General features: G+C 40.5%; 1 protein-coding gene and 1 long non-coding RNA gene across 2 annotated transcripts; both read left to right on the top strand.

Moving 5' to 3' along the window:
- The first annotated feature begins 47,022 nt into the window (after positions 1-47,022).
- Positions 47,023-135,974, top strand: COL6A5 (collagen type VI alpha 5 chain). Its single transcript, XM_078061080.1, has 40 exons — positions 47,023-47,089; positions 48,355-48,954; positions 54,119-54,751; positions 59,842-60,402; positions 63,834-64,388; positions 66,412-66,987; positions 69,326-69,901; positions 71,628-71,968; positions 72,082-72,163; positions 74,058-74,200; positions 74,783-74,875; positions 76,443-76,496; positions 78,321-78,392; positions 78,734-78,760; positions 78,869-78,913; positions 79,000-79,053; positions 80,924-80,986; positions 81,663-81,728; positions 82,185-82,238; positions 86,132-86,167; positions 86,660-86,722; positions 88,186-88,248; positions 89,523-89,585; positions 90,906-90,968; positions 92,430-92,480; positions 92,602-92,637; positions 93,996-94,058; positions 95,312-95,374; positions 98,778-98,813; positions 98,930-98,966; positions 102,493-102,504; positions 104,768-105,255; positions 107,661-107,754; positions 108,303-108,962; positions 112,835-112,922; positions 115,333-115,541; positions 128,116-128,805; positions 130,182-130,278; positions 131,007-131,248; positions 135,946-135,974. Exons 1-40 carry the CDS (start codon positions 47,023-47,025, stop codon positions 135,972-135,974), a joined length of 7,845 nt encoding a protein of 2,614 aa, XP_077917206.1.
- A 4,952-nt stretch (positions 135,975-140,926) lies between these two features.
- LOC144379949 (uncharacterized) lies at positions 140,927-141,922 on the top strand. Its single transcript, XR_013443552.1, has 2 exons — positions 140,927-140,998; positions 141,097-141,922. It is a non-coding gene; the product is annotated as an uncharacterized LOC144379949 (long non-coding RNA).
- The last annotated feature ends 2,257 nt before the right edge of the window (positions 141,923-144,179 follow it).

Raw genomic sequence — 144,179 nt, 5'->3', positions numbered from 1 at the left:
CATCTCCCATTCTGTCAGTTGTCTTTTGGTTTTGTTGACTGTTTCCTTTGCTGTGGAAAAGCTTTTTATCTTGATGAAGTCCCAATAGTTCATTTTGCCCTTGCTTCCCTTGCCATTGGTGATATGTCTAGCAAGAAGTTGCTGTCGCTGAGGTCGAAGAGGTTGCTGCCTGTGTTCTCCTTTAGGATTTTGATGGATTCCTGTCTCACATTTGGATCTTTCATCCATTTTGAATCTATTTTTGTGTGTGGTGTAAGGAAATGGTCCAGCTTCATTTTTCTGCATGCAGATGTCCAATTTTCCCAATATCATTTGTTGAAGAGACTGTCTTTTTTCCATTGGACATTCTTTCCTGCTTTGTCAAAGATTAGTTGACCATAGAGTTGAGGGTCCATTTCTGGGCTCTCTATTCTGTTCCATTGATCTATGTGTCTGTTTTTATGCCAGTACCATACTGTCTTGATGACTACAGCTTTGTAATGGAGCTTGAAGTCCAGAATTGTGATGCCACCAGCTTTGCTTTTCTTTTTCAACATTTCTCTGGCTATTCGGGGTCTTTTCTGGTTCCATACAAATTTTAGGATTATTTGTTCCATTTCTTTGAAAAAAGTTGATGGTATTTTGATAGGAATTGCATTAAATGTGTAGATTGCTCTAGGTAGCATAGACATTTTCACAATCTTTATTCTTCCAATCCATGAGCATGGAACGTTTTTCCATTTCTTTGTGTCTTCCTCAATTTCTTTCATGAGTATTCTATAGTTTTCTGAGTACAGATTCTTTGCCTCTTTGATTAGATTTATTCCTAGGTAACTTATGGCTTTGGGTGCAATTGTAAATGGGATCGACTCCTTAATCTTTCTTCTGTCTTGTTGTTTGTATATAGAAATGCAACTGATTTCTGTCCATTGATTTTATATCCTGCCACTTGACTGAATTCCTGTATGAGTTCTAGCAGTTTCGGGGTGGAGTCTTTTGGGTTTTCCACATAAAGTATCATATCATCTGCAAAGAGTGAGTTTGACTTCTTCTATGCCAATCTGGATGCTTTTATTTCTTTTTGTTGTCTGATTGCTGTGGCTAGGACTTCTAGTACTATGTTGAATAGCAGTGGTGATAGTGGACATCCCTGCCGTGTTCCTGACCTTAGGGGAAAGCTCTCAGTTTTTCCCCATTGAGAATGATATTTGCTGTGGGTTTTTCATAGATGGCTTTTATGATATTGAGGTGTGTACCTTCTATCCCTATACTCTGAAGAGTTTTGATCAAGAAAGGAGGCTGTACTTTGTCAAATGCTTTTTCTGCATCTATTGAGAGGATCATATGGTTCTTGTTCTTTCTTTTATTAATGTATTGTATCACATTGATTGATTTGCGGATGTTGAACCAACTTTGCAGCCCAGAGATAAATCCCACTTGGTTATGGTGAATAATCCTTTTAATGTACTGTTGGATCCTATTGGCTAGTATTTTGGTGAGAATTTTTGCATCCATGTTCATGAGGGATATTGATCTATAATTCTCCTTTTCGATGGGATCTTTGTGTGGTTTTGGGATCAAGGTAATGCTGGCCTCATAAAATGAGTTTGGAAATTTTCCTTCCATTTCTATTTTTTGGAACAGTTTCAGAAGAATAGGTATTAATTCTTTGTGAAATGTTTCGTAGAATTTCCCTGGGAAGCCATCTGACCCTGGGCTCTTGTTTTTTTGGGAGATTTTTGATGACTGCTTCAATTTCCTTAGTGGTTATGGGTCTGTTCAGGTTTTCTATTTCTTCCTGGTTCAGTTTTGGTAGTGGATACATCTCTAGGAATGCACCCATTTCTTCCAGATGATCTAATTTGCTGGCATAGAGTTGCTCATAATATGTTCTTATAACTGTTTGTATTCCTTTGGTGTTGGTTGTGATCTCTCCTCTTTCATTCATGATTTTATTTATTTGGATCGGTTTTCTTTTCTTTTTGATAAGTCTGGCCAGGGGTTTATCAATCTTATTAATTCTTTCAGAACCAGCTCCTACTTTTGTTGATCCATTCTACTGTTCTTTTGGTTTCTATTTCATTGATTTCTGCTCTGATCTTTATTATTTCTGTTCTCCTGCTGGGTTTAGGCTTTATTTCTGTTCTTTCTCCCACTCCTTTAGGTATCAGGTTAGGTTGTGTATTTGAGAACTTTCTTGTTTCTTGAGAAAAGCTTGTATTGCTATATACTTTCCTCTTAGGACCGCCTTTGCTGCATCCCAAAGATTTTGAACAGTTGTGTTTTCATTTTCATTGGTTTCCATGAATTTTTTTAATTCTTCTTTAATTTCCTGGTTGACCCATTCATTCTTTAGTAGGATGCTCTTTAGCCTCCATGTATTTTAGTTCTTTCCAACTTTCCTCTTGTGATTGAGTTCTAGGTTCAAAGCATTGTGGTCTGAAAATAGGCAGGGAATGATCCCATCTTTTGGTACTGGTTGAGACCTGACTTGTGACCTAGGATGGGATCTATTCTGGAGAATGTTCCATGGGCACTAGAGAAGAATGTGTATCCCGTTGCTTTGGGATAGAATGTTCTGAATATGTCTGTGAAGTCCATTTGGTCCAGTGTGTCATTTAAAGTCTTTATTTCCTTGTTGATCTTTTGCTTAGATGATCTGCCCTTTTTAGTGAGGGGGTTGTTAAAGTCCCCTACTATTATTGTATTGCTGTCAATCTGTTTCTTTGATTTTTGTTATTAATTGGCTTATATAATTGGCTGCTCCCATGTTAGGGGCATAGATATTTACAATTGTTAGATCTTCTTGTTGGGTAGACCCTTTAAGTATGATATAGTGTCCTTCCTCATTTCTTATTACAGTCTTTGGTTTAAAATCTAATTTGTCTGGGGGCGCCTGGGTGGCTCAGTTGTTTAGGCATCTGCCTTCGGCTCAGGTCATGATCCCAGGGTCCTGGGATCGAGCCCCACATCGGGCTCCCTGCTTGGCAAGAAGCCTGCTTCTCTCTCTCCCACTCCCCCTGCTTGTGTTCCTTCTCTCACTGTGTCTCTCCCTGTCAAATAAATAAATAAAATCTTAAAAAAAAAAAAATCTAATTTGTCTGATATAAGGATTGCCACCCCAGCTTTCTTTTGGTGTCCATTAGCATGGTAAATGGTTTTCCACCCCCTCACTTTCAATCTGGAGGTGTCTTTGGGTCTAAAATGAGTCTCTTGCAGGCAGCATATTGATGGGTCTTGTTTTTTTTATACAATCTGATACACTGTGTCTTTTGACTGTGGCATTTAGCCCTTTTACATTCAGGGTAACTATTGAAAGATATGAATTTAGTAACACTGTATTGCCTGTAAGGTGATTGTTACTGTATATTGTCTCTATTCCTTTCTGGTCTATGTTACTTTTAGGCTCTCTCTTTGCTTAGAGGACCCCTTTCAATATTTCTTGTAGGGTTGGTTTCGTGTTTGCAAATCCTTCAGTTTTTGTTTGTCCTGGAAGCTTTTTATCTCTCCTTCTATTTTCAATAACAGCCTAGCTGGATATAGTATTCTTGGCTGCATATTTTTCTCATTTAGTGCTCTGAATGTATCATGCCAGTCCTTTCTGGCCTGCCAGGTCTCTGTGGATAGGTCTGTTGCCAATCAAAGTTTCTACCATTGTAGGTTACAGATCTCTTCTCCCGAGCTGCTTTCAGGATTTTCTCTTTGTCTCTGAGACTTGTAAGTTTTACTATTAGATGTCGGGGTGTTGACCTATTTTTATTGATTTTGAGGGGGGTTCTCTGTGCCTCCTGGATTTTGATGCCTGTTTCCTTCCCCAAATTAGGGAAGTTCTCTGCTATAATTTGCTCCAATATACCTTCTACCCCTCTCTCTCTTTCTTCTTCTTCTGGGATCCTAATTATCCTAATGTTGTTTCGTCTTTTGATATCGCTTATCTCTCGAATTCTGCCCTCGTGATCCAGTAGTTGTTTATCTCTCTTTTTCTCAGCTTCTTTATTTTCCATCATTTGGTCTTCTGTATCACTGATTCTTTCTTCTGCCTCATTTATCCTAGCAGTTAGAGCCGCCATTTTTGATTGCACTTCATTAACAGCCTTTTTGATTTCGACTTGGTTAGATTTTAGTTCTTTTATTTCTCCAGAAGGGGATTCTCTAGTATCTTCCATGCTTTTTTCAAGCCCAGCTAGTATCTTTATAATCGTCATTCTGAACTCTAGTTCCAACATCTTATTAATGTCCATATTGATTAGGTCCCTGGCAGTTGGTACTTCCTCTTGTTCTTTTTTTTGAGGTGAGTTTTTCCATCTTGTCATTTTGTCCAGAGGAGAATAGATGAATGAGAGAATAAAATGCTAACAGGGTAACAATAACCCCAGAAAAATATACACTAAACAAATCAGAAGAGACCTGAAACTGGGGGGGAAAAGAAAGGGAAAGAAAAAAAAAAAGAATATGATCAAGTATGATCAGGCTAGTGAATAGATCAGTGCCACACACTAGATTTTGGGCATATTTTGGTCTGTTAGAAGAAAGTGCCTCCCAAAATTTTAAAGAAAGAAAAACTTATATATGTACAAAAATAAGGGTAAATACAATGAAGGGATGGACTATGGCTGTAAAGATGAAAATTATAAAAGATTTTATAAAAGGAATTGATAAGATAAGTTGGTTGAAAAAAGAACAAAGAGAAATTTAAAAGAAAAAAAAAAGGAGAGAATGTGATCAGGCAGGAGACTAGAACAAAGCCATACACTAGAGATTTAGAGTATATTTTGGTCTGTTAGAAGAAACTGTATCCCAAAATTTTAAAGAGAGAACAACTTATATATATACAAAAAATAAGGTTAACTACAATGAAGGGATAGAATATGACTCTAAAAATGAAAAATAAAAAAGATTAAAAAACAGGAATTGATATGATGTTGGTTGAAAAAGGGAAAAAGAAAAATTAAAAAAAATAGAAAAATAAAAAAAATAAAGAAAATTTTAAAAATTAACTTTGAAAGACTAAAGAATCAGGGGGAAAAAAAGCCATGAATTCTATGTGCTGTATTCCCCTAGTGCTGGAGTTCTGCCGTTCTTATTGATCGGTAAACTTGGTCTGGTCTTGGCTGGCAATTCTTGGTGATCTTCTGGGGGAGGGGCCTGTTGCCGTGGTTCCCAAATGTCTTTGCCGGAGGCGGAATTGCCCCGCCCTTGCCGGTCCGGGCTAAGTAATCTGCTCGGGTTTGCTCTCCTGAGCTTTTGTTCCCTGCAAGCTTTCCGTACAGCTTTGGAGGACGAGAGTGAAAATGGTGGCCTCCCAATCTCCGCCCCAGAGGAGCCGAGAACTCAGGGCCCCGCTCCTCAGTGAGCCCCAGAGAAAAGCAGTCACTCACTACTGTCTCCCCGGTCTCCGGCCGCACTCCATGCTCACCCGGCCTGTGACCGAGCGTTTCTATCTCTGGCACCCGACCCCGTGTGGAGTCTCCAAACCCAGCAGATCCCTGCGGTGAGCTCCCATACCACTCCTTCCAGGGGAGGAAGGTGAGTCTCCCCGGATCAGCTGCTTGTTGGGTCCCTGCTGGGGGAGCAGTGGCCCGACTGTGCCGCGGATCACAGGTTATGGCAACCCCGAGCTGAGAGCCCGCGCCTGGGCTCCGTCTCTGCAGCCGGCTTCCCCGCTCCAATCTCTGGGAGCTCTGCTGCACTCAGGCACCCCCGGTCTTTCTGTGACCCCGAGGGTCCTGAGACCACACTGTCCCAGTGAGTGTTCCATCCCCCACTTAGCCACTGGAGTGACGTCCCTCAGCGGAGCCGACTTCTAAAAGTTCCAATTTTGTGCTCCGGGGCTCTATCACTTGCCAGAAGCGGCCCAGAGGCCCCCTCCCCCGCCGTCTATCTTCCCGAATATCACCTCAGATTCACTTCTCCGCACGTCCTGCCTTCCAGAAAGTGGTCACTTTTCTGTTCAGAGAGTTGCTGCTATTCTTTCCTTCAATCTCTTGAGTTTGTAGGTGTTCAGAATGGTTTGATCCCTATCCAGCTGAATTCCTGGGACCAGATGAAATTTAGGTCTCCTACACCTCCGCCATCTTGCTCCTCAAAACAGCTGGGTTTCAAACCAAGGTTGATTTTGTTCCAAGGATTAAGCTCTTAGCCACCATGTTAAGACACATGAATACAGTATTTCATTGAATTCTTATGACATTGTGGTGTGACAAACACAATTATCTCTGCCATTTTTACATCATGTCACTATCAAAATTCATATTATAATTCAGATGGTTTTGCATTAACAAGGATAGCACATGTTCCCCAAAATAGCTTGGAAATACATAATAAAATTGATATTCTTGTTCAACAGCATTTTTAAAAAGATATTTTGCCATATTTTCATTACCTTTAAAATCAAGGTGAAGATACAAAACTGAAGTTGGCTTTGGGCTGTTTAAAAAGGCTCATAGCTATCAACCTTGCTGGCTAAGTCAAGGGAACTTGTACTTTGAGATTTTAGGCTTCTTCTCACTATGGGAGCTGAGGGCAGGCTGTACCCGAGTATGCTACAAGAACATACTATTTTGAATTGAAGCCACTTGGGAAACAGCCAGTGCAAGGACACTCAAGAAAGTATGTTGGCTTACTTATCAATACTGCATTTTATTTATTAATTGTTCTACCTACTGATATACAGGCAGGACAGAGTGACATTGAGTCACTTGGTGAGAGAAGTGTTTTCTTTTTCCCCCATCTTTTAATAATTCTGATTGTATCAAGGAGAAAGTCAATCATGTTCATTTAAATCATCTCCCATCCAAAATCATCTTGTGTATTTCTGGTAGCACGGGTTTCACATTTTTGGAAATGCCACCAGTATTTCTCCATGGGAACTAAAGAGTGAAGGCTAGAACACAATTTGATACGTTATCTCGTTATTTAAAACAGTTGCAAAAATCCCAGACTGTTGAGTTTGGGTTAATGAACAGCAAATATAACCAGCGGTGAATTCTCTGAAAAACATTTAATATTGTTTCCACAATTTGGAAATTCTGGATTCCTTTTCTTTGACTCAATAACTTTTCGTTTTCTAGAGAAAAAGGCCATTTTCTAGAGAAAATGAAGCCAAGGTCAGATACATCTAATATAAGTCCAATTAGGCTATTTTCTATATTAGGAAATCAAAAACTTGGTGATTTTAGTGTCTGAATTCCTTCAAATGTCCAGTTTAAAACTCCTACTTTCTGAAACAAATTAATTGAGATTAATGCATCCTTAGGAGGATGAATGTAATTCTCAATAGAAGCAAACTTCGCATTAAAATTTCTCTAGGGAAAAAGCTTGTTTAAATTTTACAAGCAAAAGAAAGGAAAAGGAAGTGTTGAATTCTGTGGAAAAGGTTGTATGTAGATCCCCAAAGCCACTTTTGTGTCATATTGTGGTCGTGAAAACTACATTGGAATTGTATTGTAAGTAAAAACATTCCTACAATAATACTTTCCAGAAAAGTTACTCAAAGAAGCCAACTTTCTTTGACTCCAATGCTATTTGAATACTACTTCACTAGTTGTGGAGAAAGGGTCCCACCTTTCTCCTGAAGTGCAGCTGGCTTCCTTTCCTCCCTCGGGATTTTACTCTGGGTTGAGGAGGAAGGTTCAATTTATAAATATTTGCACACTGGGGGTGTATGGACACAGCCTGAGCAAGGCTTCCAGTGGGGCCAGGCGTGAACGTGAACTGGAAGTGTAATTTGTCCCCAAGACTCCAGCTTTTGGAGCTTCCAGCCTTCAGTGTCGCTTGCTGTGTTTCACTCTGATGGCCAAGGACACATTCTCTGTTAGAGTCTGAACAGAATCTGAGATTCACTGATATTAGAGGATGGGTCTTGGGGTAGGTGGGGAGTGCATCTCAACCAGGGAAACTATTCTATGGAAACTTGAAGTTTTTTTTCTGATAATGTTCTAGAAACAATGCTGCGTGTTGTACAAAGAGCACAGCCTCCCATCTTCCCCAGCCATTCTGCTTTTATTGGGTTACACTGGTTCTCATTATATCACTTGGAGGATTGTTGAGGTGGGTCGTGTTTGATAGTCAGAACAGGTCTGGTGGGTGGTACCAGGGCTGGTGAATACTCACAGCATACGTCCCCACCCCCCAACACACACACACACACACACACACACACACATGCTCACACACGTGCACATGTGTGTCCCTTAGTAGAGAGAGAAACCAAATAAGCAGGTTGTGGGGCTCTTGCCCCCTGTGGTCCTGGCTGAGACCTCCTCCCAAAATTGAACAGAACTGTGTTCAAATCCAGGATTTCAGGATGTTCTGTGTAGAACATCCCATAATCCTGACTGTACTAAGTGGATTCCAGAAGTCCAGGACCCCTTTGGCTTAGAGCAAATACACCATCTTCTGAGGAAAACCATTCCCCCCTTGTTAATAAAAAAAAAAAAAAAAAAAACAAGTTATTAGTTTACTCTTATTTGTGTTCTCTTTGTTTAAAAAAAAAATGATAATAAAGGGGAGAAGTCCTGAGAGCCTTCATTCAATTTCCTTCTCTCTAACCTTCCAACCCCATCCCTTCTGAGAAATACTTGGAAACGTTCTAATTTACTTCGGAAGCAGTCCCAGAATCAAGCAGCCTAGTGCCTCAGAGGTCCATGCTGAGTGAGGGGAAGCTCCCATCTCTTGTGTTTGCTCTTGGCTTTTTAACAAATTCTCATCAGTGTAAGTGACTTCAGCGTGTCTCTTCACCGGGCACAGACAGACAGTATTCAAGGACACCAGCTGGGAACACGTGTACATATAAAATCTCAGCTGTGAGCACATGCCCAGGAGAAAACCAAGCAAACAAACAAGCCCTTCAAGTAAGAACAGACAGTGCTTCGGGAGTTCTTCATTGTGATCTGTGTGCTAAATCACATCTTCATTTCAGTTGCCTGCTCCACTTTCCAACTCTGCTCTTGCTGGAAGCTCCTGGAGAGAACTGTTATCCTTATCATGGGTGTTCTTTCTCTCTCTGACCCCAGCTTCCCCTCTTTTGGAATTTTCTCTGCTTCTCTGCAGGAGGGTTCTGTAGATACCAGTGAGTAAATCCTTGGAGCTAAACAGCGAGTCCTCAGCCCAAGCAGCAGCAGTGACCTCAGCTCAGCAGCCAGCAGATAAAGGCTGCCCTCGGTTTCTGAGAAACTTCCCAAGTTCTTTTGGCCACATCCGGCTTCTCCGGAATCGCTGCTAAGCCAACAGACAGCTGGACGGTCTCTGGACACTCACATGTAAACCCGCTAACAGTTAAAAGCCCCAGCTAGTAGGGCAGCGTGGCCAAGGTCAAGGGTCAGCGGCGGCTATAAAAGGCTGCAGCTGGTTACCACCTGCGGCGGCGCAGCGCGGACCCTGGCTTCCCGCGCGCTCCCTCAGGTCCGCCGAGGGCGCCTTGCGGACCTCTGCAGAACTGGGGGTTGGTCTCTGGGATTCTGAGCGGCCCCAGACCCGGGGAAGTTCGGGAAGCTCGGTGAGTGTGAGGTGCGGGAGCCTGAGGCCCAAGGTGGGCAGAGGAGAGCGCAGAGGGCAGATAATGCCGGTGTGAGTGAGGTTATTCCCCTCCGGTGATTTTGCACCTGTGGGATGCCCTAAAATCCCAGACTCTAAGGAATCTTGCAAATTGTTGAGACTAGGTTCTTAAAGGCTAGGCTTAGAATTGGAAAGGACCTTAGAGCAGTGCTATTTGAAGTGTGGTGCCAGGACCCCCAGCATCCCCATCCCCTGGGGCCTTGTTAGAAATGCAAATTCTTGGGCTCCAAGCCAGACCTGCCGAACCAGAATCTCTCGGTATGGGGACCAGGAATGTGTGTTTTCACAAGCCCTCCAGGAGAGTCTGCCGAAGCTAACATTTGCTTACCCCTGACTTTGAGGTCATTTAGTTTAAGACTTGCACCCCTCACTCCATGCAGGAACTTCCAAGTGAACAGGAAGGGCTGCATAGATAATAAGCCATGAGGCATTAGGATGCTAGGATATATTCAGATATAATAAGAACTTTGAAACACTCATGGCGTGTGGGAATTGCTCTTCAGTGTCAAACTGTGAACTGTGATGTTTGATTTCCTCAAAAGAGCACTCAGGGCTTTACGGAATTTTACCGTGTCTCTACTATGTGCAAGGCTCCAAGCAAGGTTCTTTCAAAGTGAAGGAGGGAGTTGTGTACTTTTAAAATCTCCAGACAGGTGGAGTAGTTTTCCTTTAACCAGGATCTTTGTAATTTGGTGTAGTGCTTCATACCCTCACATTTATTTTGGGTTTTGGTATTTAAGTGCTCCTCCTGAGGTTAATTTTTGTTACTGTTTTTAACCCAGAATGCCAGATTAGATATTTTTTTTCAAAGATTTTTTATTTTTTTATTAGCGAGAGAGAGAGAGTACAAGCAGGGAGAGCGGCAGACAGAAGGAGAGGGAGGAGCAGGCCCCCCACCCAGCAGGGAGCCCAATGTGGGCCTCGATCCCAGGACCCCAGGATCATGACCTTAGCCGAAGGCAGACGCTTAACGACTGAGCCACCCAGGCGCCCCAGATTGGATATTTTAAAAGAGATTTACTTTGTGAGTTCTGAACAAAAATCCTTAAGAAAAACTCTAAAAATCCTTAAGACACATTTTTTGATGTTTGTATTGAAGTCTACTTAATACATTTTACAAGTAGAATATATAGGGATCCTGAGATTTCTTATGAATCAAAGTGAGAAAGACAATTTGTCATCTTCATTGATGAATCCAGTACCAGAGCTAGCTACCTCATACAAACTCTGAGAAGAAATCAGTTGCTATGGGAAAGCCCCTTGGAAACGATTATGGATGCCATAGGGACCCAAATTATGCTGTGCCCTGATCTCCGAGGTTCTGAACCATTCCTGCAGATTCCTTCATCACTGCTGAGAACCTCGCCCATGACATATTTGATGATGAAAGTTGTATGAATGGTTTGCTGTTAGTTGTGGTTTTTGTTCTCCTTTGGTGGCTTAACTTAAATATTAAGTCTAAATCTACTACTGAGTCATTCTGAGACTCTGGAGCAAATTTCTGTGGATGTTTCTCAGTTTTCCCCTCTTGTCAATGGGTGGATGCAGGATATATGCTTTTGATGTGGTACTTGCCAGCATTATTCCAAAGTATCTCCCCAGAGTTTCCTACCTGCTATATGATTACAATATTGAATCTTTATTGATATGTTAAGTAGACAAAATACCTAATACAATGATCATAGCTAATTATGTATGCATATTTTAAGTTAAAACATTTGAGACGCTCACAGATTTCAAAGGCTAACTTCTGTTTTGAAAACAACTTTAGAAATGTCGGTTAAAATTACAAGTTATTGCTAAGAATGTCATGTGCCTGTGAAAATAAAGCTTGGCACTGTAAATATTCCTCATCCTGAATCATAGCTGCACGGAGAGCTTGCTCATAAGAATTCAAAGGGCATATATACTCAGCATCCTTTTATAATGGAATATAAGGTTTGCAACATAGGCCTTTTTTTGTCGTATTTTATGTTGTTATTTCCCTCCTTCAAGTTCAAATCACCTTCCAAAAGAAAAGAATTTTTAACCCTGGGACATTTATCCAGAACCTCTAGCTCTGACAGTGGGGGACAGGAATTTACTTGAGATGTGTACTTTTCATGGCTTTGGAGTTTGCTTTGAGGATGCCTCTGTCAATCTCCTAGGATCTCAGATCCAGGTCCTCTCTGAGCAGGTACAGAAGAGGAGGTGACGGGGGCGCCTGGGTGGCTCAGTCGTTAAGCGTCTGCCTTCGGCTCAGGTCATGATCCCAGGGTCCTGGGATCGAGTCCCACATCGGGCTCCCTGCTCAGCAAGAAGCCTGCTTCTCCCTCTCCCACTCCCCCTGCTTGTGTTCCTGCTCTCATTATCTCTCTCTCTCTGTCAAATAAATAAATAAAATCTTTAAAAAAAAAAAAAAAAGAAGAGGAGGTGACGGGCACTGGGCAAAGTTGGGACCTAGGATACAAAGGAGATTCATGCTTACCTTATGAGGAAGGACTAGCCCTGGATTCTTCTGACCTGTTTGAATTCTAATCCTTCAAGCCATGTTTTGGGGTCACACTGTAATTCAAGACTTGGTCTCTGAAAAGTCGCTGTAAAATTCTACTTTCTTTGATGGACAGGAGTGACACTTTGAGACTTCTCCCGTAGCCTGGTTGGAGGATAATAAAGGATATGAAGAGACCAGAATAGTGGGATGAGAACTTTATAAGGACAGTGTAGTGCGGTGGAAGGAACATTATCTTTGCAGTCAGAGAGACTGAAAGTTTTGGGGCAAGCTGTACTACCTCTCTGAGCCTGTTTCTTTATCAGTAGTAAGGGTATAATCATCATGCAAAAAGACCTACTCTTCTTCTGGTTCATCCACCTTCAGTGTTTATTTCATTGGCTAGCATTAGCTACAAAGGAGGTTTGGAAATGTGTTTTTATAGCTGCGCACATTGCCCTATCCATCAGTATAGGGGTTCTATTGACAAAGAGGGAATACTGGGTAATGAATAGGCAACTAGGAGTTTCTGAAAAATGAATGCGGACAAGAATGGTTCTTTGGAGATTGTAAAGTGACAGTGGTTGTGGTGGATAGTGGTGTGTACATGTGTGTGCATTGGAGAATAGAAGGTGGTAGAGAAAATGTGATAATAAGTTTCTAGGCAACTAGATGGCTTGAGGATGTTCAAGTTAAGCAGAGAGGCCCCTGAACTAGAAGTGCTCTGGGTGTGAAATTGTGCTAATAATGGTATCTCTAGGTCTTGAAGCAGTTTACATAAATGGCTCTATTTAAATCTCACAGTAATCCTGAAAGGTCAAAAAATAGATGTGTTTATTATCACTTCACTGATAGAAAAGTTGAGGCTTAGAATTATTAAACCCTTATGTATGAGCACATGCTCAGCACAGAGCTACTCTAGACCTTAGCTTTTCTGGCACCCAGTTGATCTCCTTAATCAGGAAGGGTCAGGTTGTAGAAGAAATGAGAGAAGGAAGATAACTTTGCATACTTCATTTTTACCATTGCAATAAGGTAAGAAAAAGTTGGGAAAGAGGGAGATAACATAATGAAATTTTGTAATTTAATAATTAAAGATGATTTAATGATCTAAGAGCCTATATACCTGGGTTCAAATCAGCATTTAATCACTTACTAGCTGTGTAAACTTGGGTAAGACATTTAACACCACTATTTTTTTCTGTCTTATGAGGTAATAGTAGTACTCGCCTCATAGAGATGTTGTAAAGATAAGGAACAAGAAATAGTGACTGGTACATAATAAGAAATAAATGCATGCTGTAAGTGCTTGCTGTTTCAGATACACCATAGCTAAGAGAAAAATTGGAAATCAATTGAGTTAATTGAGATAGCTGACTACAAGATAAATTTAGGAAAGAAACCAATAGGTTTTCTATAAAGTAGTAACAAGCAGCTAAGAGTATAATGAGAGGGAAATGTCTATTCTCAATAACAATAAACTACAGAATAGCTGAGAACTATCAATGTGAAATGTGTAGGACCAACTCCTATGGATCCCTGCTGCCTGAACTTTACCTTCCACCCTTGCCCAAACACACATTCAAAGAAATGGACAGAAAACCTAAAGCATCAGTATGGGTTTTATGCAAAAATACTTCCAAGAAAAAAGGAAGCATTTGTTATATGCAAAACAAAGATTAAGAATTGTTCCAGGAAACAGAAGAAAATTACTCTAAACTCTAAGGTGTTAGAGAACACAGGTTTTCTAAAGCAAGGGCTCAGAGAAATGCAAGAGGCAATGAAAAAAAAAAGACAAAGCCAAGGAAAGTACAGAAAGGACATAAAACCAAAACCCAAATTAGAAGGCATAGGTCAACCTGCTGGAAAATTAGGTTTTGACTTGGAGGACAACTTTTGGAAAAAATCTCATAGATTGCAGAGAGCAAGGACAAAGAGAAAAATGGTTAGAATAATAGTGATATAAAACGAGGGGTGCCTGGGTGGCTCAGTCATTAAGCATCTGCTTTCGGCTCAGGTCGTGATCCCAGGGTCCTGGGATCCAGCCCTGCATCGGGCTCCCTGCTCCACAGGAAGCCTGCTTCTCCCTCTCCCACTCCCCCGCTTGTGTTCCCTCTCTTGCTGTCTCTCTCTCTGTCAAATAAATAAATAAAATCTTTAAAAAAAATAGCGATATAAAATGAGAGAAACAGCATCAGACTATGTGGATTTTATGACCAAAAAAAAAAAAGGATAAAAGGAACTGAAAATAAATATAAAACATATTGCACGTCTATGATCTCAAACTATCATTAATATCAAGATGTACCTTTGATTTAAAAATAGTATTGGGGCAAATAAAAAGAAGCAATAAAACTGTATATTAAATGAATGTGTCACAAACTATTTCTCATTTGAGAAAGATTAATTAGATGACAACTTTTCCAAAGTAAAAGAACATTTGCATTAGCAGGTCAAAATTTCATCATATTCTGAGAAAACAAAAAAACCCCAAACCCAAATAAGATTAGCATGGTGTTATTTAAGGAAAAAGAATAAAATATTCAAGCAGAAAAATAAAAAAATAAATTAGACTGGCCATATAAATGATCTTAGCAGCATCAGATTTCAGAAGACAATGACTCAGGGGCACCTGGGTGGCTCAGTCATTGGGCATCTACCTTTGGCTCAGGTCATGGTCCCAGGGTCCTGGGATCGAGCCCGGCATCGGGCTCCCTGCTTGACGGGAAGCCTGCTTCTCCCATTCCTGCTCCCCCTGCTTGTGTTCCCTCTCTCGCTATGTCTCTATCTGTCAAATAAATAAATAAAATCTTTAAAAAAAAGAAGACAATGACTCAGTGATGAGAGCTTAGAGGGAAAATGGCAAGAATGAGACCAGGGAATTCTATAGTCACATTCAGTAGATGGCTTGTGCTATATTTTCATTAGACAGCACTGATTTAGATTGCTGTGGATGGCAAGTGGGAAGGTATCAGAAAGACGTTCTTCAAGTTATGCCAGATGTCAGGACTTATAACCTAATCCTTGTTACTCAGGTGTTTTCTGAGGACCTGCATCCTCTAGGAGCTTGTTAAAAATGCAGAATCTCAAGCCGCACTCCAGAGCTACTGAATCAGAGCCTGCATTTTAACAAGATGCCCAGGTAATTCTTGTGCACATTAAAGCTTGAGAAACACTGTCTTCCTTAGCCACTTCCTAAAAGTTGTCTAGCCCAGCACTTTGTAACTGGTGTGTGTTGTAAGGACTGTGGATCTGCTGAAACATTGATCTCGTTAGCCTGTGGGGTAGAAGACCTTGGGCTGAGGACCTAAAGAATAATGTCATTTCCTTTGTGTATCATGATCTATGGCTTTGCTGTCCAGTATGGTAACCAGTCATCATATGTGACTACTGGGTGCTTGAAATGTGAGTAATCTGAGTTGAGTTACGCTATAGGAGTAAAATACAAACCAGATTTTGAGGATTTAAAATGAAAAAAGAATGTAAAATGTTGTGTTAATTACTATATCGATTACACATTGAAATTACAGTATTTGGGGTATATTGAGTTAAGTAAAATACTTAATTAATTTCATGTATTTCTTTGCTAATGTGGTTGCTGAGATATTTAAAATTGCATATGTGGCTTGGGGCGCCTGGGTGGCTCAGTCGTTAAACGTCTGCCTTCAGCTCAGCTCATGATCCCAGGGTCCTGGGATCGAGCCCCACATCGGGCTCCCTGCTCGGCAGGAAGCCTGCTTCTCCTTCTCCCACTGCCCCTGCTTGTGTTCCCTCTCTCGCTATGTCTCTATCTGTCAAATAAATAAATAAAATCTTTTAAAAAAATTGCATATGTGGCTTGCATTCTGTTTCTGTTGGACAGTGCTGACCTGGTTGCTTTAGGTGGCAAAAAGAAAAATCAAAATAAAGAACCCAAGAATGGATATGGACTTTACCTAAGGTTTATTCCCTAACCAAAGAGGTAAAGGATCTGTACTCTAAAAACTACAGAACACTTATGAAAGAAATTGAGGAAGATACAAAGAAATGGAAAAATGTTCAATGTTCATGGATTGGAAGAACAAATATTGTCAAAATGTCTAGGCTACCCAGAGCAATCTATACATTCAATGCAATTCCTATCAAAATGCATCGACATTTTTCACAGAGCTGGAACAAATAAATCCTAAAATTTGTATGGAACCAGAAAAGACCCCAAATAGCCAGAGGAATGTTGAAAAAGAAAAGCAAAACTAGAGGCATCACAATTCTGGACTTCAAGCTCTATTATAAAGCTGTCATCATCAAGACAGTATGGTACTGGCACAAAAACAGACACATAGATCAATGGAACAGAATAAGGAGCCCAGAAATGGACCCTCAACTCTATGGTCAACTAATCTTCAAAAAGCAGGAAAGAATATGCAATGGAAAAAAGACATTCTCTTCAACAAATGGTGTTGGGAAAATTGGACAGCCACATGCAGAAGAATGAAGCTGGACCATTTCCTTATACCAGACACAAAAATAGACTTAAAATGGATGAAAAACCTAAATGTGGGACAGGAATCCATCAAAATCCTAGAAGAGAACACAGGCAGCAACCTCTGTGACCTCAGCCACAGCAACTTCTTGCTAGACACGTCTCCAGAGGCAAGGGAAACAAAAGCAAAAATGAACTATTGGGACTTCATCAAGATAAAAAGCTTTTCCACAGCAAAGGAAACAGTCAACAAAATTAAAAGGCAACCTACAGAATGGGAGAAGGTATTTGCAAATGACATATCAGATAAAGGGCTAGTATCCAAAATCTATAAAGACCTTATTAGACTCAACACCCAAAAAACAAATAATCCAGTCAAGAAATGGTCAGAAGACATGAACAAACATTTTTCCAAAGAAGACATCCAGATGGCTTGTAGATGTATGAAAAGATGCTCCACATCACTTGGCATCAGGGAAATACAAATCAAAAACACAATGAGATACCACCTCACACCAGTCAGAATGGCTAAAATTAACAAGTCAGGAAATGACAGATGTTGGTGAGGACGCGGATAAAGGGGTACCCTCCTACACTGTTGGTGGGAATGCAAGCTGGTGCAGCCACTCTGGAAAACAGTATGGAGGTTCCTCAAAAAGTTGAAAATAGAGCTACCCTACGACCCAGCAATTGCAGTACTATGTACTGACACCAAAGATACAAATGTAGTGATTTGAAGGGGCACATGCACCCCAATGTTTATAGCAGCAATGTCCACATTAGCCAAACTGTGGAAAGAGCCCAGATGTCCATGGACAGATGAATGGATAAAGAAATGTGGTCTATATATATATATATATACAATGGAATATTACTCAGCCATCAGAAAGGATGAAATCTTACCATTTACATCAACATGGGTTGAATTGGAGGGCATTATGCTGATTGAAATGAGTCAGTTAGAGAAAGACAAGTATCATATGATCTCACTGATATGAGGAATTTGAGAAACAAGACAGAGGATCATAGGGGAAGAGAGGAAAAAACAAAACAAGATGAAACCAGAGAAGGAGACAAACCATAAGAGACTCTTAATCATAGGAAACAAACTGAGGGTTGCTAGAGGGGAGGTGGGTGGGAGGATGGGGTTAATTGGGTGATGGGCATTAAGGAGGGCATGTGATGTGATGAGCACTGGGTGTTACATGCTACTGATGAATAACTGAACACTGCATTTGAAACTAATCATGTACTATAAAGTTGGCTAATTGGATTTTAAAAAATGGATATGGACTTATAGGGCACATTAATCCTATTTAAACTTAGAAATAAAATTGAAATAGTTGTGGTATTGTGATCACAGAGCAAGAATTATGTTCTTAAAAATAAAAAGCTACAGTATAAAAACCCTAAAGTTTAAAAGATAATTTCATGATAACAGATCGGGAGACTTCTCTTGTCCCTATAAAATTCAATCAAAAAATGAAAGAAGAGGGGCGCCTGGGTCGCTCAGTCATTAAACGTCTGCCTTTGGCTTGGGTCATGATCCCAGGGTCCTGGGATCGAGCCCCACATTGGGCTCCCTGCTCTGTGGGAAGCCTGCTTCTCCCTCTCCCACTCCCCCTGCTTGTGTTCCCTCTCTTGCTGTGTCTCTCTCCGTCAAATAAATAAATAAAATCTTTAAAAAAAAAAAAAAGAAAGAAAAAGTTCTGTAAATAAATTGACTAAGTGGAGTTTGTTCTAGAAAAGCAAAAATAGTTAAATATTAAGAGCAGTGATAAATTATTCACTAATATTTTGTTAATAAGTTCAATAGATAATTTGTAGTACATGCTGAAAAAGTCTTTGGTAAAATTTAGCAGCCTTTCTTGATCTCCTTAAATCTTAGGTTAAAATAAGAAGAAAAGGGATATTTTCTTATTTGTATGATTAGAAATATATATTATAAATAACTGTCAGCATATCACACTTAATGGTGAAAAACTTGAAATATTACTATTAAGTTAGGAACATTAACACCATTATTTAACATTATTGTCGAAGTTCCAGTAAATGTAATAGTTTAAGAGAATAATATAAGATATATACATTTAAAAAGAAGGGGCCAATGTATCATTATTTGTATTTAAAAGAAGAGTATACTAGGATAATCTGAGTTAGCAGGAAGGTTCAGTAAAGTAGCTGGTACAAATAATAATTTAGTGAGGTGAGTAAAAGAAAGGATTCCATCTATAAAGCAATAAAAGTAAAAAAAAAAAAAATCCAGCACTGTGTATATTCATAAATTTTAAGAGTGTATCCAGATCAATGCAAGACAAACACTCATGAGGGGAAATGGGTAAAGATCTTAGTATACAGTTCATAAGAGAAATATAATTACCAGTCTCACTAATAATCTTGCAAATTCAAAGAGCCATATGGTAATATGGAGTTTCCTGCCTCTAATCAGGATTCCAAAACTTAAAAATTGTGTGGTGAGAATGTGGAGAAATAAAGACTCCATATGTTCCCGTGGGAAAACACGATTTGGCATAGCATTTTTTGTTACAATTGTCTAATATTGATTATACTTTTAGATATGCATTTCCTTTGACCCAGAATTTCCACTCCTAGTAAGTGATCCTATAGCAATACTTCCTTCACTGTGCAATGCCATTTATTGTGACATTGTTTGGAATTGTGAAAAAATTGAAAACAATCTATAGAGAATGGGTTAAATAAATTAGGCTGCATCAATATAATGGAGTACTATGCAACTATTGGGAAGAATAAGGTAAATACAAAACTGATATTAACAATATTTAACGACTAGGCATTGACCAATCAGAATAGGTGTTGGTTTCAACCAGTATGACCATACTGGTCTGTGACAATTATTGAGGATTTTCAAATAGTTAAATAAATAAGGAAATAGATTAACAGATAATATGAGTGTTAATAAAATTTAAATTAGGAGGTACATTTAGGAGGAATATTTGAGCCAACAATTGTTTTTAAAATTAAAAAAAAATACATATATATATATATATATACCAGGAAGAATAATAGAAATTGTATCATAATACTAAACTTGTATAATTGTTTAGTGTAGAGTTGGCAACCTGCCACCAAATAAAATTTTATTGAAACACAGCCACACAAGGCCAACTTATCCACTAGGCACAGAAGGCACCATGTCTAGGGCCCCCAGTACTTTTAGGGCCTCGTGAAATGCTTTAATTTCTTTAACAATCAGAAGGAAAAAATTAAACTTTTAGGGTCAAAAATATTTAAATTTTTTCTTAACATAAGGGCCCACAAAAGTCTGTTAAGTTTTGCCCACGACAGAAAAAAAGAACATTTTTAAATATCAAAAGTTATATCAAAAATAATTTTTAATTAACTTTATTCTGATGGGAAGCTCAGAAAGCAAAATTTCATGCGACCCGCAGCTGTCCTAATGGAGCTCTGCTGCAGTGCTCATTTGTTTACATGGATTGTCTGTGTTTGCTTTTGCGAGGGTAGAATTGAGTATTTGTACTGGAGTCAAAGCCCAAAATATTTACTAGCTGGCTCTTTACAGGGAAAGTTTGCTAACTCTTGGCTTAGTGTGTTAGCACTCACGATATAAAAGCAGATTATCTTTATGACCTGGATTTTATTCTTACTTATTACTGCCACCTACACCATCAATCTTTCAAGACAAAAAATTCTGTTTTTGAATTCCTCACATTCCTTCACGCTTTGCTAAAGGGGGGAATGCCCTTTATGTCAACTCAGAATTTTAAGAGAAGGAAAATCGCCAAGTAGTCAATATTTATATTAAATTATCTTCATCCCATACATCATAAAGAATACAAAAAGAATGGGAAAAAGAGCAGTGTTAAGGAAAAAAATGTATCTCCACATAACATGCTCTTTCTGAATGTCATCTGCAAACGAATATCTGCTTCGCGTGGCATGAACGCAACACAGTGGCCTCAGGAATAATCCAGCAGATGACCGTGCTGAGAATATTGTTCCTGAACTGTAGTGCCAATGGCTTATAATTCTGCTTCTAAAGTTTTAAGAAAATAATAATAGTTTACAAGTTAGGCATAAAATTTCAGATTTATTTTTGGATCCCTCAGGTTTATACTATGATGCGGCCTCAGTTTTGACTATATATTAATGTTAAGAGTCAAGTTTGCTTTTAATTAGCATGCATTGTGATTCATTTATGCGTAGGAAAGCTTCTCAAAGAATAATATGCAAACTGGTGTGAGTTTGATCTGTAGGGAATGGGAATACGTATCAGTTGGTACAGCAAGGTGGAGGTACTTAGAAGTAGTCCGTGCAACTCGGAAGGAATAGAGTGTTACTGACATTGATTAGAATTTCCAGCTCATTGGGTTAATATAATGCAGGTCAAGTTGGTTTTATTACTGTCTTATTCACCCAGAGTCTATAGTTTACATTATGGTTCACTCTATTTATAATGACCTGTATCCACCATTATAGTATCACACAGAGTAGTTTCGCTGCTCTAAAAATCCTCCGTGCTCTGCCTATTCATGCCTCCTTCCCCCACCTCCTGGCAACTGCTGATCTGTTTACTGTCTCCATAGTTTTGCCTTTTCCTGATGTTTCTACAGTTAGGGTCATAGAGTATGTAGCCTTTCAGACAGGCTTCATTCACTTAGCAACATGCATCAAAGCTTCCTCTGTGTCTTTTCATGGCTTGATAGCTCATTTCTTTTGAGCTCTGAATACTATTAGTGTCCAGATGTCCCACAGTGTATTTATCCATTCCATTTGGTGAAGGACATCTTGGTTACTTCCAAATCCACTTTCAGATAACACTGTGTCTCTCCATGGGTACTGCCAATACCTTATAATAACCAAGTATCCCTACTTCATCCCTCCTGTCTCTTGTATCATTGTTATCTTTCATTTCACTTATATATAAACTATAATCATCAAGTACATTATTATTATTTTGAACAAACATTTATTAGGCTGTTTAAGAATAAGAATAAATGTTTGTATTTAGCTTTACTTATTCCTTCTCTAATGCTCTTGTATTAACTACGTTTTCTTAATTTCTGTATTCTTGAGGCTCTGGCATCTGGAGTCTTGCTGACTAGGGAGGGACTGCCTATCCCCATGGTTGACTAATTCCCAGAGATAGGAAAGAATTTGCCTGCAAGCCCTTCTTTGATACGTAAACCAACCAAACCCGCGTCCATACCCGCACCTGACTACTCTTATTGGGCTCTTGAACTCTGGAGCATTATCCCCTTTTCTTAATCATCCCAGGATTGTGCTAGACAACCAGGGACCACCCTGACAGCCCAGAGCCCACTGAGATTATTCAAACTATCCAATTCTAAATCCACCTGGCTTGTTGACTTGGCCTCACTCATTCCTTCCCAGGAAAACCACAATGAAAGCTCCCACTCACAGTTCCTTTCTCTTTCTCTGCCCGCTCCTCTTGCCTTAGTTCTTCCCCAGATGGCCCTTTGTCCTGTGCTTTGTTATTGTCCTGTTTCTAGGGGGCTGTGAGTAAAATAAATGCTTCTTCCTTCATGACAATCATTTTTGTGTCTGCATGTCCTACTATACCTGATTAAAATAAATCCTGGATACCATTAAAACTTGAATCTTTATGTAGATTCAAGTGTCTGGCCTCTATTATTTTCTTTCCCTGAAGAACTTCTTTTAACATTTCTTGCAAGACAGGTCTGCTGGTGATAAATTCTATCCATTTTTGTTTGAGAAAATGTGTATTTTCCCTTCACTCTTGCGGGATAATATCCCAAGATGCAGAATCCCAAGTTGGTTTTTTCTCTTAATACATTGAATATTCCACTCCATTCTCTTCTTGCGTGGCTGGTTGCTGAGGAGATGTCAGAGATGATATTTATCTTTTCTTCTCTATAGATAAGGTGCTTTTTTTTTTTTTTCTTCTGACTTCTTTCAAGACTTTTGCTTTATCTTTGATTTTCTATAGTTGGAGTATGCTATGCCTGGGTATAGTTTTTGTTGGTGTTGTTGTTTGTTTTTGTTTTGTTTTGGCATTTATCCTGCTTGTTAGCCTCCGTGCTTCCTGGATCTGTGATCTGGTGTCTACATTAATTTCAGGGAAATCCCAGTCATTATTGTTTCAAATATTTCTTCTATTCCTTTCTCTCTCTCTTCCCCTTCTTGTATTCCCACTATAAGTATGTTCTACTTTTTGTAGTTGTCCCACTATAAGTATGTTCTACTTTTTGTAGATGTCCCAAGAACATCTAGGGATGTTCTTGCATATTCTGTTCCATTTTTTTCAGACTTTTTTCTTTGCTTTTCAGTTTTTGAAGTTTCTATTGACATATCCTCAAGCTCAGAGATTCTTTCCTCAGCCTTGTCCAGTCTACCAATAAGCCCAGTAAAGGCATTTTTCATTTTGTAATGATGGGGTTTTGGAATATAGGTGAGGTTTGGTGGGGCGAGGTCCGGAGCTGACGACAAAGAAAGAATTCTTAAGATGTCTTTGGTGCAAAATGGTGGTTTATTAAAGCACGGGGACAGGACCTGTGGGCAGAAAGAGCTGCTGCACTGGGGTCTTGAGGAGTGGTGATTATACACTTGGGAGTTGGGGGAAGTAAGGAAAAGGGAGGTTTCAAAAGAACTTTCATATGCTAAAGAGGACTGACCTACAAGATACCTACAAGATACCAGAGGTCTTTTTTTTTTTTTTTTGTTAGTCACCATAAAATACATCATTAGTTTTTGGTGTAGTGATCCAGGATTCATTGTTTTCGTATAACACCCAGTGCTCCATGCAGTACATGCCCTCCTTAGGTCTTGCCATTGTCAAGTTAAAGTTGTTTTCCCCTCTAGCAAGGTATTAACATTTAGTTGGGAGATCCCTGGAAGAATGTCACACATGTCCCACCCAAGAGTGGGGGGTAGGGGGAGGTTACAGGGTCAGCTTATGCTTTGTCTTCAGCTTGCCTTCTGCTCGCTCATCAGCAACAGTGTTTTTGACCTCTTGTGTTTCTTCTTGATTCTTGACATTTCCATGTCCTGCTTACATTTCCCATCTGTTCTTGCATGCTGTCTACTCTTTCCATTAGAGCCCTTTGCATATTAATCAGTTATTTTAAATTCCTAGTCTGATAATGCCAATATCCCTGCTGTTTCTAAGTCTAGTTATGCTGCTCGATCTGTCTCTTTAAACTGTGTTTTTGCCTTTTAGCTTGCCTTACAATTTTTTGTTGAAAATTGGATATGACATAGTGTGCAAGAGGGACTGCAATAAATAAGTGTTCAGTGATGTGGTAGTGAAGTGTGGATGGAAGGGAAGTGTTCCATAGTTCTATGATTGGGTCTCTGTCTTTTAGTGAGCCTGTGCTCCTGGCCTGCGAACTTCACAGGTGCTTCTCAGGTTTTTTACCCCCCTCTGCTGGGACAGGATGGCTACAGGGGACTGGAGCTAGGTATTTCCCTTCTCCCAGGTTGATTAGGTTCTGGTAAAACCCCAGTAGGTTAGATTCTGGTAAAATAGTGTCTCCTGAGGGCAGGTCTTGTTAAGAAGAACAGAACTCCGGAATATTTCAAAATGGTTTCTCCCTCCCCGCTCTCCCACTGGCCCTCCTGCTGGAAGCACAGTGGTTTTTCTCGAATCCTCACTGGGAGAATGTGGTAGAGCTCCTAGAGGTAAAACTTACAAAAGTGTGGGACTTCCCCTGGAATTTTTAACGCTCCTATTTGTCCACATCGAGCCTCCAACAATTTGTCAATTATAGTTTAGGTTCCTGTACCCTGGCACTGTGGTTCCCATAGAGGTATCCAGAGAGATTTCTGCACATGGGATTCTGCTCTGATGAGTTGTGATTCTCTGTATTCACCTGTCTCTACCTCTAATGGAGCCGTGGTTTACCCTCTGACTTCACTTATCTGATGGATCTAAGAAGAGTTGTTGATTTTCAGATGGTTCATATTTTTACTTGTGTTAGGACACAGTAATGACTCTCAAGCTCCTTTACATGCCAAACTGGAAACTGAAAGTCCTGGGATGCTTTTAAGAGAGAAACAGGATGCTGTTAATCACTATACTGAAACAACACAGTCTTTAATTGGTATTATTCTAGAAAACGGCATCACATATTTGTGGATTATTTCACCTAATTTTTATGTTTGCTTTACTTAGGAAAAAAATAATTTTTAATTTAAGCATCAACTAAAAGTGTCCTCAACCCCACATCCTAAAAATAAATATATTTGACAATTAAAAAAAATTGGGATCACACTCCACACACTCAACTTTGCATTTATCCCCTAACCCACTGTATGCTTTTAATTAAATTTAGCAAGCATTTACTTGCTTTGCATTGTATTTGGAGAATCCAAAAGTAGACTAAAACATGATCCCTTCCCTCAAAACTTACACTAAAGATGGATCAACCAAACATGTACAAAGAAACAATACAGATAATAAAATACACACACGAGCTATTAAAAACTAGTGGTGTAGGCTGAATGTTTGGGGCAAATGGGAACATGGAAGGTAGATGCAGCCACAGTAGTCAGGGGATAGGCCAGGCAGTTTTGAGGTCTAGCTGTGATTTGAAGTTGTCTATAAGACAAGGGCTATTCAGGCTTGGGACAGAGGAAGAAACAGTGTGGGTACCATGGAGTTTGGTCAGCTCCAGAGGGATTGGGAATTTGAGAGCTCTCTAGAGACTCTGGTTCTGCAAAGTTGCAGCAAGAAGGAAGCATCCTAGAGGCCCCAATCCTGAATTTCCCAGTGGGTCTGGTATCTAAGCATATTCAAAGGTTGTCAAGTGCATGTTGGTCCAGATTCTTTTGCTTGTGAACTATCAAACTAGCTCAAGCACAAAATGGGATTTATTGGCTAAAATACCTAAGGATGAGCCAAGGACATGTCAGGCTGATCAAAGTGTTCAGTTGATGTCATCACAAACATGTCTCTCTTGATCTTGGGGTTCTCCTTCACGGTGGCAAGATGACCCCAGCAACTCTAGGCTTATATTCCACCAGTTTAGCGTCTTTGCAGCAAGAGAGTTTCTTCCTCCCAATAGATCTAGCAAAAGCCCACGTATTGGCTGATGCTTATTGGTGTTGATGGTCTAGGTCAGGGGCTCATCCTTGGATCAATCACAGTGATTAGAACAGTGCTGGCTTAAGTCAGGTGTTCCTTCCTGGAATAAGGGCAAGATAATGATTACAGCAACTACATGGATTGAAAGTAGGGAAAGTAGTTTCTCAGACGCAGTTGTGAATGTTGAGACACCAAATAGATAGATGTCTACTGCAAGATGCCGTATATATGTGATCTCATATAAACATCTCAACAACACAATGCTACAACCATTATTGATCACAACTTACAGATAAGGTCATTGAAGTACAGACTTTTTTCTCTTTGCAAATGTACCCCTGTACTCTCTATAGAGAGCTTGCTTAGGCCCTTTAGGATGGCCTAACCCAGTGGTTCTCAGCCTTGGCTGAACATCAGAATCACCTGGGGTGCTTTAAAAATCCCAGTGCTCTGGCCACACCCCTGACCAATTGAGTCAGAAATTCTGGGAATGGGACCAGGCATCAAATTTTTTTAGTGGTTATCTAGTGTGTAGCCATGGCTGAAAACCACCAGCCCAGAGGTTGTTTTCTTTTCAGAAAGTTGTAATGAGAATGAAGAGCAGAGCCATGTTCTGTTTTGTCAGCGGCAGCACCGATAATGAGGCACAGACTCAGGGAGATAAACTACTGCAGGAAAGCAAACTACCACTCCAGTGGGAATCAGGCAGTGAGAATATAGACAGATATAACTAATTTGGGAGTTTTATGATATCAAGGGCATCTATGGTTCAATGTCATTTATTCCTATGTGGATATAACAAGCCTTCTGAAGTTTTAGCAGATGGAAGCCTTAGAAACATAAGCAAGACATTCTTCTCTCTGGGGTTGTTTATTAAAAAAAAAATCTGGTCTGTAAGAAGGTTTTGGATGAGACGGTTGAAGGGTCATTAATAATACTTGAAAAATGAAAATTTCTGATGCCTGGGGCCTCTGTTATAGGAACCTTCTGGATGTACTCATGTGTTTTCTGCTCATGTTCTGGTAAGAATGACTGCCTCGTCTGAGAGGTCCAGACCTTGGAAGGATGGACCTGCTTGATTTCTGTCTTCATCAGAGCCTGTCTTCAGCAGAAGAAACAGGTTCTGATTCACAAAAGGAAGGCATTTTATTGCTGAAGTTCAACCCTCTTGTTGTGCATATTAGGGAACCAAGTCTCAGAAAGGAGATCACAATTTGAATTATGAATTCCGATGATGAATTTTTTTCCCAACCCTTGATCAAACCTGTGGCAGTCATTAGAATATATCAAGTGTTTTTATATGCTTTTGTTGATATTTTTCATAAAATAAAGTTTTATTTTTTTAAAGTTCATTCTTACTCCGTTCTTTATAACTTATTCCGAAATATCATGTTCATTTATTCTTTCCAGTAAATATTTACCCTATGCACCTAGTGTGTGCCAGGCACTGGAGTAGGTGCCATAAATCATTATTGTATGATGGTGTCTACAGTGACATTTTAGAAACCAACAAGTTCTGACCCTTACTATACTTTGGAGTTTAGCATTTGGTGCTTTTTATATTTTATCTTTTCATACAACTATTCCAGCTCCCTAAGTAGGCTATATATTCTTGGAGGGACTATTTAATGGCTTTTACTCTTTGTGTCCAAGAGCCTATTAACAGTTCCATTAATTATCAATAAATGGCAGTATTGGATGACTGGGCAAGTGACAGATGGTAGATTTGTTAATTACGCTGCAGCCCATGTTTCTTAGGTGCCTTATTTGTCTTGGTTTTAGAAGACAGTGGCATCAACATTTCTGCCTTCAGTCCTAATCTAACTTGCTCTGATGAAGATGTCCTCAGAATGGGATACCAGTCCTTCCCCAAATAAGAAAAACCTGAGAAACTGTTTCCTTGTACTGATGCTCTGCGCCACCGAGCTGTGGGCTCCTCTGTATCTTAGGTCTTTGATCTCTCCTCTTACCCTTTGGGCATTAGGTAACCCCTTGGTTTGGAAAGTGCAGCGAGGGGCTCTCTAGTCAAAGTGCCGCTGATGCAAATATCAGCACTTCCACAGTATCCCCAGGGATTCTCCTTGCCTCCTCTTCCTTCAGCCAAGAACCATCATCAGCTCATAATTGCCAACAGAATAGAGTCACTCCTAAAATGCTCCTTAGAGCCTTTAGAGCCCTCTGCCATCTCGTCATCCCAACCCTTGCCTTTTTCTTTAGCCGTGTCTGCCACCCCTCCTCATTCCACACCCTGCCCCACAGCCAAAGCAGAAGCCGGCAGCCTCCAGGACACACCGGCTGCTTGCTGCCATCCGTGATCTTTGCTGTCCCAGCACCATGGACACCAGAGCCATCTCCGCCCATTATCTCTGCCTTTTGATATTCTAGGCATCCATCAAGTCTAATCCAAATGCCACCTCTTCCTTGAAGATTTCCTTAATTCTGCTGTTTCCCTGCACTCTGTTCAGGCCCTTGTTTGAGAGGACACATCATTTTGCCTTATTTTAGAAGTGTTTGCCTCAGTGTTGGCCTTCAGACCTTCCTTCTCTTCCTTCTCTCCTTTCTTTCTGAGCACTCGCTCTGTGCTGAGCACGGGGGATGTAAAGATGCAGCAAAGATGCAGCAAACATGCTGTGGTCCCTGGTCCAAAGAAGTTTACAGTCTGGCGGAGGAGGCAGACATGTGAGCAACCAGCATGAAAATTTCAGGAGAGTGAAGATTTTTGTCTCTTTTATCCCCTACTGAATCCAAACTGCCTACAACAGTGCAGAGAACATAGTTATTCTCAAGAAGTGTTTGTTGAGTGAATAATCAGAAGTCTGTGTGGATGTAGATGCACACGTGTGTACATATATGTACGTATGCATGTATGTGTGTATATATAAATATACAGACAGGATAAAATAAAGTCCAATGAGACTGCAGAGGAAGGAAGACTTTGCTGAGTTTCTAAGTCATGAGTTGGACTTTGCCTGGCAAAAATTCTACTCTTGCTTTGGCAAGGACTGGGTCTTAACCTTCGTTTTCCTATGTTTCCTAGCCTGAGCTTCATGCATCATGGTAACTCAGTAAATGTTGATGGCACTGAACTGAAGCTGTTTCTAGCTAATCTGGAACTCTGGACCCTCACTTCTCACCTGTTTTGCCTGACCTATATAAAAGGACGTACTGGTCCTAGTATGATGCCAAATCTCTTCCCTCCCACAAAATCTGCTTCCTTGATGAGCTGACCCTGGGGATTTGGAAGGCCTTTGCTTTTTATTAAAGTGGAACTAGGACTGTCCACACAGTATGGCCTCTGCTGCGATGGCAGGCTCCAAAGGACTTGTCTAGAATGGTCCAACATAGCTTTGCCACACAGTTGCTCAGACTGGTGGAATTTGCTTCCCACTCACAGGACATTATTTTATGAATCTCAGAATACTCCAAGCATGGCCTTTTGCTTCTAGAAAAGCCTGGGATTGCTGCTGTGTGAGGTATGTTGAGTAGAAATGGCTGGACTGATGGAGCTTCTAGCACCTTCTAAGTAATTAACTCAATTCAACAACTATTTCTTGAGCACTCACTATAGAGCAGACACTGACCTAGGCAAATGGGACATTCAATAGTGAGGGAAGAAACGCCAAATCCTGCCTTCAACAGGTGTTTGTGGTGTGTGTGTGTGTGTGTGTGTGTGTGTATAGAAGTAGGGGATTAGGAAAAGTAGGCCAGTAACTACAGAACAAGACAAAATGTGACAAGTGCAAAGCAAGAGGATGGTCTCGGAAGTCTGAGCAGCTAGTGTGGGGGGTCTGAGTGTGTTGATGGATTTGGAGGTGTAGTTGAGAGGGGACATCCTCTCCGTGGAGTGGTGCCATGGGAGAAACAAGAGAAGCATGAAAACCAAGGGCAGCAGAGCCATGTGTCACCCATGAGGTGGGCATCCAGCACAGGAAAATAAGACAGGGTAATTATCTGGCCTCTCTGTCCCTTCTGAGACGGAAACCCGTGTGCCTCCCTGATGTTCCCAGAAATGGACCAGAGCACCAGGGAGGCTGAGACCTAGGCTGTAAGCCTCAGTTCTTCCATGGACCAGCTGTGTGACATTGGCCATGCTCCCCAGCCTCACTGGGCCTCTGATCCCCAGCTGGTAGTGAGTGGGGGCCCATGGGCAGTTGTAGCCTGCTGGAGGCTGTGGTTCCTAAATTGCATCCTTCTCCCCCTGCTGGAGCTCCATATCCTGGTGGGAGCCTGTTCTTGGCCTGCTTGGGTGCAGGTACCCTGAGTTAGGGATAAATAACCAGGGACACTGGAGAGAGGGGAAACAGGGTAGGGCACAGAAGGTGAGATGGCCTGAGTTTGCTTTCTTACCATCATTCAGTCCGTCTTGCTCCTTTAGCTGCAAAGGGAGAGAAAGAGAGAGATGAAGCTTGGTGGTTGCAGAATGCTGTTTGTATTGTGTTTGATTTAGGATTTAGCAGTATAAACCTCCAATAAACTATTTACATGCTTATTTCCAATCCAGTGGGCTCAAGACTGACACGAGTGCCTTTGATGTAACTTACTGCATAATTGCTATTTTCTTTCAGTGTCTGAATCTGTCAGGAGGTTGGAAGCTTGCATTGCACCTTTGTATTTCACTAAATTAAGCTTCTTTGTTTTCTTGCTTCACCAAATCACGCTTAGACCACACGCCTTCTGTTTTAAAACAGACTGCCTCATAGAAAGTACAGTTTGCCATTCAGAATGGGGGAGATTTGTGGAATGTAGTCAGAAGGGAGATGATTATTCATTATTCCATTATCACTCTCCTATTTTGTCTCGTGACAATGGTGAAGGAGTTCCGTTCCCCATCTCTCCATGGCTGGCCGACACGCACTGAACATCCCTATGGGAAATAGCGAGGCCGCCTCATTGCCATGCGGTACTGCGTGTGGGACCTTCTCTTCAGATGTGTGGTTTGGCTACCAATGCGCCCTGAGGTGGGCTTGGGTATTCCCCCCTCAGAGACTGTGCTAGCTTGAATTCCCGATCAGCCTCTGAGAGTATGAGCATTTGAAAGTGGGAGAAGGTACAAGTTGGTTCACGTGGCAGCTGTTTGAACTTGGAGTTTCTTTGTGCTCTAAGTCCGGTTTGGGGTAGAAATCCTCCAGCATAGCCGATGGACTTCGCCAAGGTATCGCTTGCTCCTGCCGCTCTCGGCTTCAGGATCTTCCAACATAACATCACGGGATCGGAGATACTTAGAGTTAAGACGATCCGTGGAGGTGTGAGTCAACCCTCTCCTAGGTGCTGGGATCCCCACTCCGATATCTTGGGACCTCTTTATCCTCATCTTTCCTTCCTTTTTCTCTGCTAGTTTGGACAGGTTGGCCATTTACTAGTGGCTGCTGGCTTCCTCTACCGAATCCAATCAGGAGAGACTGGGGAGTTGAGCCATGGAAGAACCAAGAACCGGTGATAATAAATAATTAATAAAGGGTAGCTGCTCAGGAATAAGCACAGGGCCTGGGGTAGAAGTACGTCGGGAAGAGCTGGGGTTGGGAGGGGGCTTGGGAGTGGAGGGCCTAGGTTACAGCACTGTGGTTTTTCTGCTCTGAGAGGCTGCTCTCTTCTGCCCCTCCCCCCCATGCGGAGGGACACCAGGTTTCACCCTGCCTCAGGAACACATTACTAGCCAAGGGAATGAGAAATGAGCTCACACATGCCAATTAGTTTTCCCTCAAGAGCACAAGCAGTGTGAAAGACAAATCAGAACAGCTTATACCAAAGGAAGCAGAGGTAATAGACAAAGCAAATAAAAAGGTGAGGTGAAAACCATCAGCTAGATGCCAAAATAAGACACCCCTCACTCATGTTCCCAGATCCCCAACAACCATAATTTGGCATTCATCTCTGAACAGGAGTGTCTTTTTGTGAGAGCACTGGGATCCCTCTAGGAGATGTGAAACCCAAGGTAGTGCAAGACCGTGGAGAGCCATTTTGAGAAGGCAGGCTCCGGCCCACGTACCTGACTTGCTAACTGTGGTCTCTGCCACAGACCCCGAAACAGCTCTGTATCCCCAAGAGCTCAGTTACAGCCTCCTTGGCTTTGGTCCTGTCACCAGCCCCATACGCAAGGGACCTGGGCAGAGTCACCCTCACTTGTGGACCCTGCAGTGGCCTGGGAATCAGCTCAAACCCCTCTTGGCCATGGTACAGGAGCCCCTGGATGTGATGCCATCAAGATGGCGACATGGGTTTTCCCAACTTCAGTCCCCTTCTCAAGAAGACTGACTAGCAACTATGCATAGGCAAGATACCATTGTGAAAATCTCAGAATCACCCCCTAGGCCACAGAGATTGAGAAAGACAGCTTTAGAAGGTAGGAGAAGCAGTTTCACTTTGATCGTGTTACCACTCCCTCAGGCTGACAAGGGGATCACTGGGGGAATCTGCAGGACTTGACCACCAAGGATCAGACAGAGATGAAGGGGGACCTGGTTTAGCACAACCAGCACTCAGATCTTTTTGGATCACATGTCTGCATGCACTAGCCCCTGGGCGAGATCCCAGCCAGCAGCTCTGCCCATCCACTAAGTCTAGCCCATGGCCCTGTCCGGCCAGGGAGGGATTTGAGTCCCTACCCAATGGTAAGAATAGGCCATGGAGCCCATTCTATAGCCTCACCCAGGCGAGGAAGCAAATTTGCAGCCCCTGCAACTGCCGAGCATAGCCTCCAGCCCTGCCTGAGAAGAGGCCTGGTCAGAGAACCTTGGCAGCTGTGGAACCTTCCCGCAGCCCTGGTCAGGCGGGGAACCAAGCCAGCAGCCCTGCCCAATCGTTGAGCATAGCCTCTAGCCTCACCTGACCTGGGAGATGGAACAGTGACCCTGGGCAGCCTTGGAAGACAGCCTCTGGTATTGCCTAGGCAGGGAGCCCAGCCAGTGACTCTGCCCAATTAGGGTGCAGAGACTGTGGCTTCAATCTACCAAGGTTTCCAGACAGTGACCCCACCCAACCTCAAAACACAGTCCCCAGCCCCACCCAGCTTCAGGATCCAGGGGGAGGCCCTCCCCAGGTAGAGAGCCTGGACGGCAGTGTCACCCAATAGCAGAGCACAGCCAGCAGGCTACCCTGTTGGGAAGCTCAGCCTGCAGCCCCCCATATTTGACAGGCAGCCTGTGCCCCTGCCTGATTGCAGAACAGAGCTTTGTCCAACTGTGAAGCTGTCAAAGGTTTAACATAGCCAAAGTAAAACTGATGAATCGCTGAAGCAGTAATCGGTAAAAATTATTGTGCACACAGTTTGCAAACCAGGAGCACTCAAACCAGAACATGGAATGAGTCTCGGGTATATTGTTATAAGGCAGCTTAGAGAGTGACCCTTTATTCTTCACAGGAATTGGTTACAATATTATAATTTTCAATGGTTATATCATACCAATTATAAATAATGGTTCTAATTTGCTGATCATTTCTAGAGGCACAAGAAAGAAATGATGCAGGTCAAGGTAGCCTTGCAAAAAAAGCTAAATGAAACTTTGTCTGCATGATTAAGCAGGTTCTGTCTGTTCAGGGAACTTGCAAGACTCACCTCCATCCATCCTTGATTTCAACAATTCCGTCTGTTCAGGCTTTCTCTCGGCAGGCTGAGAGTGTGTCCAAACCATGATAGCGTTATTCTCCATTACCACTGTTGATGTAGTCAGGCTGAAGAATCACACATTCGCTGTTTCCATTAGTTGGGTCATCAGGCCAGAGGGCCATGTAATCACTTCTTCATCATTCATGCAGTTATTGTCGATTTCATCCAGTTGTCTGATCCTGATGGACACCATTTGGCATATAGAGTGGCTGCTGACAAGCATTTAAAATCTTTGAGAATATATGGAGCACTTGAGAGGTTGATATGAGAACAGCCAAGGATTTAACCAATTAAATAAATCAAATCAGTTATAATCAGATTCAGGCTTTACCTTTCTAAGCCCCTGTATGATTTTTTCACAAGTTATTTACATAAGCACAACACGATGTATTAGCAAACACACATCCTCATGACCAGGTAAGGACGGGTGAACTTGAGGATATCAGATTTCAGGAGGCCATGTTGCAGATGGGCTTTCTTCTAAATTAGGCCTCTCTATGATATGTGAGCAAGCAGGCATTTTAATGAGAGGCATTTCTGTGGAAACAAAAGAAAAACAAAGGTTAATAGTTTGAGCAAATTATAAATTCAGTTTTCTGAGTTTGGAGAGAAGCAAGTTGAGAAGATTTCTAGATGTCAGGTTCTAAGCATCCTTAGATGGAGGAAGGCAAGCAGTGATAATCAGACAGATTTTCCTGGTTTGCAGTGTGAGTATGTCTGGTGACCTTTCTGAGTGGCCCCAGAGCAAAAGGCAAGAGGATTGTTCACACATTGAGCTGTTGTGCTGAGTCTCTGAAGTTTATATCAAGTTGTCCAGCTTTAGCTTTCATGGCTTTGGGAAAAGGGCAGCTTTTTGTTTCACAGTGGTTCCAAGTCAAATTAGTGGGAGAAAATTGAAAATGTTAGTTTGGAGACTTTTAGCCACCTATTGGAGGAAATTAGAATACAGGACCCAGCCCAATTGACAGGTAGAAAACAATCTTCAAATACAATTAACAGTATTAGAATCTGATCTCTATGAAGGTATATTACTGAAATGTAATTTTTTCCTGCATAATCATTTCCTTTCCATCAAAGACAACAATAGCGAGACAAATTTGGTTATAAATTAAGTCTAGTTTTAAAAAACTTGGCTTGATTATTTATGATAAGTGCAGTAAGAATAGTGATTGACCATATAGGCTCTCTTAAATCCGGAAAACAAAACATTAAAAAAACAGCTATGTTTTAAATTAAGTCATAAAAATTAAAATCATCCTCATTAGTTCCTTTAGTCTTCAGCAATTAATTCATGTTGATCTTGATCTTATGTTGGCAGTTTTAAAAATTCATCTGTTTTCCATCAAAGTTTTAGAAATTCTTACCCAGTTCAGTGTTACAATCTTAAAGTTACCAGAAACCTGCTTTCTGGAACACTTGTCCATGAATTTCTCTGAAGATGAAACATATTTATGAAAGTCTCAGAGTAAAACGGAAATGACAAAAGACTTAAAAATGGCCACAGTTAAAGATCAGATAAGAGTTCATTATCATATAATTGACAGGGAAATTTGGTTATCTGTGATATAAAATATTCTAAGACAGTAGCTGGAATTTTGGCTGATAACACTATATCAGGACAAATCTGATAACCAGGAATTCCGTATGATTTCTGGAACATTTATATGAACAACTTCCGAATAATATTTCTTAAAGAAAGTTTAGTATCACTTCTTATTTGACAGTGCTTCCCATGAAATTTAACAGATGCAAAAGTTACATAGTTGTTAAAAAAAAAGAACAACTTAGCTCTTTTAGTAGAGAAGATTCAGTTTTCTTAGGAAGTTCGAAGACCTGATAGAGACAAAACATAGAATCTTTGTTTTTTATGCAGAATACACTTATGGTAAAGAAAAACCTTTGTTTACAGACCAGAATCTAAGAAAACTGTGTCCTTTTAACGGAAAGAAAACCATAGTCTAATTTTGCACTAGTATACTTTTGATATTACAATTTTTCCTTTTTTTTTTTTCTTTTTAACTTAACTAAATCTCTTTTAATCCTAGCTTGACCACACATAAAATTCCTTTCTCAGGGCGCCTGGGTGGCTCAGTTGGTTAAGCATCTGCCTTCGGCTCAGGTCATGATCTCAGGGTCCTGGGATCGAGTCACATATCGGGCTCCCTGCTCAATGGAGAGTCTGCTTCTCCCTCTGCCCCTTCCCCCACTTGTGCTCTCTCTCTCAAATACATAAAATTTTTAAAAAAAAATTCCTTTCTCAAGATTGATTTTCCACAAACCTACCACAGCTTTCTATATTTATATAGGTTTGTTCTTTTTCTTTCTTGTTCTGCAACAATCATTTTACTTTAGGATAAAATTACCTTCTTTTAGTCCCTTTACCAAAAATGCATCTCCATTCATCATACCTTCTTTTATTGAAAACACATTTTCTATTTTTCACGTATAGTCATTTTTTTAATCCTTATTATTTCTAGTAGTTATACAAAAACAAAAATAAACACAAAAACAAAATAAAAAACTTCCCCAAACCTCTTTTATTTTGCTGATAATTTCAACTTTATTAGTTCAAATATTATTTTCTCAATTTCAAAACTTACAAAGCTTATCTAGACAAGAATACAAGGCAATTGTTACAGAGTAATTACAGCTTTACTCTTACAGGATAACATAATTGCCTATATACTATGTTAATTGAGTATAAACTCCTATGTCATATAGTTAAAATAAACCATATCCCTTTTGGGAATTACAATATGGGATTTGCTCATGTCTATAGGCTCATCCTGACACTGCTCTTTTAGATTGGGAATGATAGAATGGATAAGGGCAACAGGATCCCCACGTCATTGCTAAAGAAGTTTGCTCTATGTTGAGTAGGCAGAATAAAGATTTGAAATGGCAGCACTATAAATATCTGGGAAGCCACGAGCAGAATTCTCAGCCTTGTAAGCAGTTCTAAGAAATGGGGAAAGTTCTTTTAAACCAAGATTGCTATCTGGCTACAAACCTGAAAAGAGAAGGTAACGAAGTATGAACCTCTCACAGAGTGATCACAACCTGGCCTGGGGAGGGGGGGCGGTCACCACTGTGTGTACAGGACAGAAATGATGATTGTTCTTGTATTGGCCTTTTTGGCTGGTTGCATGGACCCTTTTGTTACTCAGTTTATTGTTTTATAAGAACAGTGGCTTTAAAACATGTTGCATCATTCCATGGCAAGGAATATAGTGTATATTGTGGCCCAGCACATACTTACGTATATAAAACCATGTAAGTAACTGAAATAAAGTTTAATAGGCAGGTACGTATTTTCTCCATTCAGTATATGCCATGTATGTACTCTGTTTTGCATTCTATGAAGTTATTCTCTTTTATTTATATATAGAATATAAATTTATAATAAATCTATAAATTATAGATAAAATGAAGATATATATTATCCATTTATCTGTATGGATCAATATAAATAATATGTATATTTTCTATTTAAATAAATATTAATCACCATTCCCCAATGGTCTGAGACCACAGTTGGAAAAACGAGACATTACGGTAAATCATTCTGCCGTAGGAGAAAGCGCTCATGGGTGTTCCCCTGCTTCTCACCTTCCAAAGGGATGCTTTCCGCATTGCCTGCATTCTCTTAGCACCAACGCGCACAGTTTGCAATGTTCATTTATGCTTATTACTCTAAATGTTCTGACAATTTCTCTTTGGTTCATTTTGTATTCTCAGCTCTTCTTCCAACTTTTTCAACGATTTGACAGCTCAAGTTGTTTTCCAGTGAAAATTAGAGAGCATACAATGTGAACTATCATAGATTAGCATTCTATAGTAGATTAGTCAGTTTGTAAAGACATTCCTAAAATTGTTAGAACCATATTCTTTCTCATAATAAATTTTTTTCAGTGTGGCATAAAACATGTTTATTAATAGACTCAAATATGGGTGGTTTTTTTTTTTTGGTCTCTGTACAAAAATTAAAAAGCTGAAAGTAGATACACTTATGTTTAACATTCAGTGTTTGTCTTATTTGGAAATGATTTAGATAGTCAATGACTATCCATTATCCAGTTTAACTTAGTGCAAACTTTGATCTTATTTATATTTACTTAAATTACTTGTTTTTAACAATTATGCTTGGATTAGAACTATGAGGGGCTCTGTTTTCCAACAGCTGTTCTAAAACATCTGGAATTGCGTGTTTTCCTGATTTTTGAACAGGATGGGTGATTTACCCATCAGCAAACAAAAACAGAAACCAGAAAGCAAAACAGAAACAGAAGACAAGTGTACACGATACAGTTGGAGAGCTCAGAATGCAGAGAGCGGAGCTCAGTTCCAAGAGAGACTTACCTCAAGCTCCAGGGTCGGGGAGAAAGCTGTGAGCTCAGTGGGCTCTGGGTACCGGCACTTCTGTCAACTCCACTGGCATTGGAGTTGTTGGAGGTCTTCCATGGATCCCACTTCTAACTCCATAAAATGTCAAAAGTTCAAAATAGCCAACATAAAACCAATGAATCACTGAAGTGGTAATTAGCAAAGTCATACACCACAAAGAGACAATTTGCAAAAAGACAGTTTGCAAAACAGGAGCACTCAAACCAGAACACAAAATGAGTCTCAGGGGTGTATTGTTACAAGGCAGCTTATATAGTGAGAAAGCAGTGACTATTTATGCTTCATGGTGATTGATTACAATATTACAATTTTCAGTGGTTGCCTCATATCGATTTTAAGAAACAGTTCAAGTTCGCTTATGATTTCTAGAGGCATAAGCAAGAAATGATCCTGGTCAAGTTAGCTTCCTAAAATAAGCTAAATTAAGCTTTGCCTGCATTACTAACTGATTCTGTTTGCTCAGGGAACCTTCGAGGCTAGGCTCTATCTGTCCTTGATTTTAACAAAGCCCAGATGGTGGCTCCACCTAAACACAGAGTCCAGCCAGGGGCACCATCTAGTCACAGAACACAGCCTGAGATTCCACCTGACCAAGAGCAATTGCAGAGCCTGTCCCACAGCACTGCTCAGTCGCAGAGTCTAAATGTGGACACCTTCCTGCTGGGGAACACAGCCTGTGAGTTTGCTGGACCAGAGATGATTACAGAGCCCAGCTGGTGGCTCTACAAAAGTGGAAACACAACATACCCAAACTTCTGGGATGTAGCAAAAACATTTCTAAGGGGGAGAGTTTACCATTATCAATGCATCCATTAAGAGAAAAAGAAAGATCTCAATTAAATAACCTAACTTTACATCTCAGGAACTAGAGAAAGAAGAAAAACCTAGCCCAAAGTTAGCAGAAGGAAGAAAATAATAAAGATTAGAACAGAATAAATGGAATAGAGAATAGGAAAACAGTAGGAAAAATTAACAAAAATAGGAGTTGATTCTTTGAAGAGAGAAATAAATTGACAAAACTTTAGCTAGAATCACCAAGAAGAAAAGAGAGAGGACTCAAATAATGCAATTATAAGTAAAATTATAAATAGATATTACAACTAATACCACAGAAATATAGAGGATCACAAGAGACTATGAATAACTATGCCAACAATTCGATAACCTAGAAGAGATGGATAAATTCCTAGAAACAAAAAACCTACAAGACTTAATCAGGGAGTTATATGCGAACAATGAATCATGGAACACTACATCAAAAACTAATGATGTAATGTATGGTGATTAACATAACATAATAAAATAAAATAAAATAAAATAAAATAAAAGACTTAATCAGGGAGAAATAGAAAATATAGAGAATGGACCAATGGGTAAGGATACCGAATCAATAATCAAAAACCTTCCAACACAGAAAAGTGTAGGACCACATGCATGGCTTCACTGGTGAATTGTACTAGACACTTAGAGAAGAATTCTCAGACTTTTCTGAGAAATTGAAGAGTAAGGAACACTCCTAACTCATTGTACAAGGCTGGCATTAACCTGAGACATTAACCTGAAATAAAGACACTATGAACTCTGAGAAACAAACTGAGTGCTCTAGACGTGAGGGGGTGGGGGGATGGGTTAGCCTGGTGATGGGTATTAAAGAGGGCATGTACTGAATGGAGCACTGGGTGTTATACGCAAACAATGAATCATGGAACACTACATCAAAAACTAATGATGTAATGTATGGTGATTAACATAACATAATAAAAAAAAAGAAAGAAACATAAAAAGACACTATGAGAAAACTACAGGCCACTATATCTGATGAATATATATATGAAAAATTCTTTCTTTTTTAAAAGTTTATTTAAATTTCAGTGACTTAACATACAGTGTAATATTAGTTTCTGATGGACAACTTAGTGATTCAACACTTACATATATAATACCTAGTGTTCTTCACAACAGGTGCAAAATTCTTAACAAAATACTAGCAAACTGAATTCAACAGTACATTAAAAGGATCATATGCCATGATCAAGTGGGATTCATCCCTGGGATGCAAGAATGATTCAACATATGCAAATCAATAAATGTGATGTCTCACATTAATAGAATGAGAGGTAAAAGTTATGATTATTTCAATAGGTACAGAAAAGGCACTTGACAAAATTCTACATCCTTTTCTGATTAAAACACACCTCAACAAATTGAGTAGAATGAACATACATCAACATAATCAAGGCCATATATGACAAGTACGACATACCATACTCAATGGTGAAAGGTTGAAGGTTTTTTCTCTAAGATCAGGAACAAGACAAGAGGGCCCACTATTACCATCCTATTCAACATTGTTGGAGTAGGTAATCAAGAGGACATGACTGCTAGTTGACTCTCAAGCTGGACCCAGGCAATCAGAAGCTCCTCATCTCTACCCTGTCCCTAGTATATATGCTATACCCACCATTCCCATATTAGGAATTGTCCAAGGATATTACTTCAAGAGAATAAGGTGTGGTTGAGACCATCTAGACAATATATGTAACTGAACCCAGTTAAGGCCTCTACATAAACTTTTAAGATTCTGGTGAGTGGGTGTGGATATCTACTTATCTTGCTTCCACCCAAGAAAAGCCTCATGAGTAAATTCCATCGCTTATTATTGCCACCTACCAATCTGGAGTGGTCTGCCTCTTTCTTTACTTTCTCCTTGCCCTCTGTGTACAGGGGCCAGTTTGTGAACCAACAGACATAGTACTAGAAGTCCTACTGCCAGAGCAATCAGACAAGAAAAGAAATATAGTCACCCAAATTAGAAAAGAAGTAAAATTGTCTTTGTTTGCATATGACATAATCTTATATATAGAAAATCCTAAAGACTACCAAAAAACTCTTAGAACTAATGAAAAAATTCAGCAGGATATAAAATAAACGTACAAAAATCAGTTGCATTTGTATACACTAACAATAAACTCTCAGGAAAAGAAAAAAAACCAATCCCATTTGAATAGCATCAAAAACTATAAAATGCTTGGAATAAATTTAACCAAAGAAGTGAAAGATCTTTGCACTGAAAACTATAAGACATTGATGAAAGAAATTGAAGAAGACACAAATAAATGGAAAGATATCTGTGTTCATATTATTATTAAAATATCCATACTATCCAAAGCCACCTACAGATTTAATGCAATCTCTATCAAGAGTCCAATGGCATTTTTCACAGAAATATTAAAAAACAATCCTAAACTTCATATGGAACAACGAAAAACCCCAAATAATCAAAACAATCCTGGGAAAGAAGAACAAAGCTGAAGGTATTATATTTCCTGATTTCAAACTATATGAGAAAGCTATAGTAATCAAAACAGGCTGGTACTGACATAAAAACAGATACATAGACCAATGGAACAGAATAGAGACCCTGGAAATAAACTCATTCACATATGGTCAATTAATATACAACAAAGGAAGCAAGAATATTCAATGGTTAAAAGGATAGTCTTCCCAACAAATGGTATTGGGAAAACAGAACAGCCGTGTACAAAGGAATGAAACTGGACCCCTATCTTAACACCACTGACAAAAATTAACTCCAAATGGATTAAAGACTTAAAAATATAAGACCCCAAATCATAAAACTTCTAGAAGAGAGCAAAGGGGAAAAACCTCCTTGACACTGGTCTTGGCAACAATTTTTTGTATATTACACCAAAAGCTCAGGCAATGAAAGCAAAAATAAACAAGCAGGGCTACATCAAACTAAAAAGCTTTTCTGCACAGCAAAAGAAATGATCAACAAAATGAAAAGGCAACCTATGGAATGGGAGAAATTATTTGCAAACCTATCTGATAAGGAATTAATATCTAGAATATACAAGGTGCTCATACAACCTGATAGCTTCCCCCTAAAAAACAAACTTGCAAATAATCCAGTTAAAAAATGGACAAAGGACCTGAATAGACATTCTTCCAAAGAAGATGTACAAATGGCCAACAGGTGCATGAATAGTTGCTCAACATCACTAATCATCAGGGAAATGCAAATCAAAACCACACCTCACATTTGTTAGAATGGCTATTACCCAAAAGACAAAAGATAGCAAATATTGGTGAGAATGTGGAGAAAAAAAGAACAGCTATACACTGTTGGTGGGAATGTAAATTGGTGCAGCCACTATGGAAGACAGAATGGAGGTGCCTCAAAAAATTAAAACTAGAACTACCATATGATCCAGCAATTCCACTCTAGGTACATATCCAAAGGAAATAAAATCACTGTTTTGACGAAGTATCTGCATCTTCATGTTCATTGCAGCATTGTTTACTGTATTCAAGACATGGAAACAACCTAACTGTCATTGACAGATGAATGGATAAAGAAATGTCACACACACACACACGAATATTATTTAGCCATAAAAGAAGGAAATCCTGCTATTTACAACAACATGGATGAATCTTGAGGGCATCATGATCAATGAAATAAGTCAGATGGAGAATGCAAATGTTGAACAATCTCACTTATGTGTGGAATCTAAAATAACCAAATTCATAGAAGCAGAGTAGAGTAGCAGTTTTCAGGGGGGTGGGGGGAGGAATGTGTGAAGGCAGTCGAAGGACACATACTTCCAGTTATAAGGTGAATAAGTTTAGGGGATGATTACATCTGTAGTTACATTAACTATAGTACAGTATGGTTACTATAGTTAATAATACCTTATTATATACTTTAAAGTTGCCAAGAATATAGATCTTAAAAGTTCTCAGCACATACACACACACATACTCACACACACACACACTCACACACACACACACACACAAAGGTAAGTTTGTTAGCTAACTTTACTGTGGTAATCATTTTGTAATGTATACATTTATCAAATAATCAGTGGTACATCTTAAACTTACTCAATGTAATCTGTCAATTGTATCTCAACAAGTTGGAAAAAAAGACAGTGAATTGAAAATTATGGAACATGCTGTTTGGGGGGACAGGTATTGGAATATTATTTGGTGTAACCCAATGGAGGGCAGTTTGGCAATACTCATAAAATCTTAAACATACCTTAGACCTAGTAATTCCACCTCTACAAAATTAAGTTATAGATATATGCACATATTCGTGAAATGGTGTATATGCAAAGTTACAATATTTATGTATAGTGTTTATTAAGTGCCTACTATGTGTCAAAACCTGGAGATATAATGATGAACAAGACAGACAGAAATCCCCATTCTCTTAGAGCTTGACTGCAAGCTCTAGGGAGAGAAAGGAAATAAAAATAAATGAGTAAGACATGCCTGCCTACCTCACTTGCTGCTGCTCCACCGTTTTGGTGCCAAGACCTGCAGAGTGGGGACCTCAGCTGAAGAGGGAACTAGAGTGGAGCCAAGCCAAGGGTTGCAGGCTGGAGTGGAGCTGCACACGGTTGGCCACCCAGGATATCTTCTTTGAGGTTCTAGAACCCACAGGCGAATAGGGCAACTCAGTTAACCCTGGGCTGGGTGCAGCCCAGTCTCACTTTCCAAGTATACATCCAACCAGAGGAAGGATATATATACAACTCTGAATATTTATTGATTCCTAAATCAGCATGGCTTTTTAGAGAGGCCTTCCTTTTATCCCTGACTTCTAATAATTTCCTCTTCTTGAAAAACATTACTGAAATATGGAGCAAGGAGTTAAAACAAATTCTCTCCTCCATAGACAATCTATATTAATTGATTGGAATATTTAACATCATTAAAATGGCAATATTGGGGGCACCTGGGTGGCTCAGTCAGTTAAGCATCTGACTTGATTTTGGCTCAGGTTATGATCTCAGGGTTGTGAGATCGAGCCCCTTGTTGGGCTCTGCACTCAGCAGGGCATCTGCTGGAGATTCTCTCTCTCCCTCTCCCTCTGCCTTGAAACCCCCTGCTCATGCTCTCACATGCTCTCTCTCTCTCTCTAAAATGAATAAATAAGTCTTTAAAAAATGAATAATAAGGGGCGCCTGGGTGGCTCAGTCGGTTAAGCGACTGCCTTCGGCTCAGGTCATGATCTCAGGGTCCTGGGATCGAGCCCCGCATCGGGCTCCCTGCTTGGCGGGAAGCCGCTTCTCCCTCTCCCACTCCCCCTGCTTGTGTTCCCTCTCTCGCTGTCTCTCTCTCTGTCAAATAAATAAATAAAATCTTTAAAATAAAAAAAAATAAAAGTAAATAAAAAATGAATAATAACACTGCACAAATTTATCTATACGTTGGAGGCAATCTCTATAAAAATTCCAGCTGCCTTTTTTGCATAAATTGACAAGGTAATCCTAAAAGTCATTTAGAAATATGTGGGGCCCAGAACAGCCAAAACAACCTTGAAAAAGAACAAAGTTACAGGACTCACATTTCCTGACTTCAAAACTTCCTACAAAGGTAGAATAGTCAAGACTGTGTGGTACTGGCATAAGAATAGACATATAGATATAAATGAAATAGAATTGGGAGTCCAAAAATAAACTCATATACTTACGGTAAATTTGTTTTTGTGCATACCAAGACAACTCAATGGTAAAAGAAAAGTCCTTTCAACAAACGGTGCTAGGACAATTGAATATCTATATAAAGAAGAATAGAATTGTATCCCTACCTCATACCACCCACAAAATTAACTCAAAATGAATTGAAAACCTAAATGTAAAAGCTAAAACTATAAAACTCTTAGAAGAAAACATCAGAGTAAATCTTCATGACTGTGGAGTAGGTAATGGTGATTTAGCTATGACACCAAAAGCCCTAGCAACAAAAGAAAAAATAGATAAATTGGACTTAATCAAATTTAAAATTACTTGTGCCTTAAAGACAGCCTTAAGAAAGTGAAAATACAACCCACAGAGTAGGAGGAGCATATTTGCAAATTATATATCTGATAACTGTCTAGTATCCAGTATATATAATGAGCTCTTATTACACACTAAAAAAAGAGAAATAACCCAGTTAAAAATGGGCCAAGTGTTTGAATAGGTGTTTCTCTAAAGAAGGTATACAAATGACCAATAAGTAATTGAAAAGATGCTCAATGTCATTCATCATTAGGGAAATGCAAATCAAAACCACAGTAAGATACCCTTTTACACCCACTAGAATAAAAAAAGACAGAAAATAACAAGTGTTGGTGACAATGTAGAGAAGTTGGAACTTTTTTTTTTTTAATTTTTTTATTGTTATGTTAATCCCCATACATTACATCATTAGTTTTAGATATAGTGTTCCATGATTCATTGTTTGTGCATAACACCCAGTGCTCCATGCAGAACGTGCCCTCCTCAATACCCATCACCAGGCTAACCCATCCTCCCAACCCCCTCCCCTCTAGAACCCTCAGTTTGTTTTTCAGAGTCCATTGTCTCTCATGGTTCGAGAAGTTGGAACTTTTATTCATTGCTGGTGGGAATGCAAAATGGTGCAACCACTAAGGAAAACAATTTGGCAGTTTCTCAAAATGTTAAACATAAAGTTACCATAAGACCAAAAATTCCACTCCTAGGAATCTACTCCAAGTATTTCCTCAAGAAATGAAAACATGTATCCACACAAAAATTTGTACACAAATATTCATAGCAGCAATATTCATAATAGTAGAAACAACTCAAGTGTCCATCAACAGAAGAATAGATTTTTAAAAATGTTGTATATCCATACAATAGAATATTAGCCATAAAAAAGAATGAAGCACTAGTACATGTCACAACATAGAAAAATCTTGAAAACATTATGTTAATGAATAATTCCAAACACAAAAGTCCATATGTTATATGATTGCATTTATAGTAATGTTCAGAACAGGCAAATCTATAGAGAAGAAAGTAGATCAGTGTTCGCCAGGGTCAGTTGGAAGGGGAGGATGGGGATTAACCACTAAGTGGTATGGGGTTTCTTGTGGGAAGGGGTCATGAAAATGTTCTGGAATTAGTGATGATGGATACGAATTCTGTGATATACTAAAACATATTGAACACTTTAAAAGGGGTAAATCTTACAGTATGCAAATTATATCTCAATACTAAAATTAATGAATAAGTAAAATATATGGTATTTTAGAATATGATGAATATAGATTTAAAAGTCATTGTTGACATGATTCAGCCACTAACTACTGGGGAGCCTTGTTAGTAGCCATCCTTAGCAAAATAAGGGTTTAGTCTAAATGATCTGTTGGGTCTCTTCTAAATCTAGATTCCAATGATTCTTTCAATCTTCCTTAATAATCATCAATCTCAAAAGAAATGCTGGAAAAGTCAACTCTAGAAGAAAACCCAGCCCTTATACCTTTGGTATCTCACTTAAGGCAGCTCTATTTTTGCATATTGGTCATTTGATCTCTTTTCCTCTTTATAAAGAACAACTCTGAATTGATGGACTTTCTAAAAGATTGTAATGTCCCCTGAAGATTTCTGATTGATTGTGAGCTGCATGGAGAGAAACGCAGAGCTTAAGTAATTTGTAAAACTGAGTATCTCTGTAAATGTGAGAACAGTTTTCACAAGGGTTTCATGAAGGAAGAGACATGAGGGGCTGCCTGGGTGGCTCAGATGGTTAAGTGTCTGCCTTCAGCTCAGGTCATGATCCCAGGATCCTGGGATCAAGCCCCATGTTGGGTTCCCAGCTCAGCAGGGAGTCTGCTTCTCCCTCTCCCTCTGCCTCTCCCTCTGTTTGTGCTCTATCTCTCTCTCTCTCAAATAAATAAATAAAATCTTAAAAAAAAGAGAGAGAGAGACATGGATAGTCGTTGGCTTTTTTGAGCCAAGGTGTGAACACACACAATAGTCATTGTCGACATAAAAATAGAAGGTTAAGGGGGCACCTAGGTGTCTCAGTCAGTGAAGCCTGACTCTTGGTTTCAGCTCAGGGCATGATCTCATGGGTCATGGGATCGAGCCCCGCGTTGGGCTCCATGCTCAGCGGGCAGTCTGCTTGAAGATTCTTTCCCTCTGCCTCTCTCCCCACCGCCCCTAAAATAAATAGATAAATCTAAAAAAAAAAAAAGAGTAAAGAATATGTGATTTGTGAGGACACAGATTTCATATGACACATATGTATGGTGGTTAAGAGCTTGGACTCTGCAGTCACCTTGTCTGGGTTGGCTTCCTGGATCTACCACTTACCAAGCCACTCTGTGCTGGTTCCTCATATGTCAAATGGCCAGTGTATTTGTCCCTCCCCGTAAGACAGTTGTGAAGATTAAATTAGATGATACTCATAAAGCACTGAGAAAAGTATCTAAGCCATGGCGAGGACTCAGCAAACAGCATTCTCTGTTTACAGTATATACTCCAAATGCTTCATGAGCATTTTAAACACACCTGGCATTACTTGACAGGTACTTGTTCAGTGAATTGCATTCTAACCCCGATTCTCCAGTAGTTATTTTTTGTTATACAATGAGATTTTTCATATTGTACATAACATTTTTTACAGAATAAAAGCAAGAAACCGTCATTAACAAAATGAAGATCCTGCTAATTCTATTCGTCTTAATCCTTTGGACTGAAACATTGGCAGATCAGAGTCCAGGTACCGGTATACTTTATGTTTATTATCATTTAGGAAAAGAAACATTTTTATGCCTTAACTAACATTCATTTTAATACATAGAAACAAAGGATTTATTTATTTACTTAAAAAATCAAAGCAGACAGCATTGATTGAATTGTAGTTGGAGGCATGCTATGTCAAGTAAACTTAATCTCTCAAAGGTGATAGAAAGCCAGGGGCAAAAGCATGAATTATGCTACACCTGGCTAGAAGAACTTTAATTATTCATTGATTTGCCTAGGTCCCAATGTTCCATGTCTCTGTGAATAGAGTCGACTCATTTGTTTTGTAGGTCAGTCTGCATCCTAGGATTTCCTGATAAACTTCTGAGTTACTTGGAGAGAGAGAGAGCAATTGTTAGGCATTTACTAGCACATCACTAATTTCCATCATGGAGGTGGCCCACTGCTAAAGTGGAGGCTGGTGGTGCCTCCCTTGGGCCCAGACTCTCTTCGTCAGGCTGGTACACTGCTCGCCCCGCACCCTACCTCCGGACCCAGCTGCTGTGAATATTGCCTGTAACAGCTCACAGACATGGCCCACTTTCTCAGGAGACTTGCTCTTGGCTCTTCTAGAGTCAGCTAATGCAGGAGATTGTGCCCATAGCCCTCCGCTCCTTCCCTGCAATTCCTAGGGATGGTCTGCAGCCAGTGACTGACTGAGAGAAGAGTATAACAAACTGGCCCTCTTGCCTCAGAGAGTGACATGCTCCAGAGTCCTCTCAGATCAGGCAAATATGGTGCTTTGCTCCTCTCCTACTTCCCTTATCCTGCTTCCCCTCAGTGAAGCCCCTGCCCCCCTAGTCCCTGTCTTAGATCTGCTTCTAAACTCTCCAACCCGACACCTGCTTACCTGATATGGTCTCTAAAAGTTACCCTTTTTTTTTTTTTTTTCTAAAAGTTACTCTTAATCCACAGACCACTTGGGGGGCTTTCTTGTTTATTCTTTAGTATATTATCAGAGTTTGGGGTTCCACAACCAAAAAAAGAAAAGAAAAAAAAAGTCTCTGGAATAGAGTTGAGAAAGAAAAAAATTATTGCTTCATTTTACAAAAGTCCTCTTGTTTGATATTTTCACAAAAACCAGTACAGTTTCTTCTGTTTGACCTCCAGAAGACATTTTCCTTGGGATTCTGAGTTACTCTTAACCGAGGACATAATCTCAAATGAGTATTGTGGTCTCAAATGTAAAGGCTGAACCAATCAGTCACCTTGTTTAGGTTTGTTGTCATTTTATTTTGATAGGGCCAGGCCCTGAGTATGCAGATGTCATGTTTCTGGTGGACAGCTCTGATCACCTGGGAACTAAGTCCTTCCCGCTTGTGAAAGCATTCATCAACAAAATGATCAACAGTCTGCCCATAGAGGCCCACAAGTACCGCGTGGCCCTGGGCCAGTACAGCAACCAGCTCCACAGTGAGTTCCAGCTGAGCACCTTCAAGAGCAGGAACCCCATGCTGAACCACCTCAAGAAGAACTTCAGCTTCATTGGCGGCTCCCTGAGGATCGGCAACGCTCTCCGGGAGGCCCACAGGACCTACTTCTCTGCACCGGCCAGCAGGAGGGACAGGAAGCAGTTTCCCCTGATTCTGGTGGTCCTGGCTTCTGCGGAGTCTGAGGATGACGTGGAAGAGGCCTCCAAGGCCCTGCGGGAAGACGGGGTGAGGATCATCTCTGTGGGGCTGCAGGATGCTTCTGAGGAGGAACTGAAGGCCATGGCCACTGCTCAGTTCCATGTCAAGCTCCGGTCGGTCAGGGACCTCGGTGCGTTTTCCCAAAACATGACACAGATCATCAAGGAAGCCACCCAGTACAGGGATGGAGCCGCCCCTCCTGATATAGAAGGTAAGGAAGGCCTGGGCCCCACGTAGGCAGCTCTGCGCCTTCCACCCTCATCTTCTGCAGCTTGAATCCTAGTTTTGGTGATTCGCCACACTGAAGTCCTGGACATTTCTACACTTTCCTGTCAATTCCAACTGCCGTGTCTGCTTGTGTCTTTTCTATGACAGGCATCCTCTTGCACTCCTTTGTCTTCTTACAGCTTGGATGACTCCTGACATCATTTAAATCTCAGCCCTATAGTCTTATCCCGTTGGAAGGCTTTCCTTTCAAATTTCTTCTGTGTGCCTCACAGTTCCCTGTGCATGCTTGGTGACAGAAGCACCTCCCAGAATGAATGATTACTCCTTTCTGTATTGGTCCCCTCCACCAATGAACTGGTGGCATGTTGAGGGCAGAAGTGGGCACTTACACGTATCTATGTATTCTTCAGGCCTACACAGTGCCTGACAATGAGCTAGCATTCTATTTCTTTCTTTCTTTTTTTTTTTAAAGATTTTATTTATTTATTTGACAGAGAGAGACACAGCGAGAGAGGGAACACAAGCAGGGGGAGTGGGAGAGGGAGAAGCAGGCCTCCTGCGGAGCAGGGAGCCCAGTGCGGGACTTGATCCCAGGCCCCTGGGATCATGACCTGAGCCAAAGGCAGACGCTTAACGACTGAGCCACCCAGGGTCCCCTAGCATTCTATTTCTTAATGAGCGAATAAATGGAAGTCTTACAGATGAAGAAAGAAGTTCCGAGTCTGTTCTCTGGCCCTCACAGTCCTGGCTTGGTGTGAGGCCCATGGTGAATGCTCCATAAATGCTTGTCAGCTAATACAGAGTGACACTACATGGGAAGGATAACTTTCAGATGAGACCAGGCAGAGAGGAGTACACCTCAGTTGTACAGTAGAGCCACAGCGGGCTACGGTCTTGAGCCCTCCATCTGCTGTGTTGGCTTATCCCCTCCTGCACTCTTTCTTTCTCCTTACACATGAAATCTCTCTAATGAGTGTCAGGACCTGCTAAAGCCAGGAGTTTGACTCATTCCCCCTCCCAGTTATGCAATCATTTTGTGCTTGTATTTTCTACATCTAAGACACATTTTTCTCCCCACATTTTGACATTTTTGATATTAGGATGTGTCTTGCAATAATGCTATTTTTTTTTCAATTTCTAAGAGCTGCCATTAAATAATAGCATACTTGACAGTAGACTGGATCTTCAAATTCAATATTGGAAATATTTCTGACTAGCTTATGGGTATGAACGAGACCCATGAATAGCTCAAATTGAACTGACTGAGCACCCTTTCTTGTATAATGTAGCACCTTAGCTATCACATCCCCCAACATAAAATTTTCCCCAACTTATTTTCTGAGAGCCACCAAGAGTTTCTCATGTGGCAGCACAGGCCCTTCGTCTCAGGCTCCATCATCCACGTGGATGCCTGTTGTGTGCACAGCTGCTTGAGAGCAACACCTTACTTCAGTTACTGCAGCTGGTTTCCCTTGGGGGATGCTGTTTCTCGGCTTTATCTCTAAGCAGCCACCCATCAGAGCCACCAGGTGCCACATCCGCCTTCCCATCAGCCTCTGGACATCCCTGTTTTTCACACAGAAATGTAAAAGACCTCCTTCTCATCTGCTTGCCTTCTTGATCCCCTAGGCCAAAAGGAGGAATACTTATCACCCCATGACTTACAATGTCTCATGTGAAAAATGCTTTATTATGTCTTAAGTGAGTGCTCCATGGAGACCTCAAAACAGAAGACTCTTGAGTACAGATAGTTTACTTGGCAGGTGATCCGAGACAGCATTAGGAAGGAATGGGTAAACTGAGACCGGAAGCTGCCCATGCAGTGTTGATGATCAGGCAGGCAGAACCGGCCAGTGCACAGCTCCAGAGAGGCACTCAGTAAGTGTGTCATACTCAGGAGAGGCTCCCACCATTCTCTCCAGAGTAAGGTAGAAAGAGTTCCTGGCAAAATGGATTTTCTTGGCTGCCTCTGCACTCAGTTGGTAATGATGGGCCATTCTGAGCAGGTACTATCTAGTTCTAAGACTCAAGGAAGCCACCTGGTGTGGTACAAAGTGCTCTGAGCACAAGGTCAGAAGACCCAGACACTGCCACTAGCTGGCTGTGTGAACTTGGGGAATTGATGTCATCTCTCTGAGGCTTGCATCAGCATCCTCATTTGTAAGTGGTGGGAGCTGGGATGACCTTGAAACTTCCTTTCTGCCCCACCGTTACTGATTCCATGGCTATAGCTATGGCCTGGTTTCTTAGGAGGACCAGTTCAGGCCTTAATAACATATAGATACTAACATAACATAATAAAATAAAATTAAAAAAAAAATTTAAAAATAAATAAATAACATATAGATTCCCTGAATAATAGGAAGTTTATTTCCCTTTAGCATTATAGGGCTGCTGATCAAGGTGACCAGCTGTCTCTCCTCTATTCAGATACTTGGGTTGGTGGTGGCTCTTCTATTTTCACGTATGACTTCCAAGGTGCCCTGGGAACTGTGACTTCTGAGGTGCCCTGGGGATTGTTGTGCAGCTGGTGGGTGTGGAAAAAAGATGAAAGATCACTCATGGGAGGGTTTTGTGGGATAAGCTTGGAAGAGACACACATTAGTTTTGCTCACATTTCATTATCCAGATTTTAGTCCCATGGCCACACCTAGCTGCAAGTGAGGCTGGGAAGTCATGTCTAGCTCTATGCCCAAGAAGAGGAAATGGGTTTTACTGAGTGTTTACAAGGTTCTACCACAGTTAGTGTTGCTCCTGAGGCACCAGGAAATCCCTTTCCTTCCACTCTCCTGATCTCTTACTCCTGCTGCCTTGGAGAAATAGCAAGTTCGTATAATTTATGTTCTTTTTCTTTCAGAGAAGAAACCCTCCTGTAACCCTCCACTCTGGGGACCTGGGAGATCCTTCAACTGTATAGGTGGCTGCTTAGTCTGTGCTCTGAAGGACAGTAGGATTTTACCACCTTCTTAGAGGGTTCTGTGTGCTGATTGTGCTTCTCACCTAATTTACTTCACAACAATATAGTACAACAAGGTTTTGCTTGATGGGATACTATCCTTGCCTTTAGAGGTTAAGAGTAAGAACTTCAGAGTCAGTGAGGTCTAGATTCAGACTCTGGCTTGGCTGCTAATGGCCTTGAATAAGTTATTTAACCTCTGAGCTTCAGTTTCCTTACCTATAACGTGAGGATAGTAGTGCCTACCTTGCTATGGGTGAGATGGCTTGTATGGCATTTGGCACACCATTTACTGTTATTCATAGTAATAGCTATTTGCAAATAAATACTAACCCGAGTAGGTCATGCTGGGAGTTTGTTTTAGCTAACTGCGTGGGGGTGCAGAGCACATTGATAGATTTATGAGAATTATTTTTAATTTGAGTTCTCACTAGGCACCAGGTACTGGAGGGATAGAGATAAATAAGACATATCTTCTGGTTTCTAGAGCTCATAATCCTAATGGGTAGCTGTTGGCAAGATTGAGCTTATCTCTTGGCTAAGCTTTCCACAGATATCATTCCTCCACCTGTGCCTGGAGTAGGCGTTTTCTGTACATATGGTGTACTGTTCCCTGAATTCCAGAGTTATACAACTAATTGCATACCTGGCATCTTCAATAATATCTCAAACTTAGCATGACTGAAATGGAACTCTTGAATCCCCCTTGCGACTTGTTCTTTCTACTGTCTTCCCTGTCTTGGAAAAAGATACCACCAATATCCACTCAGTTGTTCATGCCAAAAACCTATTTTTCACCACTTCCTCTTTGTCTCTTAACACTAGCATCCAATTTATCATCAGGCCCCTCTCTGTTCTACCTTTAATTCATGTATCAAAACTACCCTGTTGTTTCATCTTACCTGCTATTATCCTTGTCCAAGAAACATGATCTCTTTCCTGGACTAGGGCAATTGTTTCTTTTTTTTTTTTTTTTTTAAGATTTTATTTATTTATTTGACAGAGAGAGAGATAGCAAGAGCAGGAACACAAGCAGGAGGAATGGGAGAGGGAGAAGCAGACTTCCCGCTGAGCAGGGAGCCCGATGCGGGGCTCGATCCCAGGACCCTGGGATCATGACCCGAGCCGAAGGCAGCCGCTTAACCGACTGAGCCACCCAGGCGTAGGGCAATTGTTTCTTAATGGATATCCCTGAATTTGTTATCTCTCCTCAGCAACTGGGATGATATTTTAAAGATCGTGTGACTTAGGAGCTGCTTCTCTCTGGCCTCATCCATCATTGCTCCCCTCATACACTGTCACCAGCCACTCTGGTCTTCTTGCTTGTTCCCACCTCCTCCAGTTCCTTCTGCCAGAATTCCTCTTCCTTCAGAACACGTGGCTGAATCCTTCTCTTTGTACCTCAGCCCAAGTGCAATCCTCTTAGAGAGGCCTTCCCTGACTTCTTTTTATCTCACGTAAGTTAGTCCTCATCCCACCTCCCCAGAATAGTAACTCAGTTGACTTACTTGTTTTAGTTCCTTGTGAGCACTGAAATAATATAATCTAGTTATCTGTCCTCCCCATAGAATGTGAGCTTCCTGAGGTCAAAGATATTTCTGTTAACCCATCCCTGCCTAGCACTTGAGAGTGGTAGTGGACATGGAGGTGGTGATGGTGGTAGATATGGTGGTCGTGGTGATGGTGGTGGTTGGTGGTAGTGATGGTGGTTGGGAATTGTTGTTGGTAGTAGTAGAGGTAGAGGTAGAGATGGTGGTGGTGGAGGTATAGGTGGTGGTTGGTTGTTGATGTTTGGGGTGATAGTAGAAGTGGATGTGGGGGCATTGGTGGGTGGTGATGGTGGTGGAGGTGAGAGTAGTAGTGGTTAGTGGTGGTTGGTGCTGGGGTTGTCATACTGGTGGTGATGGTGGTTATGAAGATCATGATGGTGGTGGTGGTGGGGAGTGATAGAAAAGTTGGTAAGAAGCATTTTTCAGAGAAAAGGAACATTATGGCAAAGACTCTGAAGTCAGTGACCTTGTAAGTCTTGTTCAGAATTTCTATCTGTTGTTTATTAAAAGAAAACAGTGCTAACTACATCTGTCATGACTACCTCTATTTTCACTAATGCCTTTTGACAATCTGTAAAGTGCCTTCCTCACTCTGGGCCAGTGGTTTGTACTAATCCTCATGCTTTTTTTTCTCTCCATATTTCCCTTCCCAGTGGCCTGTCGGAAAGATTCATTAGCTGACGTCATGTTCCTAGTGGATGAGTCAGTTGGCACCAGACAAAATTTAAGGAACCTGCAGAATTTCCTGAGGAACATTGCCACCTCCATGGATGTGAGGTACAGCTGCACACGCCTTGGACTTATGAGTTACAGTGATAGAGCCAAGACTATTTCCTTTCTAAATTCAAGCACAACCCAGTATGAATTTCAGGAGCAAATCCAGAAGCTTTTTGTCCAGGCTGGGAAATCCAATGCTGGGGCTGCCATTGAGAAGATGAGGCTAGAAGCCTTCTCAGAGTCAAGTGGCAGCAGAAGGGCCCAGGGAGTGCCTCAGATCGCAGTCTTGGTCACTCACAGACCATCAACTGATGAAGTGCGCGATGTCGCAATACAACTTCGGCTGCAGGATGTGACTGTATTTGGTGTGAACATCCAAGGGGCTAACAACACCCAGTTAGAAGAAATAGTGTCTTACCCTCCGAGAGAAATGGCTTCCATGCTCAAGTCCTATGCAGACTTGGAAGCTTATAGTAAAAACTTCCAGAAAAAGCTCCACAATGAAATTTGGTCCCAAATTTCTACTCATGCTGAGCAAATGGACCTTGACAGAACAGGTATGTTTTAAAAAAAAAAAAAAAAAACCTTTTCTTATTATAAAAGTAATATGAGTAGTGGCCTAGAGTAGGGGCAGGAGTGAGGACTGACTGTAATGCATGAGGGAACTTTGGTAGTTAGGGAAATAGTCTAAGACTAGATTTTGGTTTTGGTTGCAGAACTTTATAAATTTACTAAAAATCATCAAATGATTACAAAGGGTGAATTTTTTAGTGTGTAAATCGTACCTCAATAAAATGTAAAAAAGTAATATGTGTTAATTATAAAATAGTTTAATAATATTGATGAACGTGAAGAAAATAAAATCATTTATAATCCTGTCTTTCAGATAAAACCATTTTTAACATTTATTTCTTATGTCTTTTGGTTTCTTCTCTCTCCCTATTACTTATGTACACACACACACACACACACACATTTTATTTTTATTTATTTATTTACTTAGGAGTGGGGAGGGACAGAGGGACAGGGCAGAAGAGAATCGTAAGCAGGCTCCACATCCAATGTGGAGCCTGACTCAAGGTTCGGTCTCATGACCCTGAGCTCATGGCCTGAGCTGAAATCAAGAGTTGAAAGCTTAACCTGCTGAGCCACCCAGGTGCCCACATACACATTTTTAAAAGATGGTATAGCATTGGACGTCTTAGTTCTGTCCAACAGAACTTTCTGTGATTAAATGTTCTCCATCGGCGCTGTCCAGTAAGGCAGTCACTAGCCACATGTGACTATTGAGCACTTGAAATGTGACTAGTGTAACTGAGGATCTGAATTTTATTTAATTTTTCTGAATTTTAAATTTAATTTTAATTCAATTTAGTTTTGATAGCCACATGTAGCTGATGGCTATTGTATCATACAGTGCAGGAATATATAGTTGGGTAATTTGTATCAGTTACAATTACATTTGGGTGTGACCAATAGAAATAAAAACAGCAGTTAACCATGAGGATGAAACTATTCTTTCTGTTTCACAAGTAAGTCCTAAGGTAGACAGAGCTGGTGTGGTGGACCAGTGTCAAGTCTCTTGCTACATTATTTTTTTGCCATTTGTGGTTTTTATTCCCAGGATCATAGTCCAAGATAATTGCTCCCAGCATCACATTCATATGCAACAAGCAAGAATGATAAAAAAAGAAGGAAGTAGGCAGGCTTCCACCTTTTTCTTCAAAGATAGTCCCAGAAATTACACATATCATTTCTGTTTACATCCCAGTGGCCAGAACTTAGTCACATGTCACACCTTTGTAAAAATGGGAGCTGGAAAATGTAGTCTTTATTTAGGGCTGCCAGTATCTTGGTAAAAACTGGGGGTTTAATTAGTGTATTGTAGGAGACAATAATATTGGGGATAACCAGTATTATCGTCCTTACCCACTTTTCTGTCAACCTTGTATCATGAACTTTCATCCATTTCCTTAAATATTATTTTGCAACATTCTTTTTAAGTTGGCAATAAAATTCCATGGTATGAATGGAATATAATTTGTTTAGCATATCCTAAACTGTTGGATACATAGGTCGTTACACATATTTTTCCCTTCTAAATGTCTTGGATAATATCATCCTTGCACCTATATCTTTATGCACATGAGTATTTTTGCACTTCTTGATCTTTTCTATTATGTTTGTCTTCCATCATTCTAGTGAAGATATCCTAGTTAAGATGCACTGTGAATCTGCTATAGTTTTACCAAGCTCTTTTCAAAGGTACATACCAAGAGTTACTTGATGTGACTTTGTGTTTACCTAATTCTGAGATACCTGTTGTCTTCGTACATTTCCTTTGTGGATAAAATGCTTCTGAACAATTGGAACTGGAATTGGCAGAACTCACATGGAAAAGAATTGTAATCTTCCAGTGGTATTAAAGGCCAAGCTTAAACTCAGACCAGTCGGTTGAAGGTTTAAGAATTCATCCTGGGCCAGCCCTGGATTTTCTGTGGCATGTATACATTACACACAGGAGCAAGAAACAAGTCCTCTGTTCCCTCCTGAGTGACCTGTGGGGGAATTCCCTGAGGGGCAGCCACCTTGGTCTAGTACCAACTATTAGGGCACAGGAGGGATGTGTAGTGTGGTCTCTTTGGAGAGTTTACAATCATGTGACAAACAAATTATTATTTTCATTATAGAAATTCTAAATGGGAAGTTAGGGGACCAAGGCTAGGGGCAAGGGCCATCCAAGGAGGATAGCTATTCTTCATAAGGCTTCGGTAGGTGGCTTTTTATTAATTCAGTGGCTCTCAAAAATTGGTACCTGACTCAGGTTGGGTTACTCAGAAGTAGATGCCAGAGAAGGCTTTGTGTGAAATTGATATATTAGAAAATATGCCCAGGGAAAACTGGAGATTGGTACTAAAGTGAGGGTTGGGACCAGGAAGGGAAGGATGATAAGCCAAGTCCCATGAGGCTCAATTCTACAGGACCATTCTAGGGACAGTGTAGGTTAAACCTTAGAATTGTCCCAGTCAGGGGGCAGTGTATCTAGAGAATTTATATTCCAGCACATGAGAGAATGTACATTTCCAGGCACTTCTTCAAGCCCCAGGCAAAGACGGTTCTAGCATACTGAGTGCAGCCTACCCACACACAGACACAGGTGTGAGCCCTTAGAATGAGAGTGTTAGGAGCCAATGGGCACAGAAATGGTAGAGTTTGAGGGGATTCAGGCTAAGCGCCAACAGTATCTGCTGCAAACTTATCAGAGCTTCCTGGGGAGTTTATCACTAATTCATTGGCCCAAGCCCTCCCCAAAACCTAATGAATCAGTCTCAAAGTAGGGCCTGGGCACTTACATTTTAGTAAGATCCCTTATAAACTCCTGTTAGCGATGTTTGAGAACCTTGAACTTAGTGAATTTGCCATGGTCTAGAGTATGATGGCCAACTTTGTAGTTTCAGAATGGTCAAACACACAGAACCAATCTATATTGACTTAGTCACTATTCACCACATCTGTCACAGAGTAGGTAGCCAGTTTTTTAAATCAGATTTCAGTAAATCAAGGAGAGATTCACATTAATCAAACCAAGAGACTGATGTACAGAAAAAGAGTGGCAGTTATATTTATGACGAGGACTATCACTGCCCAGGGGCCTGGACATACATGTCCTCTGAGAAGTACATTTTCTCCCTATAGGCATGCATACTGAGAAACTAAATTGAAATCAAGATATTGCTGGAGGTTGCAGAATCAGAGCGATGGAATTAGTTTTATGATTGAAATGTCTAGTATCATTCAATTGGGTATTTTAAAGTCAAAATATACATCTCTCTCTCTCTATCCCTACCTCTGCATAACTGTATAGGTGAGACCTTTGGGCCAGGCGACACATTTTTCTTCAACATTGTCCAAACATTTTGTGATGATGGCAATGTTCTGTATTTACACTGTTGGATATGATAGTCACTAGCTACATGGGGATGTTAATCACTTGAAATGTAGCTAGTGCAACTAAGGAGCTAATTTTTGAATTTTATTGAATTTTAAGTAGTTTAAATTTACCTTTTAATAGCAACATATAACTAGTGGCTAGTATATTGGACAGCAGAGCTCTAGGGGGGCTAGGTGGGCATGGCCTTGGTTACCCACTGTGACTCACATTTTTTTTCTCCTTCATTGCTGACCACCACTGTATTTATTCGGAAAAACCCCTGATTCTTCCTCATTAGGTATATAAATCAATCCATTCTGGTTGCTATTAAGTTTTGCTGGCCTGAGATTAATCCTATCTTTTGCAGATAACTGCTTAGCTTTGCCCTAATATTTTATGTATTGATTTCATAGTTTAATTCTCAGGTCCCAACTTATTTCCAGTATTTCTGATTTCATAAAGACCAACTCCCCATAGCCTGAAGTAGTGTCAATAGCTACAAGTTGCCAAAAAGCTGTCAAGAAAGAAAATATTGTGAAATGACTAAATTATCTTGTATTTTAAGATCTTTTCACAGACTCAACCAGATAATTACACAAATAACCTAAATTTTAAGAGTATGCTCTTTCTCCTACCCAATTTCAGTAATTGATAGAGTTGTAAATAGACAATTATTAAAGCATGTTTTCATAGAATCTACTTAACAAAGGAAGGAACATTGAGATCTCTTTTATTTAAAATTTTTATGTTGAAATCTTGTGATGTACGAGGTGTACTAGGTGGAAACAGAGAAGGAGGCAGTTTCTGCCCTTGTGGGGCTGACACTCTGTGGCAGGAAGCAGTCTGTGCTCATGAACAAATGAATAAGATAACTTCAAAAAGTATGGGTATCATAGAGAAAATAAGGTAATAGGATAGGCAATGACTGATGTGTTTTAGCTAGAGGGGAAGAGAGGGCCTTTTTGAAGAACTGGCATTTGAGTTGGCATATCCATGATGAGATAAGAAGGAACCAGCTATGTGAATATTTAGGGGGAAGAATATTCCGGAAGAGAGAAGGGCAAGTGCAAAAGCCTTGGGGCACTTTCAAAGTACGGAAAGCAGCCCAGCCTGGTTGGAGCACAGTGAGTAAGATGAAGACTTGCTGGAAATAGGGTTCGAGAGAAAAGCAGGGAGAAAGTTCAGGCCAGTTTTTTATTTTTAAATTCTAAATGCAATGATAAACCACTTAAGTAGAAGAGTAATATGATCTGGTTCTAGTTTTAAATATAGGGTTCTAGTTGCTCCGGGAAGAAGAAGTTATCGGGGAACTAAGAGCAGTAGGTCTTCTCCTCCATTCCATTTCTCAAGAAATGATAAGGCATAAACTGTCCAAAAAGTCACGTGTCAATACTAGAAAAACAATTTAACTTGCAGCCTGGAGACTTGGGAATCTGGTCCTTCCTTTTAATTAACTGGCTGTGTGACCTGAGACAAAGCACTGGGCATCGCTCTGTTTCAATGATAGGATCATTGTTGTGAATTTCAAAGGAGAAAATGGGCATGAACAGGTTTGATGAAGTAGACAGACTCTGTGCAAATGATGAAGAGTTCTCATTCTCTAGAACCTTCATGGTCTCATGTTCCTCTATAAACCCTCTTGCAAAGTTCTCCCCAGAGTCTCTGTAATTAACAAAGAATGCATTTTCCACTTTTTTTTTTTTTTTTTTTTTGCAGGCTGTCTAGATACAAAAGAGGCTGATATCTATTTCCTCATTGATGGCTCAACCAGCATACAGAGAATACACTTTGAGCAAATCAAGGAATTTATGTTGGCTGTGACAGGAATGTTCAGCATTGGCCCAGACCAAGTCCAAGTTGGAGTTGTGCAGTATTCACATAAGATGAGAGTGGAGATTTATATCAGTGACAGTTCTAATGATGTGAACTTAAGAAATGCTATTTTGAACATTGAGCAACTCCAAGGCAACACCCATACTGGGAAGGCCCTGGATTTCATGCTGTCAAGAATAAAAGAGGATAGGAAGCATAGGACAAGCAAGGTTCCCTGTTACCTCATTGTGCTGACTGATGGGAGGTCCACAGATGAAGTCCTGGAGCCTGCTGAGAGATTAAGGGCTGAGCAAGTCACCATTCATGCAGTTGGCATTGGGGAGGCTAACAAAGCACAACTCCAACAAATTGCTGGGGAAGAAGAAAGGGTTAGCTTTGGGCAGAACTTTGATTCTTTAAGAAGCATAAAAAATGAAGTTGTTCACAGAATTTGCACTGAAAAAGGTAAGCAAAACAAAAAAGGCTTTATTCTCTGTACTTCATTAGGTACTTTGGGCAGACTAATAGCTGGGCTGAGACAAGAAGTGATGTGACCAGTTGTATGGTTAACATTTTGCTAACTTCCTTTATCACCAGGGAGGGATTCAGCCCCTTTAAACTAATTGCCAATATTGGAAAATCCCTCTGTAGACAGATGCCCTGAGGCCATCTTGAAAGTCATAAGTAGGAAGGTTGCTGAGAATACTGTGGCCTTGACAAAGCCCACTGGTGTGGTGTGTAAGAGACTCTATTCTGTGTGTGCACGTGTGTGTGTGTGCGTGTTATGTGAGTGTGTATGTGCATGCGCTAATTAAAGCAGATGAGCACAGTGGAAAGAAAATGGGCTCTCGCTTTAGGATCCAACTCACTTTCCTACCTGACCTTCAAACTTCCTCATCTATTAAGCAAGGGTAACACCTACATCATAGAATCCTTATAGGTTTAGCATAATACACATCAACCATCATTTCTCTATTATGAATGCATATATAGTACACATATAACAATTGCTTATTTTTATTTGTAACAGAAACACATATTTGCATTTTCATTCTGACTAAAAATCATGTAACAAAAGGTAGGAAGAACAATTTGCAAATTCCTCTACCTGATTGTGATTTCTTTTATTAGTAATAGCCACTTACTAATTAAAGATGATATGTGTTGATTGCTAGTATTAGCACATCATGTTAACTTATTGGTTAAGATAAAGGATGCTGGAGTCAATGAGTCAAAGTTCAAACCCCAACCTTATTAGCCGTGGACCTTGAAAGGGTTATATACTGTCTACCTGCCTCCATCCCTGTGTGCAGGCCTATAGTGAAGCTTGAAGGTGATAATGCATGTGGAACACTTAAAATAATGCACGTGGGCACATAGTAACTGCCACATAAAAAGGAGCTATTGTAGAAGTTGGCTAATGTATTCACTGATGAGAAAAGTAAAAGAATTTTCACTTATTTGAACTTACAAAAGTGAAAAAGTTTTGGGATTTTCTCAGTCACTAAAATAAAAAAATAGATAAGCAATGCAACTAATGAATCGTTGAACATTACATCAAAAACTAATGATGTACTATATGTTGGCTAACAGCATAATAAAAGAAAGGCAAAAAACAAAAAAGAAAAATGGATAAGCAAATAAGTGGAGCTCACAGCAAAATCCCAAATCACAATATTGTTCATTATTCTCCCTGTTATGGACAGTAGTTGGGTCTAGAAAAAGTACAAGAGTAAAAGTTCCCCAACGTTTCCTGGGGTTGATGCGAAGAAAAGTAAAAGGGTTCCAGGAAACAGAAAATAGATTGTATCTCAGTCTTTTTTTTTTTTTTTTTTAAAGATTTTATTTATTTATTTGAGAGAGAGAATGAGAGACAGAGAGCATGAGAGGGAGGAGGGTCAGAGGGAGAAGCAGACTCCCTGCCAAGCAGGGAGCCCAATGCGGGACTCGATCCCGGGACTCCAGGATCATGACCTGAGCCGAAGGCAGTCGCTTAACCAACTGAGCCACCCAGGCGCCCTGTATCTCAGTCTTTCAAGGGAGACAGGCCTGGGCCAATGTGAGGAGGTGCAGTACACCCCCTGTGGGTCAGGGAGTTGCGGTGCAGGTGCCTGAGCGCCGGCACACCTGAGAGGAGACAAGCTATGGATAAGGAAATGAGCCATAAGATGGCGAACAGAGGCAGGGAAACTAAGGAACCAAAGCCCGAGGACCTAGAAAAACACTGACTAGTCTCAGAGCAGATGCACATGGAGTGAGACACAGTGTATTTATTGTTTAGGGGGCAAGAAAAGGGGCTGTAACAAAAAGACCCCAAACTACACAATGAAGGGTATTATTTCTCTTTTGTATAATGGTCCAGGGTGAGTAGTGCAGGTCTAGCAGAGAGGCTATTCCGTGCTCAACACATAGCTCCCATCTTTAGGTCAAAAGTGAAGCTCTGGTTCTCTTCACCTTGCATTTGTGGAAAGGGAGAAAGGGCCATATGAGCCCACCACACTCAATTGTTTTAATGTTAAGATCCAGAAGTGGGCAAGTCACTTCTGCTCATATCTATTGACCAAAACTTAGTCACAGGCCCATGTGTAGCTTCAAGGAAGGCTAGGAAATACGGTCTTTTCCTGGGCAATCATCTGTCTAGTTGAAACTATATCGACATGGAAGGATGGGAGACCAGATATTAGAGGACGGGAAGCAGTCTTGTCACAAACAGATATAAGGAGGTAGACCTTGTGAATACTAAACCACATGTAAAAGTCTACTCCTTTCCATATGTTTCACAGAAGGGAGGCTTCCACACTTCACAGCAGTGGGGCCTTGCCAAGGCCACAAAGATATTTAGTGACCTCTCTATTGATGACTTTCAAGATGGCCCCAGGCAGCTTGGGTCTTAAATGGTGGTTTTAATGTTCCCTGGTGGGCCTTACATAAATTATTAAAAAATAATAAGCATTGTTTTATTCTTCTTTGACTAATGCTAATTGTTTATTTTCAAATAGTATAGGATAGACTCTGTGAGTGTTGAGGGAAGGACTGCTAAGAGAATGGCAGTGACAGCAGGTAGACCAAAGGGATAAAACTGAGGAGATACATGCTAACGACAATATATTTACATATTATATATAGAGAGATAGATAGATATACTCACACATACCTGTACAATGAATTAGTAACACTGGATTTTTTCTATGGCTTATAGAAATTGGTCTTCAATGTGTACATCCATGTACATACACATACATATGTATACAAAAATATGTCCATTTCCAGTCAGTAGCATATCTACAAATTTTATATATAAATAAAGGAATAGTCCATGCTGAATGGATATGTGCTTACTAATGCACTTATTATCTCTAGTAAAAGTTTCTCATCCCAATTTTTAATATTGATTTATAATGTTTATCAAATCACTTTAAAATATCCAAGAAAATAATGGCATATAAAGATTGCTTAGAATTTTGTGTTTCTACATTGTACATAAAACCCTGAAATATAAGTCCCATGAGTGTAGGGAATTGATTGCTTTTTCTTGGATTCCTTTTTTTGATCATCATGGCATCCTTTAACACGTAACCTGATACTTGGCATTTCATACACCTCAAGAATTATGAATAAATGAGTTACAGATAAATGAATGATGCATAAATGAATATATGCTTTGGAAGTTGCATTTTCTCTTTAAAACTTCTTGGATTCAGTGGATTTCTGATTCAGGGTTATAGTCAGCAGGCCTCTACCCACAGCAGCAGATAAAATTTTCAAATGCGGTAGCAGGTGCTTGAGTTAATTTCTGATGTTTTCTGACTAATGCATTTATTTCTGTCTTAGTGTTTCTCTATATTCTGAAAATCATGTAAACCTGCCTCATTTCTGGTCTTTTTGACAACATGCAGGATGTGAAGACATGAAGGCTGACATCATGTTTCTGGTGGACAGTTCTGGCAGTATAGGACATGAAAATTTTGGAAAAATGAAAACCTTCATGAAAAACCTAGTAGCTAAGATTCAGATTGGTCCAGACAGAACTCATATTGGTGTCATTCAGTTCAGTGATAAAACTCAGGAAGAGTTCCAGCTTAATAAATACTTTACACAAAACGAAATTTCTGATTCAATAGACAGAATGTCTCTCATCAACAAAAACACTTTGACCGGAAATGCACTAACTTCTGTAGATCAATACTTCACCCCCGCCAAGGGGGGCCGTGTTATGGTCAAAAAGTTTCTTATCCTCATCACGGATGGAGAAGCACAAGATCCTGTGAGAGAGCCTGCTAAAGTTCTTCGGGACAAAGGTGTGGTCATCTTCTCTGTGGGGGTGTTTGGCGCCAATAGGACGCAGCTGGAGGAGATCAGTGGGGATGGCAGCCTGGTCTTCCATGTTGAGAACTTTGATGATCTAAAGGCAATAGAAAGCAAACTCATTTTTCGTGTATGTGCTCTCCATGGTAAGTGACACTGTTATCCTTCAGGACTCCGGGATGTTAGCTGTTGACTTCATAGGGTGAACAGTGGGTTGTACCATGGGCTTGAACTCTATCTGGACTTTGGTGTTAAGTTTTGGTCTTATTTATGTTGTATTAAAACACCTGTGACCTCCAGGGATATTCCAGTTTAACAATCTTGTCAGCCAGTTTGGCAACAGAGTAGTCTGGCTGTGAAGACTTCAAATCTATTCCAAAAAGTTCTCGGAATTTTCCATTGAACTTCCAACTCTTCACTACCTGCATACCTGGATTTTCCAGAAGAAATTTTTAATCCCAAATGATTCCCCAGAATTGTTTCTTGCCTACCTGCAATCATTGTCAAGTAGTAAATAACTAGAAATACAAATTCATCTTCCTTTTAGTTAAATCAAATCCAATATCCTAAGCATACCCTCCCCCAAAAAATCCTCTTTATTTTAAAGATATAGTGTGTATTTTCATTCCTTCACCTTATTTTTCTCCGCCTCTATCAGTGAGGTATTTTACATTTGCCTGTTCATGTATCTATCCCTTCGGAAAATTTTAATTTGTTACTTTTTAAAAATGATTGCTCAGGATCATTTTTATCTCACACAAACTGTAGTTCTTTTCAGATTGTGTCAAGCAAATCTTTAGTTTGAGTCCATCAACTTTAATGGCTCTTGGATAAGAACTTGCTGTAAATCCACACATAAGACTAAAAACACTTGTGCTTTTAAACCTACCATGGACCGTTATCTGTGTTTTGGATACAACTAAGAGAAAACATTGAAGTGTTGGTAAATTTGTTGTATGTTGTTCCCCTGGCAACATAGAGACTTCCCTTGGACTATATTATTCAGAATTCTGTGTGAGAAATTTTTACAAAGTTAACAAACAAAATGTCTTAGTGTAAACTCTGAGTTTTAGGCAGTGGCACTGCAATTTCTCTCATAACAGCTTAATGTAAATGGCAATGATCCTCAAACTCTGGGTAATGTTGAGACATTCTAAGACAGGTTGGCCTTAAGGCCACATCCCCACCTTTGAAATCCATGGAGCTCTTCCTGGTATTTCTTCATTTTGATAAACATAATGTTTATGGAGCATAAGATGAAATTTCAGCTGACTCACACATCAAATCGACTCATAAACATCAAGTCATGTCATTGCCCCAGGTTCCTACAGATTTAGTATGGGCTCATCCATAGCATCTTAGACTTGAGAATTTGAGACCTCATTGCCAGAAATAAGGATTGGAGTTACCATATGCAGGTAGAAAATGGAGAAAGCGAAATAGTGGAAGGCATGTGGTTAAGTTACATGGGGAAGAGGGAAGGGAAAGACGGGAGAGAAACCCCACCCTTTAGAGACCTATCCAGAGTACTCACTTGACTTCCAATGTAGGGGAGATCTTGGGGCTGCGGGGAAGTGATAGGGCCTTAGCTCTCCCAACTACTTGGGGCCTTTCTGGGTTCTAATTCAGGAGGTGAGGGGAAGGAGCACAAATGAATGCAGAGAGGCATGGTGCACATGGGACAGTTTGTCTAGCAGAAGCTGAAAAGACAGCTGGAGCCAGAGGGAGTAGGACAAAAACCCCAGCTGATACAGAGAGCCTCTGTGCTCTTTAAAATGGCAGGCCAGTTTGGCAAACATCAGTCATATCTCACCATGATATTGATATTGAACTACCTTCTGATGTTTCCATTCAGTTGAAAGTCTGCCTAGCAAAACACATCACATGTCCTAATGAAATATAGCAGAACAGAGTGGTGTGGCTTAAGAACCACCCATTGCAGAGTCATTGTCAAGTACAATGTCTGCGGAATCATGATCTGGGCAAGTCGTACATCACTGAGCCTCAGTTTCTGACTCTGTAAAATGGCAACAGCCACCTCTAACAAGTGAGATGCAGTGTCTGGGACATAGAAGGTTCATGGCAGAGGTTAGTTTTTTCTCCCTTCTCAGTTGTCTGTGTAGAATACACTGCAGAAAGATTGTGATGCCTGCTTTCTTCTTCTTTCAGATTGTAAAAATATTAAAGTGTTGGACATTGTGTTTGTGCTGGATCATTCAGGCAGCATAAACACACAAGAGCAAGAAAGCATGATGGATCTAACTATCCATTTGGTGAAGAAAACAGATGTTGGCAGCGACCGAGTTCGGATTGGAGCTCTCAAATACTCGGACTATCCTGAGGTTCTTTTCCACCTTAGGAAATACTCAAACAGATCCACAGTCATTGAGCACCTGAGGAGGCGCAGGAACACCGGAGGGAGAACCTTTACTGCCAGGGCTCTAGATTACACAAACATAATGTTCACGGAGGAATATGGCAGCCGCATCCAGCAAAACGTGAAGCAGATGCTGATCATCATCACCGATGGGGTGTCCCATGACCAAAATCTGCTCAATGAGACAGCACTGAAATTAAGAAACAAAGGCATTGATATCTATGCAGTGGGTGTAGGACAGGCCGACCAACTTGAACTTGAGGCTATGGCAGGGAGTAAAAACAATACATTCCATGTAGATAATTTCGACAAACTGAAAGATATTTACCTGCCTCTACAAAAAGGAATGTGTAGCAATGCACGTGAGCGTAAGTTGTGATTTTCAGATCATATTCCCCTTACCCCATTTCAGGACCTCTTGTGCCATTCCATTAATGGTCTCAATGCAACCACTGAGCACCAGTTGCAGGCCAGACTCAGGGTTGCATAATTTGACAGATAGACTTTTGTCTTCAAAGATCTAGGGCTGTCTAAATGGGATTATAGGCATTATCTAGGGCCATAGGAAGTTGAAGTAGTCTAATGTGCTTTTCTAGATAAGGGCCACTAATACAGACGGAAGGATATGGTAGTTCAATATGGAGTAGTGGAGGGACCTAAGCTGATTCTATGAGATACCACTGGGGTAGGGTAGGCTGCAGGTATCACACTTGAGGAAAGTGTAAGATTTGCCACCTGAGCTCAAAGTGAGCAATGAATTCATCTCCTTGGTTTCAGATACTAGATGATGGTATTATCTTTAAAAAAAATTGTGACTTTTCCCAAGGCAGCAGGACCTTCTCAATTCTGCCTGTTCTAGCCTGCCCCTGGACTCCCACCCTGAAATTTGGTCTCCTTGCCCTTAGTCTTGCCACCTTCCATTCCATTCTGAATACTGAGTGATCTTCCTAACACACATTGGACTATTCACTGCTGTGCTTACAGTTTACAATTTCTGAATTCCTGAGTTCCATCTAGCCTTGCCCACATCGCCAACCTCATCTGTTGCCGCTCCCCACTTCACAATCTCTCCTGTCAATCTGAAATACCTCTGTAGCTTTGTACACAGCATTCTATCCACCATGAACACACCAGCCCATATTCCCTCACTACATCTAGTTTGTCTGTCATGTTTCAACATTTTTTTTGCCAGTTTCCTGACCCAATACCTGACAGGGATCCCAGTGTGTCTCCCAGATTCTGCACCTTCTATTTCTCCTGGTGGTAGCACTGGACACATATTTGCTATTCCTTTATCTTTATCTGTCACAAAACTGACTTCCTTGGGCAGGCTTGGCCTCCTGTTTATCATTGGGTCCCCACCAAATCTAGTACACCACCAGGACTATAGTCTTTTCCTACAAAGATGGAGTCTGTTTTATTCTCATCTCCCATGTCTACCTTTTGGAAGCAGATACTGAGGCAGAGTCTAGGATGCCTGGTGTTTATTAGGGATCCACACCTTGTGAAGGAAAGTGGGAAAGTAGGATGGGCAGAAGAAGTTGCACAATGAGGCATGCTTGACAAAGCTCCAAACCTGGCAAAGAGCTCTGGAGCGTGTATTGCCCATTGGTGTTGTCCAGCATCAGACTAAGATGACTGGGTGGTTATGTCCCCTTCCCACTTAGTCCCCAGATGTGGGCTGCCCTGGGAAGGGCACGGTCTTTTGCAAGACATCTCTCTGCAGTGAGGCTGACCCTGAAGGAACTGACTGCCAGAGGCCCCCTGTTGACCACACTCCCACAGCTGGGCAGCAAATCCTTCCTCGAAGATCTATCTGGGCAGTCCATCTTTGTGTCTACCAGACTACCCTTAGAAAGAACTGTGTGGCAGCTGGCATTCTTCTGTCTCAATTGTTTTTAGTAATCACTTTAGTGCTGCCCCTGTCCCAGCCATTGCATTTGATTGTAAGTGAGGGTAGAATATTATCCCTGGGTTATGGGACATTTCACATTGGATTTCAGAGAGATGATCCTTTGCCCTGTTTACTAGCCATTAGCATTTGTCCCATTACATTTTAATATTTGGGTTATGATACTATAAAAAACTGCAGTAGAAAAAAATACTGGATTTAAAGATAAAAAGAATGAGGCAGTCCAGGTACCTGCTCCACTATCTAGCAATTGTGTATTCTTAAGCAAATTACTTAACCTCTGAATTCCATTTCTGTATCTATAAAATTATATTAATTCCTCATAATATGGTCATGAATATTAACAGTTATTGTATGCCAAAAACATTTTTAAAATGGTAATTCTCAACACAAATGGTAGTATTAATAGTAACAGGAATACTAACCATAGTACAGGGGTACCATTACCTTGACTTGGGTGAACCTTCCAATTTGGGTGTGTCGAAGGGATTTCTAGCCTTTGCAATTACTTTTTAATGAACATATTCAAACTATTCAAACTTCTTTCTCTAAGTAACTTTCAGTGTCTTTTCAAATGAATCACTTAAATATTAAAATTTGAAACAAAGTCTATTATCTTTCTCCTTCACACTATTTTTCCTTCTTGAGGGCCAATCAGTGATTCTCTCTTCTATTAACTTATCTCGATTTGCTACTAATGTGGGGATTTAGTAAAGCAATTGAAGAATTCGAGGAAGGGGAAAATTTAGACTAATTCATGAGGAAAATAATTGTTTTGTTTTTCCAAATTGCAGGGTGTGACATTCAAGAAGCCGATGTGGTTTTCTTTTGTGATGGCTCTGACATGGTCTCCCACTCAGAGTTTGTTACCATGACAACTTTCGTGTCAGACTTAATTGATAATTTTAACATTCAGAACCAGAGAATAAAAATTGGGTTGGCTCAATTTGGGAGTGGCTTCCAACAAATTATCCAGTTGAAAAACTCTCTGACTATACTGGAGTTGAAGACTCAAATTCAAACCATCACCAAGAGCAAGGGGTCTCCGCGAATTGACCAGGCCCTTAAAAAAGTGAAGGTCATGTTCGATCCATCTTCTGGTGGGAGAAGAAATGCTGGTGTCCCTCAAACTTTGGTTATTATCACATCCAGGGATCCCTACTATGATGTGGCAGATGAAGTGAAAATCCTGAGAAACCTCGGAATTTGTGTCCTGGTTTTGGGCATAGGGGATGTTCATAAGGAGCAACTTCTGCCAATAACAGGAAATTCTGAAAAAATAATCACCCTCCAAGACTTTAATAAATTAATGACTGAGGATGTGAAAAAAAGAATGGTTCGTGAAATCTGCCAGAGCTGCGGGAAAACCAGTAAGTGCTCCCCTTGGTCTTTTTTGTTTTTGATTTAATTGCCACCTTCCTGGGGCTTCATTTCCCCAAGGTGTCCCGGGGGCTGGCTCTAGTTGAGCATATTTTTCGAATAGGGTGCAGTGAGAATAGACCTCTCCTCTGTTTCCAGGAAGCTTGGGATCAGCCATTCTTGCTCAGAGACGAGGAAAAGGGTGCAGAGGCTGGAGGAGGTCCTGGGTTGTGTCCTCTGGTCAGCCCTGTCCCCTCACTGCAAGCCAGGCTTTGTGCCCCTCTTACCACTGAAAGTCAGTCTCCTATTTCTGCCCCCTCCACTTGTGGCAGGCCTAGAATAATGCCTTGTGTCCAGTGGGGAGTAAGTAAAACAGACATTGGCTGGTTGGCAGCTTTACTATTTTAACTTTTTTAAACCATTTTGTAAGGGACTTGGTGTTCCTGTGTGTGTCTCTGTGTATTTGTCTGTTTGAGCCTATGTGTGGGCATATTTTCTTCTTCTTTTAATGATGGCATTTGTATAATCACAATATAGTAAAGAGTTGAATTTGTCCTTAGTGATTATTTGATTCCCAGAGGTCATGAACACCAATGGCTGCAAAGGCCAGGAGGGTAATGTAAGTGAGTCAAGCGGGCAGGGAGGGAAAGAAAGGAAGGGACAGCAATGAGCCATCTGATGGGAGGCCAAAATTCACTCCAGCTGAGAGTCACTGTGTAGGACTCAGGTTCTGTACATTTGGGCTAGGAGTTGGGAGGACAGCACCTCAGGATATAACATTTTGTGGAATTTGTACAACATGCAGAAATTCCTTGGCGTGCTTCTGTTCCTAGAGTTATGGCTGAAACCACTTCTTTCACAAAATGGGTTGGTCTTTCCAAGCTCTCCAGATCTTCTACACCCCATTTGGGATGCTCGGCTGGAAGCAGATTACAGTGGTGGAAAAGGCCCTGGCACCGGAATCCGAAAGCCAGGGCTCTTGCTCTCGTGCAGTAGCAGCAACCTCCAGGAATCAAGATTTCCTCACGTGTAAAATGAGCAACTGGGCTGGGTCAGAAGTGACCAAATGGCGACTTGCAGCTGAGTTGTGTTAGTCCTGTCTGGTGTTGACAGCTTGTTAAAATTAGTTGACAGCTTTTACAAACTGAAGGTTTCACATGAAAAATGAAGATTTCAGGCTTTCCTTGGAAAAATCCGGCAATCTGACCACACTGGGCCCCTTCTCCCGCATGGCTACTCTCAGCAGGAGTTGAGCAGTGAACAGATGGGTCGTTGTTCTCCATTCATTCTCTTTGCTCCCGGCCCATCTAACTCCTTTACATTATCCACTTGGCCTTCATAGCCATTTGTGTTTGTGACCTCTGAATTAAATAATCTTTAAGGATATTTCAAATATTTAATATATTATGATTATATGAATCATAATATGTCATCATTAAAAGAAGAAAATATGCATGTGCGCACACGCACACACATTCACACACACAGCCAGCCACTGAAAATGAGGCTAAAGCATGATTGGAACTTGAACTAGCTATTGGAACTTGAAATATTTGAAAGAGGAGAGAGGAAATACCTGTGCTGATCAAGCAGCCAATATCTTCCTTCCTGAACACTGGATACTAGGGATCCTCCAGCCCTGGGCCATGCCATGACTGCTCTTCTTTTTTCTGCCTGGTCAGCTCTTCCTTGCTCCTGTCTACTCATTAATCTGGCCTCATTTCCCTTGGTCTCCAGATTGCTTTATGGACATAGTGGTCGGGTTTGACATTTCCACTCACCTGCTGGGGCAGCCGCTGTTCCATGGCCACCCCCGGCTGAGATCCTACCTCCCAGGCATCTTAGAGGACATCACCTCCATCAGGAGGGTCAGCTGTGGAGCAGGCACAGAGGTGCAGGTGAATGTGGCCTTCAAGGTGAACAATGACCAAGAATTCCCTGCCAAGTTCCAAATCTACCGGAAAGCAATATTTGACAGCCTGCTGCAAGTCACTGTCGATGGACCAACTCATCTGAATGCACAGTTCCTGCAGTCGCTGTGGGATACATTTAAGGATAGATCTAAATCCCAAGGACAGGTACTCATGTCACATTCAATCTCTCATCTCCACATTCTTTCATTTGTTTCTTCCTCCCCAATTATATATTTCATTTTCACATCATTCCATCCTCTGCTTTTCTCTTCCTCTAGGTGCTACTCATCTTTTCAGATGGTCTTGGGGGTGAAAGCGAGATAATGCTTGAAGATCAATCGGCCAGGCTCAGAGAAGCAGGTACTGAGTTGCAAATTTAAGTGGTGAAGCATAGAATGTGCTAACAAGTCCCTTCTTACTCAGGTGTTGTAGATCTTGGGATCTGTCTGGCCACTGGTAGCAGATGCTGTTGATGCCTCCCCAAACCCCGTTGACCAGCCTGTACGCTCATCCCCCAAATGCTGCAAATGCCATGGCCAGGTACTTATACCTGTGCCCTTCTACAGTCATGTGTCCTTGACTGACCTGAACCATTACCTTGGAGTGGGGGTGGGTTTATACCATGTCCCACCTGGAAATGGAAGGGGATAAAATAAAAATAAATAAATAAAAAATAAAATAGAAAATCGATATAGGGATAAAAAGCCTAGCACCCTTGCCTCAAGTGGCTCAACTCTGATACAGGTTACACCCCAGAGTCCTTCATGAATCATACCAAGTTGAAGATTTTACTGAGACACATTCTTGCTTACAACTTTCCCCTCCCTTTCCTCCACCTCTTTCTCCCTCAATAAACCACGTACATACAAATTCCTCTCTTAGATTCTGCTTCCAGGGCTCCTGACCTAGGACACTCCCTACTGTTTCTGGTTATCCATGTGAAAGATAGCCACATAGATCTTGAAAAGCACTTCTTAGTACATATATCCCCAATCTATGTCATAGTTTCAGCCTGAACTGGGAGCTAAATGCAAAAGTTGAGAGTCTTATACAGTGACACGAGGCTCCACTGATTGTCAGATGGGGTGCATTATTTGAGATTTCCTGGGTATGGACTCACACTGGCTTCTGGGGTTTAATGGCCATGAGCAACCTCCCTAGAGGCCACAAAATTTCCTGCTTGATTGCTGGGTTGTATCATTCTCCTTTCCCACTGTTCTGGGCACATCACATTCCTCAGTACAGCCTCTGGTTCTTTACAGGGTCTGGCTCCGCTCCCCACTCTGGCCTTCCCTCACTCCCCACACTCAGCGTCTTAGGCACACAGAGCCATCCCCTTCTTCCTCCAGCACACCTCACGCCTCAGTCCCCCAGGCCTCCATTCCTGGCATACACTTTTCTTCTACCTAGAACTCTCCCCATCTCAACTCCTCCCCAGTCCTTCTGCTGTCTCTGGTTCTCTGCCTTGACCAGGTTCCATTCATCCTTCAGGATCAGCATAGACATCAGTTCTTCCCAGAAACCTGCAACTTTCTAAGGCTAAGTTGGGAGCTTCTCCTTTAGGCTTTCAAAGCACCCTGCCATTCCCTCTCAGGACACTTACCACTACACAGAGCAGCCATCTGATTCCTGTCCACCTTTTCCATTGGACTGGACTTCTGTGAAGGGACAGAGCGTGCCTGTTCTATTCATCTTGTGTCCCTGGTATAATGATTAATACGTAATAGGCTTCTAATAAGCAAAGATTTGTTTAATGAAAGTTGGGTAGAGTAAATGAGCTAATGAGTGAATTAATGAGTGAGTGAATGAACGAATGAATAAATGGAGTCCTGGCTATGGCCAGGAGTTCACCCTGGGCTTTCCTCAGTCTCGTAGGGCCTGGGCCCCCAGGGGTGTTTGGCCATGGAGATGACTCTGAGAACTATTATTAATTTACATTCAGAAAAATTCAGAAAACCTCTGAAGATGAACAATGCCCTTTCTTAAAAATTGCTTTCAAATACCCAAGAATTGAATCAAAACTTGGTGGTGAAGCATTAAACAGTTTTCTGCTAGTGTTTTTCTGTCGGGTTTGAAGCCTGAACAAGCAAGCAAGCCTGTTGGGTTCTTCATAGATCAAGAGTCCTACTTCTTATGTTTCCTTTTCCCTTTTCTGGTTCTCTGAACATCACTCATCGAGTAGAAATACGATGGGCTTTTCTTCTCTTTCACGTGCAACCCCTTTGGTTTTGAACCTCTTATGTTTACTGACTAGGACTTGATGCTCTGCTGGTGGTGTCCCTAAACGCGACTGCCCACGATGAGTTTTCCAGCTTCGAATTTGGAAAGGGATTTGATTACAGGACTCACCTGGCCATTGGCATGAGAGAACTGGGCAAGATGCTGTCACAGTACCTGGTGAGCTGTGGAGCAGACATGCAGTTATTCAGAAGGCCATCGGAACGAAATTGGAGTTTTGATGAGTATTTCTAGAGACTGCCTTGCTTGCCCCACTAAATGAAGTGCATGGTCTTTAGTAGAAGAAAAAGTATGAAAGACCAGAGCAGTGTATTTTTATTTTTGTGTGTCCTTCCCTCCTTTATCATCTCACCAAATGAATGCACGGGGAATAAAAAAAACAACCAGCCCCTAGTCACATAGAAAAGCTTCCAGCAGTTGATGCCGCAGAAATCCCCAGAAAACAAGAGTCTGTCAAGGAGGAGCCAACTAGTCTTGTGCAAACTTGGCCTGTGGCCATCCGTGTGGCAGGTGCCCTTTCTATAGACAGGTCATTTCCTGGGAGAGGGAATGCTGCGTCGCAGTTGCTAGCTCAGTGCCCTGTCTTCAGTATTAAGTCAAAGAGCACCTCTGATCCTCTGCAGCCCCTCCCGCAAAGAGAGAGGATGGCCGTGTAGGTGGTGCATTATGATCTATATGAATACTGTTCTTATGCCGTGAAGTTCCTGACCATTGTTGCTCACTCAAGTTTGCTTTTTCCAGGGAAACATTGCAGAGAAGACTTGCTGCTGCACATTTTGCAAGTGTTCAGGGGCTCCAGGTTCTCGTGGATCCCAAGGACTACTAGCCACGAAGGTGCCATTCAGTTGTGAAACTATTTTCCCCAGTGTGCCTTGGTTTGGTGGGTGGGACTGAGGCCAAGCGGTGCACTTTGCAGCTTTCACTTGATGCTGATGTAATTGCTTTGGGCACTTATTTCATGCGATTTCTGTGATATAGGAGCCAGTTCAGAAGGGCTCACTTTTGATACTGCTGTTGAGAATAACTCCCATTTTTCTTACATATCATTCGTGACGTTGCTCCTTGGTTTTGCAATTTATACTTTCGCACCTGCTTTAAACAGTTTGAAGAGTGCAAAAGGTGTTAGAAACAGTGGCAAAGGTTGTATTTCATCAGTAATGAATGAAATTGAACCTCAAAAAGAGCAATGCATTGCAGATTAATAGCCCTTTAAAAATGAATTCCAGAAGATCAATTACGCAACAATAGCTTAAATAAATATGTCATGATGTCTTCATTAATGGAATGCTCTAAGGTGCTGAGGCTGAATGAACTACAGGTACATATAACAGCATGAATAAGTTTTACAAACACAGTAATGGCAAAAAAAAAAAAAACACAGAAGCACACATAGAGTATGATTCCATTTATAAAAGGTTTGAAAGCAGGCAAAACTAACTTATGTCTAGGGATGAATAATTCAGTAATAAAGTATAAAAAAGGCAAGAAAGTATTTTCATAAAAGCCAGGAGGGTGCTCCCTGGGGTGGGGGTGGGGGTGGGGGTGGGAGTGCTTGGCATTGGGAGGGCGGCGGGCTGCCTATGGGTGCCAGTGATGTCCTGTTTCTTGGCCGGGGTGGTGGCTACATGGATGTTCACTTTATAATAATTAAGCTGTGACTTTATATTTCATTTATTTTATGTACTTTTTCAAATGCATTTTAGATATCATAATTAAAAGGAGTCTTTTTTTTTTAAGAGAGCAAATGTAATACTTGCTCATGAGTTCTGCATTGTCCATCCTTGTGGGTACATGATCTTGGCCTTTTTACCGAGTTACGATGTTTTGTTCAGCACAGTTTCCTCTCTCCTCACTTTGCTCTGGTCAGTATTAGAGTTACATTCCAAGAGCACAGCCCCCAGGTGTACTAAGCAGACAGGCAGGACCTGTGTTACACGGTGAGGAAAGCAAACCTCTGATTAAACCTTTGCCACCAGTAAGCCACGAGGCAGTTAAACCACACGTGGCAGAGGGAGAAGTGATCGCAATTGAAATATATGTAACCTCCTTGTTGGGAGAAGTGCTTCTTCTTCCTTGAGCTCTCAGAAAAGCAAAAGGAAATAAAATGATCTCTTTGGAAATGTGATCGATTTGCCTTCTAGAAGAGTTGTAGGGGCCACAGCTGCCCACCATGCAGCCCCTCAGGCACAGGACCTGCCCCGACGCCCTGAGCTGCAAAATGGGCTCCGCAGGTCAGCCTCCGGTAGGAGTCAGGGGTTGTCAGACTCTCCCCAGACTCACAGCTACCCCTGTAGACGCTGCCACCAAGTTGAAGGGAGGGACTTGTCTACAATGCCTAACGATTTCACAAGTTCAGGTTGAAGAAAGCTGGCTGAAATGTATTTTCTCTCTATCCTCCCAGGGTTCTCCAGGTCTGAAAGGCAGCAGAGGACACTGGGGAGAGGACGGAGACCCCGTAAGTTTTTCTGACCCTCCTCCCCCCAACACAAGCAATGGTTTTCTTTTGCATGGACAGCTTTATGTTCCTACAAAAAGGGTTTTATTTATATGGGGGATTTTGGTGGTTTTGAAAGAAAATGGATGCTCCCCCCCTTTTTTTGGTCTGGATCGTAAGCACTCACCAAATCCACTTTTGAGGGGAAGGAGGGATCAGGCTCACCCACACGTTGCCTGGCATGTTTTTATCAGTGGCAGGGAGCGGGGCATGGTCCTGTCTCCCCCACGCAGGGCAAAGTAGGACTGGATACTAGTGAGGAGCTATCTTTGGACCTGGAGCTCAGTGCTTAGTACATGGAAAGGCATGGCTTCATGATTCCATGCAACACAGAGGTTTTCTAATCTCAGTCTTTGACCCTTAAAACCAGAACTCTCCCTTGGTTCATTAATCAAATTATGAGAATAGATTTGAAGGAACTGAAACACTTGAGTGGCTCTGTTTGGCATGGGGAAAGTTAAGGAAGCATCCAGCCTGCATCTCCATCCCCTTAGAATCAAGCTAGCTCTCTGTCTGGGCAGCAATATTTAAAATAAAATTAAATCATGTCTGGGCAGGTATAATTAAAAGCATAGGTTTGGTCAGGCAGCCAAGGGCTGACCTAGACAAGAAACCTTAGCAACACACTTAACTTCTTGACTCTCAGTCTCCTGATCTATAAACTGATATATTCCTCTAAGGCTCTAGTGCTGACCTAGTTTACAAAATGACCACCGAGGGGAGTGCTCTAACCCGCCCACCACATACCTGCAGAGGGGTCTTGGAGCCCACCCAGGCAGCATGGAGGGCTTTGAGTGTGGCTGTCTGGCCATGAGCCCACATCTGGCTAACAGTCCAGTCAACAGGAAGTCAAAATGTTTCGGCATCTCTCAGCAACATGTGGCCACGAGCAAGGCCTCCTGTTTTCCTGGGAATAATCTTCAGAATAAAGAAAGCAAAGCAAAAGGAAGGAAAATCCCTTCTCCCCTCTGCTACCAGGAAGGAAAGAATCAAGCTCATTGCTAAACAATTATTTATCCAAACAGCAAACCCTAAGCACCCATTCTGCACCCAGATCTGACTGAGGCAGGCACAAGGGACATAATTGGGTAAAGAGACAATGAGGGGGTCCTGCCCTCAAGGAGCCCCACATTCTTTTTCTCTGGAGATTCATTTTACTCTAGCATTTACCTGTGTTTAAATATTTCCTGGGAGAAACAGGATTGATGGGAGACACACACATCATTGACCTTGAGCACTCTTTCCCCAGTGGATGGTCTGACTTTGGGGCTCTCTCACCTGGTGGTTCTTTCCGTGAGCACTAGCACTTCCCATCCTTGAGTTCTTGTAGTAGTGGCCTGTCCCATCAACGGCTTCTACTCAGCTCTGGTCCCCTGGGACCAGCTTGCTTCAGTACCATCAGCAGTGCTGACTTTTCCAGGGCAGCACTGGGACCTTGGGTACCATGCCAGGGTCAACATGTATTACTGGAGTATTTGAAAGGTGGCTGGAAGGTGAAGCGTCTTCCAAAACTTTGGCTGTGCTGTCTAATGAGGACAGTGAAGCAATTGGGCTCATCCTGCATCTCTGTGAGATCTTGGGTCCGTAAGGAAGCCCCCAAGGTTGACGGGGAAGGCATTTGAATAGAGGGGAAAACCAGAGTTAAACAAATACATTTGTGGAAGGATGTGCTTTGTGTGGGGCTCAGAGTGCTCCTGTGCTCTAGCTTCACTCGTAAAAAGCAAACTGTTGGCAACTTCTGGCAAAAGAGTCACTTTGGATACCTGTTTGGTTGCCTTTTCTTAGGGAAGACGAGGAGAAATTGGACCCCCAGGAGATAAAGGGATTACAGGATGTCCAGGGGAGCAAGGTCAAAAGGTAAGGCTCTGCTGGAAATGTGATTTTGAATTCCCTACAACGTGCTCTGCGTCTCTCTTCCTTCCCTCCCTCCTTTTCTCTCTTCCACCCACCCTTTGCTGTTCTCCAGTTACATGTCAGTGTCCTCACTGTGGACTAATTCTGCTTCTTAGAAATCTCAATGTGTTCAGAGCATTCATTCAATCCATCTATCATCCCTTTGTGGTTAGAGAGCCAGAAGCAATTAAAGGAACACACAATCACCTTCTTTAGGGAGGCAGCACCTTCTTGCTCCAAAAGCCTGTGAATCCACCTGCTGTCTGTCTTTGACATGTCAGTGAGAGAGATTTCATCTTTTACAGGGAGCCAAAGGATTTTCTGGACATAAGGTACCGTAGTGTCTTCTCAGTCCAATTTGATTTCCCGACGGGATTAGTTTCCCAATAAGCATGCGGCAGAGCCCTCCTCTGACCTGATTGCGCCCCATTGTCCCTTAGGGAGAACAAGGAGAGGATGGGATTGACGGACTGGATGGGGAAGAGGTAAGCCATCTTTCAGGTACCATAACATGGTCACGAGGTTGTATTTCTCTTTAAATGGGAATTTTGTTTTCCTTGACTTCTTTTAGGGCTTTCATGGATTTCCTGGAGAAAAAGGAGAAAAAGGTGATCCAGGATCTCAGGTAACACTTTCAATACATCAAAGAAGGAGAATTTGGTAAGAGAGACAGTCTTAACTGCTGTGTGCCAGTGCTTAGTAGGGAAACACTGACCTGACCACGAAATGAAGTTCTGTTACTACTGAGTAGATGCTACAGTCCCGTTTGGGAATTTTCAAGAATTCCAGCGAGAAGGAATCGAGGCATGCAAGGTTCTTCTAAGGGCATATTCCTCAGAAGTCTGAAAATGAATGTTTTTGCCTGTCAGCAGCTTCCATGTGCTCTTTATTGCATCAGAAAAAAAAAACAACCCAACATAAAAAGCAAGGGAAAAATACAGAATTATTTTGGTGACCTTGCTATAGCAAATCACAGTGAAACATTTTTTACCTTAAATTCATTTCAAAACTTATTAATATGTACCTACTTAGTACCAAACAGCTTAGTTTTTATGTTCTGATCCATTTATTTATCCAATATTTTGAATACCTGGCATGTGCCAAGCACTGAGTTAAGTGCTGAAGATTCAGAGATGAACCACACTGTCCTTGTCCTCAAGGATCCCTGGCCATAGAAAGACAGATATATTAATAGCTAATGACAGTGCAGAATGTGATTGAGGCCATGTTGTAAGCAACTACATGAGAGTCCAGAGAAGGGCACCTAACTCAGCAGGGTAGGGAGCAAGTCCAGGAAGTCTTCCTAGAAGAAATGATTCCTGAGCTGAAGATGATAGGCATTAGCAAGACATGGAGGAAGGGATTCCAGACACAGGGAACAGCACAAGCAAAGACATGCAGGCTTAGGGGCACTGCAAGTTGAGCATTAGAGCACAGGTAGAGGGAGGTGAGGTTCTAGAGGTGGTGGGAAGAGGTTGGGAAGGCACTGGTGGGCCATGTGGAGGAGTTAGGCTTTTAACCATTAAGCAATCGTGAGTCTTTGAAAGATTTTAAGTACAGGGACCACAATTGAATTTGAATGTCAGAAATATTACTTGGCAGTGGTATGGAGGATGTGTCAGAGGTGACATAGATACAAGGCAAAGATGAGAGGATCTAGAATAATTGAGGTGAGAAGTGATGAAGCCTTCAAGTAAAGCAACGTCAGTGAGAACAGACGCAAGACATACGAAGAACATAGCAGGGCCCGGGCTGGAATGAGCAGCTAGAGTGCAGGATTTAAGAAAGTACTCATTCTCAGAACTATGCAAAGTGTGAGCGTCTCCCTAAATTTTGCACCCTAGGTAACTTGCTTTTCTTACCCTAGTTCTGGCTCTGGGACATAAGATCTCTAGATCTAGGTGATCAGAGAAGCAGGAAATGAGGAGTCAGTCAAAATGCCTTCAAGGACCCTGGTTTGGACAAGCTGAGTTGGGGACACTTGAGTTTAAGGTGACAAGTGGAACATTCCTGTGAAGGTTTCCAGTGGGCAATTTAATTATAAATGTCAGAAGTTCCTAGACTGGCTGCGATGTCCAATATAATACTACTAATATATGACAATTTAAATTCAAATTAGTGAACGTGAAAAATTCTGCTCTTCATTTGTCCTAACCACATTTCATGTGCTCAGTAGCTACCTATGGCTAATGGCTACCATGTTGGACAATGCAAATATAGAGCATTTCTATTACTGCAGAAAGTTCTGTCAGATGCGCTATGCTAAATCATGAGAGTTTTCCCATTGCTCAGCCTCACTATAGATAATCCTGACTATAGGCTTAACACTGCACTGAGTACTGCTTGAGAAGTCTGAGGAAACTGGCTGGGAGAGAGGAACATGGATCATTTTGTCTGATTGGTTTTCTTGCCTCCAAAACACACACTTGACATTTTAACACCATTATAAAACCCTCATACAAGCTAACTCAGAAACTTATTTTCTTTTTTTCCAGGGCAGCCCAGGTTCCAGAGGCCCCCCTGGGGGATATGGGGAGAAGGGCTTTCCAGGAGATCCTGTAAGTTACTTGGGTCTAGTTGCCTCTGAATTGTGTAGTTGCTCCAAGTTCCTCTCTCCTTTCCCGTGTGTCTCCCACTCACCTGTAGGTGAAGGCTTGTCTTGGGAGTCAGGGTAGTAGGTGTTGACTGAGACTTAACTGCTTGGGAAAAAAAATCTGTGTGCATCTGATCTTGGCTGATTATATTGGAAATTTGGAGCTGGGAAATGTTCCATCCTAATCATCCTTAGTGTTATGTTGAGACTTTCAGGTTCCTTTTGGGGAGAAATTTCCATAAGTTTGCTTATTGGGCTTCTAATCTTACAGATTCTGTATTTGCAGACTTGATTAAAAAGGAATCTTATTGCATCTCTAAGGGAGTAGCATAAGCATGTTTGGACTAGTGCATCAGTGAAGCTGCCAATACAGAGAAGAGAAAATCATCATGGTGTCAGCAGGCGGTCTTTAGCAAACACTCTTATCGCTTCATTTGTCACCAAACCCTCTTCAAACTTGGGGAAATATTATTTTCATTTTTTCAAAAATCTATCAATTTCAAATACGTTGAATTTTCTCTTACCCTTCCTTACTTAACCCAAATTAGCTTACTACTTGAATATTGTACCATGGTATTTGAAAAAAAAAAAAAAAAGCTGATATTTCTTCGTTCTAAAATACTTTTTAAATCTTCCTCTAGGGCAATCCAGGACAAAACAGTAACATCAAAGGACAAAAGGGCTCCAAAGGAGAACAAGGAAGACAAGTAATTGGATCTATTTTACAGACATAGAATCTATAGATCTATTTTACATATGTATGAATGACTAATTCTGTTACTGAGCTGAGACTTTCATAAGGTCTAAATTAATTACTTAGTAAAATATGTAACTCTTCTATAATTGAATAACACCCCTAAGGTCCCATTTAGAAGAGCCTTATGTCCTGAAAACAAGACACATCTGTAGTAGGTTACACTTCCATGGGTAAAATTATTAAGTTTCTGGCAGGTGATATTATATGGGGAAACTGCTAGTTAGCAGTGCATGTTTCTATACCATTTTCCTCTTTAATAGATACGGACCCAATAGTGTTAATATGCACAAAGATTCTAGCATGACACATTTGTTCTGCTGTTTTAATAGTGCATGAGGTTTTTATGCTGATGTAGTTATTCAGAATCCTGTGCCTCACAATCTTGGGGAAACAATTGTATTTCTAGGGTAGAACTGGACAGAAAGGGACACCAGGCAATCCTAATTCCAGAGGAAGTAGGGTAAGTATTTCCGTGAACATTTATTTTCTGTCCTTATCACCTGAAGGTGCCACGGAGGCATTCGCGATATTTGCCACTGCAGAGTTGGCTGGTCCAGGGCTGATACATTGGTACTATCGTCATTCGGGGCCAGATGATGTTGTGAGGGGCTATCGTGTGCTTTATAGGATGTTTCAGAGCATCCCTGTTCTCTACCCAGTACATGTCAGTAGCTCACTCCCCCAAAGTTGTGATAGACAAAAATGTCTGCAGATTTTGCCAAATGTCTGGGATGAGGGTAGTGGGGAATGGGGGGGGGGTGGGCAAAATCACTCCTTGTTGAGAACCTCTGTGACACTCTGCCTTCCTCTTTCCATCTTCCAGAAGCTTTTGAATGTCTTTGGAGAGAGTCAGTGCCTTTAACATGAAAACCCTCCTCCAGCAGCTTAGCATCTTTGAGCTTCTATAAGAAAATTGGGTAAACATACTGTCTTTCTCTTCAAATGTTGCCAGTGGGAAAGAAGAGTTACAGATCAGTTCTTCCTGAATTAACCAAAACACTGGTGACTAGGGCCAAGCCTGTGGCAACCTCGAGACCCTAGGACAACTTTATAGCATCTCATGTGATATTAAGCCTAAAACAGGGATATTGGATTTCCCCTTCTTTTTAAGGAACAACCAAGAAATCATTTTTCTTTTTGTGGACTACGGAAGTGAGAGGTGACATTTCCAATGTGTTAGAAACCCTTTTATTGGGCGCCTAGGTGGCTCAGTTGGTTAAATGTCTGCCTTTGGCTCAGGTGGTGATCCTGGGGTTCTGGGATCAGGCTCCCTGCTCCTTGGGGAGCCTGCTTCGCCCTCTGCCTCTTCCCCCCTCCCCTGTCTCCCATGAATAAATAAATAAAATCTTAAAAAAATAAACCCTTTATCATGCCCTCAGAATGGAGATTATAAAAAGACAATAATGCACAGCGCCCTAGATTTATTTGGCCCCGAGCTTTATTCAAGAGGGAACTGAAAATACTTGGCTTGCTTTTCTATTACAGATTTGAAGTCTTCTCATCACTTTGAAGGCTGTGGCTGATTGCCTTTCTCTCTGGAATAGATACTGGAGAAATGTGTTTTAATTCCTCTTGCCTTTGTTTATCTTAAATCATAGTTCTTAAGGGATAAGATCTATGGTCAGATGGCTTAGGCTTCCCGGTGCTTCTGGTAAAAATTCTTTGGGACTTTGCCCTCTCTTCACACAAGAGAATTGAAATTAACTGGAGGAAGCAGCAGAGCAGCAAGATGCCCTACAAGCAATGAATTTTAAAGATAAATAGGTACTTTTGTTGGTTTAAGAGAAAATACTCTTAGTTTGAGAGAGCTTTGTAACTGTCACCATCAATCAAGCACTTTTTGAAAAGAGATGCTAGGGGTGGGGTCGGGGATTACTACTTGGACAAACCAGCCAATGACTTTAAGTCAGTTCAGAGACAGGAGGCTCTCAGCCTCCCGCTCCCATCTTCATCCACATCCCTGCGCAGCTCCTACCTTTGTAACCACTTTTCTCCTGAATTGAACAAGGCAATGTGAATATAAAACAGCATCAAGCTTTTCTACCTCGTCTCCCACCTTTCCAGTGAAGGCCAGAATTCTCTCTGAGGGTCAGAGGATCTTAAGTAGGTGACAGGTTCTAAGAACACAAGCAAACGTGTAAGACATCGCCTCCTCTGTGACAGAATTCCAACTTGTGCAAGTCAATTGTACCATCTGTTGCCGAAACAGTGGCATGATGTACTGAGAACCAGAGGACCTGAAACGACATTCCAGGCCCCTTGTTTTTGGCCTACCACACACAAATGCTTATAAATAATAGCACTTATACTTCCGTAGCATTTATTTTGTGTCACGTCCTGATCAGATCACTTTCAAATATTAAATCCTCATAACAAACCTACTAGGTAGATACTGTTATTATATCCATTTTACAGATGAGAATACTCAAGGACCCTTGGGCAACTTGCCCAGGATCAGGATAGGTAGCAAGTGGCAGAACTGGGGTTTGGACCCAGACCATTTCACTCTAGAGTCTGGGGTCCTAACCTCCTGGCTAAGGCTTATTGCACAGTTGCTCTGGGCCACACAGGCTTTAAGGGGCAGTGTTGAGCTCAAGAGTGCCTGACTTCTAAAGACACATCCCTAAACATTGTGCAGTATAGTCTGATGTGGAATAAATGTCCTTTTACCCTTTTTAATGGAATTATGACATCGCAGGGTAACAGTGGCCTCAACTTCTGTTTGCCATTTCTTCCCTGCTTTCATATGTCAAGAGCTCTATAGTCACATCAAGGTACAAAGAGCTGACAAGGTACAATGGGTAACTTCTCCCAGAGGGCATTTGCATTTTGAAAGGAGAGTCCCTGAGTGGGGGGCAGAACCCCAGTGGAGGAATTCCTATCATCAGCCAACCTGGTGGAGATGATACTTGGTCAGGTAGTTCACTCGAAGGAACTCTAGAAGGTATGCAGTTGAAAGAAAACTGATTCTCAAATAATTTCCATGGCTACCTTTCTGAATGCATGAATAGAATTATTTTATTTTATTATTATTTTTCAATGTTTTTTTTTTTATTTTTTTTTTTTAAAGATTTTATTTATTTATTTGAGAGAGAGAGAATGAGAGACAGAGAGCACGAGCGGGAAGAGGGTCAGAGGGAGAAGCAGACCCCCCGCTGAGCAGGGAGCCCGATGTGGGACTCGATCCCGGGACTCCAGGATCATGACCTGAGCCGAAGGCAGTCGCTTAACCAACTGAGCCACACAGGCGCCCTCAATGTTTTATTTTTTAATTAGAATTCAATTAGCCAACATTTAGTACATCCTTAGTGTCAGATACAGTGTTCAATAATTCATAGAATTTTTTTTTAAAGTCCTTAGGAGGGCATGTGATGTAATGAGCACTGGGTATTATATCAGACTGATGAAGCACTGACCTCTACCTCTGAAACTAATAATACATTATATGTTAGTTAATTGAATTTAAATAAAAAATTTTAAAAATAAAGTCTTTGTCTTGTACCTAAAGTAATCATAGTTGTTTATCACAATACAAAGTAAATTGATGGTTGAGGTATTCCACAGCTCGCTCAAAGGGGCAGGGGCGAGGGGGGGGCTTGAGGGTACAGATTTTATTGTTGCTGTTTAGGGGGAAAGAAGTTAGGATCTGAGATCTGAATCATCTGCCTTGATCACGGTCTGGAAAGGACGGGGTGTGGCAAAGCAGCCACTAGGGGGAGAGCCTGAGCTGGCAACATGGAAATCACCTCTGCTTAAGTGCAGGCAGATTTCTGGCTTCAGAGATCAGCCCCTTTCTCAGATGAGCATGGCAGTGCCATTGGACTGCCACATAGTTGAGCAGACCCCATCAGCCATTTCCTTCTTGTAGAATTCCGTGGAAACAAACCTCAGTGGGCCAGTGAAGCACTGAATCTCACAATTTTTACTCTCCGCTAAGATACTTTCAGGGCCTCGGACAGAGAGGGTTGGAGAGGACACAGCTTGTTCTCACGTAGGAAGCTCTGATTAGCAGACAGTACTTTGTGGGATTTGCTGAAGAGGGAAAGATAGAAGACAGGTTCTTCAGAATGATTTGATTCTCCAAACAGCCTCCCGAATAATTGTCAGAGGCTGTTAGACTGGAGCTGGATCTGCAATGACTTTCAGATTGGCTTTCAATCAATCCCCCAAATGTTAGTCTATAATGAAGTGCCCAGTGTGAAAACTTGTCTTTGGAAAGTGCCTCGGGGAAGCCATTTCTGTGAGCTACTCATTACTTATGTCTGTCAGGGAATGAAACAGGCTGGTTTGCCTCTAAAGAACCCTCCATCTGGATACATACACAACACTAACACTTTGCCTTTTCTGTTCCAGGGAAGGGAAGGCCGAAGGGGGCCCCCAGGTGTCTCGGTAAGTACCCTTTACTTCCTGCCTTCCGTGGTAGATGGTTCCAAGGAGATTTCTCATATGCAGATGGCCCCGGGAATGAATGAGCATTTGACAAGGACGTTGTAGGAAGTGCAGAGCACTAGACATGGCCCCACTGATGCGGGGAAACACAAGGGTCCGTCAGTTCAGCTGCCAGGAACTGGACAGACCTGACCTAAGGCAGAACCCCCTTCACAGACATGTCCTAGACAAGAGGACTTGCTGTCCATTTGACTGCTTTTCGCCCACGCTGGGAATCGACTGCACGAGAGTGAAATTCTTTACTAGAGTCAGAAATGATCTTGTGTTCATTTTTTAGTATGGAAATGAATAAAATCCTAGACCAAGTAAGTGGTGAGCCAAGATTCAGTCAAAATAGTACCCATGTACCATATATTATAGTACTAGATAGTATAAAGAGAGAATCTATATGGAGACTGGAGAAAGTGTTAACGCTGAAAACTCGTTCATCAGGGGGAGCCGGGAGATCCTGGACCTCAAGGTACCCAGGGAGCTGACGGATTACAAGGCCCACAGGTGTGTTGAAGAATTTTGTAAATATTGATATATAATGCTGAGTTATCCTGATGGGAAGTTGGTGGGTAGTTCTGTATAAACATAAATAACTGAGAAATGTTTAATCTGCTCTCGCCTTCCTCCTTGGACCATGTTCCTGGAATTCTACATGGAAGAGTGATTTTTCTCCATCAAACCTGCTCCTATTTTGAATAGAGGAAATGGGTGCTCTTGTGCTCACCACTACTGTATCAGATTGTTAGTAATAATGAGTTATTAAGACCTTAATATTATATTAGTAATGAGTATCAGGATCAACAAATTGGTTTTCCTTATTAACTGAAGCCCTGCACACAGATCCCATGAAGGAAAGTTAGGAATTGGAAACTATTACTCAACTCATCTAAAACTGATTCACAGGGGGTGAGTGTGCTTTTAGAATATTATTGATGGGGCTTTACATGAGCCATTTTTTTCTTGGTCATATCATTACTGATATGAGTATCGGAGTCAGGACATCTCTATCTCTCTTTCATGTTGGAAAGATGCTGGGGTCATCCCTAGATAATGGCTTTGTAATACATGAGTATTTAGTTACCTTATGGAGCCCACTATAAGCCAGAACTTGTCTGGAAGGTGTGCATAGACCTAAGACCTTCTCAAGAGTTCATTTTTCTTCTAGGAAGTTTCAGATGATTCACACTAAGGTAGAATTTGGTATTCTCTTGAGGATTCCGGGGTCCCTGAACCAAGCCACCAGCTAGCAAATCCTTTAGACTGAGTAACCATGGGATCAGTCTAGATCTATCCCCAGGCTTTGTAGGGAAGGGGTAACATTACCTCAGCTACTCTAGGGTCCCTTTGATACTTAGGGAGTGAACCAAGGCTAGTCCAGTGGGTGCAACCACCATTTGCACTGGGCAGCTGGGGCCATTTTATAGCTGGTGCTTTGGTAGTGGGAAAATTTATCAGCACCTCTAGTTTTTTCTTCTATGTGAAAGATCTGTATGTGTACTGTATGGTAAATATAGTATATATACATGTATTTGATGGTAAATATAGTAGAAAATATGCTTAAATTCCTCTGCTAAAATGTCCTTTTGTGTGAACTTGAAACAACTTTGCTCTCCATTTTACACATTGACGATGAGGACTCTGGCCCAGGTAACCTGCCCCAACAAAGGAATCCATCTGACTGCTGTTTACGAATTCCTTCCTTCTTCTAAGGGTTTTATTTCTCCCTTTGGTCTCCTTTTCATTTCTCCCTGTCAGAGTGGGATGAAGATCTTAGACCCAGGCAAGAATTCCTTGATGAGATCTGTACCACTGAGTCTGGGCCTCCTCTTCATTCTTATTGTAAGATAGGCTTAACCTCAGAGTTAAAAGGCTACTTGAAGGGTTGGACCAGTGCTTTTCTGTGGACGTGTTTCATGAGTATGTTTTCATTGCTTCATTGCACTATGTTTCTTTTGTTACCACAAAAGGGGTTAAATGGAATTCCCGGCAGGAAAGGAGAGAAGGGAAGCGAGGGGCATAAAGGACCTCAGGTGAGTGACCCAGGAATGGTCTCCAGCAACACCATTTCCTCTTACTTCAAAAACATCTTCCTATACAGTTTATTTTATATTATCTACATATGGGGTATTTTATTTTTCAATCAACTTGGGACAGGGGCACCTGGGTGGCTCAGTCGTTAAGCGTCTGCCTTCGCCTCAGGTCATGATCCCAGGGTCCTGGGATCGAGCCCCGCATCGGGCTCCCTGCTCAGCAGGAAGCCTGCTTCTCCCTCTGCCTGCTGCTCCCCCTGCTTGTGCTCTCTCTCTCTCTGTCAAATAAATAAATAAAATCTTAAAAAAAAAAAAAAGAAAAGAAAACTTGATTTATTAAAAACAAAAACTTGGGACAGACTTGGGGGAAAAAATTGGGGACAGGTTTTTAGCATAGCTCTGATTCCTTGCACGTCTCTTAAGCCCTCCTCTCTCTTCTTCACTGGGTTTTACTGGGAAAGTACAAACCCATTGCATCAGCCTGAAGAAAGCATTTGGAAGAATACAAGTCCTGCTGACTTCTGGACATTTCAAATCCCAACACACTATTCTGGTTTTTCTGACTTTTAAAAATCTATCTGTGCCATGCGTCTCTCCATTGACTGTAGATATTTGAAATTGACTCTACAAAGATCGCTTGTTACCCAAATTGATTTGATTCCTCAGCTCAGCTTTGAATTCACCCTCTGAATCTATTTGGTCCCTGAGTTTCTGACAATGAGTAATACGAGTTCGGATGGTGAGGGATTCCTATGAAAAATGTTCTGAATCTGTTCAGTTCTTCAGCTCTGATAGCAGGAGCTCAGAAGGCAAGGAGTACCTGTGTTTGCCCAGTTATGGTCCCAGCATGTTTGTGGAAGATACTTTTGCCCATTTGCAGATTGGGACTGAAACACATTCTGCTTTGGACGTGCGCATGGTGTAGTACACGCAAGTGGCCATGTCTCGTTCTCAAAAAATCGGTACATTATAACAAATCTGCGGCATTTAGAACTAACATTTGTCATGTCAAGGGCACCTTTTCTATTTCTCACTAAGGCCCCACATGGACCAGTGGTATCCCTGCAGAGGAAGACTTGTGGTCCTCTAACCAGGACTATACCCTGAGGCACCTGTTTTGCGTGCAGATGTCTCTCTCCCCTGGGCGGCTGGGTCTCTTGTTAAGGAGGCATCAAGGAGCTGTTGGAAATGACATGAAGAAAAGCAAAACTGATCTAATGGGTTTTCTAAGAATTGCTACAGGGCCAACATATGTGTCTCGTGATTTCATTCAGGGCTCTTCTGGGCCAGTGGGAGCTAAAGGGAACATTGGAAGTCCTGGGCCTTCAGGGAAAAAAGTAAGTGTTATCTCTTTAAGATGTCAAATACTGAGAAAAAAGTACCTCCCTTCTTTTCTTGATTTCCATGTTAATTCCTCACATGATCCAGGCACCATCAACCACCCACCGGCTTTCTGCTGATACGTTCTTTTCCTCCCATTGAGCAAAGAATTTCTAACTGCTTATCTCTTCCCTGAAACGGCCCCATTTCACTAAGAGAGACACAGTGATCTCAGACATGAAACAACTCTGAAAAATCTCTTCACCTCCCCAATGTCCTGAATGCAGAGTACAGGAGGGAGGTAAGGGGTGTCCAGACTCAAATCTGTTTGTGCATACAGTTCTCTAATTCACCCTACTGTCTCTGAAGCGGCTCTGTTGGAGTCTGTCAGATCGCAGACTATTGGCCCATTCAGAATCCCACTCCCCTGCTTCAAATCTTTCGGGGGCTCCCTGCTCCGGGGCCAGCTTTGTGGGCCGGGCAGCTGTGCGGTCACACTGGGGGCAGAGCTCAGAAGGGCCCCATGCTTGGTTTAATGTCTGCTGTCACCATCTTGAAAGTCTTCGTATTTGAGGATGGGGCCTAGGCTTTCGTTGTACACTGAGCCCCACAAATTATGCAGCCGGTCTTAACTTCCCTGTGGCTCTTAGGAGAATTTCCAAACTTTAAAGTAGCTTAGAGTGCCCTCTGACCCTGTTTAGTTCTGAGGCTTCAGAGCACTTCTCCCTCCTGCACGCCTGCCCCAGGCTTCCCACCAATGCCTTCCCTCTACCCAGACCATCCTCACTCCTCCCACAATCCTTCTTCTGGCTCACATAACTTAGCTGTCAAGCCTCAGCACCCCTGCTCCTTTCCTTCAGACAGCTCGCCTCCTTAGCCCCACCAAATCCAATTTAGATTCCCCTCTCCTTCACTGCCGTAGCCCCCTGAGTTTATAATTGCCTGTCTAATCGTCTCTCTTTCCAACCACACTTTTTTTTGGTGAGTCAGGACCCACATCTATCTTGTTCAACATTTTATTTTCCAGGACAGTAAATCCTTGGATGGGCAAACACATCAGCCAATGAATCAACTTTCCCTGGAGTAGATTTTCCACTCTTCGCCTTCTCCTTCAGTCATTCCCATCCCCCAGGGAAAGCGGTGTTTGTGCCCAGCCTTGGGCTGTGCTGCAGTTTTCTGCTTACCTTTGGGGAGATCGTTACTGGTTTCCTACACCCCATCTCCTTGCTGAGCATTGAACCCTCACTGAGAGACTCGAGTCTCCCCATCTCAACTTCCTATGGTGGGAGCCACGTTTGATTTTACTGGTCTGAAGCTCTTCTTGTCTCACTTACTAGGGAGAACCTGGAATTCCTGGAGATCCAGGGCCAATGGGGCAAGCCGGACAGAGAGGAAGACAGGTATGACGTTTTAGGACCCTTAACTTCTCACTGCTCCAAGTGCTCAGTTCTGTGGTAAAGAGAAGGGGACTGATGCCATCAGCCTAAGCACCTGGGGTATTGAAAGGTATTTTAGGACCTCCTAGGAAGATGCAGGGACATACTCCCACCCCCTGCAGCTCTCCTTCTATAGCTAGTCTGTCTGTTAAAGCAAGGGAAAACAGCTCGAGGGAAAGGGGGGCTTGCAGAGAGGGTAATGGTTAAATTACAGCAGGACATTTCAATATTTTCACAACCAGTATGGCCATATAGATGCATGGCAGTTGAAAAACAGCATTACCCATTTCTCTCCCTGTCTTGCAAAACTCTAAGGCAACAACAAGAAGAGGGGAGTAGAGCCAAGAAATGAGCCAACTGTTCCAGTGGCTCTGGCCGTACCAGCATCTCTGTCCATGGAACGGCCAATATAGGAAACATTTTTTCATTTCTTTTCAAAAATAATGTTTATTATAAGTGTTATATATAGATATTGTAGAAAATTTACCAAGCATAAAAGATGGGAAATGGGGAAGAAAAATTACCCATAATCTCACTATTTTGAAATATATATTATTAACATCCTGGAGATACCAAAAAAACTACTCAATTTTTCCCTTTTACCAGTGTATCATGAGCATATTTCCATGTCATTACATTTTCCCCTAAACATCACTTTTAAAAGCTTCAAAATATTCTACTGAATGTGTATACCTTAGTTCATTTGACCAATCTCTTGCTATTGAATACCTGATTTGTTTTCAATTTTCTATTGTCATAAACAGCACAGCAATGAACATTCTTGTATCTAACTAAATTTTTAGACAAAATCATAATTTCTATCTAGAAATTTCCAGAAGTAGCATGACTGGTTCAAAGAATATGTGCCTATTTAAGTTAAGCTTTGAACTCTTTTGCAAAGTGGCCTCAGGAATATTCAAATGATATATGCACCCATGTGTTACATAAGAGAACATGCGCTTCAGGGCATCCACACCCGCAGTGGGCTTTGTCACTTTCTTTTTTTGATCTTTACCAATTAACAAAAAATAGCATCTCATTACTGTTTCAGATTGCATTTCTTTGGTTACTAGTGAGGAGGACATTTTTCCATATGTCTATCAGCTGTTAGCAATTCTTCTTTGGGGAAATTCCTCAGCATGTCCTTTGAATCAGCTCCAGTGTTCCAGGCAAGTAACTGCCGCTGAGTCCCTTGGTCCTGACCATCCCTCTGCCCTCTGCAGTATTTGCAGGGCGGAGCTGGCCAAAGTACCAGGGCATATAGCAGGAAATGAGGAAAACCCAGCAATGTGCATGTCCCCAGAGCTCGAGGTCACTGATAAGGCCCCCTCCCCTGGAAGTCCCCAGTGCTTCTCTCCTGCTACCGGTATAGATTGCAATTAAATTTCACTTTTGAGAAATTAAAATGAACTGGTATGTTCACAGGGAGATTATGGCATCCCAGGCTATGGTCATATGGGACGAAAAGGAATAAAGGTAAATATGGAAAGCAATTATTTCTTTAATTGATGAAATAAACCTAAATAATATAAGAAGAAACTATCATACTGCAGAAGTGGTCTGTTGATTTATTTATGTTCTCTGCTGCAAATTGTAGGGCCCAAGAGGTTTCCCTGGAGATATGGGACAAAAGGTACTGTGCACATGACCTTGTTTTGAAATTACCATGACCTTAACTTTCTACTTGAGAATTAAGGTTAAAGAAAAAATACAAAAAAGCAGGGCAATTGTTTTGCCAGGGCTTCATGAGTAAAGGACCATATTTAACTACTATGGATCTTTAAACTGGAAAAGACTGACCTGTCCTTCGTTGCCTGATGTCCCTGGTCTTGAAACTCCTACCTCTAGACATCCTCTCAAGTCTAGTCCTTCTGTCCTCTTGATTTCTCTGCCTCGGGAATCTTATTCCAAACTCTTGGCTTCAGCTATTGCTGTTTGTTCTATCATTGTGGCCTTCACTTGCCCTTGCCTGGAAGGTGACAACATTCTTCTCATGGTCTCCATTTCCACCTTCTCCCTGCTTCAGTTAGTCCCAAACACCGCTGTCACTTGGTGTCTTCGACAGAATAACCTACTCATGTTCCTCTCCCGAGCAAACAGTTTCCAGAATTCCTCATAGCCTCCCAGATTGAAATCTACCTCTGTGCTCTACCACTGGACATACCTTCCATTTCAGTCCGAGCAGCTCCTGTTCTTATACACTGGAATTCTGGGATAAGATTTCCTTTTTTTTTTTTTTTAAGTGTCCTGTCCAGAAGAGTGTCTTCCAATAGTTGGTGCTCAAATTAAAATACAAAATATGGATTACAAAAAATTGAATGTCCAAGCAAATCAAATCAACTACAGGAAAACAGCCAATTTTTGAATCCTCTTAAAAGTGCTTTTAATGGATGAATTACCAGAAGAGATTCTTTCCTTAGCTAGAGAAGAGTGCAAGAGGGAACTATATAAATAACTGTTAGGACAAGAGTTCTCATTGTAGAAGACCAATTTTCTAATTTACTGATAAAGGGATAAAATTAGCATATTTCAGTTTAAGGATAAATGTGAAATTTGTTTTTTGATAAATAGGCGCTAAAATTCATTTCCCACCAAGGTCAGAGCAAATTTTTTTTTTTTTTTTACCTTCAGCTTTTTCAGAAATGACTCATGAATTTAGGAAGTAATTATTTAGTATTTTCTGTAGTTAATACTCCATATGTTTTTCCTGATCTTCAAGCATTTTTTCTTTATATATTTTTAGTAACTGATTGGGCAGCCATTTCCTTGATATTCATGCATAAATATTTGTATTCTTAGAAAATTAAAAATAGTTTGGGGAATATTTAAGTGTATCAATAATTTAGTTCCAAGCAACAGGGGAAGGTGACATTTAATGTTTAATATAGAGTCTAGTTATAAGATCAATTAGGTTTTAGATTAGAGAGAATTATTTTTATTCTTTTATAGCAAATATTTTAATATATTGATTTTTTATATCTGAATCTTTAGGGTGCTGTTGGTGATCCTGGAATTCCTGGGGGTCCTGGACCCAAAGGATTTAGGGGATTACCAGTAAGTGGCCTATAATTCCAGAAATAATAAATGTTTCTTTGGAAGACTCTGGCTTTTATGTTGTAATAATAAATGTGGTTTATTGCTCTAACCCAAGGGCATCTGAAATGCCACTCCCTGGCTTTGTGACCTTCACCACAGCATTTCAGGGTCTCTATTTCTATAACATGAGACTTGAACTTGACACCAAAGATCACTTTCTGCTCTAAAATTCTATGGTTCCATGAATCTGAACTATTTTAAAGATTTATGGATTGATAACTGGCTGTTCCAAGAAATGTCAGTGCCTCCCAGTGTTTTCTAAGCCACATATTAAAGCCCAGAATATTAACTCTGAGCGGAAATGCAGCTGACATCTTCCCGCTGTGTTCCTGAGAGTTTCCTGACAGTTCCACTACCCATACCCAAGGTCATCTAGGGCATTCGTTTTAAGGAAGGCTGTTGAGATCTTCTAATTAACCAAGTGTAGAGTAAAATGTCATAGTTTTTTAAAAAACAAAACGCTGAGACAAGCATCTTTTCATTTTGAAGTGTGAATGTAATATCAGTGGTCATTATCAGCATGAAAGAGATGCAGTTCAACATATATTTTCCATCTGGCTGGATAAATTTCATTAACATCCGTATCTATCACCTTGAAGTATGGGAATGACGCAGCCCACCCATGTCCTCTTATGTATGTGGAGAATTATTCTTTGATTTGATCCTTTGCAGATGGGAGGTTTTTAATTAGATCTCTGTGTGCCCTAGTATATTTGCTTTTTTTTTTTTTTAGGACCAATCCTAGTTTATGACTAATTTGGATTCAAATGTACAGCCAGTGCCAGAGCAAAGTATGTCACTAAATGGAGGGTCTACGAGGGAAATGGAGGTTTTCCAGTGGTTAAGAATGGCTATTTATATTACAAGAAAAGGAATTTACTTGAGTTGAATTAATAGTTGCTTTCTTTAAAAACATTTTTTTTAAGGGGCACTTGGGTGGCTCAGTTGGTTAAATGTCTGACTCTTGATTTCAGCTCAGGTCATGATCTCAGGGTCGTGGGTTCAAGCCCCCACATCAGGCTTGTGCTCAGCCTGGAATCTGCTTGATATTCTCTCTCTTCCTCTCCCTCTGCCCCTCCCCCCGCTCGTGCACTCTCTAAATAAATAAATAAAATCTTTAAAAAAATTTTTTTAATTATAAAGTCTCATTAAAACTGAGGTCGTTTCCATGGATAGACAGTGTGGAAACTAAAACATGTTCTTATCTGCAGCTCACTATAGGCCTGAAAGGTGAAGAGGGACCTCCAGGACCCCCAGGCCCTCCTGGATGGAGAGTAAGTACACCATTAGAAATAAGTAGCCTATACTAGTTTCTAGGTTGTTCCCCAAAAGGGGTACAGATTTTAAACTCAGAGCACTGGGTTCAAGTCCATATTCTGCTTCTTGCTGGCTGTGTGCCCTTCGGCTGGTCACCTGTTCTCTCAGTTTACTTCTAAAATGGGGACAACATATCCTGTCCTACCACCTCAAAAGGTAGCAGTGAGGACCGCATTCTCAAATGTGAGCACTCCTCGTGAATGATAAAGTTCAGTGCAAATATTAGCTGTTACTGTTATTTTTTTTACTAAAGTTTAAAAATAGGGATGGGAATGTGTAAGCTTCATAAAGGTGTCCTGGCGAAGTTCCAGCATGCAAGACAAGTTGATAGTTTTCCAAATCACTCTTGTTGCCTTCCCAACTTCAAAATATAGACTCCAGAGAGATTTGGAAATATAACCAGAGCTTCGCACTCTGCTTCCAGTGCAAGCGAAATGTCAGCTCTGGAAGCAATCCCAGGCAGAGTCAGGTACATCTCCCAGGGATGAACGTGCCATGTCTCTATTTTAGTGCTTCTCCTGTTACCATAATGATTTATTTACACATCTCTCTCCCCTGATGAGCATAGTCAGGTAAGAACTAAAAGTTGCCAGCACCTGGGTTTATGTAGGAGGCGCAGTAACCATTGTGTACAGAGTGGAAAAACAGATTATCTTGTTCTGTGCACTCTGAGTGTTTTGTGACTACCTGGAGGAGTTCTTTAACTTGGGACCTGATAGAGAAAACAAAAGCATGGATGTTTAGTGGATGACAATAGAATGAGAGTCAACTGGCTGTAAAGGATACTCTAATACATCTTTTTTTCCTTTCATGTTAAGGAATTGGTGAATATGTAGTCTCCTGGGTGAGACTCTAGTCTCTGAGTCATACTGATCTGCTCTGGATTTATCTCCTTTCCAGATTCTGGAGTTCTCATGTGGGGGTCCCACGTCTTCCGAGCCTCTGTGCTTGGCCCTGCTGGTCCACTAGAGCATGGTTTCACTGTCCTGGGCTTGCTGGTCTACCAGAATGTGGCTTTTCTCTTTTGCCTGCTGGTCTGCTAGAATCAGATCAGCTTCTTTGTCTTGGGCTCTCAGTCCTCAGCCTCTGCTTAAGAACTTGATTGAAGTTCTTCTTTAACTCGGTCCTTTAGGACAGATGCTCTGGAGCTCTGATCCTCTGTAAGATGTGGACTGCCTACTCTTACTTACTAGCCAGAAACTGTTCCTCTGTCTGTTTAAATGGCTGTGCATTCTTTTCTGTCTTGTGCCATAACTTACAAAAGGAAGGTTGAGACTCTTCATTTCTTAGTGAGATATGTAATTTCCTGATTCTGATCAGGAAGAACCTGTGCTCCCAATGGGTAGAATTATAGATGCCACAACATTTCTGGATAACACCAGCAGTACACAATGGGCCACCTCAGGATTCAGTAGACATTTAACTGTTAATTGGATGGATGGATGGATAGACGGATGGACAGATGACCCAGTTGTCATTTAGAACAGGGGTTCTTACACTGACATCCCTGGTTGAGCTTCTGAGGCCAGTGAAATTGTATGAGTGTGAGCCTGTAATAGAATTTTCTGGAGCCAGCCTACTAACATTCACCAGTTGCCAAAAGAGACCTATGTGCATTGAACATGTTAAGAACTGCTGCCAAAATATCACTCGGCATCAGGGAAATCCAAATCAAAACCTCAATGAGATACCACCTCACACCAGTCAGAATGGCTAAAATTAACAAGTCAGGAAATGACAGATGTTGGTGGGGATGCGGAGAAAGGGGAACCCTCCTACACTGTTGGTGGGAATGCAAGCTGGTGCAGCCACTCTGGAAAACAGTATGGAGGTTCCTCAAAAAGTTGAAAATAGAGCTACCATATGATCCAGCAATTGCACTACTGGGTATTTACCCCAAAGATACAAAAGTAGGGACCCGAAAGGCTACGTGCACCCCGATGTTTATAGCAGCAATGTCCACAATAGCCAAACTGTGGAAAGAGCCAAGATGTCCATCAACAGATGAATGGATAAAGAAGATGTGGTATATATATACAATGGAATATTATGCAGCCATCAAAAGGAATGAGATCTTGCCATTTGCAACGACGTGGATGGAACTGGAGGGTATTATGCTGAGCGAAATAAGTCAAACAGAGAAAGACATGTATCATATGACCTCACTGATATGAGGAATTCTTAATCTCAGGAAACAAACTGAGGGTTGCTGGAGTGGGGGGTGGGGTGGGAGGGATGGGGTGACTGGGTGATGGACACTGGGGAGGGTATGTGTTCTGGTAAGCGCTGTGAATTGTGCAAGACTGTTGAATCTCAGATCTGTACCTCTGAAACAAATAATGCAATATATGTTAAGAAAGAAAAAAAGAAGAAGAATGTAGCAGGAGGGGAAGAATGAAGGGGGGGAAATCGGAGGGGGAGAAGAACCATGAGAGACAATGGACTCTGAAAAACAAACTGAGGGTTCTAGAGGGGAGGGGGTTGGGAGGATGGGTTAGCCTGGTGATGGGTATTGAGGAGGGCACGTTCTGCATGGAGCACTGGGTGTTATGCACAAACAATGAATCATGGAACACTATATCTAAAACTAATGATGTAATGTATGGGGATTAACATAACAATAAAAAAATTAAAAAAAAAAAAAAAAAAAAAAGAACTGCTGCCAAGGAGAAGCCTGATCCTGATAGGGGAAAAGAGAAAAAAAGTTCAAGCTGTGAAAAAAGCATTGTTTTTTTTTTGTTTTGTTTTTTTGTTTTTTTGTTTTAGGAAGCTTCCTTGATTCATTTCAGCCAATTATGCGTACTCCTTTGTTTATAACCTCTCCGCATTTATGAGCTTACTCTTGTGTAATGCTCTTCTTTTGTATAATGCCCATCTTGCTACGTAATTATCTCTGGTTCTTTCACATATGTAGAGGTGTATGCTACCACCTGCATTTTAAACTCCTTGATTTGTAATACATCTGTACCTCTGAATTCTTAATAAATTCCTTTCCTTGTGGCATGCTTTGGGAAGCCTGCTGTTTACATTTCAAGTTTTCTCATGAGAAGTACCTTCTAAGTATTATATCCTTAGTACAAACATCTTTAAGAAATACTTTTGTTTCTTCTCACCTAGAAAAGTAATTCAGTTCACTCTGGGCAGACATTAGCTTAACTAATCTAACACTGAAACAAAGTTTACACCATTGATTTAAGTGGGGAAATAGCATCATAATCTCCTAGTTCAGGAATACTTTAACCACTCTCTGCCAGCTGTGCTTTTAAGAATGAGGTTTGTTTTTTTTTTTCTTTACTCTTGTTTTGTCACTAAAGACTCCAGTTCACATTCCAATAACCTGCTCTGGTTTTGTTTTCCTAGGGCATGAAAGGCATGGTGGGGAAGCCTGTATATTCCGTATGTATCTCCTTATTCACAAATGAAAACCTAACCAGTCCACTGGCAAATAAATATGGCCCCTCAGAGGTCACTGTGCTCATGTTTCTGTTCTCTTTCTCTTTTTTTATTTACAGCAATGTGATCTGATCCAGTTCATGCGGGACCATAGTCGTGAGTATCTGTGTGTCATGGGACGAGGGGGTTGGTGGATTGGTGAAGGCACTTAGGATGAGTGTGGTGTGGGTATGCAGAATCAGTAAGCTGAATCCACTGGTGGCATGTGTCCTCTGCAACAGGCTTGTCCTGAGTACTTGCTGTAGGAACAGCTCACATCAAAGATGGGAGGGAAAGGGGTATAAGTAAAAGACTCAAGAAGTGTGACTCATATAGGAGAGAAAATGTGCTTATGGGAAACAATTGGAATCCAACTCAAAAGGTGTGTGAATTAGCTCACACGATTTTGTACAAAGGTCTGCAAGGGCCTGGTGTTAAAGGGATGAGCATGGAGATTTGGGTTTAGTCAGTTAGTTACTTAGTAAATGAAGTCTCCTTGGACAGGGGTACTTGAATTCAGTTATGGCGAAGTGATAGGGGAGTGGCAAAAGAATAGTTTCAGCAGAGGAATAAAGCAGAAGTCAACAAATAGACAGATTGTCTTTGGTTAGGAAGAAAGGGAAGTGAGGTAGAAGAAGCCCAGTGATCTCGTTTCTGAAAATTTATCCCAAGGAAATAAAACAAAAGAAAGAAAAATTATATGCAAATATGCTTGTTGAAATATTATTCATTAGAGCAAAATGAATATACCTTTAGACTATTTGCACTTAGAGAATAATTAGGTTATAGTGCATCATCTTCTGATCAAATGCTAAGCAGATAATTGGTTTTTTTGAAGACTCAATCAGAATATAAATAATATTGTCATTAAAAAGCAGGAAATTAAATTGGATCCTCATTATTTTTACATATAGGTAAATATTTACACAGAAAAAGTTCTAGAAGCAAAAGTAGAAAAATGAACAACTTACTTTGTTAGAGTGGTAGAATTTTAAGTGATCTGTCTTTTTTCATGCTTCCATGGTGACTTATAATGATGCTTATACAATCAGAGTCAGAAGAATGTAAGATGGGAAAATTGGAGAGACTTTACCACAGGAGACTGGATAAAGATGTAATCATTGCAAGTGTGGGGCAAGGAAAGAACAAAAAGAAAAAAAGTTTGAAATAAGTATAAGGCCAGAGCAGGAGAGGCTTAGGACCACTGAGGATGAGAAGGCAGGAGGAAATGTGAAGGGAAATCACTTGGTGGGAAAATAGGATGACTTTAAACATTTTAGAGGTAGGGGGATGTCGTATGGGCCCTAAATTATCTACAGGCAGCTAAATAAATGGACTGTCATAAAGGTGAGGATCAAGGGAGGAGACTGCGATGTTGAAGTCACTCACACACTTGTGGTCCTTGAGGCCACAGGGATGGGTGAGGTCCTAAGGATGTGAAACTACAGAGAAAGAAACAGAAACCCAAGGGATGAATTCAGGAAGACATCTTAGCAAAAAGAGTGGGGCCAAAGGACAGCAAATGGCATTGCAGAGATGGGGAAGTCCAGCAAATGTGGGTAGCTTGAAAAAAAAGCAAGAAATGCCAAGGGACAGAAGATTCAAAGGGAGAGGACCCAAGTGAAAGACATTGCTTGAGAATTGAAAGGCTCTCCAGCACACAGAGGAAGTAAGAACCAGGGTCTGGGGTCCTGGGGGGGAGAACAGAGGGAGAGCCATTGAGGGGAGGGGAATTCTTCTCAGGAAATCAACAGATATCTTCCCAAGGAAGAACGAAGGGGAAGGAAGTTGTGGAGGAGGTGAATACTGGTCTGTGGAGGGTTAGGGATTTGAAGACAATTTTCCAACACTAAATGAAAGGAGTTAGCCAGGAAATTAGGGAGCCAGGGGCGTGTGGGTTCTGTAACCAGACAGGGTGCTGGTTGGGGAGCATGGAACTCTAGAATTCAGAACCAAGATGGGATTTGGATGACAGTTCTTTAGCGCTAATTCAGAGGGCCCCACTTTATAGGTGACATCACGAAGGCCCTGTGGGGTTGGACTCCTGGTCTACCAAGTTTGCTTTTCAGTCCTGCAGCACCCTAGTCCTGCAACATTGGGGTGAGGCCCCAGTCCTGAGCTGGTGATTGGGACTCCACCCCCAGAATAAAATAAGAGCTCTAGGAGGCTGAGGGGAATGTGGAGTGGGGGTGGTTGTGTTAGGAGTTAATTGGACAGTTACGTAGTCAGGGCCAGGGTCCCCAACAAGAAAACAAGGAGCTGGGACAGCTAAGACGAAACTGCACCAGCTTAGACAAAACCCACAGCAGCGTCTCGCCTAGCAGCCTCTGCAGAAGTGACTTTTGCAAAACATCCTGTAACAAAACAATTAACCATAAAACATTGGTACTATCACAGGTAAGGCAGTTAGTCTCCAAATGTCAGCCCAAAAGACCATCAACACAGGAACAATAACCCGATAGATAGACGGGTACATGATCAAAGCCCTGATTGGCACACCTTAGCAGCTAATCCACCAGTTGCAAATAAAATAGGAGGGCTCAAATGATTAGAATTTTGGAGGGAGGGGCATAAGTGAAGAAGATTTTTAGGAAAAATAAACACACTTAAAGAGATCAAGTAGTTTCCCTGAAGTCAAGCAGCTTTGCCACACTCAAACCCAGACAGGTGCATCCGTTTCCAGAGCCTGGGTTTCTAGCCTCACAACTGGGTTGGAGGTGGACAAATGGAGGTTCTCAGAGAAAAAGGGATCTGCTGCAGGCCTTGAGATGCAGAGGAGGCCGTGGGTTCTGAGTCCTGTCTGTTGGCGGTTAGCATCTCAGCAGCCACAGGATTAAGACAGTCAAAGGGTGTTAATAGGGGTGACGTGAGAGGGCATGAGCTGTGGGACAGCAGGGTGGAGGCTAGGTTGTTGCCAGTGCTAATAAAATCTTTTATTATATCGGAGTGACTCATTTGCTTTTTAAGAATTGAGAAACATGAGCAAGGAAATTGTCCGGTCAGTGCTTTCTAAAGATTTACCAACATCTCCCTCTGATTGGTCCCCTGTTTATAGAGTAAATCACTTAGAAAAACCAGATGCTGTTTTGCTCAGGAGAAACCCTTGGGGGCTTCCCTCCTCTCTCTAGATACAGAGATCACTCAAACCCAGGCGCTGTATTTTTTAGCAGAGACCAAGTTTATTTGGAAATCCCCACATTTCTGCAGGAAAAGAGAGGTTCCCAAGGTGCAAGGAAAATAAGCTCCATATTTTAGCCTTGCCTTGCTGAATGACTCTCAAGACTATAAGAAGAGAGAAAAAACAAATTGAATTTGAGCTATCTTGCCTTTTAATCTGAGGCTCATCTATTCTACTTCTAAGACAAGTGATCAGTGTTTCAGATTTCAACCGAAATTGTGCTGAAGTCTGCTGGCCATGGTTCACAAGGAGAAAAGGTCAGGAAGGTTCACCCATTAATAAAATTCGGTGTATGTGTTCCTCAGGCCTCTAACCTTGACTTCCTGTAATTTAGGAATTAGCCTCATTTGCAAGTAGAGTCAAACAAATATTAAGGTTTGCTGAAATTTTGTTCTGGGGGATTATTTTGTCTGTGTGCCAAAAATGTAACAGATTCTTCTCTCTCTCTCTCTCTCTTTTTTATAGCTTGTTGGAAAGGTGAGTATTCTTACTGTACTGTGTTGCTGGTTGAAGTAATTAGCTGCATTCTGACAAGACCCATTTGAAAGAAACTCTCAGCCCCATGGGAAAAAGGGCTTCTTCCTTCTATGCTGACACTTCAGTTTTGTGATTATGGCTGTAGTTGTCAATGTCATGTTTCTACCCGATGGTAAAATGGTGACACCCAGCCCCAAGCCCCTTCACACTATTGTGCTTTCTAGGTCCTGTCTTAGTTTCACAATTCAGTTTCTTCATGGAGTAGGCCCGCATTGCTGGGGAATTCAGGGACAGGGCTCCGAATGACCACATTCTCTTGCTCTGTTGCTGACCCTGTGGACACTGGCTTCTTGGACCGGTGATGTTTCTTTTCCTCTGACCCCCACACACATATTTCATCTCACCAAGTGCCCACCTCTTGTACACCTGACCTTGCTGTGGATGGTCTTCCTGGGGCCTGGACTGCAGTGGTTGTTGCATGGCACCTTAGATCCCTTGGGCCCCATTGCCGCTGAAGCGGTTATGTCAACGTCAAGAGCTCCTGGACTTCCAGAAGCCTGCTGAAGTAGACCCATAGGGACTTTTTTTTTTTTTTAAGATTTTATGTATTTATTTTGACAGAGAGAGACACAGCAAGAGAGGGAACACAAGCAGGGGGAGCGGGAGAGGGAGAAGCAGGCTTCCCGCCGGGCAGGGAGCCTGATGTGGGGCTCGATCCCAGGACCCTGGGATCATGACCTGAGCCGAAGGCAGACGCTTAATGACTGAGCCACCCAGGCGCCCCGACCCATAGGGACTTATCCCAAAAGTTTGACCTTATCCCAAATTTGGCATCATTAACTTTAATTCTGAAAAATAAACAGACAAAAAAAAAAAAACCACCCAAAACTTACACATGTAAGTACCCAATAAAACTTCATGGATTTGAATTAAATTTATCAGGTACTCTGCTGGGCACTAGGAAAAGGAGAAAATAAAAATAAATAGAAACTGGTTCTGCTTTCTGGGAGAATCTGTGACAATAGGTCAGTCTTGAAGATGCTTGCCTAGCGCTTCTTTAATAATTTTTAGTATTAGGGCAAAGAAGGGAAGAATACTTAATTTTTCATATTTTACTGTTCATTATTAGCTTTGATATTTTTTCTTCACTGTAAAATTCCTTGATTCAAAACATCTCTAAATTAACCTTTCCACTCCTATTCTATTGCTGAGAACAGTGGGTTGGGGTATGGGATATTTAGAATCTAATGTGCTTGGGGAGTTAGCCAGCTTGAAGATAGTAGAGCAGCCTACGTAGATGAGGGTGTTTGTTTTTTAAATAATCCCCTTTTCTCTTCCTGTGTTCAGACTTTAATAGCACCTTGAAAAGTTAGGTTTGATACATAGGGCAGATTCCCTATGAGGTTCCTAAAGTTCAATCACCAGAACATTATTAGCATTGAGTTGGAAATTGCAAACAGCCCCATTTTTATAACAGCTCATTGCAAGCCTGCTGTGGTCATGTTGCTCCCTTCCTCCAGCCACCCTTGCTTTCATTTAAAAGCTAGCTTCTGTGAGGGCTCTGAGGGCCCCTCTCTTGGGAAACAGCCTCTTTGTCCTCCAAATGCGCATGAAGAATAATAGTCACTCTGTACCTCTCCGTGGAGCAATCATCTCCAGGATAGATTCCTTGAGGGCAGGCTTGAATTTGGGTCATCTTTGCATGTATCTCAATGCATGTCACCCTGCATATCACCCAGCGTGCTACTTAGTGAATATTTATTGCATAAGTGAATAAAAATCTTCTGACTGACTATAGTTATTAGTAGATCATTTCTGAAAATTTTTGAAGACAGTGAACTTTCAAAACCCTCAAAGCTATCATTTCCTTTTATTAATTTTTAAAAAAAATTTTACTTACAGTAAAAATAATTTTTTGTGTGTGAGTTCCATTTCAACACATGCATAGATTCATGTAACCACCACCACGATCAGGATTCAGAACTGTTCTATCAGCCCAGATACTCCCGTCAATTTCTTTTTAAATAGCAGGCTGATTGAGGGCTGTGAAGTGTGAGTACTATACCACTGCATATGAATGCTCTAGACTCATGTAACACTTTCACATGAACAAAGAGTTACTTATGCATACCTCTAGTTCTGGAGCTGGACGCAACACCTGCATCTCCCTAGCCCTTGGTGTGAACCAGCCTCACCCCTGGAGTAAAAGGAAGGGCTTTTGATCAGTGAAATAACGTCATACTTCTGCATTTCATGTTTGCAGAAAAGTGTCCAGTGTACCCAACAGAGCTGGTATTTGCCCTGGACCAGTCCTACGGTATCTCCGAACAGAGATTTAATGAAATGAGGGAAATCATCAAATCCATTGTCAATGACCTTAACATCAGAGAAAGTAACTGCCCTGTGGGAGCAAGAGTTGTTGTAGTTTCCTATGACTCAAGTACCAGCTACCTCATCCGCGGGTCAGACTACCGTAACAAGAAGCACCTCCTCCAGCTTATTTCCCAAATGAAATATCAACCCCCCACAGAAGCCCGAGACATTGGTAATGCAATGAGGTTTGTGGCCCGGAACGTTTTCAAGCGGACATATGTGGGAGCCAACAACGTGAGGAAAGTTGCTGTGTTTTTCGGCAATGGACAAGCGGCCAGTCGGTCATCCATCATCACCGCCACCATGGAGTTCAGTGCCCTAGATATCAGTCTGGCAGTCTTTGCTTTTAATGAAAGGATTTTCCTTGAGGCTTTTGAGGTAAGAACTTCCCTTGGCAACTTCTTCATGTGTAACATGGTAAGATGGGGCTAGTGGGGAGTAGGGTGGGGTGTGGGATACATGATATAACATGATACATGATACAGATATTTTCTGCAATTTCCCCAGCTGTATTGTTGCCAGGGTCCATGAAATCCAATGTCTAATAACAACAGTAGTCAGTGATAACAGTAGCCACATTTGCTCAGCTCTAGCTGTGCGCCAGGCACTGTCCCTAGAACTTGACACACATACTCACAACCCTCTGAAGTGAATGCTGTTGTTATCTCCATTTAAAACAGAGGAAACTGAGGCCCAGAGAGTTTGAGTGACTTCTCCAATTTTGTACAGCTAATAAATGGCTAAATCAAAATTCGAACTAAGGTTTGTCTGATAGAACGGACCATGAATATGGGGCTCTACCAGCCGCCTGCAGATCAGGTGTTTCTCACATCTGTCATCTGCTTGCTATATCTCATTGAATAGCTGGACTTAACTTATGATGGATGAAGTTTAGGGGATCTCTGAGCCCCTAATGTTGTGTAAAACATTTAACGTAAATGAACATATGAACCCAAGAGAGGTTTGGATTGACAGATTCTTATGGGAACCTATGTTTCTTCCTCTCCCCCCCCGAACTGAAGAATTTCTCCATCTACTGTTCTACTGTTTTTAAATTTATTCAGACTATCCATGAACGACATGCTCCTGGAGCTGGATGAAGCCATGGTGTCATCCAAGAGGTTAGAAAGGTCTAGATATATACACAAACACCTGTATTTCTACTGTAAAAAGAAAAAGAAGCCCTCTATAACACAAAGAGAATCAATCTGCTCCTGACACATCCAGGTAGTTTTTGGGAATAGGAGCCACACGGAGAGTCACAATAGAAACTGACAAAAAGGATTGAAGGAAGTCAAAGTTTTCTCTATAAAAATAATTACCTCCCAACATACTAGATTATTTACTTATTTGTCATTTTATGGTATTTGTCCCCTACTGCACTATAAGGTAGAGATTTTATCTACTTTGTTCGTTTCTGTATCCCCAGCACCTAGAACACTACCTATAACATTACAGGCATTCAATAAGTATTTTTTGAATGAATGAATGAGCAAATGAATGAATGAAGAGCATATGGTTTATTCCTATGAATAAACTTCCTTGATTTACCAAGGCAGCATTTAGTCTTTCCATGGGGGACAAACAAGGTCAAATACAAAATAATACCCAAAGCATCCAATTTTCATGAAAAAATAGTGAGGAATGCGATAAATACTTTATGATTATAAGACTTGAATAATTATAAGTATTTTCAAATGCTCACTCAACGCTTTACAGAAAAACAAGGTGAGACTTTTCTAACCCTTTACCTTCCCAAGGGAGAAGGGAAAAAAGCACGAGTATCCTCGTGGATTGAGAGATACCTCATCACCAGCTGGGAATGATAGGTTTCTTTCATTGTAATGAAAGTATCTGCCTTCCATGGTGCCTCAAACAGAGTAAATGCCCAATAAATAACTATTGACTCACTGAATGAATGAGTGAATTAGAGAATGAATGAATGCTACATATTGCCCATATCAGTAAGTATTAATGCAAGAAAAACAATCAAGAGACAGACAAAATCAGGCCATGTACTACCAAGAATTTTGAATAGACTTAGTGTCTTTTGTCTACTGTCTTTGGAAATAAAATTTTAAATTAGAATTTGTGATTGAAGAAGTCCACTTGACATCTGAAAGATATACTTTCTTCTTAATAGTGTCATTGGGGTGGAAATAGTTGGGATCACTGCTTAAAGAGGCCAAGGGAAACTTGTATGTAGGTAAAATTTCTGCAGGATCCAACTTCAGAAGCTGATGTGTGGTACATAATCAGCTGGCGCATAATCAGAAGAATATAGGGGTGCCTGGATGGCTCAGTTGGTAGAGCATGAGACTCTTGATCTTGGCGTTGTGAGTTTGAGCCCCACATGGGGTACTTAAAAATAAAATCTTATAAAAAAAGGAGCATGTATAATTCAGTGAAGAATTTCAGAATTGGAAATAAGTGTGAGATTTTAATGCTTGCCCCGGTGGGTGAATCTGATGGTTATCATGTGATATTTTTCTCATGATAAAATAAAAGATGCTGATACCTGCCTTACATACTTCTTTGTGTTGTCTGGAATAAAAGGGGGATGGTGTGTGTCTGAGAGAGAGAGAGAGAGGAAGAGAGAGAGAGAGAGAAAGAAAGAGAGAAGATGTACTGAATAGAGCAAAGGGCTATAATGCAAGATAATGGTGATTAGTTAGGGGTTTTTCAAACTAATCCTTAAAGTGAGCGCACAAGAGCGCACAATGGCTTCCTTATAATGGTTAAAGAAAATGAACAAATCAGCATATACTTGTTTTTCATTACAGTTTGACAACACTGGAACATTTCAGGTGATCCCAGTTTCTCCAAATGGGGAGTATGAACCATTAGAAAAATTTCGACACTGTACACTTTGCTATGGTAAGACTCATGAGAATTTATTGTGCAGAAACAAATGCCTTCTGAGTGAGTTATTAAATCTGGCTTTATCAGATATTTCTAGTTTTAAATATAGATTCTATTTTAAGTTTCCCAGTCTTCCAACACTATACATCAGGGTTTCAATTTCTGTAATATTTAGAGCTTCCAGAGAATGTGAAATTGGTTTAGAATACCATCCCAATTGATGTGGATTTTCTTTGGGGACAGTTTGGTAGTGTGTATCAAAAACCTCTAAAATACTGAAAATATTTTCTAAATGAGTTTAGACATGACTTGCAGACTTCAAGCGTACATGCTACCTACATCTGCTTTCTACAAAGACCTTCCCAAATTGCCTTCTAGTGGCCACAGAAATATTGGGACATTGAAAATTCTTCATTAATTTAAATAATGTGAGATTAAAGAGGTATTGATCAGATTATTAAGTCTTGGTAATCTGTCACTGAATCACTTGAAAAAGATCTCAAACAACAGTGTCTTGTTGTGCAGACATTGAACCAATCATGAGTCTCTTTCTGTGTTTTCAGATAAATGTTTTCCAAATGATTGCATCAAAGAGATTTTTTTACCTGAAAATTCATACATGGATGTAGCCTTCCTCTTAGACAATTCTCAGACTATAGCAAATGATGAGTTTAAGGCTGTGAAAACCTTGGTGAGCTCTATGATTGACAACTTCCATATTGCATCAGACCCTAGAATCTCTGACTTTGGTGATAGGATTGCCTTGTTGAGCTATTCTCCTTGGGATAGTTCTAGAAGAAAGAAGGGTGTGGTGAAAACAGAGTTTGGATTTACAACTTACAGTGATGGAGTCCTAATGAAGAGGCACATCCAGTCTTCCCTCCAACAGCTAAAAGGAGAAGCCACCATTGGCCATACCCTACTATGGGCTGTGGAGAACCTCTTCCCACAAGCACCAAACTTGAGAAAACACAAGGTCATTTTTGTGATCTCAGCTGGAGAATATCATGAGAGAAAGGAATTCTTAAAGAAGGTGACTCTGAGGGCCAAATGTCAAGGCTACGTCATATTTGTGATTTCCCTGGGCTCTGCGTATAAGGAGGACATGGAGGAGTTAGCCAGCTACCCACTTGATCACCATCTGATACAGCTTGGGAGAATTCATAAACCAGATCTGGATTATATTACGAAGTTTATAAAGCCAATTGTTTATTCAATCAGACGTAAGTCATTATTTTGTTTTTCTTCTTTGTTTTAATAAATTAGTGTTTGTTAATAGTAACACATCTTTGAATCTATAGCTAACCCAAATATACAAATTAGATGGTGAGATGGGGACAGGGATGGGACACATCCTGCTTATACTTTGCTTTTTCTTGGTCCTAATGTGGTGAGACCTTTTTCATGATAGAATGTCTTTTATACAAAATCTCAGCACTAAACGCACAGAGTGATTGGAGTTCTCTAGAGCCACACCTGCTCAACCTAAGGAAGTTTTAGCAGTTGTTCGATGAGGATTTACATAAAAGTTTGCCCACTGCACCTAGTTTATTTTCAACCGTGGCATGCCCTGGAGACCTGTATGAAGGTTTAAAGGCAGCATAGACCTGTGCTGTTCCAGAAGAGCATAAGCATACAAGTCACATAGGACTCTTATTAAAACACAAGTCCTGGTTCAGTATGTACAGGGTGGAGCCTGAGATTCTGCATTTCTAACAGTCTCTCCAGTGATGTCAATGCTTCTGGTCCAAGAATTACACTTTGAGTAGGAAGGCTTGAGGCCAATGCCCTACAAAATGTCACCCATTAGATGGGTAATACCCACAAACTGATCTGCAAGAGAGAAATACAGAAATTGAGAATAAGCATTTGCGAACTTTTTTTTAAATTTTATTTTATTATGTTAGTCGCCAGACAATACATCATTAGTTTTTGATATAGTGATCCACGCTTCATTGTTTTCATATAACACCCAGTGCTCCATGCAGTACGTGCCCTCCTTAATATTAATACCCATCACCAGGCTAATCCATCCCCCCCACCCCCCTCCCCTCTAACACCCTCAGTTTGTTTCTCAGAGTCCATAGTCTCTCATGGTTCATCTCTCCCTCCGAATCCCCCCCTTCATTTTTCCCTTCCTTCTCCTAATGTCCTCCATACTCTTCCTTATGTTCCACAAATAAGTGAAGCCATATGATAATTGACTTTCTCTGCTTGGCTTATTTCACTTAGCATAATCTCCTCCAGTCCCATCCATGTTGATATAAAAGTTGGGTATTCATCCTTTCTGATGGCTGAGTAATATTCCATTGTATATATGGATGACATCTTCTTTATCCATTCATCTGTTGAAGGGCATCTCAACTCTTTCCACAGTTTGGCTATTGCGAACATTGCTGCTCTGAACATTGGGGTGCATATGGCCCTTCTTTTCACTATATCTGTGTCTTCGGGGTAAATACCAGTAGTGCAATTGCTGGGTCATAGGGTAGCAATTTGACATTGCCACAGCATACAAGTGCATGAACAGTGTACTCTGTCTCATATAACAAGATAGAAACCACAAGTGTTCAGTCTGCAAAGGATTAGGAATAAAAATACCTTCCCCACAAATGGTTTGAGAAACTCTCTTAGAGCAGTGGTTCTTTTTTTTTTAATTTTTTTATTGTTATGTTAATCCCCATACATTACATCATTAGTTTTAGATATAGTGTTCCATGATTCATTGTTTGTGCATAACACCCAGTGCTCCATGCAGAACGTGCCCCCCTCAATACCCATCACCAGGCTAACCCATCCTCCCAACCCCCTCCCCTCTAGAACCCTCAGTTTGTTTCTCAGAGTCCATTGTCTCTCATGGTTCTTCTCCCCCTCCAATTTCCCCCCCTTCATTCTTCCCCTCCTGCTACATTCTTCTTCTTCTTTTTTTCTTTCTTAACATATATTGCATTATTTGTTTCAGAGGTACAGATCTGAGATTCAACAGTCTTGCACAATTCACAGCACTTACCAGAACACATACCCTCCCCAGTGTCCATCACCCAGTCACCCTGTCCCTCCCACCCCACCCCCCACTCCAGCAACCCTCAGTTTGTTTCCTGAGATTAAGAATTCCTCATATCAGTGAGGTCATATGATACATGTCTTTCTCTGTTTGACTTATTTCAGAGCAGTGGTTCTTGACTGGGGATGATTTTGGCCCCCCAAACATTTGGAAATATCTGGAGATACTTTTTTTTTTTTGTCACAACTGAGGGAGAGCTCTCTCATACGTAGAGACCAGGGATGCTGCTAAACATCCTACAATGCACAGGATACCCCCCCAAAGCAAAAAAAAAAAAAAAAGATACAGGCCGAATTGTCAATAGCACTGAAGTTGAGAAACCCTGCCTCTAGGGCATCCCACAGAATCAGGGCTGAACCTGTTCTTTTGGGACTCTACCAGGTTTAGACCTAGGTTCTGTTGGAACCAAACCTACCACACTTTAAAGTCCAAAGTTGCCCTGGTATTCAAGGAATCTCCAATAGCACCATCATGACAATATCTTGAGAGTTCACTCTCCATTGCAGAGAGGGCTCCACCTTTTTGCTGTAACTCATATTTGATTGCAAAATCCAGTAACTTCCCCCTTGGGAATATCATGTTATTTCTTTAACTCTAAATGCCTGCAATTGTATGATACACCATTATATTATGTAAAAAGAAATAAAAAGTGCTTCCAATTAAATGTTGTTACCAACTTGCCTATCTGCAAACTCTAGTTTTGTATTTTATAGTAACTGAAGAGTTCTTTTAGACAGACTGGCAGATGTCACTCTTGTGCATGCATGAACAGGGAATATGTATGAAATAGACTGGCGGGGGCATTCCTAGGACTTCTTCACATTCAAAACTGGACTCCTGTGAGCTATTTCTTGACTCCAATTCACTGAGATCTATCTTGTTCAATGCAGTATTGTTCTTTATGTCATCAAGATTGATGGCGACACAGCACTTTTAAAAGACTCTATAAAACAATTCAAAGCGGGTCTTGCTGGGCTCTTAAGTTAGGTTTTGCAATGATTAGAGCTAGCTTACTTTTGATTGCCACCTGCCCAGTGTTGGTAAATATATCCAGTTCAGTGCCTTCCCATAACCACTTGGTTCGTAGTGGTTAAAAGACCCCTCTACTAATACTTCCGGGGATTGTTCCTAAACTACTACCCTTATTCTACAAGTTTTGGTACCGGCATGTTTGCTGTTCCCACATGCACAGGCAGCACCTCCTCTAGCACTGTTCCTGCCTTACTAACGGCACCTGGCAGATGCGATTGATTGGAAGACTTAGTCTCATTTCAGAGAAATGGCGGGGCGGGGGGGGGGGGATGCTCATCTTAGAACTAGAGAAGTACAATTGTTATAAAACCACAAACATTCTCTGAGATATTTTCATGGAATTGGGTAGCAATTTGACATTGCCACAGCATACAAGTGCATGAACAGTGTACTCTGTCTCATATAACAAGATAGAAACCACAAGTGTTCAGTCTGCAAAGGATTAGGAATAAAAATACCTTCCCCACAAATGGTTTGAGAAACTCTCTTAGAGCAGTGGTTCTTGACTGGGGATGATTCTGGCCCCCAAACATTTGGAAATATCTGGAGATACTTTTTTCCTCCTAGGAAATTGGTGTTAATGGGTATGGAAGAACAGAAATAGCAGCATGTAATAAAATACTACCCTTTCTGTGTTTGCTCTATTAACATAAACCTGAGTGAAAAGCTTGACAGATTCAGAATAAAATTTCCCTTAGATTCTGTTAGCCTGAGCATGTGGAAATCATGTGTTTCTGCATCACAATTAACCTTAAATGAACAATTTGAGGAGGTTTGTTTTCCATGAGCCTAGTAATTCTTTGGCTGCAAAACACTCTAAAATCAAGTTTTAAATGCTGTTTCTAGTTGCTACTATTTTCTGCTTCCACCCCAGCCAAGTTTTGCTGAAATATTTTAGTGACATTGATTGCTTCAGGAAGATTCCTTTTGGGATTCTTTTTCCTTAGCAAACATAATTTCTGATTTAAAAACCTAACTCTAACTTTGCTCTCTCCATAGGAGGATTCAATGAGTACCCACCACCAGTGCTTGAGAATGCCTGTAGACTCATCTCAAGAGGAGAGGCTTATCAAAATAGTGATCTTCTGTAAGTTAGAAATCTCTTCTATTTACAAGCGACTGCTTGGGTGTATAACTGCTGATGGCAGTTATTAGGTTGAGGGAGCTAATAAGGTCTCTGAAGTAAAGTCTTCCCATGTATTCCATTTTCTGTAGCAGAAGCTACACAGCAAGGATGCTTTATGGATTGATGTTTCTATAACATCCTCATGAGCTGTATTACAATTTTGCCTTTCAGTTCATGGTTTCCTGAGCAATTCCCACATTGAAATCTATCCCAGAATAGAACCTACAATATAGCCTCAGCCGCTGCGACCTCACTTCCCATCTCTCCCCAGCATCAACACTCAATTCTGGCCACACTGGATTCTTGTCTGCCTTGTGTGAACAGTTGCTTCACCCTCCTTGGTCTTGGGTCACACCACTTGGAACCCTGTCCCTTCCAGTGAAAGCTTACCCAATGCCCATGGCCCTGATGGAAGCTATCTCCTCTTTGAAGCCCATTTTTACTTTGAAAATCCTTACTTTCGTGTACCTTCTTATACTTCTGTGGAGGCAGTTATTACAGTTTATCCCAATGTCTTGTCTCACTGAAGTCTGGGGTTACATACAATTCATTGTTTCATCCCCCACAAAAGATAGCATAAAAGATCCCACCATGTAATTGCACATATAAGTATTTTTTCTTAAAATGGTATCCTAAGTAACAATATAAATAATTAATCTGAATAAATCTTGAACCTCAAACAGAATGAGTGGCCCATTTGGTTTCTCTCTGCTTCTCTGTATTTCCCCAAGCTTGGATCCCTAACTGCAGTCTTGCAAAAACCCAGATTTAAGCCCATAATTACTTCTTCCTCTCAGATTGCAATTAAGCAGAGAGCTTCTCAGAATAGGTAAGGTCTCTTACACACATCCAGAAGCACAATGGCAAGATGAAGTGTGCTCAGAATTCATTCAAGTACATATTCCTATAATGTCAGATTTCATTCACTTGGTAGTTTAGCAAGGAAGTGTCCAGCAGCCAACACCTGAAGAACAATATGGCACTGATGTCATGTGAAGCAATATTTCCCAGCATTGAATAGGTCATAAATTCATTTAAAGGCAAATCAATTCTTACAGAACTGCAGACAAAATATTATAATGTTTTTGTTTGTTTTTTTTTTAAAGATTTTTATTTATTTATTTGAGAGAGAGAGAATGAGAGACAGAGAGCATGAGAGGGAGGAGGGTCAGAGGGAGAAGCAGACTCCCTGCTGAGCAGGGAGCCCGATGCGGGACTCGATCCCGGGACTCCAGGATCATGACCTGAGCCGAAGGCAGTCGCTTAACCAACTGAGCCACCCAGGCGCCCAAAATATTATAATGTTATTCAGACATGTACAAACATAAATATAGCTGCAAATACTCTGTTTATAGTTCTTGTGCAACTATCAGACTAAAATAAATGTGCATCGAATCCAAACAAACTCAGTAAAACACAAATTTAAAACACTAATTCAATAATGGATGATTTTTCTTTGCCAAAATAGAATTCCTGAAAACTGAAAAAATATGGTACATATTGGTAAAAGAAATGTAAAATATGATGCATGTTGCAGAGGTACGCCTGCTTTCAGGTTGCCTACTCTGTTGCATGATGCCTTAATTCCTCACTGCTGTCTTCACTCTTGCAGAATTGTCATTCATATTGTGTGTCATATCATTTGGTTTTAGCTTGGTGTGAATGTATTATTCATGTATTATGTCTGACTTTTTTCCCTTTCCTCATTAACTCCCAACAGTTAAAGTAATATTGCCAGGTACCAAATACTAGTATCAAATACAAATGTGAATATGGACATTGAAATGACATAAAGGTGCATAAATAGAATAAAAATAAGAATCAACTTATATTGACTATGTTTTCTAACATCATCTAAATAAAAACATATTCTCAAATTATCACAGCAAATTCTTAAACTCCTAAAAATGTAAATGTAGGCACTATTTTAAGAGATCTGATGTCAATGAGATAAGTTCTGTATAGTCTTATTCTTCTCAGAGCAGTTCTCGATTTCTGTTTCCTCTGTTTTCTATGGGGAGTGACATCAATCTGAGAGATTGTATGGTTGTTCCAAATAACCTATGATCGAGTTTCTTGTCATTTATCTAAAACTCTGTGGCAAATCAGACTCAATTTATTCCAAAATAATAGTTATTAGGCTATAAGCAGATGAGAGAAAAGGAAGGATAAATGGGAATTGTTTATCAGTGTATTCTTTTTAATAATAACAAATCTTAATGAATAATTTTATTGAAAGGAATCTAGATGTTTACCACTTGTTTTTGTTTCTAAGAAATGATTAAGTAACTATATCAAATTGTTGAGATATTTTATTTGCATTCCCCAAAGCTACCAAGATTCACCTAAAACTTTTGTTTTTATCTGCTAGATTTACTCCTGAGCCATATGAGATTTCTTCAGGAGAGAACAGCTTCACTGGCCAGGAATTAAGTGCTGGGAAAGACTCGTCCTTCATGTGGGAGGACAATGGAAGTAACCATTTGGCTTACATACCAAGCCACATGCTTATGCCACAAGAATTAAGGATCACATATGAAAAAGGTCAGGATTCTGAAGAAATTGCAAGTTTAACTTCTGGTAAGGAAACGAAAAGTTATGATGTAATTTTTAAATAATGGGGTCCTCATCTTCTTTTTTTTTTTTAAAGATTTTATTTATTTATTTGACAGAGAGAGAGAGAGAGAAACAGCGAGAGAGGGAACACAAGCAGGGACAGAGGGAGAGGGAGAAGCAGGTTTCCCACGGAGCAGGGAACTCGATGTGGGACTCCATCCCAGGACCCTGGGATCATGACCTGAGCCGAAGGCAGACGCTTAATGACTGAGCCACCCAGGTGCCCCTAGGTCCTCATCTTTTAATACCAGCAGAGAATCAAGTAAATGAAGGCTGTTCTCTAAGGCAAATTTTTTCAAGTTCAAGATGGTAGCTACAGCCACTGCTTTGGTTGAAAATGAAGGTTTACGTGGTGATATACACCACTGAGATGACCAGTCATATGAGCTCTAAGAAATGTCCCTGATGTTCTCACCAGGCTTAAGATTTCTCTAGAAGGTTAGTGTGATGTAGAAGGAAACAATACAGAGAACATCGGAGTAAAGGAAGGATTAAAATCACTTTAAAAGCTGGCTGGACCAGTGCCTCGGACTCTGATTGCATGAGAAGGTATGGTATTTTTGAGGTACTTGGAAATGAGAGAGCACAGACTGTCTCTCTGCCTGCTCTATACATTTGAGTGGCAAAGCAAGAATACCTTCTGGCAGAATTTAATAGGTTTCAAACAAATCAGATACATAGGATTTTTGTCTGTGTTTTCATTAAAAGGGAGGACATTCTAAACAGACTTCAACCATTTCCAGCTATGCATGTGGAGGCTTCCAAAATGCTCATTTGGCCAGAATAACAGCATTGAAAGCATTATGTCTGAAGTATCACGTATGTTGTTAGATGATGCAAGTTTAAAAGAAAAAGGGGCCAATTTCATGCCAGTTATTCCTAAGAATGAATGACATACATTCTCAGTAACTTCCTTGGATAAATACCTTTTCTTTTGCTTGGGTTCAACACTCTCATCCCCACAGTGTCCCCCTATTTATGAAATATAAATATTTGCACTTTAACTTTAACTGACTTTTCGAAGCTAGAATTAATAATAAAAAAGTCAATCATTAGTTGAAAAATAGGCTTAAAAAAAGACGTTAGTGCAGTGAAACCGAATGTCTGTAGTACCATGGCATCAAGGCATTCAATTGTGTGTATATTTTAAACAATTTTTATTATCATATAGACATAGCTTAAAGAAGAGAATAAGATATTTCTTCTTTTGGGTGTTCATTTCAATGATATGGTACAGGAATTTATTATGGTTTGGTTTAAAAAGAAAAAAACAACAACGTTGTTTGGCAGGGTTAGAATACCAAATTATCAATTGTGATCATTTTGTTAGAGGTAAGCATTCTAAAGTCTAATAACTCAGAAATGTGAATCTCTTCAGGAAAAGACAGATATGATTGGATATTTAAGAAAAAAAGAGAGGGGCACCTGGGTGGCTCAGTCGTTAAGCATCTGCCTTTGGCTGGGGTCATGATCTCAGGGTCCTGGGATCAAGCCCCGCATCTGGCTCCCTGCTCAGTGGGAGGCCTGCTTCTCCCTCTCCCACTCCCTCTGCTTGTGTCCCCTATCTCTATCAAATAAATAAATAAAATCTAAAAAAAAAGAAAAAAGAAAAAAAGAAAGAAAAATAATTCATCTTTGTTGCCATTTTTAACAACCATTGCTCAGTAACAATAGACTTTTTTCATTTGGTTTACCAGATGTTGGGGAATCAAGATACTTGTAGCCAGGGGAAGGTTTATTTTGGCTGAAGAAATCATTGTACATGGCTCTACTAGGAAAAAATGTAGATTATTAGTTGCCGCTCTCCACTTCATTTCTCCTGCTGTGGGTTGAAGTGTGCTGGGAGTTCTCTGGAGGATTATGTAATGTTGTGGTAGCCTGCAAACAGTGTGAGTCTCAGACTTAAGGATAATAGATATTTTTTAACTTCTAAAATAAATCTGAGTTTCATATCACAAGTGTTGTCTAGGGATTTTGTGCTATTCCTTCCTTCCTTCCTTCCTTTTTCTTTCTTCCTTCCTTTCTTCCTTCCTTATCTTTAGCCAGTTGCCAAAACCTACTGAGAACTTTCTATATAATGTGCCGTCCTCACGGAGAGTACATTGTGTGGTTCAGATATTTTATTCAGTTGCTAAGAGATGAACTTTGATTAGTTCCAGATGTATTGCACAAATAAAAGGTTGATAACTTGCATAAGCACCTCCATATGCCGTGCTTGTTCCTCATTTGTTATGTGATTCTTACGGCTGAGGGCTGATCTTTCTGCCCTTGAACTGAGAGTCTTGGGGAAAAGTCAGGAATCTGAACCATTTAAGAAATGTATAGTTTCCAGAGTTCTGTGGGCTGGTAATGAGTTGTGTATCTTCCACGAGAAGCACAATCACTCTCTCTCTACTTATGCTTCTCCCTCTGCTTCTTACTACCTGCTCTGATTTCCAAGTTCATCTTCAATCCATCACCTTTCCTGGCCTTCTCCAATCCTTACAGCAGCTGAAGGACAGTCTGTATCAGAATCACCTGCAAGTCCTTCATAATCGCGGATTGCTAAGCCCTCCTCAGAATCACTGCTTCATATTTAGGGGTGTGAGTGGCAAGGAAAAGCCTAGAAACTTCAAAACCACCATAGGTGATTTTTGTATGTCTGCAAATTTGAGATCCACTATCCCAGGGATTCTCAAAATGTGGTCCCTGCATCAGCCGTACCAGCAGCATCAGCAGAAACTGGGAACTTACTAAAATGCAGCTTCTCAGCACACATCGCAGACCAACCAAATCAGAAATTCTAGGGCTGGGGCTCAGCAATCTGAGTTTTAACAAGCAGCAAAGGTGGTTCTAATAGAGGTTGTGTTTTAAGAACCACTGCTCATCCTACCACTTTGGCATGCCGGATTTGCTCTGCATTCTCAATGGAGCTGAAAGCAATTGAGTACCTAGTACCACAGAACAGAAATGGGAATTCCTACTTCCAAAGGATTCATTATTTTACTCATCTAAAACCACTGAACAGTCATGCTTCCCTCCATCCAACATCTAAAAAAAAAACACTTCTTAAGATCTAAATATATAGAGATAATATCATGCATTTTGACCACATGTGCAATATAAAAATTCTTTGGAAAATTCAGTCCTTCTTAATTACTTACCAATGGAATACACATAGTTCTATGGAATTATGTAATGAAAAATTGGTGGTTTAATTCTAATTAAGTTGCAATGTTGACCCAGTGACAAGCCTAGCACTTTCACCAAAGATACTAGGTTAACCAATATTTAAGATATAGTTAGTTGACTTTCAATATTAAAGGACAAGATAATTTGTAATGAAATGTTAACTACCAACCCAAACTCAGCCTGGGGCTCACTCATAGTTTTAAGTGGTCTCAGGCCATAGGATAACATCAACTAATGTTCTTTTCAATGAATTTCACTGAGAAATGGGAGGTAACACCTCTCCCTTTCAACTAGCCTGGAATTGTGCTTTGGGGAATTTACAGAGGCTCTGTTTTACATTTTTTATTTTTCTAACTTTAATCTGATTCTGATCTACAAATCAGCTTTTTTTTTTTAAACCAATATGTCTTTTGACTTTGATTCAATCACAGGGTATCAGAGCTGGAAAGGTATTTAGGGATCACCTCTTGCAAATTCACCTGGGGGTAATTGCACTCTACCCACCCTGGGAGACATATTGCAATGTCTGGAGACAGTTTTTGTTGTCACACCTGGAAGGTGCTACTGGCATTTAATGGACAGAGGCCACAGATGCTGCTAAATATCCTACAATGCCCGGGACCTTCCCCTCACAACAAAGAACTATCCTGTCAAACTGTCAATAGTGGGAGAAACCCAGTTTTAGAAGAAACTTCATGCCCGCAAGTTCATTCAGGAAGATTCAGAATAGGGACTCACAATTCCTACACCCTGTCCACTATTTCCCCGTTATACTCTCAAGATTCTGCTAATTTTTAAAAAATTATAAAAGTACTATCATATCATATAAAATTTGAATACAAAGAATCTCAAATCAAATAATTGAGCAAAAGCTATTTGTAGTGTGGAATATATTCTTTGGTTTTTCCATAGGTCTATAGGTTTACATCCCTTCATTCAATTGGAGATCCTGCTTTTCAGATCATATTATGTCATACGTTTTACGTATTGCTGCAAGCTTCATACTGATTTTCTGTATCTCATAATGTTACTTTCAATGAATGAATTTATTTATCTCATTGAACACTTAGCTTGTTTCTAATTTTTGCTGTCATGTATTGAATTTGAATATATTATCTTGACTTCTGCTAAATTTAAATCTGTACTGGACTTAAACTCAGCAGAATTGGCTTCTGAGTCACCTGTGGAACACCAGCTGAATGTCCTACTTTCATTTCAGTATACATTCTAAAGAGGAGGTCAGTAATAAAATTGTCATATCTGAATTTTAATGACATGTTTCATGAACTCTTTAGGAAATCGCAACCACCTTGAAGTTCTGTGGGGAATAAACTGAGTTTCCTGATTTTTTTTAACTATAGACTGAGGTTGTTGCATTTACTTTTACTTGGGAATTTATTATATTGTTATTACAGTTTTGGTTGTCTTCCATGAAGGTTTTGCAGTGGACAAAACTGATGCAACATGATTGTTTGGGGTATGTGGACTATTTGAATTCAAATGAGGTTTCTGTATGTCTCATGCAATCATTTATTGCAAGTAATAAAGTAATGTTCTAGAATACTAGTGACATTTTTTTTCATGTGGACCCCTTTCTTATGGAATAAAACTTGGATACTTGTAGTAATTGGGTGATAGTGGTGGTGTTAGAGGGGGTTGTGATGACAGTGTTGGTGCTGGTTGCGGTGATAGTGAAGACAGTGGTGGTGAAGGTGTTAGCTGTTGCTGATGGTGGTGGTAAAGGTGGGTGGTAGAGATGTTGGTGGCAGCAATACTGTTTATGGTGGAGATGGAGGTAGGGGTATGAGAGTGGGGTGGTGATGATTGTGGTGGTGATACTGGTAGGTGGTGGGGAGGTGATGGTGGTGGGAACAGTGGTGGGGGTGTGAGGGTGGGATGGTGGTAGTGGGGGTGGTCGAGATGAAGGTGACGGTGACAGCCCCTATTGAGGGCTTACCATGTGAAAACACTGGGCATTTTTGTAGATTTTCCATGATTATTCAGATGTTCTTTCATGTAGCAAATATGTATTGGCTCCTGCTCTGAGTTAAGCCCTGAGTTAGTCTCTTTGGGGGCTTGGAGTGGTTTTTTGTTTTCTTGTTTTTTAAAGACTCAGAGGCCCTGTCTTCAAGGAGCTTTTGGTCTGACAGAGTATATTCTCTGTGTACAAAAAAATGCATAACACAAGTCAGAAAGTACTCAGTTTATTTAAAAGTGCAGATGGAATGCTTTGGGGGCCAATATTTATTCCCTGCAGTGCAATTCTCAAAGCACCATATGCACTGTCTCACTTGATGATTGAACAATGTGTGAGGAATAATCATAACCACAGAATCTACTGCTTACTTAGCACAACTCTGTGCCAGGCACAATGCTAAGCACTTTATACACATGATTTCATTTAATCTTTACCAAAAAGTCTATCATCATTATTATTATTATTTTATTACATTTTGTATTTTTTTAAAGATTTTATTTATTTAGAGTGTGCACCTGGGAGCAGGGGGAGGGGCAAATGGAGAGGGAGAGAAAGCATCTTAAGCAGACTCCTTGCCAAGTACAGAGCCTGACACTGGGCTCGATCTCACGACCCTGAAATCATGACCTGAGCTAAAATCTACAGTCATACGCTCAACTGACTGAGCCACCCAGGCACCCCTACATTTTGTATTTTACAGATGAGGACACTGATGCAAAGGTTACGAGCTTCAAGCTCTTAGCTTTAAGTGGTAGAGCCAGGACTTAAACCCATGCCCACTAACTTTTAACTATGTATGCCATGTTGCCTGATGATGGCATTGTCTGCATTTACAGATGAAATAAATCCAATTGCCAAATTTGAGAATAAGTTCAATCACATCATCATCTGGGAGAATTGTTTTTAAATAATTTCAGTAGTGCAATTTTATTTCAAAAATTTAATTTCATTTAAAAAAATTCCTGCTTATAAACTCATCCAGAGGCTATAATGCCAGAATAAACTGGCTTTATAAACTGCTTATAAATTCATCCAAAAGCCAGAGCACAGAATAACACCATAAAGACCAAAATGCTAGATCTGGGTAGCTTGGGTCTAAATAATTCCTAAGGCATGTGTCACTTTTTCTCAGTGTGCTGGTACCTTCTGCAGACTTGTTTCAGAGTGTGAAGTAGACTGCAAGAGTGAGCCTTTCAGACTAAGTGCCACCTAGAAAAGTCTAGGTCAAGAAAAATATTTATTCTAAATCTTTGGGGGAAGAGGATGAAATCTATGTTAAGACCGTCTCTTCTACTTGTTTAGGCAAATGGGGGAAAGAGGACCTCATACAATAAAAGAAGGGAATTTTAAATGTGTCTGTATTTCCCTTTGCATAAAATTCTTGTGCCTCCCTCCCTTGCTGCCCCAGCTTAGAGCCTGGCCAGTGACCTCAGCAGACAGGAGGGAGGACAGGCCTGGGATGGCATCGTTAAATGGAGAGGTACATAATTATTGCCAACTCCTCTGTAGTTAAACATTCACAAACACAGCAGAATGAGCTTTCTCATTTCTGAGAGCACGTGTGCATATGTGCGTGTGCAAGTTGTCTTCCACTAATACCAGTTGACTGCATTTTTTTCTTATGGAAATTCTCATTTGTGAAATATAGTAACATGGGCAGGATTTTCAGATGTCTGGGGCTTTTCTATTTGTTTATCTCCCTCTAAAAATTATATTTGTGGAGTACTTAGGATATGTTAGGCACTGTGCAAACTTTATTTAATTCTCTAAAAAACTTTATTAGGTTTTATTAGTTTATTATTACTGTTTTTTACATAATGAAACTTAAGTATGGAGGGATTCAGGGTCGCAGAGGTAACAAATGGCAGAGACAGGACTCAAACAAACTCCAAATGTGCTGCTCATAACTGCTGCTCTACAAGGCCTAGAGAAGAAAAAATTGCAAATTTTATTTAATTCATATAGTTGCCTGCTTTTGGAAGAAAACTTCCTCTAGTGGCTTCACTCAGAAGGAATAGTAATTGACCAAGAACCTCATTTTTCACACCAGGTCCCAGGGCCTTTGGTGAAGTGGTTAATATGTCCCTTAATGTGTGCTCTACCCTCATATCTGAGGACCAGTTCTTCTGAAGGAGTTACATGAGTGGGGCTCAAATCCTTCCTCTACCACTTAGAAGCTGTCATTTCTTGGCCAAGTAATTTTCTCTCTCCAAGCTTCTGCTTGCTCATCTGTAAAAGGGGAATGATGGTAATTCCACCCTCATAGTGCCCTACAGAAGGTTAAATGAGAGAAGACATGAACAGAGCTGAGCATAAGACCTAAGTGAACTGAATGCTCAATCAAATACTCAGACAGTGGAAAAGCAGGAAAGAAAACATTGCCAACCTCATGGGAAGTCTTATAAAACAAGGTTAATTTAATCTACAGTTAATGTGGATAGATATAGATATGTAAGGTAGCCCCAGTTGTACATGTGGCTTGCCTATGAAGAACACATGGCTAATTTTGGCCCCTGGACAAATTCCAAAGCAGATCACTGGATAGCTCATGCATATCTTGAGGTTTCCCACAAATGCCATGTAAGGTAGCATAGCTACTCTACAGCATACGTAATCCCAGTCCAAATGGCTCAGGTCTTATAGATTCTCCCTTCTGTCTAAGTTCCCTTTCCACCCCCACTTCTCCCTAAAGTTACTGGAGCACCCATGGTGTTGTGGCTTAAATATTGGCCAAAGTTGGGCTAATCTCTGAGGCCGCTTCCCTGGAAATCTAGCTGGATCCCTCATTCCTTCCAAGCCTCCTCCACAATAAAGTGAACCAGCCTTTCCTCCTCCGCCATTCTGAGGAAATTCTTCCATAGACTTGAAGATGGGAATTTGGCTCCCTGACATTTCCAGAAAATACACAGCATTGCTGTGAGCTATGGATATATTGTATCCACACTCCTGCCAGGTTTTCTTGAGAGAAAATATTTTTGAAGGCTGACTCTCCCTAAGTAAGATGAATTTCGACTCAAAGTAGAATAATCATGCTTCATGTTTGACTAATTTTAGAGTTTCGAACCATAAGAATCTACATTTAGCTTCTTGATTCTCATGCTAATCCTGTAAGTAGGAAGAGAGCCTATTTTTACAGATTTCGTGGGCGAAAATATGCTCCTTAGAAAATAATTCTGCAGGGTACTTTGGAAAAGGATGGAGATTTTGTTCAGTTATAAAGAGAAAATTGGGGGAAAAGCAGTAATCTTTTTGATATGGGCATGCATGAAAAAATATTTCACTAACATAAGTCAATCCTCCTCTTCTATCAGAACATTTATGAAATACTTTTCCTCATGTTTTAACCAAATGTGTTGATTGGTCTTCTTAAAGAAGCCAAAATGCTGTAGTTGGAAAACAAAGATCCTAATGACAGAGCAGGTAGTGGTTAGTTATCTCCAGGACTGTAAACTTCCACATGACAGAAATGTCCATTTGACTGACCTTCACAGCCTAATACACTATAGCCAAGAACTTTAGAAGTGTTTTTGATGGTGATGTTTTAGGGCTAAAGTATGTTACATAGCTGTCACAGCAAGGAAGAATATGACATAAATGCTTTTGTCTGCACTTCCAATTTCATATTTAATAGTTTAATCAGGGGATTTTATCTTGATAAACAATTCCAAGAATTTAAAACTAGATTTCTAGTGGGGAATGGGAAGCCCACAAATTTTATACCTGTCTGTGAAATGCAAAATCTTGTTCAATTACTACAAATGTATTGATAAAGGAAGAATCTGGTATATAAATGATGAGTTCTTAGTCCTTTTGTGAGAAGGAAGAGAACATAGGAACACCTCAAACAAAATCGCCAGATCTCACCTATTAGATAAATATTTATATCTCTACACACCAACACACATGAAACAATAATTTTCAAGACAATGGACATCAGGAAATGAAAGACTGATCCCTGAGAGACAAAAACAAATGAAGTAAACCCTATGATTGCTCCAGCTTACTGCCATGGGGCAAGAAGAAGGAACTGGGGTGAAGCCCAATGCACTCCTTGAGATGAGGAGACAGAGATGAGAATCCAGGGAGACCAAGGTGGTAAGAGTTCCCAGGACAAAATGCCAGAGAAGAGAGAGCTGCATAGAGAGAGAACACCAGAGATATACAAAGGGTCCCCTCAATTATTCAGCAGAGTGGTGAGGGCACATGCATGTGATGAAATGCCCTGAGCCTGGGGGAAGAACCATCAGAAAAGATTACAGAATAGTGCCAGTTGCTCATAGAGGGCCAGGAACAGTGCCTTTTCTTGCCAGAAAGCCTGGAAAAACTCATAATTCATAGAGTATTGGAAAGAAAACTCAGGGAGGTCTTGTCTCAGTAGTGGGGAATAATTAGCCTTAAATTAAGCACTACTCTAGACTAGCCAAACAAATCATAATAGCACGACCTAAAAGGAACAAATAGTTTTCATGTAACATGAATATTTGTAGGAATACACAAGTATTCCACATCCAAAAAGGAAAATTTCACAATATTTGGAACAAAAAGAAGCATGAAAACATGACCATAATCAAGAGCATAATCACTCTAAAACAAACCAGAACTGACACAGATGTTAGAATTAACAAAGATATTAAAACAGTTATTATAACTGTATCTCATATGTGAAAAAGTTAAGTAGAGACATGGAAGATACAAAAAAGAAAAAGACTCAAATAGAATTTGTAGAGATAAAGGTTGCAATGTCTAGGATGAACAATATACTGGATGGGATTAATAGCAAATTAGATTTGGTAAAAGAAAAAATCAGTGAACTTGAAGATGTAGTAATGGAATTATCCAAAATAAAACTCAGGGAGAAAAAAGATTTTTTTAAAAAATGAAAAGAGCATCAGAGTTCTAATACCCTGTCTCAATACTTGGTAGAAAATCAGCAGGAAGACAGTAGTCTTGAGCCACACTAGCAACTAACCTCACCTAATGGATATTTATAGAATACTCCACACAACAACAGAATACATATTCTTTTCAGTACACATGAAACACTTACCAAGGTAGACCATATTGTGGGCCATAAAGCAATTCTCAAAATTTTAAGAGATTGAAGTCACACTAACTGTATTCTCTGACCAAAACAGAATTAAATTAAAAATCAATAGCAGAAAGATCTTCAAAAAATCCCTAAGTATTTGGAAACTAAATAAGATGCTTCTAAAAAATCCATGGTCAAAGAAGAAATCAAAAGGGAAATTAGAAAGTATTTTCAAATGAATGAAAATAAAATCACAATATGCCAGAATTTGTGAGATTCCGCTAATGCAGTACCTAGGTCATCTATAGCATTAAATACTTATGTTGGTAAAGAAGAAAGTTTTCAAATCAATGACTTCAACTTTCACCTTAAGAAATCAGAAAAAGGAGAACCCTACATAAGCAGCAGAAGAAAGGAAGTAATAAAGTGGAACTCAATGAAATGGAAAAGAGAAAATCAGTAAAACCAAAAGCTGTTTCTTTGAGAATATCAATAAAATCAATAAACTATAGTCAAAGTCACCAAGAAAAAAAGAAGACACTACTAATATCAGGAATGAGAGAAGAAACAGATATTAAAAGGGTAATCAGAGAATATGATAAATAATTTTTTGCCTATAAATTAGCTTGGGTGAAATAGACAAATTTCTTGCAATTCACAAATTACCAGAGCTCATTCAAGAAGTAATCTAAATAGCCCAAAACCTATTAAAGAAATTGAATTTGTAGTTCAAAATTTCCCATACAGAAAACTCCAAACCAAAATGACTTCACTGGTAAATTCAACAAAACACCTAAGGAAGAAATAATATCAATTCTACACAAACTCTTACAGAAAACTAAAGAGGAAGGAATTCTTTCCAGCTCATTCTCTAAGGCCAGATTACCATGATAGCAAAACCAGACAAAGACTTTACATGGGTGTACTCCAATATTCCTTATAAACATAGCTGTAAAAATTCTAAACAAAATTTTAAGTAAATCAAATCCAATAATATTACCTTGATTGTCATAATCATTACACAAGGTGTAGTGATATCAAAACACCACATTGTATACCTTACAGTTTTTACATGACTTTTATTTGTCAAAAAAATTCAACAATAGATAAAAAAAATAATGTGGAGTTTACCCTAGAAATTCAGAGTTATTTGAGCTACAAACATGTAATGGAGCATTTGCCCTGTTAATAACATTATCTATGGTGGGTTTTTTTTTTTTTTTTTTTGCATTCTATTTTGTTATTAAGGTTTTATGGCATTAATACAGGTTAATTAATTCATTTGTGGGTATTATTGTGAGGAGTAAATAAAGTAATAAATATACAGCATTAATAATGGGGTTGAGCACAAATGGGGATCAATAAATTTTTGCCAGTTAAAAATCTACTTCTTGCTTGATTAGGTTTATAGACACACTTCTTTCATAGAAAAAAGAACATTGGCCACCTACTTCCTGTCTTTCTGAGCTGGCATTTCCTGTTGTGGCTTCACTGACCAGTCACCATCCACATGATTGTGGACATGGTTTTATGATCCCTTAGGCTTAAAGCAGTGTTACTTAAAGTCTGATCTACAGCAAGATAAGGCATTAGCATCAGAATGTAAATCAGGGCACTGTTTCCTTCATTGAGAAAGTCTTGCTACCAAAAAAAAAAAAAAAAAAAAGCCAAACTAAACAGTGTGCTTAGTAATGTTGATGACTTACAACATGGTGCAAGCTCCTTATTTTGTCCTGGGCCAATAAACAGTTTGCAGACTGGCACCTTAAGTACCAACATCTTAGAGTATTTAAGGTCTTACACAGAGTTTGGATTCTAAAGTCAGCATTTATACTTGCTCTCATGACATCATACTATGGTACATATTTTGAACATGTGTATAAAGGTATATGTGTTTGTGACATCAACAAATATGACTTTGACATATATACTTTTCTCTTAGAGCTGCTGCATAATAATTAGATCTCATGCAAATGTGTACTTCAAATTTTGTAATCATGTGGAGTGCACTAAAAATAGTTATATGTTTCTCATCTTACATATGAAAATAGCTAGAGGATCAATCAGTCCTTTGACAAAGATCTGAAATAGGCTAGGAAATATGTTTCTTTTCACATGATAGCACCTGTTGAATGCCAGTGGTTTCCCATGCAGTGTGTAGAGACATATTTAGAGAATGCATCTGGGAACAAGTACTGTAATTGATTTATGTTGTCTGCCAAGGTTATGGGAATAAAGCATGGCAAAATCCCAAGATGTGTATTGGTCATCCTTGGCTAGGAGTTTTAAGTAATTTTAGCCTTCTTTTAGCCAAGTTTAGCCTTCTACTAAAGAGAGTGACTTGAGCTGTTCTATTGCAGGACATGAAAACCATGGCAGAAAAGAAGAACCAGGTCTTACTAATGAACCTGGAGATACCTCTCTTCAAGAATATTACATGGATGTGGCTTTCCTCATAGATGCTTCCCAAAGAATAGGAAATGATGAGTTTAAGGAAGTGAAAGCTTTTCTAATCTCAGTGCTTGATTACTTTCACATTGCCCCAGACCCACTGACCTCCATGTTAGGAGACAGAGTGGCAGTCCTGAGCTATTCTCCTCCAGGCTATATGCCCAACAGTGAAGAATGCCCTGTCTACCTGGAATTTGATTTGGTTACTTATAGCAGTATATTCCAAATGAAACATCATCTCCAAGACTCTTTTCAGCAGCTCAATGGAGATGTTTTTATTGGCCATGCTCTGCAGTGGACAGTTGACAATGTGTTTGTAGGAACCCCCAACCTGAGGAAAAACAAAGTTATCTTTGTTATATCTGCTGGCGAAACCAACCCCTTAGACAAGGAAGTCTTAAGAAATGTAGCGCTGAGAGCCAAGTGTCAGGGCTACTCCATATTTGTGTTTTCCTTTGGTCCTATACACAATGACAAGGAATTAGAAGAATTAGCCAGCCACCCACTGGATCATCACTTAGTCCAGCTTGGCAGAACCCACAAGCCAGATTTGAACTATATCACCAAGTTTGTCAAGCCATTTGTTCATTCAATCAGACGTAAGTCATTAAACGTTTTCTCTTCTATTGCTTTTGCAGTAGATTTAATGTCTCTGTGTACAATCCACCAATTGGCTTAGTAATAAATCCTTACTTCAGTGGTGAGTGGTATAGTCTAAGGTGTGAGTAGGAGGCAGTGAGAAAACCAGAGAAAAATATCAGGTCTTATTGACCTTGAACTTTACTGCTGCACTGTCAAGGTCTTTGCCAGAAAACCCCCATGTAGGTAGAAAGTGTTTTTTAACCCTAATCTGTTTACTACGTACTTGGTACTATGTACCAACTTCTTTAAATGGATTATATCATTTAATCCTCAGTACAGCCCTCAAAGGAAAGTACTAGTATCTCCATTTTACAAGTGAGAAAACTAAGGTTCAGAGACATTAAATAAATTGCTCAAAAACTTAGTTTGAGAGTTGGCAAATTCTAGACTCAGCCCCATGCATTCTGAACCCAGAGCTGTGCTCCTGTTCTTTAAACCATATTTCAATTCCTATACGCTTAACGAAGTACACTGCTGTAATCAGTAATACCCCACTACCATCACCCTCCATCTACTCCAGGACTTCTGTTTTATCTTTCATTGTAAATTACCTTTGGTTATGACTTTAATTCTTTTGAGCCATGGGCATGAATCTCTTCTAGAGCATTTGTCCCAGACAACTGGCTCAGGCATAGCCAAGCAGGGTCTTAAGCATGTCTTTTTATAGTGGGGCTTTGAGAGTGACTGCCCCAGCCTCTGTCCATGAGTTCCAATTTTAGACATGGGTATAGTAGTATACCTGAGAGCTTGTGACATCAAGCAAATTCTGGCCTGTGCTGGGATTAGGAGTGAGGCAGAGGCCACATTGAATAGTTATTTGCAGCTCCTGCGAGTTTACCAGAGAATAACAGAGATGCAGATTTGCTGCCACTCACAAAGCCCCAGGGCTCATGTAACCCTCAGGAATTTTGGAAATCAAGATTTATATGTATTGTAGCAGGCTTGTCACTTGCAAAAAAAAAAAAAAATGATGCCTTCTTCCAACCCTAAGATAAATAGGGCAGACAATTACAATAGCTCAATGTGTCTTCTGGAAAGATCTTCCTTTTAGAGGAATAGAAATAGATGTTAGAAGGGATTGAAAGATGTCCTTGAATTGTATCACAAGCCTGTGAAATACAGAGCTTGAGAATTTTTGACTCAATCACTGCTGTATCTCATTGACTTTGCCAATGAGGTATTACAAATATCAGAGGGTGCCTACTTTGCCGAGTACCTTATAAAATTAATTTGCTCTTGAAGACACCTCCAACCACAGGAAAAGATGAACTGACTTTGGGCAATAGAATATAGAAGGGTAACATTTAGATTAACCAGCCCACTCTTTCTCCAGGTGCCATCAACAAATATCCCCCTGCAGATCTGAGACCCAAGTGTGTTAACATCACCTCTCCCAATCCAGAGAATGTTGGCTCAGGAAACAATGTATTGTGAGTTGGCAAATTCACAGTTTGGGTAATATTACAGTTGGAAACAGTCCTTATAAAAATAATTTGAAATGAATGGTGCTTTAGTTTTCAGGATGCAAGTTTGGTTGGGATGTAGGGGGGTGTGTGTGTGTGGGTGTGTGTGTGTAAAATACTCCTGGTTTGTGATGACTCACAGATCTGGAGTTAATAGCAGATCGAATATGACCCATATTAGAAAGAACCATGTTCCCATTTCTGTAGCTTTTATGAAAAAAAAAAAAGGCTCTTTGTAATACCTTATATAACACCACTCTAATATTGGGTACTGCCAAAACAGAAAACTTATAACATCAAATGTTAGGTACCACATAGAGCAGAAGAAAACCCAAAAGATAAAAAATGACAAAAGCAACCAAAACATTTGCCATTTAAAAAACAGAACCCATATGAAGACTGGTAAGAAGGATTCTCTTATGTTTGATTTTGCAAAGTACAACCCTAAGTACTCAATAAAAATTCAGTGGTGAAAATAAGATTGCTTTGGAGTCCTAAACCACTGATACAACATTCTAATTTCCCTTTGGAATATTAAAAAATTGCCCCTGAGTCAGATTTCATCCACAAACTATTTGGACTATTCCAATCACATGCATAAAATTTATTGCTGTTCTATATCTGCCTGTTTTTACATTTAATTCTGCAAGGGGCTTGGCTAATGTATTTTTCATCTCTTTTCTCTGTCACCTTAGCTTTATTCCTGAGGTGTATAAAATAGAGACAGGAAACAGTGAGCTGTTTGATGAATTTGATTCCCAGGAGCAGCATTTCTTTGTATTAGGGAACAATCCTAGTAATGGTTCTGAGACTACTACTGATTTGATCCAAAAGTTATACATGCTCTTTTCAACTGGAGAACTGATGAACGATAAAGAAGAGGCACATTCAGAAGAAATGCCAGCTCTAGCAGATGGTAAACAACAAGATAAAAAAGGTAACCTTGGGTACAATAGAATTGAAGACCCTGAAGTACTTTTGTTTGGATTTTCCCCTGGTGGAGGATGAGCAAGGATGAGCAAGGATAACTCACTGGGACAGGTAGAAATGACAGGATAGAAGTGCCTATCATCTAGGGCTGCAAGGGGTTCCCAAAATGAGGAGGCAAACAAGATATAACTCTAGAAAGGCAAAAAAGGGAGTCAATGGTGTTGACAAAACCAGAACTGGAAGTAGGTATAGATGTTTGGTGTAGGGTCAGGAAATGGAGACAGGAGAGGGATGAGAACAAGGACCACACCGGTCCTGAGTAAGCAAGCAGAGCCCTGCATCCTTGTGCAAAATGCAGGGGGGGAGGAGCTATGCAACAAGCCTCCAGTGTTTGAGGGTCTGCATTCTCCCTTAGTAACCTAGGCTTTCCCGCTCTGAGATGTGCGCTTCTAGCTGGTGCCTGGAATGGACAAGGCTGCTGTGGTTTTGAGACTTCTTTGGAGGCTGAGGGCAGCTTCTTAGGCAATGTGAGGTGATGGTTCTGGACCCACAACTAAAGGGAAAATGGAAGATGGAGAACAGGAAGCTATAGTAGGCTCTAGAGTAGCTATTCACAATTTTTGCTGTGTATCAAAACTGTATGGGAAATTATTTTAAAATAAATATTCTTGGGTGTCTACTAAAGCTGAAAGTATACATATACTATGACTAGCAACTTTAATGTATATTCTCAACAGAAAAATATATATTCATCAAAAGTTATGTACTAGAATATTCATAACAGCACTTTTGTAGTGGCCCCAAAGTGGAAACAAAAATGTCCAACAGCAGGTATGATAAATAAATTTTGGCAAGATTATATAATGAAATGCCATGTATGTATGCAGTATATATGTACAATGCTATGTAAGTATGTAATATACATCAATACTTCATATACACATCTATACTATATGTATTAGATATGGGTATAATTGTAGGTATAGCTAGTATATAGATATTGAACAAGATCAGCAAAATGATGGAAAATAGGAGAGATGAGGATAGAGGAAATATAGAAAAATATAGAAAGGGGAGAGAAGTGTAAGAAAAGGAAAATCAAATATAAATACAATGAAATATGTGGTTCCAATCAAGATGGACTAAGCCTACTTTAGCCTCAAGATGGACTAAGCCGATATTGCCTCTCTCCCCCACTGATTACAACTGAGAACTCTGGAGAAAATACAAAAAGCAACCACCTGAGATCTCTGAAAGGTAACAAAAAGCAGATTTTAGTGAAGTTTCTCATTTTCTTTTCTGTTTTCTTTTGTGGCTTTGTGCTGAGGGCAGACCCCAGTCCTGAACTGTGTGATGGCAGTGGGGTAGGAGGCTAAAACTCAGTAGAAACCTCATATTTCTGGGCAGAAGAACTAGGAAAAGGGGCCCTTGTTTGTCAGTGAGGTGGTGGAAGAAATCCCCATTTTCCCTCTCTTTCCTCTCATGGTTTTTTTTTTTTTAAAGATTTTATTTATTTGACAGAGCACAAGAAAGCACAGAAGCAGGGGGGGAGGCAGAGGGAGAAGGAGAAGCAGGGTCCCCATTGAGCAGGGAGCCTGATATGGGGCTCGATCCTAGGACCCCAAGATCATGACCTGAGCCAAAGGCAGATGCTTAACCAGCTGAGCCACCCAGGCACCCCTCCTCTCACTATTTCACCCACTGTTTTGCTCTGAAAGTGGGCACAGTTTGGAGCTGAGTAGAAGACTAACTAGCTAAAACTAAAGGGAAACCCTGTTTTTCTGGCCAGAGGAACTAGGAAGAGAGGCCCTGTTGCCCAGCATGTGGGGGTAGCCCCAGAGAGAAGAGAACTGGAGAAGGGGGTCCTATAATTCTAATTATGGGAGCTGCATACGCCCTGGGCTCTCCACTAAGCTGTGCATGGATGGGGAAGATCCAGGACAGGAAGATCCAGGACAGGCTTTGGACATTAAACTGAGGATGGAACCACTGCCCACAGGAGGTAACACAGCACTTGCCTTCTGAACCTACCAGGTTAATTGTCTGCTGACAAAAAAAATTAAAATTCTACACAGAATCATACTAGAATTTAGAGTCTATACAATATAATATTCAAAATGTTCAGGATAAAATCTAAAATTAGACAACATACAGAGAACCAGAAGATGTGAACTATTCTCAAAGGAAAAGACAACCAACAGACAAAGCCATTGAAGCAGCTATGATAACTCTACTCCATGAGATAAAGGCAAACAACTTGAAATGAACAGAAAGACATTCTCAGCAGAAATGTGTTGTGATGGGCACTGGGTGTTATATGTAACTAATGAATCATTTAACACTACATCTAAAACAGGGTGCCTGGGTGGCTCAATCAGTTAAGTGTCTGCCTTCGGCTCAGGTCATGATCCCAAGGTCCTGGGATTGAGCCCTGCATCGGGCTCCCTGCTCAGCGGGGAGCCTGCTTCTCCTCTGCCTGCCATTCCCCCTGCTTGTGCTTGCACTCTCTCTCTCTTGCTCGCTCTCTCACTCGCTCTGTGTCAAATAAATTTTAAAAATCTTTAAAACAAACAAACACTACATCAAAAACTAATGATGTACTATATGTTGGCTAATTGAACATAATAAAAAAAAAAACATAGACATAATGAAACAGGAACTGAAAGGAAATTTTAGAAGTGAAAAAATATACAGTGTCTGAAATTAAAAAAAAAAAAATCATTGGACAGCCTCAAAAGCAGAAGGAAGATGACAGAGGAAAGTCAGTGAACTTGAAGATATGTTAATTATATGATCTGAAAGGGATTTCTGAAGATGAACAGAACCTTGAAGACTTATAAAATAATATCAGAAGGCCAACATTTGTTTCATTGGCGTTCTAGAAGGAAAGCAGAAAGAAAAAGAAGTTAGATTCAGTTAGAAGAAAATGTATATTCGAGGAAATTATGGACAAAAAATTCCCAAATTAGTAGAAGATATAACTTTACAGAGTTTAAAACCCCACTCAAGACATATCATTAACTGCTGAAAACAGAAAAGAAAAATCTTGAAGCAGCTAGAGAAAATCTACATATTACAAAAGAAGGGAACAATTCTTCAAATGATGGTAGATTTCTCATCAGAAACCATGGAGGATGAAAGACAGTGAAACATCTTTTTCTTTCACATACTGAAATCAAAGAACTCGGAACACAGAATTTTATATCCAGTGAACATAGCCCTCTGGAATGAGGGCAAAATAAAGACATTTCTAGATAAAGGAAAACTAAGAGGATTTGTTGCTAACAGACATGTGCTAAAGGAAAGCAGTGATGGGAGAACCAGGGAGTTGGAGTGAGGCCAAATGACTAAGGACCAGACAGCTGAGAGAACATACTGAGGAGGGGATCCAAGAGGGAAATCAAGGAGGGGATTGGAAAGGGAGACTGGTTGAATGAGACAAAGTGGCATGTACCAGCTGCAGCTCACCCATGTACAGAGCCATATTATCTATAAGGTAATTTCATATAAATGATCCCATTGAGTTCCCTCCAAAACCCTGTGTAGGAGACAGGAAATAATACCCCTCATATTTGGATGGAGAAACTGAAACTCAAATAGGTTTAGTGCCTTTCTGGGACTTGACCCTGGTCTGGCAGGTCCTGATTTAGTGTGCTCTCCCAATACTGGAAGAAGGAATCAGATCTGAGATAGAGAGGGTAGATGTAGGAGGGGTTATCTTATTCAGCTCAGGCTACCATAACAAATGCCATAGACTGGGGGGCTTAAACACAGTAATTTATTTTCTCATGGTTCTGGAGGCTGGGAAGACCAAGATCAGGGCATAAGCCAATTTGGTTTCTAATGAGGGCTCTCTTTCTGGCTTGCAGACAACCACCTTCTTGCTGTTTTCACATGGTGGAGACGGTCCTAGTGTCCCTTCTTCTTCTAAGGTCACCACTTTTATCAGATCATGTCTCTATCCTTAAGACCTCATTTAACCTTAGTCACCTTCTTAAAGGCCCTATATCCAATATAGTCATGTGCAGGATAGGACTTCAACATATGAATTTGGGGGCACACAATTCAATCCACAGCAGGGCATATAATTAACAACATAATCACAGGAAGGAACCCTATAAATCAGCATTTCCCAAGCTTGTCTCTGCATTATAATGACCTGGGTGTTTGTTGACAATTCCACAGTCCAGCTCACATTTCACATCACTTAGGTCATATTCTCTGGGAGTGAGACACAGGCATCCATTTTTTTTTTTGTTTTTTGAAGCCCCAGAGAAATTCCAATGTGCATATAAATTTGAAAAACACTGCTATAGATTTCTATTCAATCAGTCCTGTTAGATATCTTGAGGTGAGATGGCTGCTGAAAATGATAAGGTTGGTAATTCAAAAGGATTATCAAGTGAGCATTACCGAGACCTTTCTTGTTTGTTATTATCCTTCCAAATTTCTTTCTTCCAGAAGTTTTCTCCATTTTTCTACTTAATTATATATCCTACATCTAGAAGTCTCTTTACTCATTTCCCTCTGAGAGTTCTAGCCAACAACTTGATTTGGTGACATTTGGCCAGCTCTGCTCCTTGAAGTCAGTCTGAGTCTCTTTAGGAAATGTTAGTTTGGCTTCTTTCTTGGAATCATGGAAGATTAGAATTTGAAACTGGAATGACTTTAGAAATCAGTGAGTTGTCCTGTATCTTTTTATAGATAAGGAAATGGAAGCTGCAGACATCTAAAAGTGTCTTACCAAAGAATATTCACAGCACCTGATCCAACACCATTTTGTCACAAAGATTTATACCCTACAATTATGTTTATAGAACACAAATTCACCTTAAAGTTAATCCATGGAAAAAAGATAATAAAATCTTTATCTGAAAAAAAAATCGTTATCTGGGTTGTTGAAAGGTTGGAGATGATACATATGAAGGTCAAAATACACACTGTGCTTGGTACATAATCAGCTAGTATTATCCTACACGAATGATCTAAGTCTGGTAATATATTTGACAATTAAAAATAAAAATCCATTATGAAGAATGATCAGCCTTTATATGCTTTGTTTTCCCAAAGAGAGTGGGCTTTTCTTTTTGCCTGTTCATTTTTCTGATGTTTTGATTTTATCCATCAACTTAATTTACAGATTATTTTGCTCATTATAATGTACATTTGCAAGATTTTAATGTGAATTTTTAAAAAGTATAACTGTATTCCTTTTCCCATTATGCCAATTTAGGGCTTGTTTCTTTGTCTTTATTTTTCTAATATCAAGTGCCGTGTTTCTCGAAGTCCGGTCCCTGGACCATCACATCAGCAACATCTAGGAAGTCATTGGAAATGCAGATCCTTGAATCCTACCAAAGACCTGCTGAATCAGAAACTCTAGGGTTGGGGCCCTCCAGATGATTCTGATGCAGGCTAGAGTTTGAGAGTCACTGACCTAGTGTTACAAATATTGAGCCTAAATGAGTCTTCTTTAATGGGAGTCCTTTCGTTAAATATTAATAGGTAATTGGGGGGGAAATTTTCCTGTAAAACACTGATAAGTAGGTATCATTTTTGCAGGACTTCTCATGCCTTTATTGGGCTAATCTTCATTGTGATTCTGAGAGGGGCTATAGTCAAACCACTATGACCACAGACTCTTGTATCAGGGAACATCTTATTGGACTAGTATTTTACAGAAACCACTTTGGGAAGCAGTAGTTGAAAGAGTGAATCCAGGGATCACTGGATGGGGACATGGATTTGACTCCTATTTCTGCAGTTACTGGTCATGTGATCGTAGGCACATTACTTTGTCTTTCCGAGCTTCCGTTTCCCTATCTGTAAAATGGACATAATAATAGAGCCTACATTGTAGGGTAATGTGATCACTAAACAGATGTGAAGTGCTTTAAACAGCACTTTACATAGAGTGAAAGCTTAATACATGTTAGCTATTTTTTAAAATTATGATGATGATGACAGTGATGACAGTGATGATGACAAATGACATTAGAGTTGATGGCCATGGTGGAAAGAATGCCAGACTGGGAATGAGGAGATCTGGATGCTAATTTTGGTTCTGTCACCAACTAACTTTGTGATCTCAAATAGTCACCTGATTGCCTTAGTCTTCAACTTTCTTATTTGTGTAATGAGGAGCTTGGGAAGGCTAGTGTTTTTCATACTGAGAGACCCACAGACTTCCCAGGGCAAGGATTTCTAAAAATTAGTCTGTCTAAAGGACTCTGTCTACCTGAGAATGTCTCTATCTGAGGAATCATGGAGGGTCTCCTTTCCTGTATCCCCTTTTACAAATGCTCCCCCAACTCATGCAAAAAAAAAAAAAAAAGGGCATATTTCTCAGCCATCCTTTTTTTTTAAGATTTTATTTTTAAGTAATCTCTACACCCAACGTGGGGCTCGAACTCACAACCCTGAGATCAAGAGTTGCATGTTCTTCCAACTGAGCCAGCTAGGCATCCCTTTCTCAGCCATTCTGAATCTGATTATGTGCTTTTCCCAAATGTAAACCTTCCTAGGGAGGCACAGGATAGGGGGTGGGGAGCATGTTGTCAAACAAGGAGTCATTTTAAATACTGGATCTGCAGGCCTCCTTTAAGCCTTCAGGTCTTTCCCATCCTGTACATGTTTCTGTTAAGGAAGAAATGTGTTGCTAGAAATGAGATATTTGAACTCATGTTTGGATGTTTTGAATTCAGGTATATTATAGAGTGAGGATGGTAGGAGTGATGATAAGTCTCATTTAGTAATCTGGCCTGTTCCATTCCCTGATCTTGGCAAAAGATACATCTCTTCTAAGCGCGAAATCCGTGAGAACAAAGCAAAGAGCCTATAAGTGAAGTATCGATGGACAGCAAGCGTTGTTTCATCAGGCCAAAAAAATCATAGCAAAACCCTTAATCATTTACCTATCTTGGAATGGAATCATAAGTAAGATGTCATCACAGAGACCCTCAGTAACATACTTATTTCGATTGGAAGACCAAATCTCCCAACTGAAAGAGGTGTTGATTGGTTTTACTGTAAGGACTAGTTCTGCTAATTAGGCTATATTGGGGGATATGTCCCATTAAGAGAATGAGCTAAGTTGGAGCAGCAAAATTCTGAAGAAAAAATATATAAAACAGATCATAAGAAATATTATTATTTTTTTAAATTTTATTATGTTATGTTAGTCACCATACAATACATCATTAGTTTTTGATGTGGTGATCCACGATCCATTGTTTTCGTATAACACCCAGTGCTCCATGCAGTACGTGCCCTCCTTAATACCCATCACCAGGCTAACCAATCCCCCCTCCCCCCTCCCCTCTAAAACCCTGTTTGTTTCTCAGAGTCCATAGTCTCTCATGGTTCATCTCTCCCTCCAATTCCCCCCCCCCATTTTTCCCTTCCTTCTCCTAATGTCCTCCATGCTATTCCTTATGTTCCACAAATAAGTGAAACCATATGGTAATTGACTTTCTCTGCTTGACTTATTTCACTTAGCATAATCTCCTCCAGTCCCATCCATGTTGATGTAAAAGTTGGGTATTCATCCTTTCTGATGGCTGAGTAATATTCCAATGTATATATGGACCACATCTTCTTTATCCATTCATCTGTTGAAGGGCATCTGGGCTCTTTCCACAGTTTGGCTATTGCGGACATTGCTGCTCTGAACATTGGGGTGCATATGGCCCTTCTTTTCACTACATCTGTGTCTTTGGGGTAAATACCAGTAGTGCAATTGCTGGGTTATAGGGTAGCTCTATTTTTAAATTTTTGAGGAACCTCCACACTGTTTTCCAAAGTGGCTGTACCAACTTGCATTCCCACCAACAGTGTAAGAGGGTTCCCCTTTCTCCACAACCTCTCCAACATTTGTTATTTCTTGCCTTGTCAATTTTTGCTATTCTAACTGGTGTAAGGTGGTATCTCAATGTGGTTTTGATTTGAATTATTATTTTATCAAAAAATATAGTAATAGCATACATGTGAAGTGTGCTTTATTTATCAATATTAAGATTTTCCAGCCATATTTTAGTTTCTCAGGTTAAACACCATACCTGTAAGTGAAAGAATAACTGGTATTATTAATTGCCATTTGGTAAGTTTAGTGAAGTGTTTTTGGGTACATTTCCCAGAAGTGAGAAAATGTTATCCAGTGACTGGGTAACAGATTCTTTTGTAAAAAAAACCTTTTGAAAGATTACTGGGTAGTTTTTGGCACATAACTCAGAATTCAAAGATTTGTTTGGTATTGCTATAATAAAACTCCTTCAAAATCCATTTGTCTATGTAAACAATATTTATCAGTACTTAAATCTATAACAATAAATATTAATAGAATTAATATTAAACTATGCCTCACTCTAACAATAAATTGTAGTAGTAAGTAAAAGCAATAGGCAAAAACTATCCATCTCAATAAGAAATGCATTTCCAATAAAATTTTTGACTTTTGTTTTGGTAGAATTACCAAAATTTAAATATATATGCTGTTTTGATAAATTATAGTGGTAATCCATCCACTTAATGTCATGGGAATTGTTTATAAACAATGTGGTAATCCAAAAAAATGTTAACACATAGAAGCTTATAGTCATAGGAAATAAAAAGCATGTGCTTAAATATATTTTTTGCAGAGGATTATGATTAGGCAAACAATAAAAGATTTTAAAGCATTTAAATATATTACAGTTAAATGAAATTCTGTGTGGGAAGTGGAATGGAAATACATGTTTAGAGAAAAATGAACACTACAAAATATCTGACTTTGAACCATGAGCATGTTTACATAATATTTTAAATGGAAAATGGTGCTATCAAATCACTGTGCTATATATATTCTATTGGGTAAATTAAAAGAAAAATGTGACAGTTTTATTTCTAAATGTGAGTTTTTATAATATGTCACAAATTACATCCTTTTCAAATACTTAAACTCATAATGAAAAAATAATTAGATGTTAACTTTAAAATACGCAAGGCAAGAGTACATGATGGTTTTCCTTTGAGATGGGTATGTAAGTAAGTCTGAAGACAAGTACGTGGGATCATCTCTCATATCCTGCTTTTGGGTCAGGTTCCCTGAAGCTGAACCTGGGGTGAGGATTTGTGTGCATGTGATTTATTGAGATGGCACTCACTCACAGGAGAAACTGAAAGGGAACGGAGGAAGCAAGACAAAGAAGGAGTGGAAGACAGACAAGGGTGTCATCTCAGGCAAAGTACCATCAACTACAGCTTCAGCTTGCTACATGCAGATATAACGGCATGTTGGGTTATGCTGCAGAGTCATCCTGACCTGAGACAAAGAAGTTGGGCTTTCTCACTCTCTTAGTAGATCATCGACTAGCCAGTGGCTGTGAATTCCTAGGCACTCGTGCTATATGTGATTAAAGCCACTCCAGTGGCTGGATAGCAGCCCTCCTAAGAATAGTAGGTGCCGATGCTGAAGCAAAAACTCACACAAGGGTGGTTAGGGAGGAGAGGGGAAGAGGGATAGGAAGAGAAGGAATGTTGTCCTGGAAATGCTAAAAAGAAGATTAGAAGGATTCTGGGCAGAGTCCTAGCTCTGCACATTCCTTCCTGCTCTGAATCAGTGATACCAGCCACTGAATGTGCTAAGTGTGGAATTTCAGATGATGAATGTACCAACATTTTTCCAGGAAGAAGCATATCTATAGTTCTACTTATATGTTGCTCATTTGTATATATCATCGCATCACCCTTTTATTTTGACTATTGAAAATGGCAAAACTATGTGTGTTCAATTCATATGTGACAAAAGAGGGGTCTAGAGGGAACATTATAAACAAATCCCATGACATTAAGAACAATTCATATTTTTATGTTTTGCAGGTGGTGAGGACTCAAGGTGATCATAGCAGAAAAGGAAGATCGCTCCATTGGCAATGTGTAATTCCATGTGGTTCTAACCAGAAACTATAAATCATCTGTTAGAAGTGGAGTGGTGAGGGGCAGGAACTTTTCATGAAACCAATTGGCTAATAACGTGCTAATTTTGTTCTGTTTCAAATCTGAAAGGGAGACTTTTCTGAGTGAAGACATCAACAAGCAGAACTGAGAAACAAGGAATGATTTCATTTCTTCTGCGAACTGTGATAACTGACCAGGAAAAGTTAACTGAATCTTTTCTTTGACAGCTCTGCATGGTTCAGGTGGCAATATGATGATATATCTGCTTAAAGAAGATTTTTGTCATAATTTTCATCACATCTACATCTCAAATTGGGCAGTTGAATAAAGAGCAGTTAGAATTAGAATTTCCTAGGAATGGCTCCTATCTCTTCATAGAATGAGAAACTCATGTCCATCTCTTCAATTCTGGTACAATTCTCCTGGTGCATCCAGCCCTGAGTGCCCTGTAAAACCCACCTGGCAAGCTGCTACCACCACAGTCAATGCTTGCTCTTTACCAGAACACAGAAAAGAATGGAATTCGTGAGAAAGAAAAATGTGAGATGAGGCTAATTTCATGAATGGCTGTTTTGTGCTGTGATCATTTGTTTTACATTTTAGCATGCTTTGCTTTGTATGTACTTGATTTTTGCTGGGAAAAAAAATTTATAGAAAAGCATGAATATTCTATATGACCAGAGCTGTTCTTGGGAATTATAATGGAACAAGAAACAAGTTCTAGAATAAAAGCAAGTCTGACCTGGAAGTGTATTCTGTTCATGTTTATTTACCTGTTCTAACTCAGGCCCATTGAAACACCTGTACAGGATTGAACATATTTGGGGAAAAAAAAAAAATATATATATATATATAATGTAAAATAAGCCAATAGTGAATTCATTTTTTAAATCTTTCAATTTGGTCAAGGCAACTAGTAATTGCCAAGTGAGTAGATTTTGTGCATTTTAAAAGCAACTATGTTAATAGGGTAATACTACTGGCAATTTTGTACTTATCCCACATAATTTTCCTTAACATTACTCTTTTTGTTTGAATAATTTAAAAATATACCAATCAATTAAAGCTAGGCTTTCAAAAATTTTAAAGTACCCACATATTACTCTCTGGGAAGATCTAAAGCAAACTCTACTCTTTAATAAAATTTTGTTTTTCCCTAAGAATCCTGATACGTACACATGTGTATAAGTGTATGTATGAGGAATACATCAGATCCCTAAATATGAAAATAACATTATCAAAAATGTGAAGCCAGAGGAACTCACACTCTGCTTATGGAAGTGTGGATTGTTCTGCCTTTGAACAGCAGGTTAGCAATACTTCGTTAGGTTGATGATGCACATATCCTACAACCCAGCTGTCCCACTACTAGATCTATATGCCTGTAGAAGCTCTCACACATGTACAAGATGAACCAAATGAAAACATGTTCACAGCCTTGTGTGTTTCAGTGAAGAGTTGAAACCAACCGAAATGTCCTAAATGTGGTATATTGTACACTAAAGCTGCATCTATAAACAGTGGACAAATAAGGAAGATAATATTGAAACAAAAGAAGTTGCAGAACGATACATTATGACATCATTTATACAACATTTTAAAACCTGAGAAGCAATATTACCTACTATTTATGATTGCCCACAACTATAGTAAAAGCATGTATAACACCACCTACATAATACCAAATTCACAATAGTGGTTATCTTTTAGTGGGGAGCGGTAAAGCAGGGGTCCAATTATCGTTATAATGTCTTATTTCTTACTCTGGAAATTAGAAAAAATGGTGTTCTTTATATTATTTTTTATACATTTTTGGATGCCTGACATATTTCATAATTTAAAAAAGAGTAACCCAGTCATAAAAATAATCATAAAATTCAAGTAAATCCTTATGCTACATCCAACATCATGTTAAGAATTGTGAGGAATTTAAAAATATGTGTAACTGGGGCACCTGGGTGGCTCAGTTGGTTAACCATCTGCCTTTGGCTCAGGTCATGATCCCAGGGTCCTGGGATCTAGCCCCACATAGGGCTCACTGCTCAGCAGGGAGTCTGCTTCTCCTTCTCCCTCTCTCTCTGCTGCTCTCCCTGCTTGTACTCTCTCGCTCTGTCTCTCAAATAAATAAATAAATAAAATCTTAAACTCATGTTTCTATAAAAAAAATAAAATAAATAAAAATATGTATAACTGTCCTTGCCCTTGATGAGTTTGCATTAAGTCAAGGTTGCTAGAGTTAGGTAACATCCTAGAACAATGGTTCTCCTTGAACACCAAGCACCAGGGAAACTTGCCCATCACTAGTATGCCACATAAGTTTGATTAATGTATAAAATTAGTTTATGTTACCACTGAGTGTACATTCACTTTTCATGTGAATTTTGTGTCTGAGTGGTCACTTCAGGTTGTACAACGCAATTTGATGCACATAAGAGGGGTGATAGAAAGTGACATTGTTTCACTGGAGGAACAATTATACTTAAATATAAGGAGCTTTTAAAGAAATATGTTATGTATTTTGGACATTCCAGCCCAAAATATAATACTTGGATGTGATAAAAAATACTGTGCATGAATTCAGGGTAAGGCTGCTAAGGAGAGCCAGTAATTGCTTTGGAAATCAAAGGAAAAAATCACTTGGGATTTCAATTGTTGGAGAACACTTCAAGGAATAAAGGGGATTCACACCAAGTCTGTACTTACAGATCATTAATGCTCTCCTTCCAGTTCCTTTAAGGTAACAGTACAAATGCCTTCCATGCCTTAAAAGACCCTGCAAAATCTGACCTTTGCTCACCTTTCCAGTCTAATCTCATCCCACTGCAAGGAATCTCTTTCCCTTAGTGCCTCCTATTCATCTTTCTGGGCTGGCTCTCACCTGCTTGGGAACACCTTCCATGAACTTTACAAAGTTGAGCAGTAACCCTCACCACACTGCATATTCTCCTAGTGCGGGATCTCTCCCTCTAGCTCCTCATCAGGGAGGGCTATAACAGCTTGTCTAA

This window comes from Halichoerus grypus, chromosome 1 (assembly GCF_964656455.1).
Source record: "Halichoerus grypus chromosome 1, mHalGry1.hap1.1, whole genome shotgun sequence".
In the NCBI taxonomy this organism is placed as follows: Eukaryota; Metazoa; Chordata; class Mammalia; order Carnivora; family Phocidae; genus Halichoerus; species Halichoerus grypus.
Note: the sequence above shows the minus strand (reverse complement) of the source record. Positions and strands in the feature narration are given on the sequence as shown.

Coding starts and splice junctions, on each gene's coding strand:
- COL6A5 (XM_078061080.1), top strand. CDS start 47,023: ATGAAGATCCTGCTAATTCTATTCGTCTTAATCCTTTGGACTGAAACA. Junction 79,054..80,923: donor AAGGTGATCCAGGATCTCAG/GTAACACTTTCA, acceptor CTTTTTTTCCAG/GGCAGCCCAGGTTCCAGAGG. Junction 107,755..108,302: donor ACACTGTACACTTTGCTATG/GTAAGACTCATG, acceptor CTGTGTTTTCAG/ATAAATGTTTTCCAAATGAT.